Genomic DNA, 143,188 nt, shown 5'->3' with positions numbered 1-143,188 from the left:
CCATCAGCTTTCACCGTGCAGCCTGGATTCTGGGGCAAAGCCAAGGTTTCAGCCTCCCCCACCGTTAATAATTCCCGAGGGAGCACGGCGTTCCCATTTATCACCCTTCCTTTAAATCCCAGCTGTTATTTATGTGCAACCCCCACCTCGCCTTTCCCAGGACAGCGCCGCTATGCTCTTGCTGCATCCTGCCATGACCCAACGTCCCCTCATTTGGGCAGGAGAGGGTTTTGCAAATGCAGAGGTTCCACCATCAGTCCCCCCCCCCAGCTTTAGGCAGCAGAGCTTGGAGATAAATGACTGAATGTGTTAAAACTCTGAAACAGCACCTGTTGCTGGAAAAACTGCAAGCCAGGGTTAGCTGAAATCTTCTGGGGTTTGAGAAAACTCTTTTACTAATAAACCCTGATGTGGTTCATCTTCGCCTGCTCCTGGATCTGGGTTTTGTCGAATACTTTGTAGCAGGTGGATGCCCTGTAAGGAACCTGCCAAATTTTATTAGCATTTAGTTTGAGGAGCAGCATGCTCCTGGCTGAAGGTTATTTACCCCCACTGTCCTCAGGCTCTGTAGCTGGGATATGTCCCTGCCCTGCCCGGCTTGCTTTGGGCCACTAGCTTTATCTCAGTGACCTGGGAGACTTATGGACCCTGGGGGTGTAAACATCACTTTACAAACTGTAAATTGCAAACTACAAACTATAAATTGCAAACTACAAATTGCAAACCAGAAATAGAAAAACATAGCTATAAAACTATGTATTTATAATCACATATTCTGGGTGCAGTTCAGCAGCCTTGCCATCCTGCAGTTTGGGCTTCGCAATATCACAAGAGGACTTTTTTTCCGAGGGTTTTCTTGTTTTCTTATGGTCTGCCCCTGCTCTCCCACAGGATGCTGTGCTGTCCTAGCTGCCCCGCGCCTGGCTGCACGGCCGATTAGGGACCCCTTTTGTCCCCTAATTGGATTTTTCTCCCCTTATTAGCCTGCAATGAAAATGTCATGGGCTGCAGGGAGGTGCCCATTCATCTCAAATTAAATTCGGTCGCCTCTCGGGCGCGGCGCGCCGCTATTCACCTTGCAGCCGGCAGCTGCCCCTCGCCGGGGGATGCAAGTGGGAGTCCTGCGCCCGCAGCCACCCCGGGGCCGGCCGTGATGCCGCGAAAGGGGAAAATACCCAGGCTCGAACAGGCACGGTCAAGACTGAGGTCCGCGTAGACCCCGGTTTCTCTCTCCGGGTGGTGCCCGTAGCTTGCTGGGGGACTTCCTGCCGCCGGCGGTATGCGGGCCGTGCATGGCGGTGCGTTGCCAGGAGGTGGTGCTGGGATCCTATGCCCTTGGCCTTGGCCGGACACAGGCCAGGATGCCGTACTTCGTGCACGCTGCGTTTTGTAAGGGAGCCATCGGTTGTGGGAGGCTGTGAGGGGAGAGAGGGGAGGCGATGGTGGGTCATGGCTGGCGAGGCAGGAGCCTTCTGCAAGGTCCCGGTGGAAAACCAGGGAGCCACGGACCAGACCGAGAAGGATTCTTTCCCAGGAGAACACTGGGGAAGCCATGGAAAAGGACAGACCACAACTTGGGCCTAAAAAGCAATGTTTTGGGGAGGTTTTTGATCCCTTACTACTCTGATATTACCTAAACCTGCCCTTGAACTTCCAAACCCCACTGAGAACACCTGGGCAAACAATGCTGCAGCCAGCACAGGTTAGAGATAGTTTCTTAGCTGAGTTTTTGCACTCTGGGCTGTGGCAAGGTGTTTCATAAACAGCAATTAAAGAGCTGTCAGCCCCATAATTGCAGCTGCAGAGGGGCATTTTAGCTGTAAAAGTGGGGCTCAGGTCAGATCTTCTTGGCCACAAGGCACCGGGAGCGGGAAAGCAGTGTAGAGGTGATGGGAAAAAAGTTCTGCTGCGGAGCGGGCCTGAGCCAAGCTAGCCCAGCTATGTAAGCACTATGTAGCTGCCAGTATGTGATGTTAACTAAGAAAGAGCAGTGTTTTTTTAATGCATCATATGACTGGAGAAGGTGAAATTATTTGTGGCAAACAATGGCGTTGATAACTTTTTCCGTTCTTCACTTTCCTGAGAGTAAACATCTATTCTTACTTTTACAAAGCATTCAGCAGCCAGGATTGTTTCTGTCCTGACTGGATGCCTCCCAGCCGGGGAAAGAGCTTTCCTGTTGCCTGCCCAAATTCCTCCTCAGTGATCTGCTAAAGACCAGGGCGTCTTTGCCTTTCCCTGACTGCGCTTGCATCTGAAAACCTCCCTAACCTAAACTTAGCAAAAAGCAGATAAAAGAGATCTGGGGCTCCCCAGGGACAATTAATGATCTGAAAACAGATGGATACTTGCAAAACATTTTTTTCTTGCTCTCCTCCCCTCTTTGCTGCTGACATATATATTTAGAGAGACACTTGGAAAAATGTGGCTCTGGGCATAGGGTCCCCAGAGGAGCTTTTGAAGTTTGCAGGGATCAGCTGGTGCCGTAAGCAAGTGATGGGCAGGGAGGATGAGGAAGAGGGGGTCCATGGGAGCATCGGGAAGGGAAGGACATTAATTTCCTTACTCAAATGGCTTTTGCCAATGCTGCCTGTAAACTGAGGTCCTCAAAATCCACCCTATAGGAAAGCAAAGCCAAGCAATGAGGTGAACTCCCTGTTTCTTTGGCCCACAACCTGATTCTGTCAGTGGTCGAGCTGTGAAGCTGGGATTCCTGCTCCAGGGTATTTTTATTGCCTGGGAACCAGGCTGAGGAAAAGGGGTGGCCTGGGCTTTTTTGTTTTTTTCTTTCCTACCCTTTATTTGGCCCAATCCAGGAAAATGCAGGGGATGACTTATGTTTTGGAGCAATGCAATGGGCTCTGCTCTGCAGACAGCTCTGTGCAATTCACAGGGCCACAGGAACGCTGCTTACAATCCTCTTTCCCCCAGATTGTTATTTGACACATCCCTGACAGTGTTAAAAATTAATGCACCTGGTTCCTCTGGACCAGAAGGTGGGGGAACCCTGGGGAGCCTGGTGGGTGACCACGCTTTCCCCCGCCGGCAGGAAGGAGCTGCTGCTGGCAGCCTAAAAACAAGGTAGTGCGTCATGGCCAGCGGTTTCTTGGCACATTTTGGGAAACCCCAAATATGTTATGGGACAATACATCAAGAGGGCAAAGGAAAGCAATAATATCTCAGGAAGCAGCTCGGGATGCTGCGGGGGAGAAGACTGATTTAGACCATTTCCTGGACTGAATGTCTGTGCCATATTATAGCCATAGCTGTCCTCACCATACCCATCACTGGACGACTGGCCAGGTGACACTGTTTGCAGGTCACTGCACGCTTCTTAAGCTACTTATTTACCAATTATTTATAATTTTGTCAAGTTGCTATTATTTATTTTTTTTTGCATTTACACTATTCCCAAGCAGCCTGGCCCAGGCAGAAATGAGCTCTGCTATTAATGAGAGGTGAAAACCTGGAAGAGGCATCTGAGGGAAGAAAAATATGCATTTCTTATAGCACTAGTCAAATTTGCCTCCTGTGGCCACTTGCCTCAGCTTGTCCCCTGACGATGCTGTCACCTCTCTTTCTACCCCTCCTGGCTTTGGTGTGGGGTGTCCCATGGGAAGGCAGTGTGGCTGACCCCTCTGCTGCAGGCATTACTCCTGGTCTCTACCAACTCTCGTCTCTTGTTACTGCACTCATACTGCTGGCTCTGGTAAGACTAGCAATGACTGGGCTTTGCTGCAGAAGCAGGGATTCACAGAAAGCAAATTACAAACACAAGCAGGTGGGAGGGGAAGGGACTGCATTGCCTTCCCCACTGCTCCTCCTTACTTTTCACCCTGGCCAGGTCAGCCCCATAAAACACAGATGGGGGATCCCTGCAGCTTCTTGATTACTGTTGGTGTAACCCCTTGTAGGAAAATCTCACTGGTGGAAACAGGATTTAGCAAGGCCAGAAGCAGGGTCAGAGAGCAGTGTCTATAGAGGGTTTTGCTATAGGACATTTTAGAGTAAAGCATTGTTTCTACCCTCAGACCCCTGTGCTCCTCTGGGATACCCCAGCATAGCCCTGCTGTGAAGGAGGGGCACTGGCTGGATAGGGACTGGCCTGGCATTTTCATATTTCTAGAAGCCAAATTGTTTTCCCAAATATATTTATGTATGTAAAAATTAAAACATACAAAAAACCTCTTGGCCATGGGGCCCAGCTCTCCAGGGCCAAACCATGAGGCCTCTGCCACAGCAACCTGGGAAGGGTTCCCACCACAGTAGAGCTCCCCACACCAGCCTAGAGTGCAGCCTGCTGGGCAGGATTTTGAAGCTTCAAGGTTTAGAAAGAAGAAATCAGTAAGGCCAGGTGTACTTCAGCCAATAATGCACAGGAACACACTTCTAATCTAGCATTTGTATTAAAATAGAAGTTGTATTAAAATAGAAGTTGAAGAACTCTTTCTCAATACTTACTACTCTTTCTGTGGCTTTCTTGACTTAGTAACTTCAGTTACTGAAACATTCCTGAGTAGCTTTTTAAAGTTATTTTTCAGCAGAAAAATGTTTTCACCTGGCCTAAATGGCTCCACTCCTGCTCTGTGGCAGTCTGGGGGCTTGTAAAGGCTGGCAGGCTGGGTTTCAGGTCTGAGCTACACCAAGCCTCTGCCAAAGGCTTCCCACTCCACCTTTGCCTTGGGTCTGTGTGGAGGGGCTTTGCCATGTCCATGAGAGGCTAAGAAATGCTTATTGGCTAGCCAGAGACTTTTCCTGCCCCACTGAGATGGGATGGAAGCTCCTTCCCATTGAGGAGGATGCGCCTGAAGAGGCCTCATGCATTCCAGTAATTCCCCTTAACTAGTTTAATTTCCCTCTCAACCCTTCTTCTGTAACTCTACTGTGCTGTTTGCAATGATGAAAGGTATTTTAATTCCCAAAGAAAAAAACAGACCCTGGAAATCAAAGTCTCTTTTTAGAGCTTCTTGGAATCAGAATGGCTGGGGGCTAATAAAATTGCAAGTTATGAAGTGCTGTGGAGGCTGAAACCCTCACCACAACGAGGGTGAAACAGGGATCTATTCACTGTGGGGCCATCTTCTATGGAAAAGACGAGAGGGCAGCCTGGTGATATATGCGGCACCAGTTGAAAGGTGAGGAACAGGCCAGGCTTTGTCAGAGGTACTGCAGCCCAGGCTGAGTGGAGAGGTGGGTCTGGTGATGCTGGGATGTGCTGGACCTGACTGGGATTGGGCTTTGGACACCCTGAATTAGCAGTGGCTGAGGGAAAAGTTAGCGGCCTCTCAGCAGTGCCAGGGCTTCCTGCTGCAGGAAGCACGGCCAGAGCAGCTGCTTTCCCTGTGCTTCAGGACTTGCCTCGTGCCGGAGCTGGGCTTTGTTTGCCTGTCAGGGCAAATCAAAAGGCTTTTTGCCCTTAGTCCCTGCCCTACAGTTACTGCAGCAGGCTCAGCCAGCCAGTGAGTACTCTGTGGTGCAAGGATGAGTTTTGGTCTATGCATTGGGGATGGGTAAAGAAAGGTTGTGTACACTAATCCTGTGCTGGATTTCACTGCCCAGAAAGGCTGGCTGCAGGATTAACTATAAGGCACAGTGAAATACAATACAATGAATATGCATAACACAAGGGCCCATGGCACTGTGAGCCCCTGGAGGACCAGCCCAGCAGGGACAGGACTGTTAGATTAGTTGCATCATTAGTTGCATCTCCCTGTGTCGAGTTTTGAGGGCACTAATTGGCCTTAACAGCCCTGAACATCCTCACCTGAGGCCTCCCCACACCCATGGGCTGTCTTTATTTAAGCCCAGCCTGGAAAATATGCTGCTTCTTTGCCTTCAGCTTGATGTGGAGGGGTGCAAGTTTGGGTAGAGAAACCTGAGCAATCCTTCACTCCTACTTCATGGAGGTAGGTCAGCTGGAGTGCTGTTCCACAAGGTCCTACTGCTTCCTACAGCCCAGCTGTTTTAGAGATTAAAGCCCCTTCCTGGGTCCTTAGCAGCCACTTGATTGAGGAGCAGCTTTTTGGTAGGAAGAAGCTGTATGGGGAAAATCCATCATGGGACAGGGAAGGAGAGGATTTCTTCCAGCAAATGCAGTTTTGGGAATGGCAAGCTGTGCCTGGTGTGGAGGAGCAGGCAGATGGGACTCTCCAGCTGGATTGTCCTCTTCTCACTTATGTTTGGGGTTGTGCAGGCTAACCTCCTGCGTGAGGATGTGGGTCCAGGCTTCAAGCAGGATGCCTTTGCCTTTGCTGACTCTCCTCAGTGAGGATGTAGTGTGCGTGTGTGAAATTCTTTTTCATAGAACGGTTTGTGTTGGGAGAGACCTTAAAGATCATCTAGTTTCAATTTAGGGACACCTTTCACCAGACCAGGCTGCTCAAAGCCTCTTCCAGCCTGACCTTGAACACTGCCAGGAATGGGGCGGCCACACCTTCTCTGGGCACTCTGTGCCAGTGTCTCACCACCCTCACAAGGAAAACTTTTTTCTTAGTATCTAATCCAATCTCCCCTCTCTCAGTTTAAAGCCATTCTCCCTTATCCTGTCCGTACAGGCCTTTGTAAAAAGTCCCTCTCTACCTTTTTTTTGGAGGCCCCCCTTTAGTTATTGAAAGCTATTCAAGGTCTTCCAGAGCCTTCTCTTCTCCAGGCTGAACAAGTCCAACTCTCCCAGCCTGTCTTCATAGTTGGAGGTGCTCCAGCTCCCACAGTATCTTTGTGGCACTTCTCTGGACTTGTTCCAACAGGTCCACAAACTTCTTATGTTGGGGGCCCTAAAGCGAGATGCAGTACTGCAGGTGGGGTCTCACAAGAGTGGAGTAGAGGGGCAGAATTACCTCCCTTGACCTGCTGGTCACAGTCCTTTTGATGCAGCCCAGCACACAGTTGGCTTTCTGGGCTGTAAGCACACAGTCCTGGGTCATGTTAAGCTTCTCATCAACCAACACCCCCAAGTCCTCAGAGCTGCTATCCATCCAGTCTCTGCCCAGCTTAGGATTGCTCTAACCAGGTGCATTTTTCCATTCCTTGCCCATTCCTGATTTGATTCTTTCTCTCTGCTTGGCAAAGGGCCTGCCTGCCCCTTGCGCCCAGTGGAACGTGTGTAAGTTGTGTGGCAGTTTGTAAGACTGTGGCAGTTTGCAGCCCTAAATGGATGAAAGCCCCTGGGGAGCCTTCTGTGGGGTGAAGAGCTGGGTGGCCAGGTGGGGCAGCCCTTCTCCAATCTGATTTGCTGTGCTGCTGAATTTCCAACATGATCAGTATAGATGAGAACTCTTGTGGAGAGTGGATAGGGACCCCATGTGTTCCCCTGAGATGCAGTATTGCCCAGGAACCTCTTGTCTGGTGACCACCAGGTTTCCTTTTGTTTCCTGTCATCTGCATAAATACCCAGGAGATGTTTCCAGCAGCTTACCCCCAATGTGCTTCTGTGGGCCTCGTATGAAGGATGAGGAGCTGTGCTTTGGAGGCAGAACCTAGAGGTAAACTAAGGTAACATCATGTCAGCCGAGTCGACATGAAGGTGCTTAAGTTGCTAAATTACTATGAGTTATGATATCCCACCTAATGAAGGAGATTTACGGTGCATCAGTTCATATAACTGCCTTTCCAGAGTCTTCCCCATCCACCCCTCCTCAGAGCCAAGCAGTGCATATATGGGAATAGATTTGCTTGGGAAAAATGTTTTCTTCTATCAAAAGCCCCAGGGGTATTTATTTTATGTTTTTCAGTTTTAAGATATGGTATTTTTCTATATTCTGCTTTTGGTTTTTCTGACATTTGGCATCAGCCAAGGAACATCGCCTGGCCGTGCTTTGCAAGGCTGAGCATGTCTCTTCTGGCACAAGGCTGCTTTCTACTGTGCGGAGGATGCTGGACAAATCTGTCAAGCAGAAGGTGCTGGGGAGGAATTAACCTTTAAAAAACATACAATGTCCATGCAAAATATTCCTCCCTAATGCAGCACATGGGATCTGGGCAAATGACAATAGCAGAGCAGTGGGGCTGTGTGGGATGCGTGGCTGGCCCAGCCTGCATGCAGCAGTGGTTTAGCCAGAGCAGGCAGGGCTGGGGAGCTGCTGGCAGCCACCAAGGAAATGCCAAGAGTTTTTTTTAAAACCATTATATTGGCCAATGTGTCTCTGGTTTCCTTGTGGTTCTCCCTGCCTAGGTACCCTGGCTCCCCTATGGCTGAGCTGGATATAGGGATTTCATGAGAAAAAAGTTGGGTTTATGAGGTATTCCCTCTTACTTACTGCATTTAAAAAATACATTTTTGGTAGCTAGTGGGGAACCCTGCCTGGCTGAGCAGGGCTTGCTCTGTGCTGTGCCCGCCAGCAGCAAAACCCATCTAACAGAAAGGGTTGGGGAGAAAATTATCTATTAAAACACACATGTACAAAAAACTACCTTACAGGTTGGCTCAGCCCCTGCCAAATAGGCAGGGCACATCAGGAACTTTAACTTGAATGGCATTTGAGTCTGGCGACAAGGACAAGAATCTGTGAACTGCTCTTGTGAGGGGCTGTGTGGCAGGTGCACAGAAGCACCACCATATGTTAAATAGCCTCGAAAAAGCTTTCAAGCCTCCGTTGTAAAATTTCCCCATCTTTCTCCCTGTATTTACTGCATCTTTGTATGGACACTAATTCCTCAAGTATCCACGCCAGGGCTGACTTTTAGTATGTTTGTCCAGGCAGGCTGCCAGCAAGCGGTGCCTACAAGGCTCCCGAGCTCTGACATTTGTTAACGCTGCAGTAAATCACAGTAGCTCTTTGGGCAAGGTTTTTCTTGAAAAAACAGCAGAGGCAAAAAAAGAGACCACAACAAAATGCAAAGGGCTGATTTAAGCCAGAGAAAAGTAACCAGCCTGAATAAAGCAGATGGGGGACAATGAGGGAAACATCCAGCTCTTTGCCCTCTGCTCCCCCATCTCCCCTATTCATTACTGGGCAATAACTGAAAACAGAATAAGCCCAAGGTTGATATTTTTGGCTGAGGAAGGTGATAAGGGAAGCCCAGCCATCCAGGTCAGTCACGGGGGAGCTTGCTGAGATAGAAGTCTTGGGAAAGAAGTGTCAGCCTCAGCTGGAGCTTTGGTAATGATGGGATTATAACCCTAATATCCCTGTCATATTTTGGGGATGGATGTGTGACATGGCCCCTTTAGCAGCTGGTTGTAGTTTTGGGTGAGAAGATTGACTTTTGGGGAAACAGCTCACTTGTTATTGAAAGTGGAGCTCTCACACCAAAGCAGCCACCTCTGTGGTAGCATCTCCATCTCAATGTGGGCTGCATCCCATTCCGGTGCTGCAGCCCCTCTCCCTGTGCTCCACCCCCAGCCTTGCTACAGTGTATTTATATACCCCTGCCAGCCTTCTGTCTTCCTTCTTTTTCCCGGCTTATTTATGTCCATTGCCTTTCAGCTCCTAGCCACTGCAGCCTGAACTTGGGCATTATGTGCAGCTCGTTGCGGAGGCTATCAATCTATGGGGCCAGTGTGCAGCCTGAGGGACTTCCCTCATCATCATCAATTTTCCCTGCCATGCTGGTGCGTATCTTTGGATCTGGGGCAGCTACACATGTGCCACTAGTGGTCCCTGTGCTCCCACCATGGACACCCACCTCATCTTCACAGAAGCCTTTTGTCCTGGGATGCTCACAAACATCAGGTGGGTCTGCTTGGTTCATATATCCAGGCGGGGCTTGGGGTGGCTTCAAAGTGATGATCAGAGTGCATTGCACACAAAAAAATTCTTATTATCTCACTCTAAGCACCACAGAGTCCTGCTTTGCCATCCTGATGTTTGAGCAAATTCTCTGTATAAATTTTGCAGGAAAGTTGTTCCTATTCTATACCTTAGGTACAGGCAGAGGGGGGCTTTGCTCCTTTGCAGATTGATGCCTTCAAAGGGACTGCAGAGCCCATGCTGCTGCACTTCCCTGCTCTTGGAGAAGACTCCCAGGGGGTTTTGCTCATCACTCTATGTGTGGATGCTGTTGAAGCATCATGCTCTGACATGCGGGGCTGGGATGGGAGGTGTCAGCTCTTTAACAGCAAACGGCAGCCACTGGTTTCTGAGTGATGTTGGTGTGGATTGCATTGGGTACCAGTGGCTGCAGGAGCATATTTTGGATGGGAGGTGAGAGACTGCCAAGTCTCCCTGCCCAGTGACAGCAATGTGATAGCTCTTGAACCATGCCAGTTTTTGGGAGGTGCAAATCCCATGGAAGAATGGTTTGGGCTGAAGGGAGATCACACCCAGCTCTGCCCTCGCATGTGTCCCCTAGGGATGTGGGGCATTGGGGTGTCTAATGCCTCCCTGAAGTGTCTCAGCCACCTCCTGCTTATTAGGGGCTGGAAAGCAGCTGAAAACCTGAAGGTAATTTTCAGAGTCTGAATGGTTTCATCCAGATTTACCCAGAATAAGTCAGAACTTGAAATAAGGCACTGTCCAACTAAAATAAAAAAATAAAAGCATCAGGAGAGCTGCTGTAGCTGGACTGTGACTGGGGCCCTGTGATTTGCTGGATGCACTTGTCTTTGGCTGAGGGATGCTTTTTCGGACTGGACATTGATGCAAACTGGCAGGGGGCCATGGGCAGCTTTGCTCTGAGTGAGAGCAGTGCTCCCATAGCAGGTGGTGCTGCTGCCCCCTCTCTCTACTGAGGGGCAGAGGCTGCAGCTTTTGGGGCAGCCAGTGGGGTGCCTGGGGTCATTTTCCAGAGGGATCAAAGTTGTTCAGACTAAAGCAACACGGGGCTGGCTGCTGATCAGACAGAAGCATCACAGGAGCTAAATTTCATTAGGAGCCTTCATTAGAAGTCACTCATGTCCTGTGGATACCAAGAGCAGCTCCTGGGATGTTGACCCCTGCCCACAGCCAGTTTGAGTGTGTTATTGTGGCTCTGCTGCTGTCTTGCTATGGGTGACACTGGGCTGTCACCCTCTGACCCGTGTGGGAAGGTGTGAAAGACCAGGCTAGGTCTCACTCAGCTGCTTCAAGCTGCTGTCTCAAAAGCAACTGGGTGGTGTGGTGGCCTGGCTGGGGGGGTGAGTGACTGGTGGCATGCCTCTCCTTCCTGCTAGTATTTTTAGTGCTGGCATTTATACTTGGCACAGGTACAAGCAGCCAGAAAATGCATGGCATTTCCTCTTCCTGACAGGCAATCCAGAGAGGCTGAATGATGTCTGTAGTCCTGCTGTGCCAGCCACCCTCAGGTGACTAGTATGAAGGGGGCAGTTCAGAGGCACTGAAATAACGTCACCCCCTGGTCCTGCTGCCCAAAAAGGCACTGGGGTTTTATAAGGTGTGTGCTTGCAGGTCTGGCCAAAATTGGATGGCAGGGTGTTGCACAGTACCTGCCATGCCTCTTTCCCTTAAAATACTGCTTATTCCCAGTGTGGGCTATTGCAGCATTTCACAAAAATATTGCTGGTTTGCACAAGAGGCTTTTCCAGGTGGCAATGCTAGCTGCTGGCATCTATGATGGGGATTATTGCTGCTCGTCTCATACAAGCTGGGAAATTGGAGGCTAAGCTGTCTGTGCCCCCTATTGAGGCTGACATCTTCTGATGCTGTCGCAGCCTGAGCAGGAGCAGCAGCCTGGCCACCTGCTGGCCCCTCTACCCAATGCATTTGCAATAAGCAGAAAAATGTGGCCTGTAGTCTTGCCCTTACCTATCTCCTCTCCTCTGTTTCCCTCCTCTGTTTCCCTCCTCCTCTCTCCCTTAACCTGGAAAAAAAATCCAGTGTTAGAGACCCATCTGGAGAAGTCTTTTAGGAGGGGAAGCCCATAAATTTCCCTTTGGCTCCCCGACCTTTCGTTTCCCCAGGGAGGCATGTGGAGAGACAGGAAGTGTTTTCCCCATGGCAATAATATGGAAGATGGGGGTCTCCCCATTCTGAGCCAGATGTTATATAGATCTGCAAACCTGGGATGTCAGTGGGGAAAGGTGCCCAAAGCTTTGCCGTGAAGTCAAGCAGAAGGATGATGGCAGGTGAGCTACAAAAGCTTTGCTCTGCCCTGCTGGGACACTACTGGGCGAAGCGGAACCCCCCCAGCTTTGTCCATCAACATGCACCCCTGGTGAGCATGTAGGAGGAGTGGTGGAGGTGAACCTGATCTTGGTATTTCCATTTCATACATTATAAAGTACATTGTTATTCTTCAAAGTGATTTAAAAATTGGTAGTACTATTCTCTACAGCCTGGTGGGGAGGAAACATGTGGTCTTTTACCAGCCCGGGCTGTTCTGGCTGTCACAGCAGCCCAGCCCACTGCACACGTGTTTGAGTTTCAGCACAGACGTTCCCTGTAGTGTACCTGAGCCCAGGGCTGAACAATACGTGCTTTCTTCCCCAGAAGCAGAGTAGGGCTGCCTGCCTTTCCAAAGGGGAGATTTATGAGGTGCTCTACTGCAGGGGACACTGACACTGATCCCCTCACTTCCTTCCCTGCTTGGGAAGAAGGAAGGAAAAGGGTTAATTTCCAGTAAAGGCTGAATAGCAGTTGTCACAGTGGCACCTGGCTTTATCCTGGTGTGGGGTAATACAGTATGGTGCAGTACTTTTATGAATAGGGTAGTGCCTTTACCCACAGGTGATGGGTTTCAGTGCTAAACTCCACTTTGATTTCCAGCAGTGAAGTGTTAATGCTGGATCAATTAACTCAAGACTTCCTGTCTTCTTCCCATGGACACCTGGCACATCCTAAGGCAAGATACAACTGAAATCTGCTTCTCATCTCTTGCTGCCCCAGGCCAGGCAGGCTCAAGGCACTGGGCTATTAAGTTGCTAATGCTAGTATCAGCCTCCACCAGGAAAAGTAAGAGGTGTACAGTCAACTGTGAACCTGAAGCCATTGCATGGTGCTCCCCACGGTGTGTTATGTGGCTGGACAAGGCTGGGAGGTGTCCTGAAACAGCCTGAGTAGTGGCAGTTCTGACACGCTTGGTGAAAACACTTCACTCTTGCTCCAGCTGACTTGAGGCTTTAAAGCTACCAGTGTCCTCCTGCTGCCCCTTAATTTTGCCTTATGAAAGTCTGGGTCAGGTTTATCTCTGATTAAGTGGTGACACCCTGGCCTGGGCCCAGGCCTTGCTGCTTTTCCAGTTTGCTGAAGAATACTGTGGCTCTGTTCCGTGTTTAAAGGAGATTTCTTTGAGGATTCCCTAAGGAAAGGTGCCAACAAACCTGTTTCTAAGGAAGATGATGATGAGTTTTCAGAGGATCTCAACTGGGAAGAGCCTGATCTGTACCCAGAAGAGTTGCTTTTCTCTGAAGGAGAAATCCTCACTTTGCTGCACAAAACCCACAGATGCACTCCAGCAAACTCCTCCTGCCAGTGCGGGCTGAGAAACAAGGTAAGAGGCGCAGTCCAAGCCCAATGTATACTACAAATGGCCTTTCTGTAGCCCCTCAGCTGCACATCCTGCTCTGGGCACCTTTGGGAGAGCAGCTTCCACTAAGGTTGCATTCGTGGGGTGACAGCTGAAGAGCAGTGGTGATTATTTGTTGAAGTAGCCAGAAAGGGCTCCTTGGAGTGCATGGGGGTGTCCCAAGCCAGCTCTGCCCCCTCTGAATGACTGCATAGGCTTAAGTAGGGTGTTTGTGCACTGGTGTGCGTCCTCCTCCAGGACTGATTTTTATTCATGACTTCAGCACTCTGTGGGGATTTAGAAGGTTGGTCTGTCCTCCTGCATGTGTGTGTCCATGCTGGTGTATACAACAGCTTGAGGCTTGAGGGGACATTGCTGGCCACTATTGCACTGACAACTCTGCACCTGTTTCTCCCCGATGGTTTAAAGCATAATAAAAGGATATAAATACGGCAGTGACGCTCACAGGGGCCAGCTCACAGGCGGTGTTCAGCCTCCTGTGGGGCCATCAGCTGTGCCTTGGCGGGCGCCACTGTTCGGGGAAGGCAATTTGAACCCCTTGGTCTTGTGGCATCAGTGAGAGATGGCTAAGAGTCTTATTTTTATTTTTTTCTGGGGGGAGGGGAGTAGGGAATCCGCCCTGTTTGATAGATGTGTTCATGAAAATGTGTGTCTGTGCCACAGAGAGGCTTCTGGGATGGCAAGTTATCTTTGTGTGGACCTGTGGAGGTGGCAGGTTATAATATTCTGGGCAGCTGTGCAGTAGCCATGGGGTGCTGCAGATGAAAGGGGACCTAGGGGAGTTGCAGTGATTTCCCCATCAGCCTCCTGATGGTGATGGGGTCCTGGTGCCCAGTGTGTGGGAGCCATCCTGCACCATTTCCTTCCACTAAATGCTTTGATCTTTGCAGTCATGAGTGGAAGAAAACAGCCCTGGTGCTCAAGTGTTGCCTGTGCTGGTTAGAAGTTATTGGCAAGGAGCATGTTCCTGCCTGTGGGAAGCTTCCACTGAAATAAAGGGCAGCCTTGTCCTTTGTCCCCAGGGACCTCACCTGCTCTCTGCAGCACAAGTTTGTAATCCTATTTCCTGACATCACCCTCAGTCATTAGTGTGACAGGTACAATATCATGGGGAAAGATTAGGCCATCCCAGAGCAGCAGGTGATGGCCGCAGGTCCCTTCTGGCATGTGTCCCGGTGGCTCCTGCGTGCTCTTGCCACTCTCTAGGGAAGGACCCTCTTTCCAGGAGATGGCAGCAGCTTTTTGGAGCTGGGACTGTATTTCCAGTCTGTTTCTGAGGCCTGGCAGCTGGGAGGCAGGAGGAAAAATGAGGGCAGAAGACCCGCCAGGGTGAAGTGGAGAGGGTGCTTGGGAAGCCACAGAGCAGTGGCTGTTGTGACAGTGGGCACTTGCACTGATGGCAAGCCTGTCCTCAGCAGACCCCTCTTCATGCACCCATTCCTGCTGCTGTGCTGGGGTCATGCATCTCTGGCACCCCACTGCCCTCCCTTCACCTGGGCTGGAGAGCCCATCTTTGCTTTGCTCCTGTCTGGCCCCTGCTTTGGCTGTCTTGTTTTTTTGCTCTTGTTTTTCTGTGACAAGCAGGTGCCAACAGCACTGTTGCTTCCTACTGCTGCCCTTCTCTTCCTCTGTCCCTAGCAGTTGACTGTGCACTAAGAACAAGGGAGGGAGGGCTCCCCCAGCCCCAGCTGACACTCTGTGGTGGTGTGATTTTGCAAGCAGCTCCAGAGACAGCTGGAAGCTCCCTTGGTTGCAGAGACATACGCTACTCCAAAAACCCCCGTCAGTCCTGTTGTCTGGCTGCCTGTCTGCTGCCCCATACTGGGGCAAAATGGGGATTAACAGAAGGTTGGTTCTCAGCAGGATGCCCAGAGCATCCTTGTTGGGTACACCATGGTCCTTCCCTGGGCCATATCTCCATGTGGGGCTGGGCTCTTGTACCCTGTGTGGAGAAGGTCCCACCAGCCACTGCTCAGGGATGAGTATCCTCTTGCACCTTTTCTGGCCTTAGCTTTTACAGCTTCTGTCACACCCCAGAGGTGGTTCTGAAGGAGGTGTGGCCCTGAGCCTCTGTCATCGTTTAAGCCCAGCCGGCAACCCAGAAACCACATAGCCGCTCACTCACTCTCCTCCTTCCTCCCCCTGCTCCCAGAGGGATGGGGAGGAGAATCGAAAGAATGTAAATCCCACGGGTTGAGATAAGAACAGTCCAGTAACTAAGGTATAATACAAACCCACCACTGCTACCACCAATAATAATAATGATAAGGGAAATAACAAGAGAAGAGAATACAACCGCTCACCACCGCTGACTGATACCCAGCCTGACCTGAGCAGTGATCTAACCCTTCCGGGTAACTGCCCTCAGTTTATATACTGGAAAAAAGCATCTTCCCTGACTGGGAGTCGAACCCAGGCCGCTGCGGTGAGAGCGCCAAATCCTAACCACTGGACTCGGCCTGTGTGTGTCTAGACTATTGTATGTCCTGGCCTCAGACACACACTCAGGTAAAGGGGTAGGAGTTGCCTGGATCTGCATTTGCATCAGAGCTTGCAGTGCTACCTGTGGTAGTCTTTTGGAAAGACCCAGGGAGAGGTGGTTCTTCCGTTCCCTCTGCCCTACATGTGTGGGAGGAGAAGGCCCTGTGGGAAGGTAGTTTAATGGAAAATTTGCTCTGGACTGATCCAAATACCAGTCTCATGGTTGGTGAATATGATTTAATTTTTGGAAGTCCCTGCAGATGTGAACAGAATATCATCAAATGCTGACTGAGAGGGACATGAAGGGAGGCAGGTGCTACATGCATTCATGGATCAGTCACTCTTGTCCTGATGCTCTGATATCTTACAAGCTCAAAGGCTGTAGGATCACAGCTTTTGGGTTTACATGTGCAGTCATTTAATTCTTCTGTGTCTGTTTTCCCTCTTGTAAAATGAGAATAATGATATGGAAATTCTTTTAAAGGGCTTTGAGATCTAGGGCTACATAAGCAGAGACTGTTACAGTTCTTTGTGATGAATCTTATTCAGTCCCTGCCTCAGGTACCCAGTTGTATAGCAGGAGGCATCAACTTCTGCATGCCAGGATCAAAATTAAGGTAATGGTTAGGATCTTGGGATTACATGCAGGTCCTTATGCCTCTGAAAGGAGAGTAAAGCCCTGCCTTTTAACCAAACAGTGCAAGCTGGGTGCTTATGATGCTTCTTTTTTTTAAAAAAAAGTGAGTGGGAAGAGAGCAGCCTCCCAGGTGGTGGCAGGGGTGCAATGGGGCTGCCAGGAGACAGTTTGCAAAGTGAGGAGAGATAAGATGCCAAGTGACAGCCGCTAGTGAGCTGTTCCAGAGGGCAGGGTATAAATAGACAACAAAGAGATTTGGTGTCAGAGCAGTGCTCACACCTTCCTGCTGCCCAGCCTGGCAGGCGTGAGCAGGGAAATGCAGCTGGGGAGCTGCACCCAGCCAGCAAATTCTGCTCCAGGATTTAAGCGCATATGGATAATGTAATGACAAGATAAGGCATTTATCAGCCTGTTATGGACCTCTGTCCCTCTGCAGTGGGCTTGCTCTGTGGCGCTGACTGGCCATAGCAGGTGGCATTTGGATGTACCCAAGATCTGCTAACCCCCTGCCAGAGCCTCGAGCCATTGGCTGCTGCCTTGGCTGACCAGACTTCTACAAAAGGCTGTTGCTGTCCTAAAAGGGTGCCCTGCTTGTCCTGGCTTTGTCCCTGGTAATTTATGGTGACACCTGCCATGTGCTGCCTCAGGTCTGGGCTTATCCAGGCCTAACTGCTGCTCCTCCAGGGTGCCTGGGCTTTGGGGAGGAGAGTACCTCACTTATCCTCCTGCCTATTGGTCATGCTGGGCAGTCTTGCTTGGGCTTTTCGTGTCCTGTTTCTTCCCCTCTCTGGGCTGTGCTGTCTCCTGAGGAGCTGCTGTCCTCAGATGCTCCATTTTCTTCTATTTCCCACCTCCTCTGTGTGGGAACAAACCCACCAGCCTAATGATGGTACACACATGATAGGTTGTTGCAATAATGTTGGCCTTAGCAGCACCAAGGGTACAGGAGTACTGTTTTGTAAGATACCAAGGGTGATGCATCAGTAGGCAGAACGTCCTCTTCAAGCTTGCTGGCTATTTTCAAAACCACCATAATTCTCACAGCATTACTTGTGACAGCACTTTTCTGGTTCCTTTCAGGCAGCTTTGTGCATTTTGGTGTCTGTCTTCATTTCATAACTAGCTGCTGGGGTTGGCAGGCTTTGGCTCTCATGATGTGCATGTCCTGCCCCGAGAAGCTTGCATGGATACTGTAAAACACCACAATAAAGACTTGGTGAAAATGGGGTGAAATTAACAGATTTATCCTGAGCAAAGATAATGAGTAGAAAGACCCATCACAAAATCAGAATGATTGAAAATCAGCCCAGCCTGTAAGAATAACAAAAGCCCATGCTTGTATATGCCAGTGTAAATCCACACCAGCTTTCTCAGTAGCAAGCTATGGGGAGAGGCATCTGTGGGGACATGTGTGGGGCTGCTGGGGCTTGCAGTGAGCTCAGCTGCGAGGATGCTGCAGTGATAGAGGAGGACAGACAGGCTGTCTGGAGTATTTAGGGCTGGGAGCACAAAGCAGGGCTGCTCCCCTGTTGGCCATGTGAAATTCCAGGGATATGGAGGGTCTTTTGTGTGATGATCAGCTGTCGGCTGGCTGCCTATTTTTAGGGTGCCAGATAGCAAGCTATGTTAGGGGAAGGCTGATGATGAGAGAGGTGTATAGGGAACACTTGTGTGTGCCTCTAGGCAGACCTCACCTGTGCTCCTCCAGCACAGGTAATTTTCTACTGTCATTTATACCACTCCATTCCTGGATATAGGTGTGTAATTGAGCAGAGACTGGGTATTTATGCACAGTTGTGTCTGCTGATGAGTTCAGCCAGCTTGAAGAAATGAAGCTGGATATGAGAGCAGTGTTTCTGTGCACAGGCCTCTGATGTGTCCTGCCCGCTGGCCAGCTTCAGCCTGAACTGAGGGCATGGAGGGAGAGATCCCCAGGGGTTTTCGGTTTTCTTAGGGTTTGAGAAAGTAGGTGTTCTTGCAAAAAGGATAGAAGAGATCTTTCCATGTTCTGCTTGAGGGAAAGGCTGTGTGTGAGCACAACTTGTATCAGACATCAGAGAGTCCAAGCCAGGTGTTTGAGGATATAGTAAATGGGTTTTCATGAATTCCACTGCTCCACAGCTGTGTGTGACAGCATGTATCTTCCTGTGCCAGTGGCTCTCTTCTGCTTAGATGGACTTGTTCTTTTATGAGCAGGTGTGTGGAAGTGTATCCATGTATACAAATACAGCTTTTTGGGGTTGGTTCACTAGCCTCCAGGTGTGACCTGAAAGCTTTGCTTAAATGTAGCTGAAGTCGTTCATTGAACAAAACTGATCTTTGCTTACTTTTTTTTTTTTAGCTAATGTATAACATAATGATGTTTTCTCCGCTTAGTTCATGGATTCATTATCCACACTGGTGATGCTGAGGAAGAGGAAAAGAGCCCATAGCTGCACTTTTTAATATGAAAGCCTTGCAAATGCGCTGACGGAAAAGCCTCTCTGCCAGCAGCATGTATGCTTTCCTTATGTGTGCTAAACTGCTCTAGATGCAGCTGAATTTCTTGAAACAAAAGGCATTTGGTTAAAGTTGTTTTGGTGAAAGTGTTACACGTGGATTTTTTTTTTTTCCCATAGGAAGTGAACGCTCATGGAAGTGTCTTTACCTGAAGTGGGGCTTTTGGTTACATAAAACTTAAATGTGGAAGTTCCTTTTTTATTAAAAAAAAAAAATCCATCTCTTTTTTTTTTTTTCTTCTTCTTTTGTCCTCTTTCCAGTTGATAGTAAGACAAAATGACTGTAAAGGAAGACCATGCAACAATTCACTTGCCTCCTAAAATTGTTGCTGAATGTTTTGAAGGCCCTTTCCTATGGACGGATGCTTTCTGTTGTGACCAACCCCAATTAGAAATTAGGAAATCCTTTTCAAGAATGCTAAAGGAAGACAATTGCCCTGTCTTCTAAAGCTTCTCTAAATACACAGTCAAATGTCTAGACTGATGAGGGTGTAAGTGTACAGCAATGTGCTGTTGCGCTCTAGTTTGGAGAGCTGTTTAGTGCCACTCAGAGCAAAGGTAAAGAAGTCTGCAATTGCTTTAATTTGCTAATTACATCTGTCGCCTATCCAGGCTGGAAAAAATACAAAAAAAAAATAAAAATCCATTGCTCTCAGGCTGTAGTAATTCCTGCAGGAAGTGAGCTCTTGGTTTTTACCTGGTGTAAACGGCTGTTTATCAAAGAAATGATGAATGCCTGAAAGTCTGGGATACAGTAGTGTTATCTTGATTGCCAAAGCTTTGTGGGATACAGCTCTCTGCTCTCCTGCTCTGGGTGGCAATGCTTGCTGTCAGCATTCTGTTGTCTTACGGCTCTTCATGGAAATTCTCTGGATTTGTGGAATAATGGAGAGGATGTGCTCTCCAGAAGCTGTGTTGTAAGGCTCATGTGCCTGTATGTTTACCTGCCTCCTGGCTTGTGGGAGAGCAGTGCCGATGATGCAGTGTCCCAGAGGCTCCTGAGCACCAGTGGGGTGGCCTCAACCTCCTGTTGGTTTTACTTTCTTGCTTGTTTCTGCAGTCATCAAGGAATAAACACGCATATGTACAAGCCTGGAAAGGGAAAGCAGAGTCGGTACCTAAAACCTCTCCTGCACTGAGCCAGGAGCTCCTGGCACGTACTTTCTCAGGGCAGCTTCTGCAAGGGCACCACCTGGATGCACCTTCCAAGAGCACATAGGTCAGCAGTAAAGTACAGAGGGATTTGGCAGCCTGCTGCTTGATGTCCTGACATATGGGCATGTGATGGTCCTGGATTGCAGACCCCCTCTGAATAACCCCAGCATTTTAAAGCAATAACGAGGAAATGAGAACTTCAGGATGGCAGCTGCTTCTTTGGAAAGAAAAAAAAAAAAGGCCCCAAAACCCCAGCCTTGGTCTGGGCAAAGAAACAGCGAGAGCGTGCCAGAATCAGTGGCTTACTGCGAAGTCTCAGTGCGCACAGAGCGGTGGCCAAAGTGTTACGTTTTTGACTCTAAATGAGGTTAATGGAAGTTACATGTACTCAAATCCCTGTGCACTACTTTGAAAATGCAGGAGCTAACAGCGGTTATTTATTGATTTCATTTTGTCCCTCTGGCTCGTGTGGGAGGTTAAAAGTAAGAGAGCAGCCGCCTGTGAGTGTATGTGTATAAGAAGGAGGGGAAGAAAGTGTGTGCATGGATATGGAGAACACGAGTCTGGTGCTTTAGGAAGTTTGTAATCCCCAGATTTGAGGGCTTTTCCAAGCACCAGTTCAGACAGTCCATGGGGCCCTGACTCTACAGGCTCCTCCATTCTCAACCATGCAGCCATCCTGGGCAGCTTGCTTTGCTTTCTTTGCCTGCAAGCTGCTCAGGGTTGCAAAAATTGGCAGGGCAGAAAAGAGTTTCATTCCACAGGAATATTGGGTCAAAAACCCAGGGAAAATGTAAACCTGAGTCAACTTAAAAGGTTGGTTTTTTTCTTTATTATTATTATTTTTCTTCTCTCTTTCTAGTTTTTCAGGATCTCAGCCCATAAAAAACTTGGCTATTCCTCAGGATGGAGGAGGGTGTACCCAAGCATGCCCGAAACATCTGTCATCAGTGGAAAAGAGCATTACTCTGGCAAGGCTCTTTCTTTGCAGTAAAGAACAAGCAAATTTGCTTATTTGTGGTTAATGCTTGTTCCAGATGGCCAGAAATAATACATAACACACAGCTCCACTATTGCCCAAACTATTGAAGCGCTGTGGAACATGTTTGTAGCACAAAGACAAGCTGGAGAGATTGTTTAACTTACTGGTCTCCAGTTTGGAGTGATTCCTTCAGCCACAATATAAATGCAGCCTCCCAGCAAGACTAAACTTTCTCAGAGAAAAGCAAAATTCGCAGAGAAGAGCTGTGTTCCTCTGTCCTCTTCCACTGAGCTAATGGCCTCCATGCCATCATCTATATGGCCGCTTTGAGGCCAGCATTTGCCATTGAAGCAAATACAAATTCTCCACTTTCCACCACAGACCATGGTTTACCTCTTGTGTTGGTGCTGTCAGAAGGTGGCTTATATATGGGAATTTTTGCATTGGGTAGATGCTCTTGATGAAAGTTGGCCAACTTTTTCACCCATGCTGCTGCTAAAACTCATGGGAATGGGGGTGAGCTTCCCATCTAGGTACTTCGGTGTTGCTTTGATTTACCACTCACCTTGCCAATTTAAGGTGGGATTTTTTGTTGTTGTTGTTTTTTGTGGTGCAAAGCTTTAACCTGCTGAAATGATTCTCTGTAAGTTTCATAGGGCTGGATTAGAGATCTCCAGAGGAGAAAATCTGCCTTCCTGCTCTTCGCCCGGCAGATCTGTTATGAGGTTAGAGATCTCTTCCTGCATTGTGAATCTTTCTGGCAACCAGTGGTGATGTTATGCGAGTAGTCTCAGCCAACGTGTGGGGAGCAGGGTGGCTCTGGATATGTACTCCTGGCCTGTGATGCCTGCCTTGCTATGGAAATAGGTCAGTGGCTTTTCTGGCCCTCATGCCCAGTGCAACTGGAAAAAGTGACCCAGATAGGCATGATGTTTCAAGAGGGGCTGGGAGGAGAGAGAAAGGGGCAAAGCTAAATATCATCAGTGTCTTATGCCTGCAGAGTGGCAGGCATGTATGATGACCCCACGGTGTTCCAGCATCTGTTAAGAACACTCTAGAGAATAATTGTATCTTACTGAACAAGCATTTTCCTAGTTGAGCCTGACCCTTCATGCCCTACCCTGTACCCAGCTAACTAGGTGTGAAATCTAGCCATGTTGCCTCTAGCAGCTTCCAGAAACCTATTTCCCACGTCACCTTATGTGTAGCGCCCCTGCAGCCAAAGGGCTACTTGTTAAGATGCAGCTCTACCTAATTAAGAGTAACAGCATCTTCCCCTGTGAAGTTTGAGGTTTGTATTTTGATAATTTATTACTCAGGAGCATAACCCTGAAATAACTGCCTGTGCTGGACTTGAGACTCTGCACATTAACCCTTTGCTCCAGCCTGGCCTCCTTTTGCTCCCAACAAGTCCTGTGCTGTGATCCAGAAGACTGCTGGCAGCAAGCTGTAGCCAGGATGTCTCAGATGTGTTTCAGGTTGGAGCAAAAATGAGGCAAAGCTTCCATGTGTCTTATGGTTTTGATCCCAAACAATACACTGACGGCATAAATTAGGAGTTGGCTCAGGCTCATTTGAAGCTCAGCCCAGGTTTGCTTGAAACACAGCCTAATTTTTCCTGAAAGCAAAGCTGAGTGGAAGAGAAGTGCTGGGTCAAGGAGGGGGTGCTCAGCAGGTCACAACAGCCCAAAGAGCTACAGTTTATCAGCTCACAGCAATTATCAGCCCACAAAAGCAGAATTGCCTGCATTTCCAATTTTTTGCCTATGAAGAGCTATGCAGATGATGAACAAAGATGCCCTTGGCAGGTTGGAGTGAACGGGGGGTCAGTAGCAGCAAGGATCCTGCCTGTGTGTGGGTCTGAACATAGTTAGGCACCTAAATATCCTCCCACATCACTCCCTCAACCTAGGAAAATCTTGATTTCTCCTGTTGCTGCCATTCCCCACAAGTGCTGTGTGTCTTAGCTAGTGCCTGCACCACCTCCTTTTGGTTTTGTGCTCCTTGAGGTAATTCTCATCCTCAGCAGTGCTGCAGTGGCAGAAAGGCAGGGAGCGGTGTTGGACCCTCATTTTCCAGAAACAAAGAAGAAAAACAATGGAAAAAACTTAGAGATGGGCTTGCTGTTCTCATAGTTGGGCTCTAAAATGGGTTGTAATTTGGAGAGTCAGTCTTTATTTCCATGACAAGAGCAAGCAGCCAAGCTGTGGAAAAGCTTGCAAGCTGGAAAAATTGGGCAGAGTTGATCTTCCTCTGTGGGCTCAGCCACCAGGCCCATATCAAGATAGGGCTTTAAAGTGGAGGTAAAAGGAAATGCATGGGGGTGAGGGCACCCGTAGAAATGGGCATGCTCAGCTTGTACCACTTCAGTGCAGTGACTGGGCACCTGGTGCTATGTGAAGGGTGTTAGTGGGACCAGAGTCTCCTGGATAGCCAGGGCAGAGGGGTCCAATCGTGTTTTTTGGCAGCTCTTGCCCAGCAAAGCCCCTTGGAATTCCATGTGAGCTGTTTCCATGGCCTACTTTCTGCAGTAATTTTGGTTTTATTGCCCTGGGGAGAGGGTTCCTGCAACAAGTGAAATGCAGATGGAGTGATAAAAGGTGCAAATTGGCCTCATGCAGTCCCTGGGAAGCAGCAGTGGATGAAGAGACTTCCCACTCTTTTACAGCTATGTCCTCTTTGTAGTAAATTGGGCTTGAGGTGTTACTGTAAGGAAAACAATATTTTTTTGATGGCTCAATTATGGTTGTGACCATCCCCTGTGGAGAGCCCTATGGACTGGTGTTTTCTGTTCATTACACCTCACTTTGCTAAGACCTGGTTTCCTCCTAGCAGTCACATATTCCCCATCTTTGCTTTATTTCCCTAAAAAAATAGGAAGGTAATTATTTTTTTTTTTTCCACTCCTTCTTATCTCCCCAGCTGGCACCTTCCTTACCAATGGAGAGGTGTAAAGGTGGAATGGGCTGCAAGGCACCCTAGAGCTCTTATCCTGGTGCCTATGGGCCTCTTGGATCTAGCCTGTCCCATTTTTTCTGGAGGAAGATTTTTGGAAAGGTGGAGGGAAGGAAAGAAAAGACCCTCTACCAATCCCTGCCCAGGAGACCCAGGGTCTGATGCTGCACTACATCTCTGATGGATACCATAGCCATGATGGGACATCTCTCCCTGCTTGCCTTTGGCTTCTCTTCAGCTTGGGGTCCTAACAGATGCTTTGCAGCCTTTCCACAAATGCTTGGGAAGAGAAGCCAAAGTTAGGCTCTTCTGGCAGCACTTCCACAAAAAATCCTTGGCTCCTAGGGAAGACAGATGTTATTAGCCCAGCTGAGTCCATGGGGGGTCCCCAGGCTAGTGCCAGGGGCTGCTGCTGGGGCTTGCCTCCAGCAGGAAGCGTAAATCGGGAAGGAGATAAAGGCAGTGGCTCTCCCCCATCCTTGCCATCTCTGGTAGTCCGCAAGAGCTGAAATCCTGGCCATTCTGACAACCAGAGTGGCAGGAGCTCCCCTCCTTTCAGAGCTATCAGCTTTCCATTTAGTAGGATTAAGGTCTGACAGTTTGTCCCAACTCACCATTTGTCTGGCCTTCTCCAACTTGGCAGCGCTCCTTGCTACTTGTTGCTCTGCTTTGAAGGTTTGTGCTCCACCCTGATGGGGGGCTTCTGGTTTTGGAGGCAAGAATGTTCTTACCAAACTGTACTCATGCTTTGAGGCTAACATTAGACAACAGGGAGGTGACTCAGCCCTCTTGGTACATGTTTCCATGTTCCCAGCTGCTGTAGGAAATAAACAGTTAAGCGGCTAACATCAATAGCAAGACACATACAGAAGAAAATATTGTCATAACAACAGTAGATCTACGGTTTAAATTGGTCAATGGCAGGAAATTTGGAATTAAGGACGAACGCTTGTCTCACGCTTCTCCATTTGCCTTGGGAAATAAAAATAATTCAGGCACAAAGTGAATGAAATGGCACTGGAAATGCCATATTACTGCATTTCCTGGCTTTTATAGCAGGGAATGAAGAAGGAAGAATAAATGAGGTCTTTTGTGTCCTTTAGTTCAAAGTGATGGTAACAAAATCCATCCAGGTCTCTGGAGTCAGCAGAGATTGAGACCAGTTGTACTCAGTTTTATCATTGTGTTGTGTAGCCAAAATACCAGAGACGTTCTTCCTTTGGAACAATTATTTTTGTTCTTGTAGTCAAGCAGTTTATTGGGCTTTTTTTGGTTCAGCTGCACTGGGACTACTTGCATGCCAGAGAGCAGGTTCCGTCCAAAGAAGTCTCACATATACTGAGGTACAGACTTTTGAAGGTTAGAAATATTTCCAGGTAAAAAAGCAAAGCTGATGGAAGTCCATCACTTGGCAGGCACTATCTGGGCAGAAGGTCTGAAACTCTTGCACTGTGCCAATAGGTCTGTAAAGCCATGTTGTTCCTACAGTCACCTCCCAATGCTCTTGTTGATGGCAAGGAGTTTTTGTTCAATGATCAGCTTTACAGATGTCAGTGGGACTGTTGCAGAACATGAACCACAGGATAAGGGCCAAGAAGGTCAACTGAATGACTGAAAGATTTTGCAGAGTTTAACTGTCAGAAGACTGCTCAATATTTCTAGAAGAAAGCGCTAGTCCAAGGCTGTTAAGCAGTCCAGTTGACAAAAAAGTAACTTCTGTAGACTGGAAATGCTTTATTTTGTCTTCAGTTCAACAGCTAACCTGGGAGATTTCCATGAGCAGTCTGTTTTGGAGTATGTTACCAAGAGAGGGGAAAAAGGATGTTGGCTGGGTCCTTTGTCAGGGGTACTCTTTTTCTCCTTATGTGTCTTGGCATGAAGCGGGGGGGTTAACACTGGAACAGAGATAGACACATACCAGAAAGGCCTTCAGGCTGGAAGTGTGGTGGGCATGTTGCTTTGTTTGCTCTTTATCCTCTTTTTTTTGAAGAACAGTCTGTGGATGTTTACAGATGTTGCTGCTAGCTGAATGAACAAAAGAGGTTAATGTTGGGCTCGTTCGTTCTTCCACGTGTCTTGGAATTCTTTACTGCCCTGCCACTAACTCAAATAACATGGGGACCAGCCACGTACAGTGCTGCTTCCTCTGTCTCAATTTCCCCATAGTGACAGATTTGTCTATGGTGACCACCACACACATACAATGCATACACAAATGGACAAAAGAAAGAGCGAGCCAGACTTCCCCAAAACATGTTTTCTTCTAAGACAGCTTGGTCAGCCAGGGTTCCAAAACATAAAGCTAGCATCTGCCATAATTCCTTTTTATCAGAATCAAGAAAGGCTGAGGGATGTTAATTTTATGTTTGCCTGTATGCATGTAAATGTGCGCACACATATGGCTGTGGGGAGAGGTCTGAGCTTGGTCTTGTCTGACTTTTGGGCACAATATTGATTGAGTTATCAGAGTCTGCTACAGTCCTGAAAACAGTCTCTTCATGACGTGCTGTTCTTTCTGCCCAGGTCAACTAGAAGAGTTGGAAGAGGCACTCTTTAGGCTCATCTGTTGTGCCCCCACATGTTGGAGGTACCAGCCTGAACAGGAGCCAGAAAGGATGAAAGCAAGCTTTCCTCCACCAGGAAGCAGCTGATTTCCCTGCAAGTGCTACAGAAGATCCAGCCTGTCCTGAATGTCCCTCTGGATGTCCCATAGGTGTTAAATCCATGACTGAGTTACAGTGGTATCTGCTGGCAGGGAGCAGTCTGCTTTTGTGTTTGGAGTGGCAGATAGGATGTGACACTTGATCCTGTGGTTTCTGGTGACATAACTCCAGGCAGTGCATGGAGACACCTATCTCCTTCCATATTCAGTGGAGAGCAAGTGAGTTCCTATATAAGCTGAACCACTCAGTGGTCAACAGACTCCAGGGAAATCCTCAATGTGTGGATAATGCATGTTTTTTTAATGCATAACACCAACTTTACTCCATGCTGACTACCTGTAGCTGAGCAGGGTTGTGGCCAAGAAGGTGGCGAGGTCCTGGAGAGCAAAGCCAGCACCTGGCTACTGTGCTGGCATGCCATGTGGGCCAGTTACACCCACTCCAGTGCTGAGGGCTGAAGTATGCTTCCTGTGCAGCTCGTCAGTGTGAACATTTTGGTATGCGACTTGAGGGGGTCTGGGAATTTGACTGCCCCTTGGCCGTGGTGTCTTAAGTGTGGGTCCAAACAGTTGATGTGCATGCACTCTGTGGCTGCTCAGAAAATGGCGCCAAGGGAGCCAGATTCTTTCTTCCAACTTGCATGAAAACAAGCCACTAATTTCACTGGCAGTTGAATGCACATATCTGAGGGCAAAATTTGGCCAGAAGCCTTTGGTCAGAACTGACATTTTGCAGAGAGGGAGGTGGGGAAGAAATCAAAGTGTGGAAAGCTTTCCAGTAACGAAAGTCTTCTGAGTTCTTTAAACAGCACAATGGCTATTGATGAATTAAAAAAAAACCAGGATGGCGTATCCTCTTGAATTTATTCTGGTCTCAATGGGCAGCCCCTGGCATTTTTTTCAGAAGAAACTCTTGAGTAAACATGTTGTCCAATGTGGAAAGACACATAGCATGTCATAAAAATAATTTGTAATATGTTCTGGGAGACACACCGATGCTGTCAGGGCTGGGGAGCTGCTTAGCTTCACTTTGATTTACAGATGAATACAGTATGTCTGGGGTTCACAGTTGCTGACTGTGCAGACGAGCTCCTGCTTACGTGCTGTGTTCTAACTCTGTGGGATTAATTGGGACCACCTGGAAGCATGGCAGCAAGAGTGACCTTCCTGATTGCGTGTGGTTGTAAGAGTTAAGGAGGCCAGCTTGTGTAAAAAAGGAGCTCAGCTTCTCCCATTATGGGACTGGGGACCTAGAGTCATCTGAAAGGTAAGGGTACTGCAAAATGAGGACTTTCTGGATATTTCCATGTAAGGCAGAGCTCCGAGTACTGAATGTGGCTGTATTTGCCTCTTTTTTCAACTATGATGTACATTTTAGCATCGTTTTGGGTTTTTTGCAGGTGGAGGTGAAGAATAAAACCGGGTGCCCAGCTGAGATGATATGTTGTTTTTTGTGACGTGACAAAACCTGTGTGAGGATGTTTACCCTTTAAACCCATGTTGCAGCAAAATAAGTGTTGGGGTGGAGTGGTCTGGAAGGAGAGGGGATGTGGTTTTACAGAAATACCATATTAGCAGGTGATTGCATTTTGGGCAATGCAGCAATTCACACTGGTCCTGGTGATATCATTATTTGTTGGCTTCTGTGCAAAGGCAAACCCTGCAGAGCGACTAGCTGGGGCTCTGATAGTCATTAATTATTGAGCTTTCCCTCTGGAAATGACAGGCACTTTTCACAATGCTGGTGTATATAAGGGCTGGCAGGCAGCAGGAGTGTGTTTCAAGTGTACATATGTGTTTTTGGTACAAGGTGGATCTGGGAGAAAAGCTGGCACTCTGGAACGGAGCAGGGCAGCCTAGAGGATATGCCATGGAAAAGAGCTTTGCACTGTTTTTAGTTTTTTGTGGTTTTTTTTTTTGGTATGTCCTAGCAAGAATATGGAAAAAGTACAAGTAGATCTGCTGGAAGGGTTATAATATTGAAGAGAAAACCTCATGTCCTGCAGATGGAAAGAGAGAAAAGTAAGTTTTATGTGTTTGTGCAGAGAACAGGGATGAAATGAAATTAGCAAGAGCTTACAGGTGACCACATTGTTTTACATCGTTCCAGTGGTGTAGGCCAGCTCTGCCCACAAATGTAGTGTTGTGAGCCCTTGCCAGTGAAGGGGAGCTGTAGAGTTTAGAGGTTTTGGCCAGGACTGTTTCTGAACCCAGCTCCAAGTGCTCCCCAACATGCAGCAGGTTTGGATCCTCATCTCTACCTTCCTGTGGTCTCTGATTTTTATTTTATTCTATTTTTTCCCTCAGCTCTGACCTGCAGCCCATGATTCCTGTCTCCTGCTTCCAGTTTTGGCTGTTGAAGTTAAGCCTTGGCCCTGCAGCCTGCATGTGAGTGCACAGCAGTGGGGATGTATGTGGTGACTCTGTGCTTTCGCAGGCTGGAGTGTTGCGCTGAGGCCAGCACGGTGTTTGCTAAGATTACAGTTCCTGGTTTGGCAGCACACGGGAGCATGTGTGTACAGGGCCAGGAGACCCTCAGACAGTGGCTTTGGCCTGAAGCAAAGCACTGCAGCCCTTGGGTGTTCACTGTGAGGCAATGGAGGCTGCTCCTTGAGTGTGGGCACCGGCTCATGCCAGGTCTCCAGACCAGCAAGTTTGGGCACATCCCCTCTGCCTAGGGACTGGTGCCTGTGCCAGGGGCAGCAGTGGGACTGAGGGGTCTCTGTGAGGAGAGGCGGGAGCTGCGCTGAACCCTGCCAGTTCCAACCGGTTCTGGCGGGTTCAGGCAGCTGCACATGGCGCAGCCCCTCAGCCCTGCTGGTGTGTGACACCTCAGGGAAATGGAAGTGGGGAAGGGGAAAAGTGCTGGGAAAAGCAGAGGAACAAGGGGAAAAAAGTGAGTAACCACCTAGTGAGCACCAGGGGGTGAGGTGGGGGTTACTCTGCTGCCTGTACAGATACCATAGTGGGACACTGGCGTGCACACTGGGGAAAGAGTATTAATTTTGCCTGTTACTATCCAAACCTATTTTAATTGGTAATGAATGAAATTAATTTTCGCCAAGTAGAGTCTTTTTTTTCCCCATGGCTGGTGAGGAACTTCTCATTCTTGTCTCTATCTATGGGTTTCTACTTCCTCTCCTCCCCTTTTTCTGCTGAGGAGAGGAGTGAGAGCGGCTGGGTGGGAAACAGGCAGCTGGCCACCATTGACCTGCCATAGCCTGCTCTTGGGCCACATTGCTTCTACAAGGAAAACAAGCAAGGCCCACAAGAAATGTGGGTTTCATCTTATGTGGCTGTGGGCTTAGGTGTCAGATCTTGATGTGTAAGCTCAAGCCCTGGGGATATTAGCTCAGGGTGCTGGGTCCACACAAGGATTTTGGTTTAGTTTTGCAATTGAAAGTGAGTTAAGGAACGTGTTTGGCTGGGTTTTCAGTTTCAGAACACTTTGATGACAAGTACACAGGTTTGGTGCTGAAGCTCCCAGGGTTTCTGTAATCATATAAAAAAATCTTGTGTTAATTTGCTGGGACAAGAACATGTTTTGTCTAAGAGAGGAGGAAGAAGTTAATTGATATTTGTAACTGATGACGTATTTTGTGAGACAACCTGTTTTGACTACAGGACATTTGATAGGCACGTGCAAAGTTAACTGAAGATAATGTAATTGTATTTCTATTGTGATGTGAGTTGAGACATAGCTATGCCAAGAAAGGAATCCCTTCCTCTGGTTTAGTGTAGGATCACATATAGTTTATGACTGTTCAGATTAGCTGGTTTAGGGCTAAAAGGTGTTATTGAAGATTAATTCTTTGAATAATTAGTTGTGGTTTTGTCCTAGTGAGGCTGGGAGCATGAGGCAGGTTGTAGGGCTGTATTAACAGCAAAGCAGCCCAGTCTTTTTTTTACCAGGAAGAGCAGACAGTAAGCTATATTTAATGGCTTACTGTCTGCTCTTCCAAACACAACTCCTCACAACAACCCTTGCATGGCTCTTTGGAAGGGCAACCCCAAGAAATTGGCCAGATGAAGGCATTTATGAAATAAATTCTCTGAGGGAAGGACACTTTGGTCCACAGTGGATGCTTCTTGGCATAGTAGGTGGAGAGTGGAAAAATGTATCAGGCTGCTGCTGCAAACCTGGCCTTAGCCCTATGGAGGCAGAGCAAAAAGAGATCAGTGATCTTGGTGTATGGCAGGCAGTAGCATGGCATTAACAGTAAATAAAAATGCATGCTGCTGAGATCATACCATTCAGAAAAATAGCAGAGAATTAATATAAATAGTGCGTGTGAGCTCTAAAATCACCCACATTTTACAGGATTTTACAGTGGTTGTTGCCAGCAGTGGTCTTTGAGTATCCTCATTTCTGCTGAGCAATGCTGAGCCATGTTTGACTTAGACATAGCAATGTGACTGGCCAATATTTTTTTTTTTTGTCAGAAGACATAACTGTCTTATTTAATTTTTAATTTTTTCTTTCTGCATTTGGGCATTTTTTTTTATCAAAAACATCACTGGTTTCTTTCCTTTTTCCTAAGGTGCCAAACAAAAAAGCCTTCAAAGCGAAACAAGCCTGGTTTTTCTTTTCCCTCAGAAAATTTGTTTCTCATCTTTTCAGAAACCAGTTCTCGCTAGTCCCTGCTGCTGGGCCTCCCGATCCTGTGTGAGGAGAGCATCAAATGGGATCAGGAGCTGGGGGGAAGCTGTGTACAACCTGGAAGTGTTTGGGAGCAGTTTTGGGTTCACTGTGCTGCGGTTCCCCACTTTTCAGAAAACCAGTTTCAAGCAGAACAGACTTGCAGAAGTTTAACTTGGATCCTGGTCCTTCAGATTTTTTTTTTTTATTGAGTGGAGCAATAAGCATCAGCCCTGGAGCTGTCTAGCACACCTGCAGCTATTGCTCATAGTTTAACATGTCAGTCCTGCATGTGTTATTTTTTCATGTCTACTTTTGCACATGTCGTTTGATTTAGTCTGCAGAGGAGTCCAAAGACTTGGCCACAGCAGCACAGTCAAAGGCACAGCAAGTCAAAGCAGCAAAAAAAGTCAAAGCAGCACAGCAGTCAAAGGCAGAGCCGCTGGGACTGCTGCGTCACTTGCAGAGTTGGCCAGGAAAACATTGCATGCCTGCAAATATCCCAGACAAACAGGGCAATTTCAGAAAGATGTGGGCAGGAGAGTGAAACCAAAACAAACTACTCTTTTAAAGCAACTCTGGTCTTCTCCGTGGTTGGACTCTGTGTAATTGTTTGGGCCTGAGCTGAAGTGGCTGTAAAGTGCAACCACTCAGATTTGATGATGGTTTACACTTCTTTGCTAAATGTGTGTCCCTGCAAGAGGTACTGGGAAATGGAGACTCAGGAGATGTGTGAATATTTAGGCTATGTAGTGTAGACCCGGCAGCAAACTTGCCCAACTCTGTGTTGCTCAACACCTCACCTCTCCTACACAAGAAACGTGCCTGGCTGAGCCTCTCAATTCAGGCCAGCCACTGTGGTTCTGTTCTTCTGTAATGCAGTGCTCATTGCAAGGCCCATCAGGGCTAATTCTACCCAAATGCTCCCAGATGCAGTATTGGCTTTTAGGTGTGTTCATCTTGTTAAGTCTTTCAGGAGTGATCTTGCTCATCTTGTCAGTATGGTTGACAGTCTTCTGACCTTCTTTGCAAGCTCTGGCTGCCCACAGACAATGGCTCCAAGGAAACTTGTTCTTAAACTTTCCCCCAAAAGCTCATTTCCCATGCATGTTTCATGAAGCCCCCAGTACCAGAGAAACAGAGAGGTTTTGCAATGAGATGGTTGTTCTTCCATCAGCAATGAACAGAGCATTAAGAGTGAGGGAGGCTCACTCAGTGCTGTCCCTAAGGGCTTTTCAGGTCTCCCTCAGAACTGCTCATTGCCTTTCCCTTGATGATACATAGCACATGTCTCTTTGAGGTGTGAGGCGAACATGAGCTGACTTTTAAATGATTCTCTGGTGACAGAAGTCTTTCCAGACTATGAGAGGGATGTGTTCATGGGGCAGTATGAGATTCAGTACTTGCAAGGTAGGAGTTTGATAACTCCAGCTTGAAGCACTTTGTGGCTGTCTGTTTATTCATCTTTTTTCCTTGAACAATAATCCTGGTCAGCAGTTTATCTTAAAGCAACTTACAGAGTAGCCTTGTTTCACTGAGGGGGAAAGGGATGAAAGAATGAAAGGCCATGCTGAAGGCCACCAAGCAGAAGAGTGACAAAGGTGGCAAAAAGCCCAGGTTATCTATCCATCAGGCCATATAGCCCTACAACCATATGTGGCTTGCAACAGGAAGGCTGAAAGGACAAAAAAAAAAAAAAGTCACAGGGACTGTGAGGAAGCCACAGACCCTCTAACTGAGGCCACCCTATATGCAGGCTTGTGCCTGCCTCTACTGCAGATGGGTGGGCACCTTCCAATACTGTTTCCCTCTGGATACAAACAAGTGGCCAGTCCCAGGCATTGCACCTTCCTGTGAGATAATAGTTTGTGCGTCTTGGCCTGGGCTGCTGTTCCCACCAGGTCCCCAAACTGGACATGTGGAGCAGCGTGGCTCAAAGCAGTTGCCACCTTGCCTCGCTAGCCCCCAACAAAGCAAATGACAGCTTGTTGCTGTCAATGGCAGCATTTTAACACCCTGTGGCTATGAAAAATGTTAATGTCCCATGCGTAACATGCCACTGGCCAGCCCCTGAATGTAATCTAAACCAGGGCTGAATGTATCCTTGATTCTGCCCTGGTAGAAAATGAGAGGATGGATCTTTCACCATCCAAATATTTGCATGTGTGAAAAGCAGCATGGCATTTGCTTTCTTAAATTGTTTTTGATTTGGGGTAGTGTTAAATGGGTTGAGCAAGCATAGCAGAGAGTCACCCTTGGAAAAGGCAACCTGAAAAGACTTTCCCAGGGAGACAAATCCTGAATCTGGCAGTTATAAAGCTGCTACAGCTGTCAGATAGGCTTCTAGGAAAAACAACAGGACAGTGAGGCAGGGCTGACAGCTGAACTGGTACAGGTGATGGAAAGCGATGCTACCTCACCAGGGACTGTGGTGATCACCAGCTTCTGGAAGGCTGTAAAAAAGCAAATTGCATGCCAGAGCATGCAGTAGACAAAGCTGATTTGGGGCTGAACACACCGAGATATCCGCTGCTGAGTGCAACTGGATTTTCCATCTGGAAGGCATGACTGTCTGTCCCAGAAGCCAATTTAAAGTACAAATTAGATCTGGCGGTTTGTCAGAGTCTCCTCCCTGAAACACAGTAAGGACAGGATGGTTATATAATATAAACCATTCTCGTTAATTTAGTGGTCCTGCAACAACAAACAAGCCAAGGGCGAGAAAATGGTTTGTGGAAAAATTCAAAGCTGAAGGATTCAGGCTGAGGAATTCAGTCCATATGATCCGGCAGAGATGTGTGCTGCTATTCCGGTATGTCTTGAAAGGAAACTGCCACCAGATCCTTTGCTATTTTCTGTTCACAGGGCCCTACTGATAGGCATGATATTTCAGCCTCTGCGCTAAACCCCATGCTCCAAATATGCAGGGACAGTTGTGTGCGTCGCCAAGCACTGTTCCCTGCTGCCGAGGCCAAGGCACTGGTGGGAGGCAGTTCTCCCATTGCTGACATGCAGCGGAACCCTTGGAAGGTAACTTCTGTCAATGGATTACATGAGTTATGGTGGTTTTGCCCTGGTCCATCGAAACATCTGCTGACACAGGCATGATGAGCATTTGCAAAGGTGGGGTGTGGGTAGCAGCACCTGCAAAGAGGGGCTTTTACACTCTCTCCTTGCTGAGCCCTCTTAAAGCAGAGGAGTGTTTTTTATTCACTGCATTGGTAGCAGCATATGGCCAAAGAAAAAAAGTTATTTTGAGCCTGAAGGATGTGAGCCACCATTATAAGCGAATGTCCTTAAAGGGAAATTGTAAGGGTGTGTTTACTACTTCTTAATATTGATCTAGTAAGTATATATGCTTTACTCCCTGCTGTTTGTAATCAGCAACAGGCGCTTCAAATTTGAAGCAGGTACCAGTACTTCAGTGTAACTTCCAATTATTTTTATTCTTATACATGCGAAGTGGATAGAACTGATTTATTGAGAAGAATGTTATAATGCATCCAGTGGTGGTTTCAGATGCCTGTGGTAAAAATGGGAGGCTTGGCTTCTCCACATGGATATTGAGCTTTGTGGCCAAAGCACTCAGCTCTCTCCTCATTGGGACTAATGGATTATCTTTTTCTGAACCAGCATAAATCTGGAATGATAATGTTGACGTCAAGCTGGCGTGAGATACAAGTGGCAATGTCTAGGGAAGCCAAAAAGGACTGTTTTCCATTGGCTTTAATGAGTCCCAAGCGAGAGAAATTGGTCCCTTTCTCTTAAAACAAGCTCTTTTCTTAGCACTCTGCTTTGGACATGCCCCTTGGGTAATTAGTCTGATGGGGATACAGTGCCTTAATGGAATACTGCAGTCCTGGGTGTGCCCTGTTCATCCCACATGTGAATTGGCCTTCCAGGGGTGTGGGGTGGAAAATATCTTTCCACTATCCCCTTGCTGCTAAAAGGACACAAGCCCCCCGTGGCAGCTAAATACCCAAAAGCTGGTAAAGACTTGAAAGATGGCTGAGGATTTACTGATAGAGCTGCCTTTAATAAGGCAGGTTAACCACCCTTCCAGGGGGTTTTATATCAGGAGCTGTGAAAGCAACAGTGGTGGGAGGGAAAACCTTGATGCAGAGAGCCATGCTGTTCTCTGACACCATCAACCTGCTCCCAGGGATGGGGGCTCACATGCTTCCTGCTTTTCTTCAGCTTTGCTTTCTCTGCCCCTGGAGTGCAGGGACAAGCTGTGGAGAGCTGCAGTGTGGGAGGCAGAGGGCACAAGGGAGGTCTTTCTCCTGTGCAGGAGAAGCAGTGGTGTTGCAGAAGTACACTAGCAGTATTCCTTGTCTTCTGCCTTTCATCTGTGAGCAATTTCCAGAGAAATTGACTCTGACTCGGCTCCATTAGCTACTAACCTCCCGGCTGCTGGCCTGTCTTTTGCATTACCACAAAGCAGAGCTGCTTTGCACACTGGTGTCAGTGTCTGAATGAGCTTTGATAAAAGACCAAGTGTTGGAGTGAGAGGAAGTATGTACCAAAAGTTGTTTTCAATTTCCTGAGTTTGCTGTGTCCATTCCCCTTCACTTCTGAACTCCTAAACAATCAGTCTTCTGGGGGAGCTTTGCTTCATTATTTTTGCTTGCCCAGTGCAGTTGACACTTAGTCTGGGTTTCCTAATCCTCCCAGCTCTGATTCATTAACTTCAAAGTTGGTATAAAGCTGCTGTGGGTTCCCTGACTGCTTGTGCAGGGATACACGCCTGCCCCAGCACTTTAGGCTTTGGTTTCCTAGACAGAGCTGTGACACAGCTCTTCCTGCCTCTGGGTAGGCATGTGGCATGTGGTGTCTCCTGGGCAGGTCTATTTGGCCCCAGGATTTTGGGGTTTCCAGCTCACTCTATGCCTTCACACCACATCTATGTGAACAGACACAGGTGTGCCAGAGGATGAATGGGAACCCTGTGCATTGCAGAGGTGAGGGGGAGGCAACAAGAGGGTGTGATTTAGGGTGGATGCAATAGCTCAGCTGGGCAGTGAGGCTGAAGGTATTCAGTAGCTTCTCATGAAATTTAGTTGTAAATCCAAATGCAAATCAGTGCTCTGATTTATCAACCCCATGCGTGCCAGTGCACCATAGTGAGCACTTCAGTGCATGAGTAACTAACTAAGCAGACAATGCCTTAGTATGGCTTTAATTAAACGAGGTTTTCTGCTCAGTAAGAGCCAGAGGGGAGTTGCACTGGGGAATTGATCAGGTCTTCCTTGGAGCCCCAGCCTTGTGCTGGAGAGCGTTTTGTGCCTGGGATAGCTGGTCCTCACCTTTAGAGCTGTCTCTGCTGGTTTGATGCCTGAAAATCTCACCTTTATTTTCTACCTGTATGAGCAGATTTTTAGCATTCTGTCTGAGTGCCTCTTTGCTATGGTTAACGCTTTGCACTACTCTAGCTGTGCTGAGAGCTTGTAGTGATGGTCTGCACCAGTGATTTCCCAGGTTTATCAAAATGACAAGCGGCTCCAAAGCACCTTTCCTGGTGTAGGTGTATCTCAGACCTGAGCAAAACTCATCTCCCACAGTCTGCTTTGTAAATTTTTAGGCTGGCAAGATATGGGGGAATAGTGCTGCAGGGATGGAGGCTTTTTCTTGTCTTATTTGTAGTGATGTTGTTGTTGTTAATCCGCTTCTCTTTCCCATCTAGGCTTTGCAGGAACCAAGATAATAGCAAAAATCAGGCTAGCAGAGATGATCATCTCTACAGACTCCAATGGCATCAGGAGGAAAAAAAACCCAAACTGCTGCTGAAAAGAGTAAAGCTTCTCCCGACCCTGAGCTTGGCCATGAAGTGCTTCTGTGGGAGAGGAAAAATATTCTTTCCTCCACAAAGAAGGGTGCAGAGGCTGGTTTGCTCAAAGCCATTCCCCTCATCTTCTGAACAAAAGGTGGGAGGTTAGTTGAAAACATAAGGAAGAATATGGGCAGATTAACTGTGCATCCACCACTTGCTGCCTAGTGTTCTCCTCCTGCAAAGCCTTCCCTTTGCAGGGGGTAAGGGAAAAGGGATGGTCAGCTTTTAGGAAGGATTGGCTTCAGATTGTAAAAAACCTTGGTTTGCTTCATCCTCCTTTGAAGGCTCTGACACAAGCTCTGCAGGAGCTGCTGGTGGCTGGGCTCCCACTCCCTCCCCTGGTGCAGCCCAGCTCTGCTAGCTGTTCTTGCACAGCTCCAGGGACAGGTTCCCACCACTGTGGCTGCATGAAGCTGGTTTGGCTTTGATGGGAGGGAGGCAACAATGAGCTCAGGCATTTTAGGGTTATGAAAATATAAAGCCCCAATCAGATACTACTAGCTTAACTCCTTCCTTTCTGCTCTTGCTGGTGTCAAGGCTAGCAGTTCATATTGTGAAGAGAGCCCTTTTGTTTCGTAGGAGACCAAATGATTGAAAACAGCCATGATATTACTACGTGCAGACAGTACATTTTTTCCATGTATCTTCATGAGCCTTTTCCCAAAGGATCAAATGTGTCTTTATTCTATAACTCCACAATGGGTTAGAGCAGATCCTCAGGCAGGAATTGTTCTGCTCCATGGGCTACTTAATATTTCCTATAAACAACTGCCAAATTAGGTAGGTAATACTCAATATTACTGACTTGACCAGCAAATTATTTCTAGCTGCTTATCAGAGGGGAGACAGGGCTGGAGATGTCATAGGTGAACTTGGGGTTAAAGATGACAAAATACTGTTTGTGTTGGGGTTTTGAGTGTGATGTTGTTGTTGTTGTTGTTTTCCTTATAAAAAGCAAGTGTATGTGTATGGGTGCCACTGCATTTCCTTCAAAAGAAATGCAGGGAAGCTTTTTGCTCAGACCTCTGTTGTACCTTTAGGTATCTCTATGCTTCAGCCCATGTGTATCTAGTTGAGAAGAGTTTCACCTATAATGTCATGGGATACATTTTTAAATACTCATGTGCCTGCTTGCTTCTTGCTTCTAGTAACACTATGTAGTTCTCTAAATAGTATCTAAACATAAGCTGTGGTATTGAGACTCCAAGTCAGAGCAGGACCTCTTGGTCCTTTACAGTCCTCAGGATGCGAGATCGCCACTCTGCTTGCCCTTTGAGGAAGGGCAGCTTGGGGCAGATGGGACACTGTGTCCCACGGGGATCCTAGACATTTCCCACTCTGTGGATCCCTGTGGCAGACACCGGCAAGCTGCAGGGGGGCTGATGTTACCCCACCATGTGCCTGGCATTCACTGGGATGCAGAAAATCTGAGGACTAGGAAAGGTCTATGACCTTACTAGGAAAGAGGTAAAAAACCTCAACCAAATCCAAATCTCTCCCTCCAACTATCCCTTTTTTATGGGTGCTATGACCATTCCTCACCAGGGGCCTGAAAGCTGAGTGTTTTTCTATTCCCCTATTGCTGTTTCTCTCAGACAGAGCCCCCTGGGATGGTGTACTCTCGCTGCCTTGCCTAGGGGGGAGGTGACTGCATGGGCCTTGGCTCCTTGCAGTGCTCATCTGAGCAGCGTTTAGTAAAGCATTTAGTCTGCAGACTCTGATGTACTTCCACTTGCAAGAGTTGTTTTCTCCCCCTTTGTTTTTTCCCCCTCCCCTCTCCTTTCCTTTGCACTCAGAAAACATCTGTTTCCAGATGTTGTTCTTGAGTCTAATAAATGCAGCGAAAGGCCTTGAGTTAATATATTTATAATAGCTGGAGATGTTGGCTGCTAGTTAATGGCTCGTTTGAGCACACCAAGACCCCTGTTGTTTCCTGAGAGAGAAAAAAACCAAAAAAGAGCAGAAGGAAAAAGGGAAACAGGGTGTTTGGTTTTTTTTTCCCTCCCTAGTAAATGGCCTGAAAAGGGAAATATATATATTCAAAACTCAGGCAGTTTTGAAGATTACTGGTGGGATTGAGCACAAAGCCATCTCCATGCAGTTGGCTTCAGTTTGCAGTTAGTGACAGGAAGGACACTTTTTCTCTCTCTCTCTCTTTTTTTTTTTTTTTTTTTTTGTTTGTTTGTTTTTGTTTTTGTTTTAATTAAAGGCTCCACTTTAAGTGAAGTAAAGTGAGGAAGACTTGCAGTTGTTGCCTACCCCTTTCCAGGCCAAGGTATGGCAATACCTGCTGTAGATACCTTGCCGGATTGAGCCATGTGCGTAGAAGCGAGAACTTCGTTCGTGCCCAGCTCTTCCATTCCTGGCCTGTGGTGAGCAGTGGTTCATGCCCACACTACCTACCTGGAATCAGACAGGGTTTATGATCTCTTGCAGTGAGACCACACATGAGAAATCCCTACACATTGTGCCCCTTTGTGAGCACTGTGAGTCTGTTGCAAAGGAGCACTGGGCAACCTTTCTGTAAGGCATTTTGCCTATGTACACATGGCACTGAAAGGACAAAGTGCTAGTACCAGCTACAGACTAACAAACCTGGAAGATTGCATACCTGCGCTTAACCATGTCCAGCCTGTAAATTGACCCAGTACTATGTGCTAGATGTTAAATGCTTTCTTTCATTGTACAGAGGGGGTTCAGCTGCTGTGGGAAGTATATATTTCTTTATATTTGCTTCAGACATCATTATATACTTGTGCTGAGGTCCATAACTGCCCTGGAGGGCCTGTTGGAAGTGGTGGAAGTGTGTGGTTACAGTCCTTGTAACAAATTGCATCAACCTGGAGGAGAGAGTGATATAGCCTCAAGCTTGGTATATCAAGGTGTATCAGTTTAGCTTGCCTTAAGAGTCACCACTCAGTGAACTTACTCCCTTAGATTGCAACTGAGCATTTGCTTCTACTCGACCAGCCTTGAGAGTCACAAAGTCACAGGAGGACTGTTTTCAGGCTGGCAACCACCACTTCGCAGACTGCTGAGAAAGCTAAAGGTTGGGTTGTGCTCAACTCAAGGAGTGACACGAAGACTACGCGTGCTGGGTCCCATCTCTGAAGGCAGCTTGTTTGGTGCGCAGAGCTGAAGACTCGACACGTGCAGCTGGTTCAGGTTCTTAGCTAAACCAGTCGATTTGTATTGGCATGGGATGACAGGGCTCCTTAATGCCTCATTGATAGAAAAATTACCCTCCCACACATCTGCAACTGAAGTTTCTGCATGAAACCCAGCTGAGTGCAGCTCCCCAGCCTGCAGCAGCTATGATATACCTCCTAAATGGACTGATCAGCTGGAGAGGAGCTGGCAGAGAGGCAGGAAAAAGCACTTATAGAGTCATTCAGGCGATGCTTGTGTCTGGACAGCAGAATCTCTGTCACAAATCGGAGCAAATGAGCAGAGAGCTCTCTCCAGCCAGTGTGGGGAAATGAAATGTAGACACCAAGCAGATTTCTGTTTTCAGATTAAAGGGTGCATTTTTGTGATTTTAGTGCTTGGGCTGGTATAAAGGAGAGAGAGAGAGAGAGAGAAAGTCCAGTGGAACTATGTACAACACACGCAGGTAGCTGTAGTTACCAGTAGTACAACCCCAGCCTTTAAGTGGCTTACTTCAGAGCACTCTAGGATGTCCAGTATCCCAGTTGCCAACTGTTACTTATCTGTGTAGATTTCTGCTTCCCAAACACTGTATCAACCTCTAAGCATCTCCCCTTCATTTTTCACTGCCTGTTTGTTTGCTGTGATGGCAGATGGCATCTTAGGTAACTTCATGGACCATAGTTTCTCTCTGGCAGAGCCGCAGCCTCAAATACTCTTTTTTCTTTCACAAAGAAATAGGTTGCTAACATGGGCATACCTGGGAAGAGACTGAAGAGGGTGTAGGAGATTGGGGTTGGCTGTGCCTCCCAAATGAATAGACACTCTACATGCACTGGGTCTGTGGGTTACGCTGCTCTGCCCCACTCATATGAGAAACTGTTGAAAGGCTGTAGCCATCAGAGGGATGTTTTCCATGCGTGCCAGAGCAGCAATGTGAATTTGAGCAGTGAGATGACAAGAAACCTGCTAAGAGAAATAAAGAAAGGATTTCCTGCCTTGCAGACGCTAAAACTCTGTTTTGGGAAGCGAGTGGCTATGAAAAGACATGAGACCATTCAAAGCATTGAGGCTGTGTGCTACTGGGCCCTCCAAGGATTTGTCAGGTGGAGAAGAAACAGCTTGTGCTTGCTTTAACCTGCTCCCAGAAGGTCTATTTCTTCCAGTCCTCTGAACAGAGACCAGGTAAGAGATGGATATGAGTTTTCTCTGCCAGTAACTTCCAGCACAGACTGCACGCAAAATCTTCATTTAGAATGCACAAATGACAGCGAAAGAGCCACAAGGGACGCAGATTTTAGGAGACCAGTTTACTGCCCAGGTTTTAATGACTGTGCACCACCAGTGGGCCCTGTGCTCCTTCGCTGCTGTGTGCTCTCAAGAAGGGGATCAAAGGATGAACAGACAGACAGGAAGGGGCTCGGCAGAGCCTGCATGTCACCCTGGAAGATAAAATATTGTATGTCATGCTTGGAAAAACTGGGAGAGGTGGACCTTCCTTGCTCCAGAAGAACAGAAAGAGGCTTTGTCCTAAGGCATATATTGGGGAGACTGCTCCCTGCCAAGGAGGGTTTCTGCCTGGAGTCCCATGCCTGGAGGAACGTGGAGGAGGTGAGAAGAAGCTCTGCTTCACTAGAGGGCCTCAGCAGATTAGTTCCTCTAGCACCCTCAGTGCCCCCCAAGCTCGGCAGGTTATACACCCAAATCAAGCCCAAAAGATTGCCTCCTCACACTGCAGATTGCCTGCCTGGGATGTTGCTCCTTGCTGCCCTTTGCTTGTTTTTTGCAGAGCCCTCAGATACCAACTCTTGTTTCCAAACGCTTCCCTCTGGTTCTCACTCTGCCCGGCTGCTCTCCTCAAAATATCTCGGTAAAAACACCCCACTGGTGGTGCCTCGGACTGCTCGGGGGTCTGCACAGGGGATGTGACAGCCCGTTTGTACCATCCCGTAAAGAGCCTTTCTGCTGCGGGGAGGAAGGAGACGCAGGCTGGTGTGAGCCCAGCTTCTGCTTCACAATCTCTTTCCTGCTGCTATAAATAACGTGGGCGAGAGTCACTTCAAAGGGAAGGGCTGGCGGCGGAGAGGTGCTTTGGGGACCGAGCGGGACAGGGGCGTCCCGCTGCCTGATCCCACCCCGGCGCTTTGCATAAATAAATAAATCATGCAGCTAGGGAGAGGTGGAGAGAGAGGGCGAGCAGAGGAGGTTACTTTGGGAAGCTGCACAGCTCTCTCATCCCAGCTCGGTAGTTCAGAGGGAGTGTGTCATGTTACAGGGGAGCCACGATCAGCCAGATCACAACGTCGCCAGAGCAGCTGAGAATTACCTCTTTCTAATGGGGACTTTCATGTGCGAGCTCCTAGCCAGTCTGCAAAGGAACTGAAACTGGCAGCTTAGGAGGAAACAAAACCCAACCAACGAACCAAAAGCCTGAAACACAGAAGGGGGAAAAGAAAAAAAAATCCTGATCAGATTTCCCCCCCCCCCCCTCACTCTTTGCTGCAGTTGGATTTTTTTTTTCTTCTGCATCCTTTTTATGTGTGTGTGGTTTGTTTTTATTTTTTAAAGATCTCTCCCATCCACTTTTGTCATTATTGCTGTTACTTGTCATTTGCTGGCACTGGGATCTCCCCTTGGACGCTCTTTTTCTATGCCTTCTGGATTGTGCTTCTTGGAGTAGGAGTGAGGCTTTATTTATTCTATTTATTTATTTATTGTTTCTCAGGACAGGGAGGGAATGTTGGAGGAGAAGAGCTGGAAAGGCGTCAGCGAAGCAGCTTTTGACAGGGCGTGCGTGGCTCCCCCCAGGACCAGCGACAGGGAGAGATGCTGCCGCCTCCCTCTCCTGCTGGGCTCGGGGCTGCCCGGTATCTCCCTGCTTTCTCTGGTGCTGAGCCTCCTGTTGTACTTTCGGACCTCTGATCTGCAGTCCCGGGTGTCCCACTTGGAAGCGGACAGACCCACACAGATCCCTGCCTGGCTCTCAGCAGACCAAATGGAGACCGCTATTTTGGGAAGAGTTGACCAACTGCTTGATGAGGTTGGTGTCCTTTCATTTTGCATGTACTGTAGATTTTAGGCACATGCATGCTTGCATAGTTGCATTATCTGGTTTTGGGTTGGTGGTTTTTTTTCCTCCCTTAAAAATATACTTCTGCACAAGTGATGCTGCTATGTTGAATTTCGCGTGCCTTCAGGTCCCTCCCACCTCTCAAACCTGCCTGGTGTTTGCTTCCCTCTGCCCCAGCTCGTGCTGTGGCTGAGTCCCAGTGCTTTGCAAAGGGGAAAGCCTCGTTCCTGCTACTGGTAGGGAGGGAAGAGCCTCCAGCCATCTCTGGTGTCTGGTGACATTCCCGGATAAAAGAAAGCTAGAGGTTAAACTTGGGAATTTAGTGTGGGTTTGAGTCCCTGGAAGAGAGACAGGAGAGGCATGATAAAGCCAGTGTGGCTACAGAAGGAGGTAACTACAAACACACTAATGTCATGATAAGTTTGCTTTGCTGCCATGCCAGCCCTGACCTCTTCCACAGTTCCTGGCTCAAGAAAATGAGACACACTGGCACTGCCAGAGCATCAGCGTAGAGCATATGGCTGTGCTATGCCTGCATAAGCCCCATCCAAAGTCCACTGAAGCCAGTGAGCTCTTCCTCTGAGGATATGTGAGAGCTGCTGTTGAATAGTTTCAGCAGGTCAATAAAGAGGGTCCAAAAAGCAGATTTTTTTTGTTGCCTACACCTTCTACTTTGCTGTGTTGGATGCTGCTGCAAGCTGCCCAGGTTCCTCTACCCTGGACAGGATGAGTATGCTGTAGTATGCCTTGCCACACTGGGGCTTTAACGTGGTTTTGATGTGTCAGGGAGCAGATGGTGGCTTACATCTCTGAACTCTCCAGGCATGTCCACACTGACCCGTTCCCACAGCTCTAGGAGAGGCTTGGGGCTGAGATTCATGGTTGGGGCCCATTTGTACCCACCTCTGCTTTTCTCCATTTATTGTAGCCTTGGCTTGAGACTGGCTGAAAATATTCCTCAGTTACCCCCAAAACTGATTGTTTGAAAAAAATCTTGTGTGCTCCTATTGGAAAATGAAGAGAGGAATGGAATGATCAGAGTAGCAGCTACTGGGACCTGCCTTGGGGCAGTACTATTTGGCACCCAGGGGGACCAGGAACACCCCCTAGCCCCCCAACTCTGCTTTTTAGGAGCAGTGGAGAGGTCTTTGCCACAGGTCTGTGGCAAGAAGTTTAAACCTACAGCTGACAGGCTTAGCTACTGTTTGCAGGTGGTGTGCGAGCAGTTCCTGGATCAGCTGGGGTTTGCAGCCAAAAGTTGTGAACCTCAAGTTAGCAAACATCGTAGGAGCTGAAGGATGTAGTTTTGAGTGCCCTCTTTGGATGAAGGATAAGGGGGCGACAGGGCCCATGTGGCAGTAACCCACAGAAAAAAGGTTTTTAGAGAGACAGAAGTGTTGCAAGTGGCTGGACCTGTGTCCCCTGGTTGCACCCTTGCACAGGACTCCTTCCCTGCCGTGGACAGGCAGTAATGTGCAGTGGTCCCCTTGTTGCTGCTGGCACAATTCTCCTGGGAAGTCACAGTTTATCTCTACCAAGTGATTTGAGACGTGCCACAGGATGCCTCCTGGGACTGGTGCCCAAAGCCGGATGGCCCCCTGTGTCCTGCCGGCTGCGGCAGCTTTCCGCCTTTTTATAGCCTGGCTTAGCAAGGAAATGGGGCTCTCATGATGCCCACATGCCCTGTTTTCTGAGCAGCCCCTCCTGAGCCCCTGAGGGTGGCCCCAGCCTCCCTCACAGCCAGTGAAAGGAGCAGCCATGGGACAGAAACTACTGTTGAGGAACCAGCACTTGCTTCTGACTACCACCAGGGTTACCACCTCCCCACTATGCCACAGCTTCAGAAATTGGTTAGAGAAAGGTGCTGGAGTCTGTGAAGGAGTAGGAATGCCTTGCCCAGGTCTCCTGTCCCTTTACACCTGAAGGTCTGCTACTCGGGAGGGAAGGAGGGTTGTGCTCCGCCGGGAAGGGGACACTCGCTTGTCTCCACTGCCTGCTTCAGCTGAGCTGCTAAACAAGCTGCTTCAGACCTCCATAGCTCAACCAGAGGCACTGGTGTGGGCCAAGTGGCTCAAGGTGCAGGGCAGGGGGCTGCTGGCACACAGGCAGTGGGGTGGCATATGGAGTTTTTGCTTAGGAAAGAAAATCAAATCCCCCTGGTCCTTCTTTTCATTAGGTCTAAAGTGGGTCTAAGTTGGATGGCTCTCCCAGACTGGCTTGTGTGGAACAAGGATGGATAAAACCAGGAAAGATAAAAGAGAGCAGGGAAAGGATAGGAGAAGAAAAATGAGGAAAGCAAATAACAGTGCCGAGCATGGCTGGGGGGAGAAAGGCTGCAGCCGGGTTTGCCATAAGTGGACATGAAAGTGAGATATTCATTTCCACCCCCTGCTTAGACCCTCACTGTGTCTCCCTGCCACATCCTCACAGTTTCCTGGTGTTTCAGCCTTAATGGGTTTCCCAGCTGCCAGCTCCGTGTTATCCATCAAAAAATGAAGCAGCAAGCTTTAAAGAAACCCTGGCTTTGGAAAGAGCTGGTCTGAGCTTGGCAGGGAGGTGGGAAGTTAGGGCAGCCCACAGGCACAGGAGCACATTTCTAGTTCTGGTGACTATGAGGATCAGCTGGAGGGACCTGAAGAAGCAAAGTCTGCAAGGGCTGGTAGAGAAGCACTATGATTGTGTTCAGAACCCGTACTGCTTTGTGCTCTGGGCTGGAGCATGTGATGTCCTCTGGGCTGTGCCACATTTTCTGCTCAGGTGTGGGCCAAAGGTTTCCAAGGATCTGCGAGCATCCATGGGGATTCTGCACAGATTGCACTGAAAAGTGCAAAATGTCAAAGTCCTGTTAGGTGCCCTTCTTCCAGACAGGCAAAAATAACACAAACTTGCAGGGAGAGGAGCTGGGTTAGTTTGCTTAAAATTTTAATTTTAAGCCAGCTGGTGGGGATGTTTTCCTGGTCTTGGAGCCCAGTTTTGGATCACCCACAGCTGGCTGGGGCAGTGTTTCCATCTCAGTTCAGGATGAGCAAAGAGAGAGCAGCAGATGCTTTCCCAGAAGCAGCCTGACCAGTGCTGCTTCACTCACTACTGTGTAAACCTCTGGCTGGTGTCAGCGAGTACCAGAGGGGAATTTTCTACCAGACACAAATTGACTTAAGTTTTCCCACAAAAACATCTGTGAGGAATGAACCAGGAACAGGTAGTTCAGGGAGAACTTTAGCTGCACATTGGAATTCCTCTGCATTTATGTGATGTCATAAAATCATACAGAAAGCTTACTACTGGCATTTGCAGGAGAGGCAAAGCTTTCCAAAGAAGAAAATAAGGTCTTTTCCCATGCTGGCTAATATTTGGTGGTATTTCATTTGCCGAAAACTTGCCAGGGTGTTTAGCAGGATGGATTCAGTGCTGCTGCTAGGAAGAAAAACCCAACAGAATTTGTGTGCTTGTAGGTATAGAAGTGTATGTGTGTAACACAACAGCATTATCCTGTAAACCTGGGGTAAGATCAGCTGCTCCTCTGCACTGTGCTGAGTGTGCTAAGCCTTTCAGGGGCTTGTGTTGAAGGTGTTTGTCATGTCTTTAGTGATGCTGAAGGGATCCAGGGAGTGCCATGGATGGAGAGGGAGCACCTCATTATTTTCTATCTGCTTCCTCACTGCTTTCACAGGCTTATTTCCCTGAGACTCTGTCCTTATTTATGCAAGCAAAGGAGGCACACCTGAAAACTCCCTTTCCCTCCTGACTTAAAACTGCTTTTTCCTCTTGCTTCAATATCTTAAAGCACACTGCTCAATTCTGCTTCACTGGGTCAGCAAGATTGCTCTGAGCATATCCCCTGCTTTGAATTTTAGCTTAGTGTTTTCCATCCCCAAATTACGAGATTTTTTTTTCTTCCAATATCTCTGATAGCTGAGCCCCATTTCCTTTCAGCTGCTTGCAATCCTTGAACCTAGATGGTGTAACTTCCAAGCTTTCTGCTCCATCTGAGAAGGCTTGCTGCTTGCTTTTGCTCTGTGTCACTTGGTCCTGTGATTCCAGGAGCTGGGCCTTTAAAAAAAACACTGAAATTGGAGATAAAACAATAAGAGTTAACAAAACCACCCGCCCTTGAAATCCTCCTGATGGTTGTACTAGATTATCTATTTAAGACATGTTTCTTTTAGCTGTTGGAGATAGTGGTGGGAAATGATTTCACCTCCCCGGGTGACTGCAAACAAATACCTCTGCTAAAGAGCTATTAATCTGCTCCCTTTGAAGAAGTGCCTTCTCTCACCTAATCTCAAGTGCCCACCCGAAATAGACAGGCACTTGCAAGGTTTAGGAGGCCACAGCCATGGCCCTTTAATGTCAGGAAAGGTCTCTCTTTCACTGCTGTGTCCACCTTAGCCATCCCTGTTGTGTGATGCTAGCCTGCGCTGGCATTATTGCCTTTTTCCAACAGTGTTTCAGCCCAACACTTCTGGCCTTTCCCTCTTGCAGACAGAGAGTTTTTCCCCTTCTCTGCACTCAGTGATGCACAGAGGTGCACAGTCCCCATGTCAGAGCTGATCAGCTCTGGGCCCAGCACTGGCAAAGGCTTTTTTGATCACTTTCATATATGCAGGGGAAAGTGCAGCAGCTGTGTCACTGAAAAACACAACAGGCAAGAGCAAGAAGGCTATGCTGACAAACCTCTCTGTAAGAAATGTTTTCAGCATTTCTGCCAGGGCAAGAGGCAGCCAGTTGCTGCTCTGATGCTTCATGATCTAGTTGTTCCCCAGGTGAAAAAGCAAACTCCAGATCCAAAAAAGGAGATCGTGAACACTGGATTCTCAGAGACCGTATTCTTTTATTTTTGCTTAGAGAAGTCAGCCATGCCCTAGAATTGAATGGTTTTGTGTTGCCTGGGAATGAAAGTTTTCTCTTGAAAAGGCCAGTCTTAGAGGAAAAACCTTTCTCTTTGCTCTCCTGAGCAAAGCCAGCTTCTCATGTTGGACCAGGTGGTATTTTGCACACTGAAAATGAGGGAAGCAAAAAATGCCAGGAATATGTTTTGTTTCACCATCTCAACATAAATTTGAACTGAGGTCTCCAGAAGCCAAGGAGTTTTTCTCTTGCAGTCAATGTTTGTTTAATAGACTGCACAGGAAAGTGAACACCAGTGCTCCTGAATTCCTGGTAGGTTTTGCCTCCCGCTGAATGCGAGCAGTCCCACAGCATCATTGCCCTTTGCACTCCCCAGGGATGTGCAGAGCTTCTGGGATCTAGGGAGGCACCATGATAGCCAGGGATGGGGAAAAGGCCCAATTACAGCACAGTACCAGTGCTTGGGGCTGTGCGCCTAGCCCTGCTCAGCAGTACCCGCACCTTCCTCCCAAAGGGCTCCCATCCTTGAAAAGGCTATTTCAGTTGTCCCAGGTGTTTCCACTACCCTCACCCAGCAGATAAAGTTGTGAGGAAATGCTATTGCTCCCATTCCTCTCCCGGTCATGCTCAAGTCCTGCTGGTTGATCACTTCCCTAGTAAGTCCAATTATGCTGCTCCCCTCCTTACGCATCAGTAGAGCAACCCAAACAAGGCTTCTTGCAGCATGCCATAACTCTGGCTTCCTCCCCTTGCCATTTCCCATTGGTCCCTGGGGTGCCTCTGCACTTGATGAGGCAGGGATCTGTTGCATGTTTCCTTGCAGATTTCTGTCCTATAAAGGGCCCTGCTACAGCCAAGGGTGTTCGGACCTTCCCTGGTTAGAAAATGAACCATCACTCCTCCCCTGTGCTAAGCCTGATTCCCAATCATGGGAACCCTACCCAAACGTGACAGGCTTGTGTTCAGACATTTTGGCTGGCACATGTGTAGATGGAAACGGGAACACATATATCTACATACCAGTGAAAGGGCCCAAATAAAGGCTCTGCTGTCCTATTTGTGCCCATGTTTGACCATTAGCACAAAGTATTTGAAGCTGGGCAGTGCTGTGGAGAACAGCCATGCCATCTGGAGGTGGCAGCTACATGGGAACATGCCCAAATGCAGAGATTCACATATCTGTGTTTTTAAACTGTGAAGGTAAACAGAGATAAAATGCTGTGTGGAAACTGGCAATTCTCCTTGCCTGAAACCCTCTCCTTGCCTTGATATCGAATCAACTCACTATCAAAACATTTCAGTCTACCATGCAAAATAAAAAACAAACCTTTGAAAATATTTGATTTCTAGTCAGTCACAACAACCCTTACTGATTTTGACTTGCAATAAGGAAGCCAGTCCTTTCAAAGTGAAAATATGGAACTGTTCCAGCTAGTTCTGCCTTTTCTCATCCCAGGCAAAAATGTTGTGCTTTATTTTTTTCCTTACTAAAATAAATTTCCCCAAAATGGATGCCTTCTTGCTGGAAGGTGCTCACTTACTTATGAAAATCAAGTCATTTCTATATGATCCTGAGCAGGGGCTTCTGTTGAGCCCAGGATAAGGCTGTCTCATTGACAATGTTGGCCCTGGTTGTGAAGTAGGTCAGACAGTAAAACGGTGCAACTGGGATAAACAGTTGGGCTTGAGAGTTAGAAGAGAGAGTGACTCTTTAGCACAGGCACCTCGGCAGTTCAGTCTTCTCAAGTCATCTAAAATCATTAACCAAGTGCAGTTCACAAGCATTAATGAATAACTTATTTGAATTGATTTGCATTTTCTTCACTTAATTGCAGTTATTTTAATAAAGTCTATGAGTGTTGGCATGGATGCTGTCCCTAAAATGCATTTTGCTAAGGACAAAGGTCAATTTTAATGACATTTCCAGTGAGGGAAGATGGGGTGGCCTCAGATAGATGCTTATCTCCCCTTAAAGAGATACGCAGGGCCAGAAAGCAGACAACTGACACACCAGCACCATTAGAAACCCAAACACACTGAAAATTAATATTTTGACATTATTCCACCTGGTGGAAATTCTTGATGGATTTTTTCTTGCTCTGCACTTGGAGAAAAATAAAGCTTTACAGCTCTGAAGGTTGCAAGAAATGTCGCTGCTGTTTTCAGGCCACCTTCAGCCACAGTTTTTCAGTGGGATCCTTCCGTCTGTCCAGGTGTCTCCATGAGCATAAGGAGTCTGCTGCAGGGGGAAGGAGTACCTGCCTCAGAGCTTCATTTTTCATTTGTTGTGTGGGTCTTCTGAGAAGTGCAGCTTTCTCATGAGGACACAGTTACCTCTTTATTCCAGCTGCTGGCTCTTGATTTTGTAATGCTTGTCAGTAGGAGCGCATTTGGAGGCCATTACAAAACTCCCCCAGCCTGCTTCAAATCAAACCCCACATTTCTTGTTCAAGGCTATGAATTTTAATGCCTTTCTATGTTCCTAAACTGTTCTGCTCTGTCTCTACCATCTCTGCTCGGGCAGCATGCCCCAGTCCCACTTTTCTAAGAATTTGAGGCTTTGGTTTCAATGGTATTGATGAATCCTTTTGCTCGTTTTTCTCCCTTGACAGAAATTAAAGTTCCATTTACCAAAGTATAGAGAAGTTCGAGAAACACACCAGCGATGCAACTGCCCAGCAGGTAGGGATCTGGGATGGCTTGCACTTTGGAAGGGCTTTTTTTATCTACATCTTGTTGAAAGCTTTTATAATGCTGTGGGGTATACAAATGTAAAATTATGCATGCTTGCATAGTAATGTGCTTGAGGTAGGAAATCAATATGGAGATGTGTGTAACAAGTTGGGTACATATGTAAATACTAATTTCTCATATGACAGATACAGCAGGAAAAATGATAAGACATCCAGACAGATGTTTAAGTAGTCAGTAAAGAAAGAAATACACATTTAGAAGGCAAATGTTCCCATTAGTTTCAGACATCAATTTTAAAGTGGGCAGAATGGCTCTTGGGAAATGCATCTTTCTTGGTTGACTTGAGAAGGTTTGAAACACGTAGGCTAGACCCAACACTAAAGCTGAACAGCTAAATTTTGGTGAGCCAAAATGCCTCTGGGACGAGAAGATTTGAATTCCTTGGTGTTGTACAACTATCTGAGGCATCTTGCAGAATAACAGCCTTCTGTTAGAAGCAGCCATTTATCAGGGGGTTGAATGAAGTGGTCACTCAAGGTCCTGCTCACATAACATACAGAAATATTATGGGATTGCTTAATTGCGTTATGTTTTTAATCATGCTAATATCAAAAGGCTTTTTGAGACATCTTCAGAAGTGGTTTCAATACAATAAGTGACACAACATTTGTGAATGGCATTTCATTCTATTACCATGAATCATTCAGCCTTCTTCATTGTCTTTTGATGCATTTGACTGTGTAGCAAAAACAGAGAAGTACCAACTACCACTCACATCCAAAGTCAAAGTTTTGGGAGTGTTTGAATGTGTATGTCCAAACTGAGTAGCTGAAACTCATATTCAAAAGAAAGAAGCAGGGAAAGTTGTGTCTGGATGAGCATCAGAAAGTGTCATTTCCATTTTCTGTGGTTTCTCCTTTGGTTCTTTTTGGTGCCCCTATGTGAGGTGTTCGACAGTGTCTGGTGATACACATATCAAAGTGTGTTTAAGTATGATCAACAGTGGGATAATGGTGGATGAAATGATGAAGGGTGCTGTCTTTGATGTAGGTAATGTTATCTGGAAATCAGTACATTTAGACCTGTGTACAGACATAGGAGGTACAGTCTCTTGTCAGACTAAAATGGATTTGTAAGGTCATAGCTCTTAAAAGGAAGAGGTAAAGCTGTGCTGGTTTATGATGGAAAGGAACTAAAATCCAGGATCCAGATTTGTAGATCCTTGGGAAGTGCCTGATTTGACTAGTCCATATCAGGACTGTTGGACTTTCTTTTTAGTACCAGAAAGAAAAAAAAACCCAGGAACTATTTTGGTTTAAATTTAGAAGACAGTGCAAATGAAATGTCTTCCTAGTATCTTTCCTCCAATGATCAGATCAAAACTGAGTTCAACTGTTTTTAAATTTCAACCTTTTTCCTTCAATGGGAATACAAATCATAGCACTACTCCATTTTCAAGTTCTGCCTAGACTTGACATATAAATGCCATAAAACCACAGGAATGAATATCTTCCCGGCGTTTCTGAGCCAGCCTGGAGAATGAAACTTAGACCTTGAATGCGGAGCAGGGAAAAAAGATTCGCTGATTTTTGATTCCGTCTGAATATGACCCCCTATACCATGTGTGTGACAGGTGAATTACCCAAGTATTTCAGGATAAACAACTTAATACTTGGTTACAGATACATCCCTTGTGAAGCCTCAGCAGTGGTTGGTGCTGTATTTCTCATAACACTTAGGTTATAATGCTCATTCCATTAAGCTCATAGTATTTTTGGAGGACAGCTTTGATTCAAGAGAGCAATAACAAAATGTCTCATGTTCAGGCTTCCTTTTTACCTGTCAGACTTGCTTGTCTTCATCAAATATGCTATGGATACAGAAACTACTTGTAAAACTTTCCCCCACCCTGGCAGCTAATCAGTCAAGGGAGATGAAGCTGTTCCAAAGGTGATGTTATGGCAGGTGAAGTCTTGATTGGCTTTGGGCAATGCAGAAGTGAAGGCACCTTTGGTCAGCTATTGTCTCATCTCAGACCCTTTGCTATGGGGTGTTTCCTTTTGGTCTCCAGGCTGATGCAATGCAGGCTACCTGAAAGCACTGTTTTGTTGTTTCAATGTGGCCTCTCTTCCAGCCCAAGACCTTGGGAATCCTTTTCTTCAGTGTATTTTCCCCTTGTTTTTAAAATGCCCTACGGACCAGGCAATGTGGCACTAGCAGAAGACCAAGGTATTTGGAAGCACTGAGAAGAATCAAGATGTTGCAAGATTTGGCACATGCCCATTGCTTCTAAACACAGTATGTTCCTCACCAAAAATAAATGTTTATCAGAAGTGACATTTGAGTTCTTCCCTAACTGTGAGCTAGGTCCCTGCATGGCAAAGTAGGGGAAAAGGAAGACAAGTTCATTTATGACTTGTTCTGTTCGGATGTGGAGGTCCTGGGCAGTGTCACCCATTGCTGTAGAAAAGCTTCAGGAGATGTGGGGTTGTGAATATAAATGGTTTGGAAAAGGTCAGAATAGAGGAGCAAGAAGACTGTGAAGTGTGTGACTGTGTTTTGGCTATCTGAGTGCGTGTGATAAGGACTGTACAAATAACATGGTCAGGAAAAGAGTGCAGCTGTATTTATAGCAGATGATAAGGAAATGGTAAGTTTCCTTCAGCTGGGAAGTTGCTGCTTCAGATCACTTGGGCTAGGGCTGGGTGTGACTACCTGTGAGTGAGATGTCATTCCTCAGCATTGTGTTTTTTGAGCTCAGAGGTCGCAGTGGGCTTCTCCACTGGTCTCTCAGCAGAGAGGACACAACCTCCAAGGTTAGCATAACCTTCCTGAGTAATTAATGATGCAGTTCCCTTCACCTGATAGTTAACCTGTGTGATTCCTTCTGTTCTCACTGTCTGCCAGACTGATCTGCAACAGCTTCATACAGGTTGGGAAACGGCCCCAAGGCGTCAACAGCACCAATGACTGTACCCAGCTCTTCCCCACCCCAGGCCATGCACCACACTCGGGTCAAGTGTGGACAGGGAGCTCAGTACAGGTTTTGATCCAAGGTCATTGTGAGCTGGGATGAGACCTGGGGAGTTTTTCTGGGTGTGAGCAGATGCTGGTGAGACCATGGGTCTGATTTCTAGAAGCGAGCCTCCCCTTGTGACTTTTGCTCAGATGAGGGAAATATTTCTTCTCCAGGTGGAATCTGGATGTGGCTGAGAGCTACCTGGGGCTGGAGGATCCTCTTACAGCTAACTGTCCTCCTTTGATTTCTGCTACATGATAACAAAATACTGCAAGGGAGAAGCATCATGTTTCAGATTGACAGGGTGAAAACCTAACCTTTCCTGGTCTGATTCAGACCTATATGGAGATCCAGACACTGTTGGCCTGGATAGCGTCAAACAACCAGGGATTACCACCAAATCCCTCTCCCACAGTCTTCTTGGCGGAGGTGGGCGCTTGTGTATTTTATATACTGTTACTCTCTTTATTAGACCTTTCCCATCTTCCTCTCTTCAGCTCCTATTTTCACAGTCCCCACGTGGCCATTTTTCACTCTGCTGGCTCTCTGCTCCAGTCTTCAATATCCCTTACAAAAAAAAAAAAAAAAAAAGAAAAGTAAAAAAAGTTGGCTCCTTTCCCCCTGCCCCCGCAATGCTTGTTTTGGTCCAGTTTCTCCTCCAGCAGGTTGGGAGCCTGCAGTGCTGGAGGCGGTCAGCCATGCAAGCAAGGAAGCAGCTCGGAGGGATGCCGAATGGCTTTTCCATCCCTCCCTGTGGCAGCACTCGGGGGCAGAGGAGGGACCTGGGCTGTGGGAGGAGGCAGCTCCAGCCCTATGGGCTCCTCAGGAGTGGGATTGGTGGTCAGATGGAGGTTGCACAACCCGCCACAAACCAATGTGCCTTCTGCCGTTACAGGGGCTTAGAGGGTGGTGTGGGGCAGCTGCTAGGATTTTGGTATTGGTCAGGAACTGGAATCTTCTTGGCATTGTTTGCAAGGGAATTGCAAAGGGAATTTGCAAGAGAATGTGCCCTGGACATTGTTCTACAAAACCTCATCCATGTTCCTTATCTGCCCCAGCTCAGGACTCAGGGAAAGCTGCTTGGCCATTTCTTTCAGTTCCGACTGACCTTACAGAAATACTGGCAGGAGCTGTCACATCTCACAAATCCTGTTTCCCTTCTTGCAGGGTGACCAGCAAAAGCAAAGATGCAACAGTGGGCCCCAGTTGCACCCTGCAGCTGTGGGCCACAGGGTGTGCACACTCAGTCCAGGCATCCTGCTCATCCTCCGCTTGCCCCTTTGGGTACACCCATCCTATGCCGGCTGGACCTCTTGGCACAGCTGCAGCTGCTGGAGGAGGCCAGCAAAAAAACAGTGCAGGGCTGCAGTGGGGCTTTGGCTCCCACCCAGGAGGTGTCACCCAGAGCTGGCACGGCCATCTGGCAGGAGGTGGCAGGATTTCCCACATCCTGACTCCTGCCTGGCCCAGCAGGCAGCCAGCAAGCAGGAAACACTGGGAAGAGCAAAACGTGGGCTGGTGGAAGAGGGGTTGGTGGGGATGGCTGTAGCAGGAGAGACCTCTTGGCAGCGCGGGCTGAGCCCTGGCCCTGCATCACCCGGGCAGGCGATTGCATCCAAGTGGATGCATCTGTTTCTCCCTTGGAATTCTTATCTCCTCTCCAAACACCTCTGGGGAGGTGAGCCAAAAACATGGGCAGCACCGGAGTCTTGCCTGCTCCCCACTTCCACACCTCGGCTGGGTGCTCTGCCTCTTGCCAAGTTTTTTTCCTGGCTTTCCTGTTTTCTTGCTGTCATTCTTAATGCAATCCTTTTTCAGCTTGCTCTGACAGATCTGGGGATTCCTGTGAGGTTAAAAGCCTGAACACACTGGTGAGCCCTGAGAGGTGAAGCTGATATTTGGAGTCCCTGGTCTGTGGCAAGGGTATGGGAAGGTCACCCCAGCTATTTAAAAGCTGGCAGCCATGAGCTGTGTCAGTGGTCCTGGCTCAAAGCCATGAGGAATGTGAGGTGGGAGTGTGCAATGAAACACCCATTCCCATGGCCCTCCTGTCAGGAGATGCACTGAACTAATTGAAGGGCTGTGGGGTTTTTTTTGACCCCTTTTCAGGATGATAAGTCAGCATGGTTTTCTATGCTGACTATGCAAAAGGTGTTCTCTGTTTTAAGTGTCTGAAGGCAGTATTTGACAACGTCTAACCAAAAAATTGGAAAAAAGGACATTTGTCTTAAGCAGCCACTCCTTGCCGAAAGCTTTGAGCTTTCTCAATTGCCTTTTTCCTTTGAATGCACTGGCAAAGCCCTCGCAGCCGGGGTGGCTGGAGAGAGCCGAACAGTGGAGATAGCAGTGCCTGGGCTGCTATGGATGGGCATCCGATACCACTGCAGCCAGAACAGCATGTTGCCATGTCAGAAAATGTGATTTGTTGGCATGTCATCCCCATGGCATGGCATGGCACATCTGGAAGAAAAATTGCAGCATAATCATTGCTTAAATACTTCTCTTTTTTCTCTCCTTGGTAAGAAATCTCCCTAGGAATTCCATAATTCCCTGAAATTTAAATATGTTCCCCCATCCACATTTTTTAGGCCCTCCAGAGTGTATACACAGACTTCATCTTCGAAGGTTGCTCATGCGCCCTGGCCTGCTGGCTGTATTTTGGGTTGGGGTTTGTTTGGTTTAGACATACTGTTGTTTCATTTGTTTTTAAGATGCAAACCACACAACACATTCCACAGATTCTGTGAGCAGTTATGAATAGATGGAGATGAACAATTCAGGAAAAAAAAAACAAACGAAGCGCTTGTTTGGTCTCTTAACTGTCTTTCTCTGAACACGTAGGCAGCTGTGCTCTTACACAACTGCCTGGAGCTGCCTGAGGAGGCACCCACACCTTGGCATTTGTCACCTGAAGGTGACTGAGGAATGGTAAGAGGGAGCAAGGATGCTCCTTACGCGTCTAAGCATCAACTCATCCAACTTAGTCTGTATTTGGGATCTAAAGTGACTTTGTTAAGGAGTATTCAGTTGATTTTAATGAGCCTGCTGTTGTTGCTGCAACGCAGAGTAGGAGGGCTCATGTAAGTCATTAATAGAGCTGTGAGCACTGCCCAGGCTGCAAAATGGCTGGAGGGCTAGCACATACTTATGGTGCTACCATTCCAGTAGAGTTAGGAAGTCAAAAACCTCTGCCTTTCCATCTTTATCCAAAATATGGTTGGAAACATCAATGCATTAAAAAGGGAAGGTGCTGAGGCACAATGATGGGCACAAGTGGGTGTGGCCTGTTTATTTACACCCATCTGCTTGTTTGTATTGTTTCATCTTACCATGTTCAGGCTTGTCTCCTGACAGGGCTCCTCTCTGCCCTTTTATGTGCTTCCTTATTTCAAACTTCTTATTTTAAGCTTCTTTTTTTTTGTTTTTTTTTTTTATTTTAAACTGGCTGGAAGGTGGAAGGAAAATCTCCCAAACTCACAGAATTGCTGCGGGTCTTTTCCTTTGGAGGCTGAGCTCTCCCCAAAGGTGTGAACAGTGAGCATATGTGTCCAGGTATGCATGAGTCCTGGTGGTACAAGCATTAACTTTAATGATGCTTGTATGTAATATCCCAAATGTTATATCCCAGTCCTGGATAAGCCTTGGCTGTTTGGTAAGGCCATCCTCCATCCAGAACCAGGGATAAGCAGGCCTCTTACTCATGGTGCAGAGAAAGACATCAAGTATTAAATGTGAGGCAAAGATGGAGATTTTGAAGGGAGGAATAGATGCTCAGCACTGCACAAGAGCAGATACCTGCTGTGGTGGGCTTCAGCTTGAAACACTGATGCAAGAGAAAACTGTTGTGCTGATTTATATCAGGTAGGAGTCCCTCTGTGACCTTTACCACCCCTGCTAGGACACATCCGAATAACTGGTCCAGTGGTGAATGGCACCCTGCACATAAACTGGGGCCTGACAGGTTGCCTGTGGGGTGCCTGGGATGCATGTTGAGGGCTGCAGCAGGGAGCTTCTGCGTATTTCACGGGTTTGTGTACAGATGTTTTGTAGAAGTGTTTACACCATTGCGTGCCTGTGCTTACAATGTATATGGTACATATGGGCATAAATCAGCGCCTTGACAAAGCAAGGCAAAAACATCCCAGCTGGCTGGGGAAACCCGAAGAGCACATTGCACTGCTACTGTACGGCAACGGCTTTGATTCAGTACGAGCGCTACTGGGTTGGAGGATTTTTCCCAGGCCTGAGCTGTGTGCACATGGCCGGGCTGGTTTGCGTCAGCTGCTGACGCATGTCCGGGCCCTGAGACGTGAGTCTCGTGTGTGCTGCCCATCCTGGCAGCTTTGTGGCGGCCAGAGGAATGAAGGCGAGTCACACGAGTCGCCAGGCTCGGCGGCGGGGCACAGTGCCTGGTGGCGTCCAAGCCCCTTGCGCAAAGCATGGGCGTCCGCCAGCCGGCGGAGAGCACCGAAAATACCAGGGACAGGACAAGGGAGATGTTGTGGGCGCCAAGTGGCTTGCTTCAAAGCTGTTTGCAAGGAGACTTCGCTTCAGTGCTAATGTTAGCCTGTGATCGAGGGCAATGGTGAGGCAAAGAGCAGGCTGCTGGTCGGGCCAGTGGAAGGGATGGTTCTGTCTGGCATTTCTGCAGCAGGGAAGAGAATGGGGTTGTGCAGCAGGATGCAGAGGCCCAAGAGGAGCTCTTCTCTCTGGGGCATTGGGTTTCGGTGTGGTGACACCTGACTCCCTCTTGGCTCTTCCGGGCATCTGCCCACGCCTTCTCCCCATGGGGGCCAAGGGCCAGGGAGATCTGCTGGTGCCCAAAGGGTGTCCCAGGGCACAGGAAGAGTGGAGGGGCGGCCTTCCTCCCCCTGATCTCCTTTCAGCCCCTGTGCCAGGCTGGGAACACAGGTACAGCTGATGGTACAGGAGGAGAGGCAGAGTTTAAAAGAGGGAGGTTGCATCATGCTGGGCTGGGCGGGCTTCGGGAGGCAGAAACCTCATCTGTTAAACACATACCAGCCCCCATGCCCTCCCCCGCCAGGGAACATACAATCCTCTCTTTGATGGACATCCAAGAAAATACTTCTTCCACATCCTAAACTTGTTAGCACCAGTTAATCATCTTAACCTTCTTCCCCTCCGAACACACACTCCAACGAGTTTCCCATCACTGGCAGCCGTTAAAGATGCAGTACGCTTTAAGCGTCAGCCTTCGCAAGGAAGCGTACAGCCATTAAGTATTAAACATTCAGCTGTCCCCCAGGTGGAAGAGGAGAAACCCATGTCTCGTGCTTGAACCGCTTTAACATGACTGTCCAGTGAGTTACCTTGAGGGTGGATGCACTTGATGCAGCTTTCTGCTTCCAGGAGTGGGACCAAGTCTCTGCTCCTCTGTGCACTGCCTCTTTGACATTCATAAGCATTGTGAAACATAAGCCCTGGAAAAAATTTGCCTGCATTGGAGTGATGTTCTGATGTGTCCCAGACTGACATTGCAAAAAATGCTGGTGACATGACAATCGAAGGGTTGGAGAGGCATGCTCACACGTGGAGTCTGTGCCACGCAGACACTGAGGGAGAGTTGTTTGTGGCATGATGCCTGCTTAACCAGGCATCTCCCCTTCATTTTGTCTGGCTGTTTCTCTGTTTTTCTACTTGGAAATCCACTTGTTGCCCATTTGCATATCTTTGCTGTGTTTTCCCCAAAATAAGGTTGTGTTTCAGACAAGAGAAATGTTACTCCTTGATACATCCATCCCTGCTGCTGTGCCGGTGGCTCTGGTGGAGTCGTGATGTGCTCTTCGATGCTATCTGCCTCTTACACATATGGGTTTGTACCACTCACACAGCCTCCCCAGGCCATTTCACCCGCTGCTCTGCAAACCTTCCTGCTCTCCTCACCCATCCTGTTCCAACCTGGCTGCCGAGGCTCAGTGTCTTGTTTCTTCCTCATGCGATGTCTTGGGCGTGCAGCATTGCAGCCGGACTGTGCAAGCAGGAGGTAATTAAATCAGCATATTCCCAGGGGTTGGCTGATTAACAGCACATTTTCCCAATGCTGGGGGGGCTGAGACACACACGGGCTGTATCATTCCATCTCTTGCCTCACTCCTTTCCCTTAGGATGCCTGTTTTTTCATTTTTGCTTTTCTTTTTTTCCTTTCTTTCAAAGAGAAGATGAAGATTATATCAACTGAACTGGAATCTGAACTGACAGAGCTTTGTGTGAGGGACTTGTTTATTATGGTTCTGTATTGCTCAGGGCAGCCTGTGTGCTATGCTGGGGACCACCCAGCCATCACATCCACACCAGGCTTCCTGTGGCATGTGGCTCAACCAGCAGCAGGTAGAGGGCCATGGGCTGTGCTTTGCCTTTGGGAAGGGGTCTTCCTGAGGCTGAACCCAGTACTGGGTGGGTGGATGTGGCTGAGTCCCAGTGGCTGCTCTTTGCTTTTCCTCCTCCATCATCATAGAGGATGCTGTCCAAGGGAGGAGATGTTGCTGGAGGCAATGGCAGCTGCTAGGAGTTGTGTGCTGATCGCGTCCCTAAAGTAACTCAAGCACAATGGGCTGGGATTATTTTTTTGCCCCCTTTTTTTTTTCTAATTTAGTTTTTAAATATTAGCTCCTTATTAGAGGGTTTTTGGCAGAGGGAGTAGTTGTCTCCCAAAACAGCAGTCATTGCCTACAGGTTAACTCTCCCTTAAACCCTACCATATACAAGTGCAACACAGATGAAAGAGGGGTTGAAACCCCAAAAGCACCACGTAGAGTTTATGGTTCTGTGGCACAGCCCTGGCCACAGCGAGGGAGCCATGTTTTAGCCCTCTGTGCACCAGGCAGCTATACACCCAGCCCTGACCTGTCCAAAATCCAGGGAGAAGCTGTGGAATTGTGAAGCTGTTGGTATCCCCCGTGCAATGTGATTTAACATGGGCTTAAAAACAGAAAGAAGGGAGAGGGGGAAAGAAATGTGTTTTTCTGAAAGATGCAGTATCATGTTTCTTAGTTTACCTCCAATTCATGTGTGTGGTGATTTTTCGCTTATGGATGAACTGTGTGCTTATAGCAAATATTTTTGTTTGGGTTTTGTTTTTGTTTTTGTGGTTGTTTTTTTTTTTTTGGTTGTGGGTTTTGTTGTTTTTTTTTTTTTTTTTTCTGGAAAACCAAGAGGGGATGGGGGTTATCAGGTGTGGCTGCAAATATTTCTCTCCCTGAATTTCAAAGCTATCCTGGATAGATCCCTGTGCTCTATTATTGCATTAACCTGACTCTTAATGGGCAGGGGTCCTGGATTTTCTTGGGATAGTGATGGGAAGTGGCTCTCAGGTCCTTTAGGAAAGAAAGCTACAAATGTGTGACTCTTGGATCGAGGGCTGGTGCAGGGCGTGCATTGTTCCTGGTCCCATGTGGTTTGGCATGCATTCAGCCATTGCTGCCTCCTCCATGTGGGTTCATCCACGTGCCTTTTCCATGCAGCAAACTGCTGCAGACCTCAGCCCTCATTCCTTCTCTTTGCTCTTTTTTCCAGGAATAGAGAGGGCTTGCTGTTTCGGTAGGAGTGGGGCTCTTTAGCAGTGTCTAAAGCCCCATCAGTTTTTTGGCAGACGTATGTCCCTGCAGCGCATATTCAACACCCCCTCCATGTATTTAGGAGAAGTTTCTCTGTAAATACAACGCCTTTTTCCCCTTGTGCCTTTTTCATTTTATCTGGGAGGAAAAGCTTCAGAGTAACTAGTTTCTAAACTTGATTGGTTTTCCTTCAGGTTGCTGCTTCTCTGCTCCAGAAGCAGTGGAAGATATCTCTTCCACTTTCATTGTGATCTCTTTTCTTCTTGAGATTATAATGGGATCTGTCCCTATCTTAAAAAAAATAAGCACCTGTATGGCTAAATAAGAAAAATCTTCAAGTCTTGAACAAGACGGAGGTCCTTACAGAGTTTAGCAAACTTATTGAGTCAAATTTGCCACAGTGAGGAGACGAGAGAATACAGGTGCTTTCCAGACCACACTCTATAGGGAGGCAACAGTTGTTTAGGCATTATTTTTGGTCCGATGGCTTTCTCTGTAGCGTGTGCTGTGCAAAGCATCTGGGTTTGGCACCAGATGCTTTCCTTCATTCTAGATAAGGAAAGCCATGAATCCTTTTGTCCCTGTTAGCCAACATAGGTTGTCTCCTGTGACATATGTGCATGCTAGCCCAGCCTGGCTCCTACTAGGCAGAGCCCTGTGTGGCGGTAGGCAAATTAGACAAACCTCTCAGAGTTCAAGATATGCTAAGAAATCATCTGCTAGATTTGGATGAATAAATGAAAATTCTTCTCTTCCTGCCCAATACAGCATGCTGAGCAAACTTCTTGGGCTCAGAAACCCCATTGCATTTCTCCTTTTGAAAGGACTAGCATCAACCCTGCTCTCCTCCACATGCTCTGTTTGGAAACAAGGCAAGGCATCAGGAAAGCCTGAAGGAGGAGTTTATGGTGTCTCTAATTAGTCAGTTTGTTCCATCCTTGAAGAAGAGGATAAAGAGTGACAGGGATGCATTGCCGGCCTCTGGAGGAAGAGTGCTGTGGCTAGGCTTATGTCCAACTGCTGATAGGGTAATTAGTGGTAACTGGGAGCTATCAATCACCTGGGGTGGAAAAATGTCTTGGTTAGAGGAAAGACCCTCCCAAACATTTAATAACTCAAAAGGGTGTGAGACAGGGTCTGGGAGACAGTACTGGCAGTCCGTGAGGTATTTGAGGAAGGAGTCTATTAAAAGATAAATTGAACACAATGGTCTTTTGTTCTTCCCAGGGTAGGTGACAGAATTTGCTGTTATAAAAGTTGCAAAGTATTTTGGAAGGAGGAAGGAAGAACAAAAGAGTTAGCAGATGGAAAAGAGGGAAGAATAATAAGAATTGGGGAGGGGTGGGGGGTGCAGCAATGCACTAGATATTAAAATCAGCTGCTAACTGCAAAAGTGATAGAGGAAGAAAATGAATCTATGCAATATGAATACTAAAATGTATCATTTACATTTTAAGTGCATGATCAGAGAATTTATTTAAATATTTATTAACTAAGGTATGGTCCAACTTTCTACTTTTCACCAACAACCACATTATGAGAGACTGTAATTTTCAGCAGAAAGTAAAAGTGCTGTGGATTTTTAGGTTTGTTTTTTTTTTTTTTTTTTTTTTACCCAGTCATGATTTACTTTGGTCAGTTTTTCCCTGTGGTTCCTTCCTAATTCTCCAGCTCTCTGAGGAATAAGTCTTGTACAGGGCCTGACTGAGTGCTGAAGAAGCAGTCAGGTCCTTGATGGAGAAATAGAAATACCAGACTTCTTAATGACCAGCTGCAGTTTTCAAACTGCTTTGGATCTCCAGAGCTTTCAGACACCACCTTTCATATTCTTGGCATGGAATAGTACGTGTTAGAGGATGTACGGTGGGAGCTGCAGAGAAACTATCAAGCGTCTACTCTGCCAAGAGCAAGGCTTTACTGGAGTGATAGCTTGTTGCATTGGCATGTGTGTCTTCAGACTGAGAGTTGCCAGGTCTTGTGGAAATGTCCAAGTATTTGAGGTGTACTTCAAAAACACAGAAGGAGCTGGAGGTGGGACTATGAAGGACAGCAAGGAAACGCTGAAGAAGTTCATTGTGAATGAGAAGGAGATTTTTCTCCTCACTGGACCATGAGAGCTGGTCACACCAGACAGCAAGGACACCAGGTTCCTAGAGAAGCATTGCAAGAAAACTCTTAGCCTTTGAGGGCTGGTAGAGGACATGTGACATTTCAGAAGGTAAGGGCAAGGCAGAGGTGGTGGTGGTGGGGAGGGACTCAGTATCCCTCTGTGATAAGCTAAATAGACACCATGTCTTCTGTCTACCATTGACTTGTGCAGTGAGCTGGAGAGCAGGTTTCTATTTCAGAACTATACTTCAGGAGGCAAATGAGTCCCTGAGGGGGACCAGTGAAAATGACCAGAGATCCAGAAAACTTGGCCTCTGTGGAGAGACTGGGAGAATTAGGTTTTGTTTAGTCTAAAGACAAGAGAAGACTGGGGAATGGGACAGCAGACTTCAAACATATAAAAGGTAACCGCAAAAAGGAGAGAAATAAAAAAAGCTGTTCTTTGAGTTTGCTGTGCATCAAAGGTCATCGACTGTCTTCAACAACACCACTGGAAATTTTGGGTAGTCTCTAAGAAAGATAATAAATATGACCTTATGAGTCAGGGCATGGGTATCGCCTGGGTCAGATCACTAGGGAAGAGTGCAGTGTCTCTATCCCCAGAGGACAGCAACAGGTTAGGGAAATATTTGCCCAAATGGGCTAGGTAGAGACGTTTTTCTTTTGGTTGCTTTGAAGATGTTCCCTCCTCAATTTCATGTCCTTCTCATTCCACAGGAATCCTTTCATCTCTGTTTGGTTTGCTCAGGGGAAGCAGAAGGGGAAGAGAAAGAGGGACAGTCAAGAGCAGCAGTTTATGGCTGGCGGTTTGCACAAGCCTGAGGGCTCGCTGGCTCTTTGGCAGAAGGTGGCAGAGTGGAGTGAGCTTATGACCATCCATTTTCAATTTACCATCCAGGGCTCTGCACCACTACTGAAAAACCCCAGGGGCCTCCAGATCTGAAGCACAAAATCCCACTGGGTGAACTGACCCCGTGTGCCCTTCCCAGCCCTGTTTTCTCCGCTTTCTGTGGTGCTAAGTGCTTCAGCATGACAGGGACAAATGCGATTGTTTGCTGCCTGGAAGGAGCTTGCTGACCCATGGATGCCTGCCAAAAATAAGCATTGTTCTGCGTGGTGTCGTCCATCCCACTGTCTCTTCCCTGGTGGAGCCAGAGGTGCTGTGTTTGTCCTGGGTACAGCCAGCACCATGCAGGGCATCAGCTGTTGGCCCTTTCCTGCCCTTTGTTTTTTTGTATTTATCATAATATTTCTGTTTGTCTATTGTTGAACCCTTTTCTTTGGCACTTAAATCTGCCTATTGGTCTTCCTATGGTTATGCCAATGGTACAGATTTTCCTTACCAAATTCTTTTGGCTCTGGGGGCCAACTGGCTTCTGTTGTCTTTACAGACGCTTCTTGAAACAAGTGGATGCTTGGAGATGCAGTTAGAGTCTGTGGCTTAACTTCAGTATCAGAACCTCTTTTATTTTTTGAGAGTACTGCTTACTCAATTTTTCTGTGAGGCTCCACCTCATTGTTTGCGTTGGGCACACCTTCCCATGGACTTCTCCTCTCGGTGCTGTGCTTGAGGTCTTCTCCTTGGCAGGAGCTGGTGGTGGTGGTGTTGCACTGGGATGCTCAGAGTGCCTGAGCAGTGACTTTTATCCTCAACAGCTGCTGATATTAACTGCTGAATCTCGGTGATGTCATGGGTTTTATTTCAGAGGCGAGCTTGAGTGACTGGCATAACCTGGTGCCTAAGCTGAGCTTTGGTCAGATTTTTTGGCAGTGAAATCCAAATAGCCTTTCCCCTGTCCAACGTTTCTATGATCCTTTGAAGAACCTCTTGCCGCTCTGCAGGGTGTAGCTGAAAGGCTGCGAGAGACATGTTTTGGGGACAGAGCAGCCTGGTCTTTGCAAGGGGCTCATGCTCTCTGGAGAGAGTTACACACTCAGATTGTCTGCTGACAACACCTGAAGAAAAATTTCTGGAGGGTATGTTTTGGGTAATCACTGTCGTTCAAGATTTCTCGTATTATTTTGAAAATTTCTGTTGTCTTTTATTTTCCTACAACTAATAATAATGAATTATGGCAAGGCACATGGCAATTCTGCCTTTCATTTGCAGTTCTCCAAGTTAATGATCCCTCCACCTCCCCTTGTATCATTTGTCCCCTGATGGAAGTAGGGAAGAGGTCTCTAGAAGACTATGAGTACCCTGGATTTGTTGTGTGAAAACTGCAGCACAGCCAGCCTTTAAAAAAGGTAACATCTACCATCTGAGCTCTATGCACCCAAGTGGGGTCTGCTGGCTCCAAAATAGGGTCATGGTGTGCTGAACGTCCATGAAGCCATGAACAAGGGGATCTCTGCCACCCTGGGTAAGGTCATGCTTGGGCTGCTGACATTTTAAGCAGCATTTCAAAACTAATTGCCTGGCCACAGCTATGTTATTATCAATTAACATAGTCCTGAATGTCAGGAAGTAACTGTATCTCTCTAACTCTTTAAGGCTGCCTTCTGGGTCTGTGAAATAGCTGTATTTCCTCACAGGGATGGATTACATGTTTACATCTCTCCTTCTGCTGGAGTGTGTAGTGAGGATGACCCAAGTGAGCGACAGTAACATCTTTATGTTCCTTCTCTGTCCATCTTGTCTTGTGTATTCTACAGAGCAGAAAAAAAATTCCTCATATGTGAGCTTTTGGAGCAGGGTGGAAGACAACCACATTACGGACACTGGACTGCCTGAATCCAAGAAGTTAGAGAAAAGAAATTAAGCAACAGCATTTGAGATCCTTTTAAGAACGGACACTTTTCCAGATGTCAGGATATGCCCTTAAATGGATGGGATCATTTCAGTGATCCTATCAGTACAGAGAGCATTGCAGTCTCAGAAGCTGAGGATATCTCTACCATCAGAAGGTCTCACTCCATGCAGACCCTCTCTAATAATGTCCAGCTTTTAAGATCTGATATTCTGGGATATGGGACTTTCCAGACTAGAATAAATATGACCCAGTTACAAAAGAAGAATCACTTCTTCTGAGCCTGAAGAGGCTACAGCATGGAGAGTGGCTTTTTATCTCTTTGTGGGGGTGAGGGAAAAAGGGTCATTGCAGTTCTGTTTTAGTTAGTCACTGGTTGAATGGGCCATGGTGGAGAGCAAGTGAGCAGAGGGCTCTGTGGCATGGCCCTGCTTTCCATCACAAATATGCCTCCTCTATATGTGCAATAAGGTAGACTCATCCAGTCTGCAGACCATGGCTGCTCATTTGCTCACTTGGGCTACAGGAAAGGCAGAGCTTCTTTAAGGAAAGTTTCTATCTGCATAAAAGCCAGAGCAGCTGAGAAGGGACAGTGCAGATGGTGCTAATTTCCAGAGGCCATATGTTTGGAGGGACACGGGGTACCCCCACAAGAATTGTTTTCTCAATGTTCAGTTTCAAAGGTGCTCTGGAGGTCTCCTCTTTGCAGGAGGCTGCTGCTTCCTCCCACTCGTCCACTCCTGACACGTTTGCTCCATCCCCTCCTCCGTCCCCTGCTGCTCGATAAGCCCTGCAGCTGGATAAACAGCAATTGCAGTTGCTTACAGCCCTCCAGTGCCTTTCAGTGAGGCACTGGCATGGAGAGAAGCTTCCTGAACTGCTCATCGTGGGTGGATGGTCGTGCTGTAGCCTACATACCAGCACCAGCAGCGCTCTGGTCCCATCAAGATCAGGTTCAAAACACACAGGATCTGGAGGTGCTAATTACAAATGTGGGCTCCCTGTTCTGTGCAGGGCAGAGGAATTTGGTGATCTGGGAGCTCTGGGTCTGTCTGTGGGCTGGGATTAGCTATGAAATGGGCTTAGAAATGTTCATGGTAGCTTTGATTCCTGCTCTTTTGACTTCTTGTCCCTTCTCTGCTCGCTATGTAGAGAAAGGGGAGTTAGCTCATCTCCTAAGCAGCACCACCTCTATCTCACCCAAAAAGAGTCTGCTGAAACACAGGAGAGTAGGAACCCCCATAGATGAGATTAGCACTTGTGGCTGTTGGGGTTGTTTGCTCTTCGTCATTTGTGGAGCATTTTAGAGTTCACCACCATCAAGGCCTGGCCCACCAAAGAGGGCAATAAGGCCTCTTTCTACACAGCTGCCCCAATCTGCCTGGGACTGCAGGAGCCAGGGAGTATGGGGAACAACATGCAGTGGTGTTGCAGTGATTCTGTTACAGTTCATGTTGCTTTCATGAAGGGTTCTGTGCAGCCTGGTTGACTTGTATGTATGCTCCCTTGGCTTACACAGAATTGCTGGCATCCCTGACCAGGCCAAGGTATCTCTGCCAGGCTCCTGGCCAGGGGCAAGCCTGGTGCATTGCACGAGCGCAGCTGGTGCTGCCCACAAGAGGCTGTCTCAGACTGGCCATCTTTGGTTAGAGCGGTTGAGAGCACAGACATGAGGATCCCCTCTCTCATTTGCCTGCCCTTTCCTCTAATGTGCATTAGGTTACTTCTTGTTATGTGAAAGACTGAGCCTCTTTAGAAGCTCTGCTTGGCCTTCTCATTAATCACTGTGACAGAACATGACAAATCCACTTTGCTGAAGCATTATTTCACTTTGTAAAATCCTCAGTGCTTTGCAATAGCTTATCCAGCAGCACCTCCTTCCTCCCCACTATCCTTGGCGCATCTTCGCTCCTCCTGCTTCAGCCCATACAAGACGATGTTGCTTTTATAAGTGACTATATCCAATGGCTTCCCTGTCTCCTGGGTCACATGGATGGTCCTGGCATTTGAAGCCCAGTCCCTGGATGGCCTCTAATGATTGACTTATTGTAGTCAAGACTGTGTGCCTGCAGCTCACTGGTCTGTTTATACAAGACTGTGCAGGCCCCTTCACATAACCATTAATTTTATAGAGAGTATATAATGAAGATGGGCCTCCAATATGCCTTCTTCCTTTGATCTGTATGGGGGGGTGTGGCTTGGTGGGACCAGAACTGCAGGCATTGCTGATTTACTTTGCTCTGCGGATGTAGCTTCTGGAGCAAGCAAAAGCTTGTTTTTTCTCTCAGCAGTATTGAAATACCATTACATGCTGTGCTGCTGTCTGGTCACATTTGGTCTGGAAGGGTAGGGTGGCTCAGGATTTGTTTGCCTTTAACTTTTTCTCTTAGTATTAGCTAAATGGTTTGGTTCATGCAATCCACGAGTGCCCCAGTCTGCCCCTGTGCAGACAGGTAGGCGAGATATTATGGGTCTGTAGTGTTGCTAATGGAAATAAAGTCTGTATATTGGCAAGTTCTAAGCATTGACCTTGTGACAGGGTGCTCACTCTGAAACAAAATCTCTCCAAAACAGCCCTCACAGAACTTTATTGTCATGCAGGCCAGACTTGGAAAAATTACTTTTTTTTTCTCCCAGTCTGGCATAAATTAGGATTTCTGGATCCTAGTCTGACCTTGCCCTCCAAAATGAACTTTCTGATGAGAAACACTTTTGTTGTTTAGACTTGGCATACCAAGCAGGATAGTGACCTCAGCACCAACACTGGTGATAAGCAACTGCCAGACCCAGCAGATCAGGGTCCCCTGAGCGCCTCCCCTAAATTTGGGTGGAAATGTTTTGAGTTGTTGAGCTTTCTGGTTGTGAATGTTGGCTTTTTAGCACTATCTGTCCGTCACCATGAATGTGCTAAACATTCTTTTTTTTTTTTAACCAAAAGGTAACCTTTGGAGGTAACCTTTTTTGATCAGCCATGATGAAAGCTGAGCAAAGGTCTTTAGAGTGCCATTTACAGTGCAATTTTAGGGTACCAAAGCTTGATAGCCAAACCATTTGCTGAAGTCCTTGGTATGAAAGAGTTATGCTAAGTGGGAGATTTCCAATGTGGAAAATGTTTGTTCATCCAAAGTCTCCAGTTTCTTGTGTGGACTTTCAGCCAGGGGTATTTTCAGGATGACGGCATATTCTGCAGGTGCTCACCGTGACATCCACCTCCCATGCAAAGAAAAGGTTGTTGCCTGTTATCTGTCAGCTCGCCTGTTACGCTGTTTAGTCTTACCTCCTGGCACTTCACATAAAGAGAGGAAAAAAAAAGAAAACAGAAAACAGAGTGTCTATAAAGTATGGAAAATGTAGAACCCCCTGACAGTTGTATGGTGTGTCTTGCTTCTCTCACAGAGAGGAAACCACAAAATAGTCAGCCCAGGGGTTTCTTTCCACACACACACTGTATCTGTCAGGATTTTGAGGAATTTTCTGGGAACTGATGAAAGAAATGTGCTGTTTAAGCCCTGATATATACTGTACAATAGTTCTGTATGAGGGAGATGTAGTGTTCCACATTGCCAGGTTCCAAAAAGCTTTCCAAAATAAAAGAAACCCAAAGGATTTGAGGAAATTCCTTCCAAGAGGTTCAGAATGGCTCCTATGGGAACAGAGCAGAAGCAAAGGGGGAAATAAGCTTGCACTAAAGAGAAAAGGTACCTGATGTGCTTAATAGCTGTAGTTTTCTCATTAACCTTTTCATGCCTTGGCAAGATCACCGATACTGATGGGAAATGCATAGGCATTTTAGCAGGAAAGAGGCTCTTTTCCTCTTCACTTTCAACTTTCTCAACCCCAAGGGGTGGGCAGGATGTGAGGGGGAATCACACAAATAACAAGTCTCCTCGGCTCAGTGGTGTCACACTCACGGAGGGGACCCCCGTCTGCCAAAGGACCAAAAATGAGTTTAGCAGTGTGAAGACCTTGACTTGCATGGCCTTTCCAACACAGGACTTTCAGAGGCTGCCCTGCACTCCTGGTGACTGTAAAGCAGTGCTGCTAATTTTGGGGATACTTAAGTAATGAATAGAGAGTTTGTGGTCTGCAAATGTTAGCAGCATCAGGATCAACCCCAAAAGATGGTACAGTGTGTTTATCTAGTCCTTCTTGTTAGGATTTATTGCATTAAAAAAAATAATTTATTGGTTTTTTTCTTCTTCTCTCTTTCAGGTCCACCTGTAAGTACCAAGCCTCTATGGTTTTAGAAGCTGTTGACACAGAGTTTGCAGGCCATGAACTAGCAAAGTCTTCTGTCTGTGGTGTCTGGTGTGGTAGCTGCCTTCACAGTCCTGGCAATCTGGGACCTCTCAAACAGCAAGTACTGTGGGTGTTCAGGACCCATATTATTGTGGGGTTGCTCTCGGCTGCATTGCAGCTTCTGAGAGTGATGAGACAGAGGGAGCACAGGGACAGGGACATGGCAAACACAAGGGGCACATATATTTATTACTAGTTGGCCCTACATACCCTGGGGGAATCAGCTGTATGTGCTTCAATCCATTGGATGCCACATGCTGAATGAGACGTGTTTGCAACAAAGGGAAAGACAGATCACAAACACATGGCAGGAGCTGTAGGGACTTGTTCCTTACTACTCTCGTGGGCTTGCTGAACTGCTGGGCCTTGAAGTATGGCTGCACAATTATCAATTTCAGAGGAAAAATTGTGTTGACAGCTTCCTTTTTAAATGTTAGCTAATGCGAAACCTCAGTGCAGATGATTTAGGCTTCAGGAAAACAGCTAGGTTATTGCAGAATTTTCTTACAGCTACTAAGAGACCCACAGTGAACCAGAAGAAGCAATGCAAGGAATGAGGCCATGTATCAACATCTCTCAGGATTATAAAGAATGCTATATTGTCTCTAGCACGATCCTTCCAGAGGAAATGGTTTATATTCGTGTACAATAGAGTAACTATGCCGGATTTCTGTGGAGGAACATGAGAAGTTGAACATACGGTAGTCATCTTTTGTCTGTTCATGCAAAAATGTCTTAAACAGTTTGCAGATGATGTTCCGAGGAGAAGTAGTTACTGCACAACCTATTTTCCCCTTTCATCGAGTCAAAATGCTATAGACTGAGCTCCCACAGATATATGAGCACATCCCTATTTAATGACAACAGTCTTACAAAAATTGCACCTTCCAGGCCAAAAGGTCTGAAAGCATTTTACAGCTGGAATCCCTGATCCATGCAAACCTTCTGCAATAGTTGATCCTAGGGGCTTTCAGGACTAGCTGCTGAAGTGGATGTATTTCAGTGTTAGCTTTGGGTTATTGGGAAGAAAGCGTTGCTCCAGAGGAGCTGCAAGTGGAGTCCAGCTAGAGCTGTCCCTACCATTCTACCCTGGGCAAGCATAGGTCAGTGCTAAAGGAATGGGCCAGGCATAAAATTGGTGATGGTGAGGCATTTCTATTATTGCTAAGAGAAATTAGAGAGGAACCACAAGGTCAACACAGACGACTCCTGGAGAGCAGTCTGCGCCTTTGCAGGGTGAGGAAGACACGCACTCCAGGCTTCCTCTGCAGCAATAAGGGCTAGAAACTTAATATCGTAATGAAAGATTGAAGCCTGGCAGAAAAACATGGGACCACCAGAGAAGTGCTGACAATATATGCTACCGTATCCTGGCTTATTGCAACCTCTGAACCTGTCTCCGCATGCAGACTTTCAGGACAGGCTGCAAGGAATGCTTCAGCCAATGCAAATAACAAGAGGAAGTCAGGCAGACGGAGCATCATTAGCCAAAGTGAAATGTCTTGGGCTAACAGCACACTTGTCTCTTTCAGGACCTCTGGGTTTCTGATCAGCTCAGTTCACTGCTGAAGAGTAAAGCAAAGTCCTCCATGCCACCATAGGAAATATTTCTTTCCTCTCCCTGCACACACCCCCCACCCCCCTTATTTCTTGTGATTAAAACTGCATGGAAACTCAAGTTTATGAGCAACAGACATGGGCATCTGCCTACATGGTTGTCATATACATCATGCTGGATAGTAACCCCAAAGCACTGATGACCCCACTACTCTGTCCTGGTTTTTTGTCCCACCTTGCAAAACACAGCGTATTGGGCAGCAGGGCTTAGCCCCAGTATCAGCTTTAGTATGGGGATGGGCAAAAATACCCATTAGAAGTGCATTGAGCCCTGCTTATAGTCTAGGATGACCAGGAGAAAATATAGGGAAATGGCTGAGCAACACCCCAGTGGTCAAAGGGGCCTTCATGCTCTCCTCTTGCCCAACAGATGCTCCCATCGTTATTCTTGAAATCAGTTGATGCTTTGGTGAAGACAGGGGCAACCCGCAGTCATGTAAGAAATTTGGTGAGATTGGGCTAAAAGGGGCAAAGCAAGGAAGGAAATGATGAAATGATGCAATAGTCCAGAGGTTCCCAGACTCAATTGCCGTCTGGACCACATCCGAAGGAAAAGATCCTCTCACGGACATTTTCTCTCCCATTTCTGAACATGCAACATTTCTGTGGCAATTGCAACAATTCCATACATGAAAAATAATATTTAGCAGATGGAAAATCAGGAAAAAAGGCAGGACCCTGTAATTAGCTTGTTCTCCATGGACTTGCAGATACCTTCAGAGCCTGCGTGCAGAGCTGTGGGTAAAGCCATGCTGAAAAGAGAGAAAACTTCACAAACAGGAGATTAGGAAACCAAAGCAATCAGAGCTCATGGTCAAGGAGCTGTGGAGAGTTTTTTAACCATTCTGTTTCCTAAACCCTTTCATGTGATTTCATCTCTTTATCATGCCCTTCTTCAGAGTTTGAAGCTAACTTCCGCCATTTCTATGTACTTTGTTTCAGGGCCTTACAGGAAGACCAGGGCTCCCGGTAAATACTTCATTCTTTCCTTTTTCACTCCTCGTGCTCTGTATCTGGCAGTACTTTCATCAGTAGGCCTCCAGGGTTCGTAAACTGGGAGAAGGTAGTCATCTTACATAGCAATCCCGATGTGGAATACCAAATCCAAACAGCACGTGAGACATGTCTTGTAACGGAGTAGGGACCACAGGAGCTTTGTAGGAGCAAACTTAAGGGTAACATAATCCCTATGAATCCTCCTGCATGTAGGAAACATACTATGTTTGAAGATGCCTTTGTCAACTTGAGGGTCTGGTTGAAGAGGCACAGTGTGCAGTATTCTTGCTGATCGGGCTTGCTAATTGCAGCAGGATTTAAAAGGCCTATGTCACTCTGGGACAAATGTAAAAGTCTGTAATAACAGTGTCTGCATCTGAGAGAGATAACCATGAGTGAAGAAGGAGCATAGGGTTTGGTGTTATAGCTGTGTGCTTTCCTGGCTATGGCTTCCTGCTCCGTGGGCTGCAGCTCACCTGGAGAATGCAACAGCCATAACAGGCAGTTTCCTAATGGATGAAATGTTACTGTGCTGCTGGCTTTCCCCCTGACTCAGGACAGAGGCTGCTTGCTGCCTTTCATGCTCCTCTAGTTCCGATGTGGGAGCTGCAGGCAGCTTTGCATGACCTCTTAACCAGCTTACATGGTATCATCCACCTTGGAGTGCTGTTTCCTGGCTCCCTGTCACAGACAACCTTTCATTATAAACATCTGGCATTTATTTGCTGTCCTACAGGGAACTCTCCCTTTGCTATTATTGCTTGGAGGGCTGTAATGCTGCGCAGTCACATACCAGACACAGTGTTGTCATGTACCACTCCAACACCAGGTACTTGCTGGAGACCTGACAAAGCTCTGCCCTCAACTTAGGTTCTTCGTGCCTGGGCACCAGCCACTGCAAAGCCAGGAGAAATGAAATCAGCTTTTACCTCAAACTATGAGGGAAATCAGCCTGAGCTCAGCTCTGGAGGAAAGCAGCATTTAAAGGACGAAAAGCACAGGAAAACTCAGTATTACATCCTCTAGCAGCCACAGATTAACCCCACAGCGAGATGCTGACATCAGGAGTTTTGCTTGCTGCCAGCACACAGAGATAGGCAAATATTAGTGGGATTGAGAACCGACCTAAAACCCTAAAATAAGTAGCTTCCTATAATATTTCATCTCCAAAATTTACAATCAAGCAGCTGCTTAGCTTTTCATCCATCTGCAAGGGATGCTTTTGAAAAGCATATGTTGCTTTTCAATTTATGAAAACATGCACTGCATGGAAAGGAATGCTGCCAATACTCAACAGCCCCCCCAGATATACAGAAGGAAGTGGCTAAACTTTCACCAAGTAACCGTTTATCCTAGGCAATAATGTCTGAGTTTGGGATGCATGACCAAAGGAGCCTCTGTGCGTACACCCGGCAAAACAGTTATGTGCATTCCCCATCCAGAGATTTCACACTACATTCACACGTTGGGACTGAACAGGGGTAAGGCACAAAGAAATGGCACTAATGGAGCTGGTGTCTCTGGCTGCTGAAACCAGAAAACCAGGTTTACAGCTACAGGGGGGCAGGCAGCCATTGGCAGGGATGCTCTGTTTTATATAAGGAAACCCTAAACATTGGTGGAAACAGAGTTGAGAGATAATTATCATGTAATTTTTGCAAAATATAGACCAAAAGCTACATAACTGCTGAAGCCATATTTGTCAAGATCCTTTAGCAGGCAGCTGCTATCTTCCAAATCTGCACAGCCTTCAGTTTTGGTGACCAGGAATGCAAACGGAATTGATTTAATTCGTTGTTTTGTTTTTGTTGGTGTTTTTTTTTTTTGTTTTGTTTTTTTTTAGTTTTTATTGAATTACGTAGTTAAATGTAGGAAATGTATGCAAATTGCATAGTTAAATGTAGGAAACTGCCTTGTAGGTAAGTGGCCAAAGAAAATTGTCACCAGTCTTGTGTTCATGTGTTTATGAGGCTCTGTTCAGCATCACCTGACCCAAAGTCATTCCCCAAACCACTCTTTGGATTGTTCATGCCATGAAAATGCACTGAGAAGTATCTCAAAGGGGTAGAGGACACTGAACACAGCTGCTCATGTGTCTTCTTCCAGGCATGCTTTTTCCTGTGTCAGCTTGTCTTCCCACATTTTTCTTTTGCTTCTGGACAGGATTGTATTTTCAAGTCTAAGAGAATCCTGTTTTAAAGTGATAACTCTATAAATAAATAGCTAACACCCAGATGACTTTGGTAAAGAGAGAGTAAAACGTGACAGTTTGCTACTGCAGGAAGCCCGTTCCCAAGATCTGGATTTTATGAAGCACTGGAAACTGGGATTGTACTTTGTTAGGCTGAAAACTCTTGCTCTTTTGCTGCCTAAATCATCAGGTGTAATTTCAGTTGTGAGATGTGCTGGTCTGTCATATGCACATGCCAACTTGTAGCTTATGTGTGTTCTTAAAGACATGTTCAGCTACACACAAACATACTTTCTCTCACTTGCTATCTCACTCTCTCAAAATCCCTGGACACTTGCACTGCAACTTGAAGCCACTTCTGTGGCATTTTTCATTTGTGCTGTTTTATAACCTTGCTTTTGGTCAGTTTCCAATTGCCTCTGATTTTGCCTTAATTGCCAGGGAGACAAAGGTGCGATGGGGATTCCTGGACGGCCGGTAAGTAGAAACTTCTTATATGTGCCTTGTTCTCCCCATCCTCTTCAACTCCCAGGATTTAGGGTGGGGCTTTCAGGGTGATCCTTGGTGGGTGTCAGTGTAAGCAAAGCCATCTTTCCTGACCCCCACACCTGAGGGGCTCTCCTTGTCACAGCAGGGTGGTCAGCCCTGCGAACTGCATACATGCAGTATGGGGGGTGTTTCCATCAGCTCTGCCATATTGCTCAGACCCTCCTCTGGTTCAGCAAGCACTATCCTCCTATTCCCCCAGTTGGGTGCCTCTTGCTGCTGCCTCATGCGTTGGCTAGGCTTGCTAACCGTGGGCTTGCTAACACACACCCCTGCTGCCACAGGCAGCTGTCCTTTCCAAACAGCTCTGCCCTGAACAAAAGCGGGTATCCGCTGCCTGTCTGAGCACTATATTTTGGAATTGCTCTTTGCTCAGGCATCCCAGGGTGAGGATGGGGAAGAAGGCTGGGGCAGGAGCTGAGGACACTTTACTTATTCCAGCCCCGTAGCCAGGGTTTTGATGTGGGGTAGTGTACCCTTACCGCTGATGCCTGTGTTTGTGTGTCTGTGTCTCTCTCTCTCTCCCCTCTGCACCCTCTTGCATGTGGCTGTGACGGGTGCCACTGACCCAGGGATTGAAAGGGCAACCCGGAGAGAAGGTGAGTCAGCTCCTCACAGCCCTTAGCATCCCTGACTGTCCTGATCTAGGGCCAGCCAAAGCCCCTCAGTCACAGTCATGGCTGCTGCAGCTAGCTTTGGGCTTTCACCCCCCAGCCTGCCCCTTCTTCCCCAGCAGTGTGAGTTTATCTCCCAAATTCCTTCCAGGCTACTCAGCCTCCAAAGATGCTGTGTTTCTTGTTTATGACAATTTACTAACAGCATAAGAGCCAGCGGGCACACGCGGGGCTCCCTCCAAGGCTTCCTGGGTTTCAATCCTGAAGTTTCTTCCTTGCTGGCAGCTCCACTTGACCTAATCAACCTGCAGCTCCCTTCCACCTCCCAGGTTAGCCTGATCCCTGGTGCAAGCTGTAACAAGGAAGAAAATGGCACAGCACACTCCTATTTCTAGTAAAGTGAGATGTTTTCTTACCAAGTAAAACTGATGGTGTAATTTAAGTCTGTGAAATGCCATCTCACAAGCTGTTTGCTGTCCAGTGAACTGGTGTTTAATACCTGAAAAGAAGTGGTAGCTTGTAAAGCATCCTACTGCTTGCTCCCATGTTTTGATGTGTTTGACATTTCAGCATAGTCTATTTTCCCCAGAGTTGTGAGTATTCCCACCTATGAGAACAGCAAAATAAAAGTGTTTGGTGTGTGTGAATAACAACGTGTAGAAACTAGGAAAGGGATGTATATTCACTTCATAAGGGGATCATCTGCAAGCTGCCATATCAGGTCCATTTGCTCCTCTTCTTAGAAGATAGAAAGAAAAACACAACAAGGAGGGGGCAAGGTAGGACAGAGATTCTCCTTCCTTGCCTTCAAGCTACTGCTTGCTCATTAAAGCCAACCAACATTACCTAACAGACCAAATTTTCCCTGCCTGAAGCCATTCTGCCTTTTCTCTGTTTGTCCTTGCATTTCTCTCTGGCCAGAGTTTTCAGCAAGAAAGGATAGCAGATAGATACAAACAAACAAGGGAAAAACTACTCTTAATTGCCCATGCTTTCCCAAAGCCCTCTGTGAGAGTCTTAGGTCCCAGCTGTGTTTTGCAGAGAGCTCTTGCTTGCAGGCTGCTTGGTTTATGGGATGCTCCATCCCAAAGCTCCCCAGGCCTGGGCACTTCTGGAACTGCCTCTCAGGAATATGCTATGTTTTCCAAAGACAAGGACATGTCCTGCACAGTGCACGTCGTGGGTGGCTAGGAGCTGGAGAGGCAGTTGTTTTCTTTTCCAGCAAGGACTTTGCTGTTTTCATTCACATCCCAACTGAGTTTGAGAAGCACACAAGTGAGGCATTTCTGCAGGCAGCCAGTGAAGTCCTTGCAGCTCCCATTTCCGTGAAGCCCAACACATCCCTTCTTTTCTTTCTTCTGCGGGACACAGTCCTCCTGGACTTGCAGAAAATAAACAGCAAGGGTTTCAGGCCATCTTTCACACTTGCAATGGAGCTGAACCTCAGTTTTGCCAGAAAGTGTTTTATGTGTTTATAGTTTTCCTTGCTGTGCAGCTTCCATTTTCTGGCACATCTGAGTAGCTCCAAATGACATCTTTTCTTCCAAAGTGCGGGGCAAGAGCTGGGGGAGGCTGGAACAGCAGCTGCCCTATAAGCCCTGAAGGTCTCACACCTTAAGCACCCTTGTATAACCCCAGTCTTGATGGGAATATAATTGTCTTTGTATTTTTCTCTCAGTTTTTCACCCCTTTTCCTCTCCCTTCTATATCTGCAGGGTGCTCCAGGAGAAGCAGGCATGTCTATCATCGGGCCCCGTGGTCCACCCGTAAGTGGATTTTTCTCTATTTTTGACAGATGCAAGATGTGGGCAAGTTACAAGGAAATACTTAGGAGGGGCAGTAAGACAGCATCAGCTGGAAAGAGCAAAAATTCTGTGTCATGTGGTTCCCATGCTGAGCCAGGTTTGGTTTTATACTCCTATTATGTACTATATATAATGAAATTACAGCTCATGCTCCATGGCAAATGAGGAAGCATTCCCTTGAAGGAAACCATATTCTTGTATTTAAAAGGAAGGAGCATATTTCCTTCTAGCAACGGGGCTGCTACCACTTTTGGAGAAAGTACACCCTTTGCCTGGCTGATCTCAACCTTTGATTTCATTGGCAGAGGACAAAGCCACTGATTTTGCAGAAGAGCAGGATCAGAGCTAAGCTAGTGACTTGGGAATTCACAAAGATGGGTAGTTCAGGGTTCTTCAGAAATCCTTGTCAAGTACCCAAAATCTGGGGGACTCTTTGACACCACAGCTACCGCTATCTGGAAAGCCCCTTAGCTGGCTGGGGACCTGAGGAAAGTGTAGGCAAGATTTTGCACCCTCTTCCAACAAAAGTGTCCCTGCAAGGTGCAATGAATCAACCAGACAGAGCATGGACAGGGTTATAAAAAAAGACCAACTTGAAGGGTTGGAGCATTTGTGTGCAAGAAGGCTCTGCTTTTGAGTGGGTGCAGCCAGTCCTCTCCACTTCATCCCTGCACAGTCTCTCCTGGAGATTTCCATGAAAAAAGACCTAGAGACTCAATTCTCTCCCTCCCAAAGGGCACTTCCGATTTTGATTAACCTGAGAAGAGCACCATCCTTGACCCGCAGAGAGGATGGGCTGCCAGCAACTTTTGTTTCACAACAAAGGTCAAGTGAGAGAGCCCTGGGCAGTGCAAACATTTGTCTACATCTGGCTTTCCAATTAACTCTCCAAAAACCCCATGATAAATGTTTCTAATAACAAGCAGGTTTGCCAGTTCTCAGGCCCACCTGCCTGGCACTCTGGAGTTCGAGAAGCGACAGAACCAAAGCCCAGGACACAAACAAGTATCTTCAAGTGTTTTACATCCATCAGACTGGCTCTGACCATGTGGCCAATTGAGGAGGAAGGGCTGCCAGGTCTCCCAGTGCCAAACTCTGAGCAAGACCACTCTGCTCCACAAACAGCAGGTTTTAGAAGGTAGAAGTTTTTGCTGTAGCTCTCAGCCTTCTGGATAGTGTGGTTATAGTAACTGGAGAGAAAAGCCATAAGTCCCAGTTACTGTAGGTCCTGCAAACAGACAGGCATCAATATTTTCTGAAAGGACACATGCCTGTTCTGCAGGGCAATTTTTAATGTCTGTTTTGGTGCTGCTGCTTTGCCTCATTCCCTTTTCTGCTCTTTGGGAAAGTGCACAACACATTGCATCTCCAAAGCAGCGGAAAAATTATATGGCAGATTATATTTAAAGTGGGCTTTTGCCTACACCAGTCAAAGCCCTGAGGTGCCAGCACTGGCACAAGTCCACACTTCCACCCCAAAGTCTGCTGTGAAGATGATCCAGTTTCTCAGAGAGCTGCTGATAGGTCAAAAGGATGGCTGAGCACTGAAGACAAACAAGGAAATCCTGGCCAAGGGGCCACTCGGAAAGATGTGGGATGACAAATAGTTTCCAGATTTTTGTCTGGAGGTCAAAGCTTTCACTCGAGCTCAGAGCTGCTTAACTTCTGGCCAGAGAGGGACAGTATGCCGATAGTGACAGAAACAGACGGTCTCCATGATTTGGCAGCTTCCGGGATTACATACTTCATATGATCAACATTTTAAAAAGAAGACAAGGGAAAACAGCCACCCAACAAAAACAGTCTCTTGGAATCACTTGCTGCTGAACTGTTGTTTTGGCCTGATACCGTGCAAATCACTCTGCCGTCCTCCAAGGAGAAAGAGTCTGCAGTCTACAGAGGAAGCCAAATTGTACCGTTTCCAGGTTTTCTCCTTAATTCTTTTTTTAGCACTTCTTGTCCAGGGAGGTGTCCAACAAGGAACCAAAATTAATGAATTGTAGCTAGTCTGCTCTTGGTTCTTGCCTTTTCAGAAACCAGTGGTGGACAGATCCTTTAATTTATAGCCTATCTTCCCTTCTGGTCACAGGCCAACAGGACCAGGTGGTTTTATATGTATCTTGCAAAGCAAAGCTGACCAAGTTCAACTTTGCAGAACTAAAGAAACCGTGCAAATGCGATTAGGTCCTGTATCATTTTGTATAGAAACAGAACTGTTGAGTGCAACGTGAGGCATTTTGTGGTAGGGCCATCTCTCAGACTCTGCAAAGAGGTTATTTGGCCCTATCCTCTGAAGGGTAAACCTTCACTGAGTCTCTGTAGATGGAGGAGACATAACCTGAAGGTGAAGGTTTTTCCTGCCAATGTGGCCCTGAGCTCTCTCCCAAGGGATTTTCATTGCTTCACTGTGGCATACGTCAGCCTTGTAACCCAGCAGGCCTTTCCCCTTCTTCCCCTTCCCTTCCCCCACATGGAATCACTCTGGTTAAGGCAGAGATGCACCCATGTGCATTTCTTTTCAGAAGTGAACCCTTTTTATACCCAGGTTTGTCCTAGGAAACCCTTGTGAGGGTGAATGCTAAGAAAGCATTTTATTCTCCCAAATGAAGCATGAGAACACATAAGAAACCTGGGCTTTTTGGCATTGTAGCATGGCTTTTGGGGAAGGCAAGATGCCACAGTGGTCACTCAATGAGCATGGTACAGGATTTACCTCCTCCTGCTGTTTCCATCTATATGGGTGTACTTCCAGATCTGCTGAATTCTGGTCCATATTTCTTCCTTACTTGGCTCACACATTTTTTGGCGAGATTGAGATTAAAAAGTCCTTAAACAAAGCGATATCTTTACTGGATATCCACAAACCTAGGTAACAGTGACCTAGGATGTCACAGGTCCCAGAAACTGAAGAATTATGAAAAATTAACAGCCAAGATATTTTCCTTTTTCAGTGTTTTGAAGTGGTGATGAAGAAGCTGCCAAACACATCTCATGACAATATTTGCTGTACCTAATCCCAAACTGGTAGCCAAAATTGGCTAGTCAGAAAGAGGGGAAAGGACTTGGTGCTCATGTTACTCTCATTACACTACCTAACTCTCCTTTTTCTCTTAACTCTCAGAACAAAAACCAACCAACCAACCAAACAAAACAGAAAGGAAGAAAAAAAAAAATCATCTCTTCTCCAGAATTATTTGTGAGGAAAGTGAATGCACTGTGACATGAGATTAGGGGAGCAGAAGAAAAAGGAAGGTTTTATTTAGACATCAGTGACCTGCAAGGTTTGTCTTGCACAGAGCAGCACCCTGCATTAAACACCTCCAGTTCATGGCATCAAGAATTGCCACAAAATGAGCTCAGCCTCTGGAATATACTCCAAAAGCATAGCATATGGGCTAGGGACACCCATTTAATTAATGTAGAAACTTCAAGGAGACTGCTTGCAGTCTAAACTGGACCTGCTCCAGCATATACTTGGCCCTGTACAAATTGGAGTGGGGATGAAAAATTTCTTGTCCTTCCCAAGATGCTTTCCCATTGAAGGGGAATTGAGCCTTGTGTAGCTCTTCAGAGAGTTGCCAGATAAATGGGCAGAGGCTGGAGGGAAGGCTCCATAGGGAGGCTTTATAGTCCATCAAAACCTACTTCAGTTCTTCTGAACTGCTTTCTCTGCTTCATCCTTTCCAGGGACAGCCTGGAACAAGAGGTTTTCCTGGATTCCCGGTAAGTGTAACTGCTAGTCTATGAGGTATGGGTGTGCAATAGCAGTAGAAAACCTCATTAGTGTTTGCTGTATCTCATAATTTTTGTCTAAAATCAAGTACCTGATCTGGTATCACTGGGAAAAGTAATATTTTCTTCATTTGTTTTTCTTCTTTTGTTTTTTCTTTTAAATGATACTTAGGGAAAAAAACCAAACCCCAAAACCAAACAAACCACACAACTCCGAAAGGAAATTAATTTAAAAAACTCCAAACCCCCAAGTGTTAAAATAACATAGTTGAAGCCAGATCTGTTCAGTAAAAGAAAACCATCCTAAGAAATATCCCCAAGCAAAGAAAATAACCTTTAGGTAAGTGAAATTCCAACCTTAATTGAGCCTTTAGGTGATATTGCGGTATTACTAAGTGCCTGTGACCCAAATGGGGTCCTGCATGATGCAGGTCAGCTGTGGACCTTGCTAGGCGGAACACCCCAGTCAAACCAAAGGGAAAGAACAAAAAACGAAAGGGAATTCTTCTCCAGCACTGTTACAGATGGGCAAGGGAACAGAAAACAAGCCCAGGAGAGGAAAAAGCAAATTTCATTTCAGTCCTAGAGTTGCTGGCAACACTCTTTGAAGCGTTGAGGCTGCTTGAGAACTCAAATGGTTGCTATTTATTCTTATGCATTTATCCTGGACAACTAGGAAGCCTAAAGCAAACACAAACACCCCCCTACTTCCCTGCTTCTGCCAGGCAGCTCAGCTGTTGCTCCAGGACACACGATGTGCCAGAGCAGGTCTGCGGGGGGAGACTCTCACGCCTGGAAAATGGGAAGATTGGCAGCATCTGAACTGTCTGACTGGGCTCCATGGCTCTTCCCTTTACAAAAAAGGGGGCTATGAGCTGCCCCTGGGCTGAGGGGAGGCAGATTTCTCTAGGCCTTTGTGGTCTTTGACTGTTAGAGGAACAGAAAACAAATCAGCCCAGCTCATGAGAAATTGCTGGCTGGGACAGTGTTTTTTGGAGCCTATTTCTCATCAAATACTACCTTCAACATGCTGCTGAGCTGTGTGTCACCTCTTCCCTGGGACACTTTCATTATTCTGTCAGTTTCCAAAATTCATTTTCCCCCATTCCCCCAAAGGTGGGTGCCTTTTTAAATCAAAGTCTCAAGAAAACTGCTGATTCTCAACTAGTTTACAGGATGAGGCAAAACGTGAAATGCTGAGGGTTTTTTGCAAGTTTCCATGAATTCTTCCTCCTTCCCCTCCCTTCTTGTGCCCAGTGTTGCTATTGAAACGGGGTGACAGTGACCAGGTCCCTGCAGAAGGAGCTGGGAAGCTGGGCAGGTACTCAGTGGGCCAAGGACCTGCCAGGACTCGGTGGGAGGGGAGAGAGGGTCACCTCTCCTCTATGTCCTTACTCCTGCAATCTTGCAACACATAGTGCTTTCCAGGGCAGATGGACAGAAACCCCAGTGAAAGCATCTCTCATAATGTTCTTTTTTCTTTCAGGGCCCTATTGGCTTGGATGGCAAACCGGTAAGCAAACAGCTTCTCTCAAGTCTTTCTGCCCTGCCTTCTGCAAGGTCCCTCTGTCCTGCCAGCCCGCGTGTTACAGAGGATGTTTTTAAGAGGATTATTTTGCAATGTCATGCACATGCATGGATTAGAAGAAAACTAGAAGGTTGGCAGGCAGAAGGATACCACAGATGCCCTGGGGGAGATGCAGAAGTCAGGAGATTAGTGAAGTCAGAGTGTGGCTGCTTCCTTTCTAGGCAAATCTATAAAATAGCACTTCACAAGTGCAACAGCCTGGCTGCAGCAGGGAAAACCTTAGCAGGCACTCCCACCCTGAATCAGAGAGAGAGCAGGTCCCCAAGGCAACAGCCCTCTGCCTAAGACAGCCTACAGCTTCATCTGATGTCAAGCCTACAGCTTCTTTCTCTTTTCTCTTGTGCTGCAATGAGTTGCAGTAGAAGAGAAAAGGACAATAAAGACCTCCGTGCTGTCCTTAGGGCCTCCTTATAATCAGCTTTGTAGTAGAGAGAGAGACCTAAGTTCTTCCCATCCTTAGGGAGCTAAGCACAACTGTAGCTACTTCCCTATGAACCAAACTCACATGAAACCCATAGCTCCAGACAGCCACTTAGACAAGTTGCCCACCACACTTCCTCTAGCCGTGCTGTAACGGGGAAAGAGCTGGTAGCACATATCTCTTACACCTCATTTCCTATAGCAGGGCTCTGTTTTTGCTTTGAGGAACATCACTCTCAAAAGAAACCTAGCAGCTTCTCTGTTGTACTACTCTGAAAATGTACACTTGAGCCCCAGTAAGGTGCAATACCCTGCACTCAGATGAAGTAGCTCTGCCAGCCCAAGGAGGGGCTTAACAACGTCCTAGCCATGCCCCAAGGAGCCTTTGCACCCCGTATTCATCCTCTAGAGCTTTGTCCTCAGCATAGTAGGTAGCAGGAAGTGGTGTCCTCTTAGGTGTGGAAGCAAAGCTCCACATGTGCAGTGTTGTATCTCACTTGACAAGGTATAGTAACTGCAGGCACCTCCTGAGGCAAGGGGTTAAGTGGGTTAAGTCAACATCTTCTAGAGACTGCAGTGGTTGAAGCTGATGCATGTTTTCTTTCTTTTGCAGGGTTATCCTGGACAGAAGGGGGAGATGGTAAAAAAAAATATGTTTTTGTCACCTGGTTTGACATGATGTTGACTCTCAGCAGTAAAAGAGCTCATAAGCAGGGCAGCGATCTTAATTCAGCTAATGCACTAGCTGTGTCCCTAATTCTGTAACTTCATAATAGCAGTGCTGGGATGCACATCTGTAATTTTTACATTATGGCTATCAGATTCATCATGTCACAACAGCTACTCTCTAGTTACGCATGGGATATGTTTTCCTTGCAGTTAGCAATTATGTTCTTTAAATATACTCTGGGAGCTGACATTTTTTGTGGTTGGCCTCATAGCAGAAGCAAAAGTTGATGGAAAGATTTCTGAAAACCCATCTGGCAGTTTTCAACTTATCTAATAACAACAGAAGAACAGTGTATTTTTTATATTAAATTTTTTTTCCCCTGTTGAAGCTCTGTTTCATATGTGCATCATACTAAAATGTTTTTGTTGAAAATTATAAACTTAGGCTGCACTCAATGGAAACCTAAATGAGGTCTTGTTCCTCTTGACATCTCTGCTGTTGAAATGCCAAACATGAGTATGCCAAGCTAGTAGCTCTGTAGTTACCTTTGCTCACTGAAATGCTGAACTTTTTCTTCTGCTAATTCTGTTTTTTGAGCTTGAGTGTCAGTATAACCCTCTGGCAAACACATGTTGAAGATCCCCTTCCCCAGTGGAGGGATGAGCTGACATCCCCCTGTTGTGCAATCCTAGCTCAGGCAGTTGCAGCTCAGGCTTCAGTCCTGACTGCTTCTGGTTCAATCCCAGTGTGTCAACCAAGGAGATGCACAGTCAACTGAGGTCCTGGGAACAATAAGGGTGTGTTTTCCTGGTTATTTTTCCCCTCTCCTTTTAATAATTCCCCCCTGTGGTGCAGCCAGAACATGTGTGCATTTTCACTCCTCCAGAGTAACAAAGAGAACCCAGATCTCTTGGGAATTTTCTCCACAATTGTTTTTAAAAGATGAGTTTCCACCTACTCCATACACTGAGAATTTTTGTCTTCTTGTCACTGTAAATGGGAATCCATCTTGCATTCACAACTGTGTTTTTTTAAAGGGTGCTGCAGGTCCCAGGGGACAACCCGTAAGTATCCCATCTCTTGCAATCACACCTTCTCCTAATCCCTTTCATCTTGCATGAACTGAACTTCCTAATTTACTGAGGACTTTTTTATCACTTTTCTTTTATAGGGACCCCCAGGACAAAAAGGAGAAAAGGTAACTTTAATGAGAGATATGTTGAAAATTAAATGTAAAATGTGAGGAAGGAAAGGACTCACTGGAGTTGGTGCTGATCAGTCTGACTGAGTGGCTAAGAAATGCAGCAAGAACAGAGGGCTCTGGGGCTAAAGGGACAGGAGGCAGAATGCTTGCCGGGTACAAATTGGCACAGCTGCACTGAATTCAATAGAGTCACAATGATTTGCACCATCTGGGTCTGATGCCATGTGTCTATTTTGGTGCTCTCTGTTCATGGTTTAAACTCGTTCCTTTTAATCCCATTCTTTCACAGGGTCAGTGTGCAGAGTACCCGCACAGGGTAAGTCATTAGTGTTATTATCATCTGTCCCATCCGTGCCTTCCTGCATGTTAATCCTCCTTCATTTGGACGTCTTTTTTGTTGGAAATATAGATTGTTTCATTAACAAGATGTGTCATCTGGGCCCTGAGGGCAGTGTTTGGCTGATTGATGTGTTTCAAAGAAAAGCAGCAGATAAGGTTTTCCAGGCAGGGTGTTGGGTCTCCAGTCTGTTCTTGCCCACTGGGGCTCACCCCCAGCTGAATGCTGCTGTTGCTGCTTCCTTGAGACCCTCCCATGGTTCTGTGCCGGAGCAGGGAAGGTCTGTGTCCTCACCCCAAAACCCAACAAAACCTGGGATTTCTGAAAGAGTGAGCACACTCTCACCTTGTGCTGCTGCACCATCTCTGTCCTGCTTCCTCAGCCTCCACTGCAGGTGTGTGGCCAGGAGCAGTATGTGGTTTGCAGACCTTGGGGAAAATCTGTCATCAGTACTTCCTTTCTTCTCTCTCGTGCTGGTTGCAGGCCTCCACAGAGACAACGGGAAGGGTCGTGCTTCCTTTCCAAAAGTAACCCTGACCACTCCTGACCACAGTGCTTTGGCTGGTTCCTGATGAGCTGGTGCCCATGCCCAGTCCCCCAGCCTGGCGGGCTTTCTGCTTGCAAAGAGACAGAGAAGGAGGGTTGATGCTGGCAACAGTTTAACAAAAGCCAGGATGGTTCCCTACTTGCCTCTTTGTCCTGGACTGGCTGGCATGTACCACAGCCAAGAGAGGAGAAGGTACATCACAGGGTTTGAGGGGATTACAGCGGTAAAATTTAAGCAGCTCTAAAAACAACCAGAGTGCTGAAAATCCACTGGAAATCCATTGGAACAACATCATATGAAGCAACTGGAATTTGCAATCTGGGTGTACAGGGAGATAGGCTTAAGGGCTTTCTGTTTATTTTGATGGGCATCTGAACAATCAGGTGGGCTCTGGTCCCTGGCCCTGAGGGAGCAGGGCCCTGGATTCTCCAAGCAGCAAAGACAGGGGAGAGAGCTCAGCTGGCAGCAAGACAGAAGGGAGCCATTGGTCTGTGCCAGTCCCAGTACAATAATAGCTGGTCAGCTGTGTTTATTTAGGCTAGTGGGCTCACTAGATTGTTATGTTAAAAAGAAGCTAACAACAATGCTCACCAGAGTGATGTCCTGGGCTCCCGTTACAGCCCTTGGCCTAGGCTGTCCTCAGTGCTCAAGGTGAAAAGCAGCCTCAGGACCTGCAGCAACACTGGAAAATGGAGACGCAGCTTGTGCATCACTGGGAGTAGCCAGGCACCGGGGGCAAAGGCACACTGGTTTGGGGTTGGGGTTGTAAGCACACGGGGTGACATACTGCAGGGCTGTGGCAGTGAGGAAAGAGTGAGTGCAAAGCCCCACATCCCAGCAAAGCCTAGCGATGTTTCCTTGGCTCTCATGGAGATACTTCTGGTCTCATGAAGCAGCAAGCTCAACATTTTAAAAAGCCCATGAGTTGTTGTAAGGCAGAAACATGCTTACGGGAAGGGTGACTGTCTTCAGATCAGCTCAGGGGTGGGCAGTTCTGAAGGGTCTGGTCATAGACTGCAAGTTCATGGAGTCTGAGGCACAAATGAGCCAACAGAGGTGCAGTTCTCTCTCTTCCTCCCAGAATGAAAACTAGGATGAGCTTTGTTGTAAAAATGCTACACATTTGACTGAATTTCAATTTGCTCTTGCTTTACTGGTTGATAAAGTCCTTTGTCAGATATTCTGAGTGAGGAAATGAAATCCGGCATCCTGAAAACCCAGGGATGTTGTTTCAGTTTTGTTTTGCCTTTGTTTTCTTAGGAAGGAAATATAAGGTTAGGACATATGGATTGGCTCTTGTTGTGGTTTCCTATTTTTATTGAGTGAGCCTGTACAGCCTGCACTGCTGTGAGGGATGAGCCTGATAGTGCAGCTACACATTCTGTGTGGCTGCTTGAGGTGCTCCGAAGTGCTGCCCTGATGAAGGGTGCTCAGCTCAGGGAAATGGGGGACCAGACGTGCTCCATCTGCTCTCAGAAGTGCTATGTGTCTAACTGACCCCATTTGTGTCATGTGTCTTCGCTGTCCCCTAGGAATACCTAAGTACCACCCTTGCAGCCCTGCGCTCTAACCAGATCCTTACGCTGAAGGTTTGTGGGTAACAGTCTGATGGGACCCAGTTCTGATGCAAAGGCTCGAGGATGCGGATCCAATATTACATGCTGTCTTCTGACGAAAGCTTGCCATTGAGACATAGAAGGGACAGGGCAGGAGCTGTGTAGAAGAGGCTTCAGGTTTCTTCTCTAAAATCTCCCACTTGCACCTGAATCCATTGCTGGGTCTTGTCTCGCCTCTGTTTTCAGGACTGCTTTTCTCCAGTTTCCTCCTTATCCTTTCCAGCATTCTCCCTGCTTCCCTGTAAGCTGCATAGTATTTCAGCACTTGAGGAGCCAGGTAAAGCCAGCTTGGCTGGGTCTGGGTCGCTCGCACAGACATGCTAAGTACACTTAGCACAGAGGTGTGGGGATTTACAGCAGCATCTCCCTTGAGAAGATTAGCACAGTCCCACATGCTTTCCTGGGCTATGGGGCTCCTGCACTGTCTTTTAGAAAGAGAAGGATTTCCTTCAGATAAAATCAGTGTAGCTGAATTTCCAGCAGCTTTCGTTGTGATAGCTTGTGGCTGCCTGGTTCATTGCATTTGAACACAACTCCCTGATCACAGGGCAGCAATGCTGCAATATTGGGTTCTGCTTCACTTTGCAATAGGACTGGGTCCTTATTTTCTCTGCAAACATGAAAAACAGTGTTTAAAGTGTTTAAAGTGCACTGCTTCGGTGCATATGGTTGCTGCGGTGGGAAAGCTGTGGGCACACCTCTCAGATCTGAGTGCACAGCTCACATAGGGAAACATTGCATGCAGGGGCACATTTTTGTGTCTGAGCATAGAAAGCATCTTCTCCCTGTGTAAATCAAGAGCAGCTTCAATGGAAAATTGATAGGAACAGGAAAGTGGATCTGGCCAGAGGAGCATTCCTAGGCCTGGAGCCGGCATGGTGGGTGCCAGGGTGACAGCAGCATGCATGTAAGTGGAAACTAGATACAGCAGGAGGACAAACAGATGCTTCTGAGCTTTAGTGCATTTGATTTCTGTGTGTCCAGGTCAGCTTTGTGCCCTAAGGCAGCATTCCTATCTATAAGCGGTTAGCGGATGATATTACTGTTACACAAGGAAAAGCAAAGCATAGGTTTCAAAAGCAATACCCTACTTAGGACTCAGGCATCAAGGCCTAGTCTTTTCCTTTGGCCATGATAAAATGAACCCAGCTAAATGAACCACAGTAAGACCTGTTTGCTGGCCCTGGTGCCTTATGTTGACCCCTTCCACGCTTTCTCCACTCCCACCCCTGGAAGAAGGGTGATGCCTGGAGATACAATGTGTTTTCTGTAAGGAAAGATGGATAGAACTAGGAAATCACACTTGGAAAATTTGAAGAAAATTGCCATTTTGATAGTTGCCTCAAATCTGATGTTGAGAAATTAACCACCAGTGAGCTTAGCAGAGCCCGTGAGGGGATGCCATGTAGTAAATACTGCCTGAGGAGATCAGTAGAGATGAGTCAACCCCCACCCTCAGGCAAGTTTATTTGCCAGAGAAAGCAGTAAAAGCTGTGTGTGGTGGGAGCATCAGATTGGCAAGCGCAGCATCACTTGCCAGTGCTGGCGTGTGATAGGTCCCCCTGTGAGCAGTGCGTGGCACGGAGGAGCTCAGAGGTCTGCCGGCAGGTACCTGTGCTGCACACCCTCCGTGCACGGCTCTTGGGGGGGGGGGGCGGTATTTTTACAGCAATCTCTCTGTTCCCCTCTTCTCTGTTCTCTCTCCTGGCTGCTCTCTGACTCTCCGTGCCATAACGGCCTCCTTTGCGCTGCAATCTTCTGGTTTGATCTTCTTCAGCTGTTGCCTCTCCTCAATTCAGTGCGGTTGGCTCCACCTCCGGTCATAAAGAGACGCACTTTCCAGGTAGACTTCTTGTTGCCTATTTCTAAGCTTACCCCAATGCGTGCAATTAATTAGCGCGTGCAATTAATCAGCTTGTTACCTGTTTTTCTTACCTTACATGGGCTTTCCAAGAGGTTCAGGCAGAGCTGAGGGACTTTCTTTGAAGCAGGCGAAATCTTTGATGTGATAATGTGGCTTTTTAGTGAAGCCAGTTTTCTAAACTAAAAGAAATGGGCCATGAAACTGTTCTCAGGACTGTCAACAAGCAGCCTCCTACATTATGGAGTCAGTTCCTGCATATTCAATCTTCAGAAGAGGTTAGAAACCTCTTGCTGAAATGCAGCTGATGTCTGTGAAACTTAACTGAGATGAATGAATAGGCAAACGCTTCTTCTATGGGCTAGTCTAGTCTGAGACACTTGGGAAAATGTGTTTAAATAAGCTGTTATAATGGTTTCATTAAGTTGCATTAAATCTTTGTGTAAACACATTTATTTTGGTTTCCAGGGCCATAATTCATGTTTAGTTTAGTTTATTTTGGGAATGAATTCATAAGATGAATTACAGACATATGAAGAGTGAATAAGAGTGTCCATAGTCAGAGTTCATGTGGCTTTTAATGAGCCCACTTTGAGCTCCCTTGTTCATCAATTGGGATTAACTTTCCCGTGTGGACAAACCACTGTAATTACCCCGTTGAAGTGTGCTGGGCACCCTCTATTAAGTGGCTTGGTTTTGTCACCCTGCTGCCTGTCTAGACAGTATAGACGCTAGCAGGGAACTGCGGTCTGCGCTACAGGCCTTTACCACAAGGTGCCTAGTCCTTGCCCTGTGCTGGCAAAATCCTGACTTTACCACTTGAGCCCCTGGTCTCAATTCAGTTTCTATCGATTCAGTGTTTGCAACACAGAAAGCCCCACGAATTGCTCTGGTCGGCCTTCAAAGTGACAGTCTGGAGAGCCAGGCCAAGGACTGACCTCTTGGGAAGGCTTTGAAAGCTGATGTTCATATCCAGGATGAAGTGGGAAACTTGAATAGCTGCCCTGTGTCCTGTTGTCAGCCAGGGCTGCAAATTCCCTCTGTCCCCAGAGGCTAACTTCACTGGAGAATTTTGCCATGATTGCTTTTGCTGTTGCTGTATTCATTCTCTAAGTGTAACAAAGTGTAATCCACTCCTACAGATCTTCCAGCACCTGACAATTCCAGGAGCTCAATGTATGAATACTAAGAAAATATGTGATGCTGCAATATAAATGTTAGCACCATGCCTGAGAGGGGAAAATCCTGCTGCTGCCGGCGAGCAGATCAGCAAGAGGGCTTTGCCCAAAGGCTTAGGCTTAGCAGAGACATGGGCTGAGTGTAGACCTGTGTTAGGAGGCTGAACAAGCGTTGCATTGCTGGGCCCCAAGCAGGGTTGCTAAATGGTATTTAAAAGAACTGAAAAATAGCTCCAGTTAATAGCTAAACGTATAGAAGCATGGAGTCACAGAATGGTTTGGGTTGGAAGGGACCTTAAAGATCATCTAGTTCCAGCCTTCCTGCCATGGTCACTGGTCACTTCCAGTAGAGCACGTTGTTCAAAGCCCCATCCAGCCTGACCTCAAGCATTTCCAGGGATGGGGCAGTCACAGCTTCTCTGGACAACCTCTTCCAGTGCCTCAGCACCCCCATAGTGAATAATTTTTTCCTAATATCTAATCTAAACCTACCCTCTCAGTTTAAAACCATTTCCCCTTGTCCTGTCACTACATGTACTTATAAAAAGTCCTTCTCCAGATTTCCTGGAGGTCCCCTTAGGCACCAGAAGCTGCTCTAAGGTCTCCCCAGAGCCTTTTCTTCTTCAGGCTGAACAAGCTCAGCTCTCTCTCAGCGTGGAGACACCTGATGAGAATGACACCTGATCTCCAATTTACTGTATGCATTTACCATCCAGTTAGACCTGTGGTGGTCTTTTTGTGCTGAATGCATTAATAAGAGGATAATGATGTGATAATAACATCTTGCATATTTAGGGATCTGCATAGACAGGCATGCACTTAGACAAAGCACACTCTGTCCAAGGAGCAAAGTGAAGGCAATGCAAATGGGAGTTTGGATGAGCTCCTTCCAGCTGCTCCCTGTGCTGGGGCAGGGCTCCTGCTCTCCACATCTCCTCGTACCCTACCAGGGTGCCAGCACCTCTTCACAGCCTCGTGCTGTGTTATAATGTTCTAAATCTGGAGCATGGACTGGGCTGACAGAGGGTAGCTGAGGTGGAAATAGAGGAGGGAGAACCAATGGGAGACAGGCAAAGCTCCTTTTTCTTCCCATGGTGGGGTTGCTGTAATATGCATGTACTCTTTTGTGCATCCATGGTGGGAGTGATGTAAGATGCAATGAGAGTGAAATCTCTGAAGCTGGGCTGCAAGGTCAGGGCAAGAAGAAATCTAGAAATATACTCCAGTGCCCTCCAAACCTCTTGTCCTCATTGGATGCAAATTCCCTCACAAATTTAAAAGCAGTGAGACCATTTCCAGGACACTTAAATAGCACTGAGTATGGAGGATAGGGAAGCTCAGGAAGGATCCTGTGTCCCCTTGCATGTGCCACAGGGTGAGCCAGGATCCACTTACAAAACAGATAAAAGAGAGGACACCTTTCCTGCCTGGCCCAGCAGGCTTCCCAGCACAGGCTGTGGGTTGTCGGCAAGGCGGTGTCTCTCCCACGGAGAAGGGCTGTTGCTCCACATGACTGAACTTCCTGTGAGCCTAGCCTGCGTTTTGGAAATTTTAAATAGAACTCATGGCAGAGGGGATGAAATTTGCATCTTATTACTTTCATTTATCATTCTAAATAAAGCAAACATCCCTGTATCTGCGTATTTTACCAAAGGCAGCCAGGATAAAGAGCACACTTGGTAGGAACACACAGAGGGGACAGATTTCATGCATTCTCCTGCACACACAAGTGCGTGAGAGCAGGCTTAGTTTTACCCAGTAGTAGTGTATAAGGCTGTATAGAGGATAAATGCAGCAGAGACACAACTGCACACCCATTGATTTATAATTGAGAAACAACCATATTTGACTTCCATCTTCATGTGGATCCACCAAGGAAAGGTTTTCAAATTTAAATGGGTCTCCACCAGTAGGATGTCATGGTATTTTATCTACGGAATGGTAAGGGAGCCCACAAGACTAACAGCTTAGCATGGGTGCCACAGTGCCTTAGGATTGTGCTGGATTCATCAATTATAGATCAGCAGTCTGGTATTCAAATGTGGCGCTTCCAACCCACTGTCTCCTTCAGTGCCGCTTGATCCCAAGTCGAGGTCCTTTGGGCCAGATGACATTGCTGAGGCATGAACCACAGCCACCAAATGGCTACTGAGGGGGCTGGGGAGGAACCGGCTAAAACAGCTTTATTTCAGGGAGCTTAAAATGGCAGGTGGCTCTGCATGCACTAGCTTGTTAAATCCTACAAAACCAGGCTCTGCCTGGTGTACATAGGCCTGTTCTGGGCAGGCTCCAGAAATGCCACGATGATCGTGTTATTTTCTTTTGGTTTTGTGGCATTTCTACTTTTGGTCCTTGGCAAAACAGAGGGTTATATTTGTCTAACAAATATAGCATAGGGAAAAAAATAGGCAGAGGTAAGACACTGTGGTTCTGCCGGGAAGTGCCAGGGTGGTCACGGGAGGCTTTGCTTCACATATGACTGTCAAGTGCTTTGGAAAGCCTCCTGAGAAGCTCAAGAGATGTTGGTCCATGACTTATAAATTGTACTTGACTGACTCAATGAAGAAAAAGATCTCTTCGAACTGCTCAGTCATCTGTAGATCCCTTTTAAAGAGAGGTCTAACAAGGTGGCCTCAGATGTGTTTGCAAACTGTAGGATGGTGGTTCCTGCTGCCCAGGCAGCCTGGCCATCCTCAGCACGTCTCTCCCTCACTCTTGGAAACCTCTTCTAGCACTAACCTGGGACTTGTTCTACCTTTTCTGCTTCAGCCAGGCTGACCTGCTTTGGGCCTCTGGGGTGGTGGTGTGAAAGGATTGCTCTGCCTGTTCATAACCCATTGTTTTAACAAACCACAGGGTGAACAAGGACAAGCAGGAATCCAAGGTCCCCCGGGTCCCCCTGGTCCACCAGGGCCTGCTGGACCGGCTGGACCTGAAGGAATCCCAGGGCAGCCTGGGCCAATTGGACCACCTGTAAGTACAATAACAAAAAAGCCTTCTGCTTCCTCTTTCCCTAGGGCACAATTTTGTCTGCCCTTTATTGCCTCTTCTGAAGCCAAGATAGCCACAGACAGGAGATTTGTAGGGGATGTGGATGTGTGTGGAGGAAGAAGTTCTCAGGAAGGAGGGGGAGCGGGAGGGAGAGCGGAGGTGTGCACCACATTGTTGCTATCTGGACACACACGTGTGAGCAGGTGACACCAAGGCTCATTTCCTCCTCCTCAGGCTCTGCAGAGGGACACGGGGAGGAAGTAACATGAAGGGTGTAATCGTCCTGCTCACAGCAGAAACCTCACTGATAAGCATCCCTGTGACCCCTTTGAAGCCCTGCCTCTGTCCTGTTCTCAGGCTAGTAACAAGCAGTCAAGGAGGGCAAGACCAGAAGCACTGTTTAAAATAATACCATTGCTGAATGGCAGGATACAGCAGAAAATCTTGCTAAGGTACCTCTCTCTTGCAACAGGGCATAGCTGGAGAACCTGGGAAGCCTGGCAGAGATGGAAAGGTGGGTACCAGAAACCGTTCCTGGGAACTGCAAGGAGAAACATGACATGCTGGCCCCGCAGTTGCTGCAGCATGAAAGGAGTTTCCACCTCAGAGTTTTCGAGGCCTGCTAGCAGGGCAAGCAAGTGTTGTCCCCAAAAGCACCTCTCCACACACAATATAGGGGTGGGGTATCCTGTAAGCATCTTCAACTGTCTTTGAGCTCTGAGGAGCCAAGGATGCGATTACTAAACATTTTAATTACTATAAGCAGACAACATCAAGGGTGGTTTAGAGTGGTTTTCTCCTATCTGCTCACATCAAGAAGGTAGCTGCTGCATGGATATTGTGTTTATTTACATTTACATACGCATGTATCTGGTATGCTTTGTGGTGCATATCAGGTAAATTGTTCAGTTATTTCTGATTTAAAAACACAAGTGGTTTGTTAATATATTATTTCCATTTAGCTTGTCAGAGAAAGCTGCAAAACCTGATTTACTCCAGAGCTGCACAGTGGGCTTGGAACAAGTTTCCCAAGTAAATGCAAAGAAACAGAAAAGATTCTAGAGCACAATGAATAAGGCAAAGCAGCTTTTTGGTCTTTGGATTCAGCAAGACCAGGCCTGGGGGGATGGAGCACTATGGGCATGAACTTACTTGCTTATATGGGTTAAGACAGTATTCATCTACATGAAGAACAGATGTGGGATGTTTGTACTCACCAGTGCAAATCATCTCTGTAAAGAGGCATTTCAAACCAAAGCAGTCAGCATCTCCCACCACCCTGCAGTCCATATAATGCTGTCTACATTTGCCAACTCCAGTGTTTGTTTCAATTTTATCTGCAGGGCTTACCTGGGCCTCCTGGACCAAAGGTGAGACATCTTGCATCACTTAGAGGTAGAAAAATACTAAACAGAGGTGGACACTCCTGTCAAGGAGATATGTGTACATTTTGCTGGGAGGAGGAGGGGGAAGGAGGTTACATCAAATAGCTGAGAAAGATTTCTAACCCAGCTCAGTATTGCCTTTGGGGCCTGGCCCATTGCTGATTCATGGGTTTTATCCAGGCGACACGTCTGAGTTGCATCTTGACTGAGCAAGGCATGCCTCATCAGCCCCTCTTGCAAAATTGTTTGCCACACACAGCTTTATTGGCTTCTTCCATTCTCAAAGCGCTTACCAGTGCTTCAGGAACTGATTTTGCAATGCTATTGTTAACTCCACCACAGTTTCCCATTTATTCACTTGCCAAAATGCGAAGGAGGGGGTGGTTGTTGTTGTTTTTCAGCTACAGCTACCCATCCCCATTTGTTTTTATTTGAGATGTGTAGCCAGGGTGAGGAGATGGGAAACACAGAGCTGAGGCACAGAGCTGGCACTGGTTGTTCAGCTGCCAGTGCTTGTGTCTTTCCTGCTAGGGCTCAGTCCAGTGCAGATAACAGTGACCCACAGGTCTGAAGGGTCAGGAGCAGTGGAGTCACTCTGAGCAAAAGGTGATTTTTCCCCATGGAATGCCCTTCCATTCCAGCATCACCCAGGGAAAAGGGCAGGGATTTGTCCATCTTAGGCCAAGCCTCACTTTCTTTTGTCTTTTTGCCTTTTGTAGGGGGACCCTGGGATTCAGGGATACCCTGGCAGAAAGGTAAGAGGGGAGCTGCAATATTGTCTGATTTACGCTGCACTGATGCCTTGTGGGGTCACAAATGCAAATCTGTGGACTCCTCTGGAGCACTCTTCTGAGCTCTCCTTCTGCTGGACATAGGGCTGTAACTGGTACAGAGATTCCCTGCTGTTGCCCACATTAGGAGAGGCTGGATCCAGAGATACCTTTAGCTTCCTAGTAGCTATGAGACAGGCGTTTCCCCATCTGTGTGCCTCTCTAAACCCACTTCCAGGCTGAAGGCTCTTGTGCATCCAGACCTGAACAGGAGACTGGAAAGGGCCAAATCCCTGGCTATGTGTTGCTCTCCGGAATAAAGAAGGAAAGAGACAATCCTTCTCCAGGTTAAAAAGCAGAAGCTGGCAAAGCCCAAATATCTTCAGCAGCACCTAACAGCAGGGTTGTTAAGTCCAGAGGGTGTAATGAAAAGACAGAAAGAGAGACAGCGAAAGGACACAAAGAAAGATCAAAGGGGAGAGAGAAAATGGAGAGATACTACTGAAGAGATGTCAGCTGGAGAAGGGAAAGGAGAATGTTCCCAGCAGGCAGGAGTCCTGTGTCCTGTGTTACCTCCACATTGCTTTATGGGTGCTCTGTGAGCAAAAGGCAAGACCTGAGAGCTTTTTAATTAGTTCTGTATAAACTGAGAAGTTTTTGTTATGTCAGGAAGTGGAAATTACAGCCCTCACAGACCACTGACCACTCCTGCAAACAGACACGATTTATTGCCTCTTCTTCCAGTGAACCATTGGTTTTTCCATTAAGAGCCCATCCTGTCCTGTGTGTGCTGGGGAGAGCGGCTCTCAGCACACAGAAGCAGTGAGGGGGTCCCTGTGATGACCTCGCAGTGAGGGCCTCTCCTACTAGCTCCTCTTACATGAAACAACTTGTCTGGCTAATTTACTTACCAAGCAAAGAGCCTACACTGATCCCAGAGGAATGAGCCTGAGGTTGTGACCTTTCTCTGGGAAAGTTGGAAGGAATGGATGAAAATAGGGGAGAAGATCTTCCCTGCTGAGTGGGTCAGGGGAAAGGGAAAAGAGGGTAAAGAGCTGAGCAAAGGTGTGATACAGGATTGTGGGACTACTCTCTTCAATCCATTTATTTCTCACCCTAAATATCTTGGTGCAGAATGGTGCTCCTCTCCCAGAGAAACCCACATGGTAGGTTGGTGTGTGGTGGGTGCCCCTGTGCGGGACATCTTTGCTGACCTTTCAGGCAACCCACAGTCTTCTTTTCTCGTTGCTCACTGCGTTTGCTTCTTCCTCCATTTTCTTTCTTCTCTTCCTCAGGGTGAGGTGGGTGAGTCAGGCCTGCCCGGTGCACATGGCCTCCCTGGAGCTACTGGCCCCAAGGTAACCCTTAAACTCAGAGTCATTTGGGGCATCTCCCAAGGACAGATAAGTGGCACACAAGCTTAGAGACATGCTAAAAGAATAAAGAAGTTCAGGGGCTGGAGGCAGTTCTCTAGAGCCTGGTTATGAGCCACGTAAAGAGAAAAACCTCAGTCCTATGTAACAAGTGTGGGCAATTTTGGCCAGAGTGATTGCCTGCTGTCCGGAACCAAGGTCAGGTTCAGCCCTGCACAGGTCCCCGTTAAAGAATAAGACTAACCCAGCCTTTAGGGGCTTTGCATTAAGGCTGGGAGAATGAAGATACTCTGGTCCATGAAATGGTTTGATGGTTTGTCTACAACTCAAAACATGTAGGAAAGCATTAGTATGGGTGACTTCCAGCATCCAACAATGTAAATTGCCTTGCATTCCCAGGGAGGGGTGCGCTGCAGCCAGTGTTCAGGCTGGTACCATGTTATTATCAGGAGCCAGTTCTGTCTGGAGGCCTGGGTTGGGTTTGTCGCACACTCCAGCTTTCAGCTACTTTCTCTTCTGCTCTCATAACAATTGTACTGCTTGCTCAATTTCTCTTTATGCTCACCATCCTTCTCTTTCTTCTCTCTCTCTCTCCTTTGCGGGGCAGGGTGAAAAAGGGGACACTGGCATGAAGGTAGGCATGAGAAATACGGTCTTCTAACATGGTAGATCATCTAGGAGATACTGCTTCTGGGGCTGATGAATTGTAAGAGGAAGTTGGATCTAAGGCAGCCCTGTGGGGCATTTAATGGAGTACACATCTGTGCTCTGATTAACCACAGACAGACACTCCAAGCTCAGGCAATAAAGGCAGCCTTTATCCATTTGGTGGAATTTGATTCTTACCAAAGGCATTTCTCTGACTATGAAGCTTGCTAATGATTTGTTACTTCTCTCCATTTGATGGGCTAGGTTGGGGTTTCCTCATAAAATCTGGTTAGCTGACGCATCAAATCCACTCAAACTCTGCAACTCAGGCTGAGGATTGGCACCAGGCTTTTCTGTCTGTTTCTGGACACTTTTTACAGGCTCATATGGACTATGCCCAGATGTTATCTATTTGACTGAAATTTACTGTACCCATATATTTAAAGTATATTACTCAATGTAGGCTGTACTTAAAACATTACAACACTGGCAAGTGTTCGTGATAGTCAGAGCATTCTGTGTCATGCCATACATTTTAAAGAAGAAAGACTGGTCCTGTAATATTTTGAAAGGCATTAACACTGACACATACATTTCAAGCATTTAGTACGTTGCATGCACCTCATTTATCATGCAGCATATACATTTTCTATATTTTTTCCATCTGGGTGGATTATTTGAAGGCAGAAAAGGTCCCTTCCGAACTTAACATGGATGTATTACATCAAGTTTAAAGAAATGTTTCGAAATGCAGGCTCTGGGTTGAGTAGAACAGCAGCTATTGTCTTCCTACAAGAAAACAATATCTCCTCAGAAATACTGTGCTGCATGTAAAGTCTGAAGGTTTCCATGTGTCCATCTTCATATCAGCGTAATTCCATTGAGCACAAAGGCGTTGCTTCAGGTTTGTGCCAGTGTAAGTGAAAATAGAATTGCACCCAGAACACATGTGTTTTGAGACTGAGAGTTTGCTGCTGTCTCAGCAGCCAAGTGCTCTCACATTAAGCTGAACTGGATGGAAGACTGAAGTTAGAGCATGGCCTGGGAAGGAGAAAAGGCTGGAAGGAGAAGCTGTGTTCCACTCCTGCTTGTACTATCTTTTTTCACGGCTAGCAAACACAAGGACTAATCAACCCTTCATTTGGGCAAAGGGGAAGTCTCCCAAGTCTTCCGGTGGTGTCACAGGGTCATCCACAGGTGAGAGCCTTCCCTGTTCTATGTAGAGAGTAACAACTTCCAGTTACTTCCCTGGGCACATGCTCTCGCTGCTTGGGCCCTTACTATCCCACTTCACAAAGAGTGGAGATGAAACACACCATGCCTTTTGTGATACTAAATTTCAGTTCCAAAGGGGCACCTTCCCAGTGCCAAAGTAGCCTGTTCTTTCACACACTGACTTTCATTTGTTATTGTCAGGATCACTTTTCTCTCGACTTCCTTTCTTCGCTCAGAGGAATTGAAAGGGAAGTGCAGAGGTACCCTTAAATCAGAAGCCAGACATTACCCAGTAGCTGATCCTGGGCATCTGACAATGCATGGATTTGTTGTCTTTGGAAATCGCTTCTTTCTGTCATCCTCCCACCTAGGAGAATTGCTTGGGATTCTGGAAGGCTCTTAATGCTTCCACCTTTGGATCCAATTTTGGATCCAATGGACCTAAGCTAGATTCTGCCTTCTCTGAGGAGCCCCAGACAAATACTATGATTCGTAATTTAGCTGTAGTGACCAATTTTGCATAGCGTATCACTGCTTTTGCTGGCAGTGAGGAACATTTCAAGCCTGGAGAAGCTTGCTAGTTTCACACAGACCCCTTGCTCTTTAATAGCCTCTCCCCACCTAGTGTCAGATGCAACACAACATAGTTTCTCTCTTAGCTATTTTATTCTGTACTTTGGTCATATTGAGATCTGTATCTGTGTCCCATTAGACAACCCGTGAATGCAATCACCTGGGTAATTGGAATAAGTATTTGACTCGCTGCCCACCCAGCCCAGACATCACATTCAGCTTTACTGATGTTTTCTTTCCTGGTTTTTTTTTTTGTTTTTTTTTTTTTTTTTTTTGAAAGGTCCTTAGGATGAGGCTTTTTCTCATGCTCTGAGGAAAAAAGAGCAATAAAGAAACTGCCCACAGCCTTGCTCAATATGCCCCATCATAATATGCCTTTTACAGCAAGGAGCAAAAAAAAGAAGGGTCTCTATTATAATTGGCAACCCATCGCCAGTACTGCTGGTGAGCTGATCAGCATGGAGCATGCTCTGTTATGATTGACACCCAGTGGGTATAAAGGTGCACATGCCAGGTGTAAACGAAGGAAGTATGAGGGCTTTCTGTGTTGGATAGGAAGGGTTCAGCCTAACTCTTGCAGATAGACTGGGTAGTATTTCCTAAATCAGCCTAAAGCTCAGGAGAGCTGAGCAGTGTTGCTGAGCACCTTTCTGGAGCCCAATGGGGACCTGTGCTGGGCATTTTGTCTTTCATATCCACCTTTGGTGGTGTTTCCCAGATTCTGGCTTGGCTACACCACTCCAATGTTGGTTTTGGTGAGCTGCTGCTGCATGTCTATGGCACTTTGTGCAGCCCAAAGGGCAATGGGGGATCCCAGAAGGATCAGACCAATAGCTACTTACTGTATTAAAACAGCTTTCAAATGTGCAAGGGTTTAAAGATGTTCTGGAGAGTTGTTTTTCTTGCTTAGTCTCTGGGTTTGCCTCTGAGGTTTTCTTTCTGCTCTTTAATGGTACAGTGTCATGTTTGTTGGTGCTGCTCTCTAATTAGCTCTGTGTGATCCTGCCGTGCCAGTGGGGGCTGTGCAAGCGAGCTGAAGCCATCATTGGAAAATGCAGAGCAGGGTGGTTGCTCTGTAACTTGCCCGCTGTAAGGGGCTACCTTGCTACCTCTCTCTGAGGTGGCTTTGCCTTTGCAGGGCTAAATAATTAAACAGCTCTTCAGGCAGGCAATTTCTTCCAGGCAACTTTCTGGGATGGGGAATTACTTTCACATGCGGGGCTGCTCTATGGGGGCAGCCTCTGCAAGCAGTGGGGGTGCCTCTCAGCAGAAAGCCCTGATTTTACTTGCTTGGTCTCACATGAGAGAAAAACAAAATAACAAAAAACCCTCAAATCAGGGAACACGATTGGGAAGGAGGGAGGGTCCCCACTTCTCCGGTACAAAGCATTCATAATCATAGTTTTATTTTTTTTACAGATAAGCGTACCATAGTTAAGTATGCTGCATAGGGTGGGAGGTGCCCACACTGCCTAGGTCGTGTATATTGTGGTGTTAGACAGTATTTTACAAAATGCAGTTTGCAGTGTGACACAATTACAAAAAAAGTGCTTTTTAAAAAGCATATATATATATTGCTGCTGGAGCCCTTCCAAGCAAGGACTAAACACCCAGAGCAAAGTTACAGCAGTATGCAGATTGTCTGAAGGTATTTCATTTTTCAGTTATCACCAGATAAAATTCAGGCTAACAATACAAGGCACCCCTTTCTCCAGATAAGTTTGTTCGTCCTATAGTCACTGCAGACTGAGTGACTCTATGCCCTGCAGAATACCATGGCATGGGATGTGGTAGGAGGATACAGAGGCAGTTTGTACCCAGCACTGTTGATGTGGTACTCCAGCAGGGTCAGTCCTGCTGTACACAACAGGCTTGAGAGATACCAGTGATGAGAAATGGCACTGGCCAGAGCAGTCAGCTTGGTGAGAGTCAAGTGGGGAAATGGGCTGTGCCTTATCTCACCCAGGAGGCTTTCTCATCACCTATGCCCTGGGCACTCCTCACAGGGCCATGGAGGGACTCATCTCCTGTCTCTTTCTCTCTTTCTCTGTGTTTCTTGCTCTGCTTCCAGGGGGAGAGAGGCATGCCAGGGCTGCCAGGAAGACATGGCACTAAGGTACCTTGTAAACAGTGGAGTGATGCTTGTCTGCCTGTTCTCACCTACACCACTTGACTGTCCCTGATGCACAAGCATCATCTGGATTTGTGTGTGTGTCTGTTAGTCAATTACTATCCTAAGCTGAAATCTTTCTGCTTCTGAATTGCAAAATAAAGGGTCTAATTTACAAAGGAAATGTCGGGAGAAGTGTTTTACAAAGCAAATGGCATGCCCAGTCTGATGATGTCTTGCAACATCAGGATCTTAATGCTTTATGCTAGTGAGAGCAGCCAATTGCTGATGTTTATAGGGAACTGGTGTTTTGTAAATTGAGGGTCCCAAGTGACTGCTACAGCCTTCAGCAGTGTGTGTTAGCCCACTGCCGTCGGTAGGGTTATACAAGCGCGAACCTGGACTAATGCAGCAATGAATCAGGGTCAGTGTGCGAGCAAGTTTGCATGTGTGTGCACTGCAGTTTCAAGATAAATACTAGAAAATAACATCATCTGCATTCACTGCCATTTAAAGGCCGAAGATTGAGGAACAGGCATCCCAAATGCACTGTGAAAGCTTAACCCAAGCCAAATGCTGCATGTAATTCCTTTCATGACTCTAGCCTGTGTTCACTAAAAACCTACTGACCCCTGAGAGAATCTGGAATGCTTTTTCCCCCCCGTTTATTGCATAGAATCCCTGATTTCCATCTTCTGTCCTTGTGTTTTTTAGCTTTGTCCCTGATTTCTGTTTCAGAAAGCTGAGAGGTATGATCCTGCTGCTCTCTGGCTCCCCACTCCTCCTTGTTTGAACTTTTCCAAGCTCTTTTCACTATGAACTTGGCTCCCAGTCCTCCCCTCTGCCCCATGTGCTACATCCCAAGCGCTCTCATTTCCCAACTTCTAACACTACTTCACCTCCTCTTCTCTTCTCAGACTTTTGTTACCCCTCATATTTGCTTTTATAACTGGACCTTTTCACCAGGATATAACTAATACTAACACAGGGCATACAGAAATTTCAGAGCAAAGGGCTGATAGGGAAGACCTGTTTTTTTGCATCAATGCTGTCTAGGGAAATGTGACTGTCCCTGTGGGAGCAGCTGCCTCCTAGGGGTTCTCGGATTGCTGGACTCTCTGGTCTCATGGTGGTGGCTTGCTCTGCACTGCAGAATGACACCTCAATTGCAGTGCTTGGAAGTCTTTTTTTTTTTTTCCCTAAGGTGGCTGGCTTCAGAGCTCTGCTGAAAACATTTTACTGCAGGGTTTGTTAAAAACAGAATGAGGGGAAATAGCAAGAGCAATGCTCTGGGGTACAAGCTGGCCTTTCTCAGGGTGCTTGAACTGATGTGTCTGGGATCAAGTGCTGAACTAGTTGTCTGAGCCTCTGTCTTTGCATTCTTCAGTTATTTGACACTGTTCTACTTGTTGGCCTTTGCTTCACTTGCAGGACTAAAAGGGGGGGGCAGCAGTGTGGAAATCTGGTTGTCTTAACTGGGTTGTGCTCATGATGTCTGCATTTGGAGGAGCTCTCTTGAAAGCAGAGCCACTGCCATAGATGAATGACTTGCACAGGGAAGGAGGATGCGTGATGTGTGGTGTTATACCATTACTGCTGAGTTTTGGAAAGGAAAAGATGTGGATTTCTCCTTTTTACTTCCACTTGGCTGATACCGTTTTGTTTTTGAAAGCTTGTGTCCGATTAATTTCAAACAAGGTGTTCCTATCTTTTCTCTCTCTGCCAGGGCGCTCCTGGGGTGGCCACCGCAGGGATGAAGGTCAGTTTTACACTCCTCTGCAACGGCTTAAGCAGGGCACGTTTAAAAGCAAGAGCTGGAGTTAGGAGACCGTAAGGCACAGGAAAATGATCGGACAGCTCCCACTAAAGGGGAGTATCAGAACTGCTATTGAGTTTAGCGGACATACTAGACCGGTCTCCAGCAGCACCCCTGGTACTCCGTAACTGTCTGAGCAGAGAGACTGGTGAACTCCTGGCACTCTGCAGCAGTGTCAGGATGGCAACAGAGCAAAGGGCCAGGTGCAGACTCATTGGGCTAGAAGTTATCTGGGGATCCAAGATGTGCAATAAGACAACGACCTGGTGTCCAGATTCCTTCCAGCTGCTGGGGAAAAAAAGACAGAAATAAAGGAGTTATTTCCAGGGCTGGTGGGGACGGTTTTCCTCTTTCGTGCCACATTGATCACATATCAACACAGTCTCCCCCTAACCCCAGCTGCAATCACAGCCTTGCTCTGCTCCTGTGTACACAGAGCTACGAGTAGGCAAATTCCTTAATGCTGGAGGTGGGTCTTGTCTTACTATGCTGTCTTGTATCTGGTAAACCTTCTCTCAAAATACTGCAAGATGGTTACTCGGTTTTCTAAAAGCCACTTTTCTGAGTCTTGCTGGTTTCTTACAGCAGTTTCTCACAGCTGGCTAATGAAGATAAACTAAGCTCCAGGCATAAATACTAGTATGCATTTAGAATATCCTCATGCCTTTATTTAAAACCCAAGGCCTCCATAGATTAATGTTCTTTCCTCCACTCTCATAGCTCTAGCAGGATTTTTACTCTCTTCAGTTTTTTCACTTTATTTTCCTGTTCCTTCCTCACCAGGGTGAGCCCGGGACTCCAGGAGAAAAGGTACTTGGAGAAGGTTTTGCTTTGAGCTTGTACTTCTGATTGGTTTGTGTATTTTTTTTTCCCCTTCCAGAGCAGCTGAGGTAGCTGAGCAATGGCTCTGTACTTCCCAGTGCCCAAATCCAGGTCCTAATGATACCTGCCAGTGTAGGCAAAATGGTAGTAGCATACAGTGATGTCAAGTGAGAGGGGGGCAATACTGCAAACAGATTCCCTTCCTCCTGCCCATGTCTGTATTTATGGGAATACTCTCCAGCTGACTTCTTCCTTTCCTTGCTACTCCACAAAATATGCACAGCACACTTTGCTTAGTAAGTATGTTCCTCCTTTGTTTGTCCCCTTCTGCCTCCCAGTACTTCAGTGTCCACCAGGAGTTTTCCCAAACAGGGGGGCTGTTTATCTGCCAATGTACCATATGAACTGCCCTGCAGCATATGAACTGCCCTGCACAGCCCCCCTGTCTCAGTTTAGCATGACCTGGTTTGAGTTCCTGTGGTGGGCACAGTACAAAAATACCCCATCACTCTCCATCACTAAGCAGCCAGCTTGGTTTCTGAACAGCTGGTACCTCTTGTTTGAGGCTCCCTGGGTTGTGTTACAGCATGCGACAGCCATATAACAGACGCATTCTCTGTCTCTTTTCTTACCCACAAAGGGAGATCCTGGAGTCCCAGGGAGGATGGGCCCCCCAGGTTTGCCAGGGAAGAAGGGGCAGCGGGTAGGACATTGTGTGTTTGGGTTTGGTGTCCTGGCAGTGCTGTGCTGTGTCCCCTGCGAGCAGGAGCTGGCGGGAGCCTGCTTTGTGTGGCATTGTTGTGCTTGCAGGGGATTATGTGTCCTTTTCTGGATCTTGCCCCCTTGGTGAAGTGTGTTTGCATGTTCGTGCTTGCAGGAGGTGGGGGGTCTGGTGGCAGGCGGGGCAGCAAGAGATGCCTGGGATGTAGTCTTGCTCTGGAAATTATTAAGGACAGTGCTGCATCTTTTAACTCCAGAAATAACAGCCTAAACAGGGATTCAGTAATCTGACCTCCCTCTTCAAGAAATCTGCTTATTTACACTATTGTTCAGGCAGCACAAGATGCTTTCAATAGCCAATATAGACATGTGTATGGAAAACTAGTCCTTGAATGAAAAGTAGGATACCAAAAGCAGAGCAAGGCAGGATCAGGGACTCACAGAGGCCAGAGACAGGATTAGAGATTATATCCTTACAAAACCACCAAAAGCCAACCCTTTTCTTTGGGTAAGAGACCCTGCAAATGTTTTTCTTCTTTCCAAGGAGAAAAGCATTAATTATGGCAGCAGTGTGCATGCTGTGGTAGAGGAGGAAAGCTGAGTAGGGGGTCTTATAGGTGGCTGGAGGCCAAATTACCTTAAAGAAATGGATCATTGCACTCTAGAATTGCCTGAAAAAATAAGATTGCTACTAGTTAATTATTTTCCATGGAGCCACCAGTGCCTATCTGTTCATGGATCATTGATGCAAGTCCCCTGCATGTCAGATGTGTGCCCTTGAGTTCTGATGAGCCTGGTTTGCAGCACCAGCAGGAGGAACTCTTTGCTAACCTGCTGATCCATTGTGCTGCTGTTGTAGAGAGAGCTAGGCACCTGCTGGGGGAAAGAGGTTTGAATTGTTCTGTGTAATCTGTACAAGTTTTAAGTCTTAGAGGTGTGAGGATTGCAGGTAAGAGCACACCTGTTTCCGATGATCCATTTGCTGTTCATGGCAGCAGAAACCTCTGATAGCACTCTGTCCTGGCAAAATGCAGACTCCCAAACAGGACACTGTAGCTGAAAACCATGGGTTTAGCAGCTTGATGTAATGGGCTGAATAGAATTTAACTTCAGCATCATTAAGCTCAAATGTTCAAAAGATGACCCAGATGTTATGGCAAACTATGCAAAGTCACTTCACTGAGTGAATGCTGGATGCCCTCCATTGCTCCTGCCCAATGGTATCCTCCATACTCCATGGTGCGCCATGTAGCTCAGCCTGCAGGCCTTGCTCTCCATTGTTTTATAGTGTCATCTCCGGTCTTTGCCATTTTTGCCACTCCAGTTTTCACAGCTTTTCACAACTGGTATGTGTCACTGAGCTTGGCTGCTAACTAAAACACCACACTGCTTTTTCTTAAGAGTATGATGAGACTGGGATTTGGAGTTAGGGAACAGGAGCAGGAAACGCCCTTTGGAAGAGGTGTGGAAATGTTGATTGTGAGATCTTAGCCAAAGCAAAGCAGTGTAATTCACAGTGGCATAAGGAGGGGTGAAAACTGGAATGGACTCAAGCAGTGAACAGTTCCTGTGAAAAGAGCTGAACTCAGGGCATGGAAAAAGTCCTGCACTCCAAGTAGAATTCACCTTGGGCGACAATATATCTGGGTATGTGGAATGGGGAGAGCCCGTGCTGAAGGACTGACAGGGAAAAGCATTTAGCAGACCAGAGTGATAAGGAAGATGCACGGTGAGAGATCCTTGGACCCCTTTTCCACTCACTTTCCTTTGGAGAAAAATGGCAGTGATGTGCAGAGATAGTCAAAAGGGCAGGAGAAAATATTCCCCATGCTAAGCAGGTATTGCTGCAGGATGCCTTATCTATGCCTAAAATAAAATCCCCTGGGGAAGAGAAAGAGGGTTTGAAAGCAGAAGTAGCTCAGCCTTTGGCTGCTCCTCCAGGATGGAGAGTCTGCAGTCAGACCCAACAATGCCTGTTTTGCCAACAGGGTGAGAAGGGACGAGCTGGTGACCCTGGGCTGCCAGGACTCCCTGGCACCAAGGTTTGTATCTTCTCTGATTATTTATTTTAGGAGGGATGGGAGTGGAGGGACTTCAGAGGGAGATGTACCAAAACCTCCATTATCATGTGGTTTTATCAGCTCAATTTCAACAGTAGAAGAAAAAAGTTGTGTTCAAATTGGAGGTTGGGGGATGAGGTCTATCCATAGGCAGCTTTATATGGCCCTAGGGAATAAGGGCCAATAAACAGCACTGCAGCCAAAGGGATGACGATAGCTGTGACTGCTGGCAGGGCTCTTAGGTGGAGACCCCAGGCAGAACAGTATTGCCCTGGTTCCTGGACAGCTGGTGGCTCTGGGGCAAGTGATGTTTCTGGTCTGATGGACCTTGTCTTGGGTCTTGCATGTCTAAGCCAAGAGTTTGGCAAGTGAAATTATGGGGATGGAGAGACTGAACTGACACATGGCTTGGTCTTCCTTGCAAACAGGGAGAGAAAGGAAATGCTGAGAATGCCTTGGTGGGAGGTAAAGGAGAACCTGGCCCTCCAGGTCTGCCTGGGCCTCCTGGACCAAAGGTGAGTGGTTTTTTTCTTCCAGTGAGTTGTGTGTTGTGAGGGACTGTGCCGAACACAAGGTGTATAGGAAGGAGCAAAGGTTGCATTCATCTGTGATTACCTCTGATTACCTTCTGAAGGGATATCAGTTCTGCAGAGTGTTTTGGTTCTGTTGTTTTAAATGCTGAAGGTGAGAGAATTTGTGAACTCTGTGCGGAAAATACCCTCTTTGTACTCAAATAACTCCCCTCTAGGCTCTGTGCAAAACCAGTTGCTCAGAATCAATGACAGCCTCTAGTCTCTGTGTCACCTGAGGCACGATGGACACAGGGAGGCAGGACAGAGACCCTCCAAGTCTCCTCTCTCCTTCGTCTTCTACATCCTCAAGGAGCAGCAGCAGTTAAATCCTGCTCCTTGGCGAAGGACGCCAAGAACTTCCAGTCTCAGATGTACTTGGAACAGCCCTCCTGTCCACTTATTTGGTTCTGAATTGGGTGCTTTACTTTACGCTGGATACTCCTTCTGTACTGGGTAGAAGAGAAGGGCACCTAGCGTGAAGTCATGGCAGGAGATTTGGATTACTGAGGAGAAAGGGGGACACAGCAGGGAGACTTAGCTGAGGCAGTTCTTCCTCCTGGAAATGCAAAGCCAGCAGTGGAATCACACCCCCTCTACACAATACAATTCCATCCCTTTCTTTTTCTCTTTCTCTCAGGGAGAAGCTGGTGACATTGGCCGGCCTGGTGCTGCAGGGTCACAGGGGCAAAAGGTACAGAGTGCTTCTGCACAAACCAGCTCCAGGTTCAGGATCTGCAAATTTGTTTCTATGTGTACAAAACTTGGCTGAAAAGGAACATTTAAAAATGTAGCTGCCTAGTCCCAGAGTGTTTCAGAGGACTGGCAGAGAACAGCGATTCCTGGAGTTCAAGCAAGTGAATTCAAGCAAAAGTGAAAGGCTTTGCTAACAGCATGTTTTTCTTGTTACAGGGGGAACCTGGTTCACCGGGAGACCAGGGACCCATGGGCCCAAGGGTAGGTGTCCCTGCAAGAACACTCTTCAAGAGTTTTGGCCCTTCAAAGGGGTCTAAGGATAGTGAGGCCACACTGACAGTCTAGACTGGGCTTCTGCCTTCTTTGATAGCTGTTCCCACTGTCACTAAATGTTCTTATAGTTGGGCATTGTCTAAGTTTGAGACAGGACATTTCTCCACTCCACGCCATCATCAGAAGACACCCTCACCTTAGCAGAAAAGTCTTCTGAGCCACTTCAAGGTGACTGCTCTGCTGATTCGTAGGAGGATATGGATCTGGATGTCCCAGTATGAACTCAAGCCCTTGACATATCAGGAAAGGGCAGCAGGAGGGTGTTTGGTGCATGCCCACTTCTGACAATCCAGTTCCTGGATTCTGGCCTCTACCAGATTTGATGATCATGGCATGGTGATTGTCTAGGCTTATCTAGCTACACTTCCGTATGTTTCCTCTCTAAAATGTGATTTTAAGAGCTTTGTTTAATGAATTAAAAACTGAAGGCTCATGAAACAGGCCTTTGTAAGAACCCCTTTTTCAGAGTGAACCAGCTCTGAGTACCTCATGGGAAGGGCAATCCTCAGGCCTTGACTAAAGAGCTGGTATTTTGCAGGGCCCCAAAGGAGAGCCTGGGAAGGATGAAATGATGGACTATGATGGTAACATCAGTGAAGCTCTCCAGGTGAGCAACTGCCCTTCTGTGCCATTAGGTGTCTGCTGGGTACTTTACTGTTTCCCAGGGGATGCAGACAACTAGGAACAATGTGGATTTGCTTCCCTGGCACTAGCAACAAAGGGAGGTACTTGGCTGTTCCATAGTCCTCTTTATCCCACAGCTCACTGCATATAGTGTTCTGGTAAATACTTGTTCACCTTACTTTGCTGATACATTAACACTGGTGGATGTAGAGGTCATGTGAATCTCCTCAAGAGTGGGCCCATGACATGAGGTAGATGGTGAATAAAAGGACTGCAAAGCTTCCTCAGAAACGTGTACTGATGATGTGCAGTGAGCAAGCCTGTGCCCAGCTCTGGATTAGCCTGACTTCTACTTCAAAAAAGGTGAACTCGTAGTATAACAGTTCCATGGGACTCAGAGCTTGTGGTTTTGCTTTTGTTCATTCTGTAGTCTCCTTGCTCATTTGGGCCAATGTTACATTAGTGGAGAACAAACTGCATCTGTGAAAAAGCTTAGCTTTCCAATGGCTGTTTTCCATTCTGATTTTCTTTTTCTTCCCTTAGGAAATACGAACTTTGGCCTTGATGGTGAGTTCTGAGCTTTGCTGCGTGGTTTTAAACAAGTAGCCATATGTCCATCCTAAGCAGATGGCCTGACAATTTAGGTGCAGCTAAAACATTTGGCTCTTGCTTTTGGGAGCTAAAGTTGGGGCAGGTGACAGCTGAAGGAAGAGCTCATCTTGCCTTCTGGTCTTGGCACTTGAGTTCTAATCAGGCCTTTAATTTGTCTGCTTTAAGAGGTAATACATGCTGCTCAGAACAGGGAGTGCCGAGAAGGAGCAGGGAAAAGTAAAGTGGGGCTGACTTAAACAGATTAAAAAGAGGCTTTGGGTACCTTGAAAGAAAGCTTATATGAGCAATCTGTAGTGGACACTTTCTGTGGTGGGATGGGAGGACATGTTTTCAGTGTTGATAAGAATAATTTGACATAACAGTCCTGTACAAAAGTGATAATTCAAAACAGCAGTGACTACAAGCTGTTTGAAGACAAAGAGAGATAAAGTAGTTATTTGGGCCAAAATAAGATAAAAGGTGTCCTTGTGTTTTGCTTCTCAGGACAAGAAAGCTGGCTAGGAAAAAAAGATGTATTTTTAAAAGGCAGTATGACAAGGTAACAGAGGTGTAAGTAGCATCACTTTCTAGGCCAAACTGTTCCCTAGGTCTCCTAAAAGTGGTAACTGCCAAGATTGATCAGGAAATCTGCTCAAAATACTAGGCCACCTAGCTCTGCTTAAGCTGTGCTTGACATCGAATAGTAGTGTTTCCTATGATCTTTTTTCTAAAAATATACCTTTATAGATAGGAAGGGAAAAACCTTGTTCAGTTCATCTTGGGTTCAGGAGCAGAAAGCTGTGGTTGTTTTCATTTTTTTCAATGGACATGTAAAGAAATACATACATATCAACAACTCACTTTGGACTGGCCTGCTGCTCACTCAGGACTCTTCATTGCTTGGCTTCCCAAGCAAACACAGTTTTAGGAGTCCCTTGGAAAATTCCCCTGAAATTTCCCCTTAAACTAAGAAGAGCTGTTTGGTTTCAAAACATAAAAATGAAAGCCCTGTTGATAATCTGAAAATGAGTTTTTCTTTATCTAGGGACCCCCAGGACTTCCAGGTGTGGCTGGGCCTCCAGGGCCTCCAGGACAGAAGGTATTTGCTCAGTTCAGCACCCTTAGAGCTAAGGGAAACATAGGACCAGTCCAGGCATAATCCCCCATCCCAGCCCTCCCCAATATTCCTGTTTTCCCTGTCCAGCACTATCAGACTGTCCTGCTGGCCTCTCCACTCCTCCTCATGCACAGTATCCTGAAGATCTCTTTTTCCCACAATAGTAATGATGTGAAAGATGAAGGATCGTTTCTACTTGCCCTTCCATTTAGGAAGAAACTATGGGAACTGATCTCTGTGCAGGGATTGTGTTGGCTGGGGACTATGTCATAGCACTGGTGCTGTGAACTGTCAAGAAAAACAAGGCTTGTGGAATTCGTAGGCAGTCACACAATGTATTGTTTCAACAGGGGTTCCTGTGTTGGTTTTTTTTCCTGTGAGTATTAGTTACCAGAGTTCCTGCAGACCATTTCTGCAATGGCTACCCTTCATCATCATAGTGCTGTGCAGAAGGAGTCAGAATAGCTGCTTTCAAACTGCAAAAGTAACTATTCTGTGTTTCAGGGTGAAATTGGCTTGCCAGGTCCCCCAGGCCATGATGGGGAAAAGGTAAGGCATGGTGCCTCTGTGGACTGCTTTTCTTCAGTGGTCTTATCTGGAGTTAGTATGTTCTATCTCTGCTACTGATATTGCACAGTTGCTTTTCCCACAGGCAGGGGAACAAATTATTTTGATTGACAAAAATGAGCATTAATTTATCAAAGTCCTAACTTATAAGGAGTGGCTGTGATAGCACGACAAGTCTACTTTGTTCTGCCCATGGCTCCTCAAAGGACATTACTGTGAGTGAGAGGATGAGCAGTGAAAGAGGAATCACTCTGCAGGAGTAACTTTTATCTGTAAATGTTTCACTTTGTGTTGTGTGGATTTCTTTTAGGGACCACGTGGCAAGCCTGGAGAAATGGGCCCCCCTGGCCCTCATGGGCTACCAGGAAAGGATGGACCCCCTGGAATAAAGGGAGAGCCAGGCCACACTGGGGTCATGGGAGAAAAGGGCGAAAAAGGAGAGCCAGGACAAGCTGGCTCACCAGTGAGTAAATTGAAGCTTCTTAAAGTATTGCTGGCTATCCCAGGTTATGGGGCAGGCCCTGGAACTTCTCAGATACCTCAGAGCCTCTCTGAGGTGGGTGCTAGAGGCACCTTATTGTTACTGTATGAAGTGTGTCAGTACAGAAGTGAGGTCATAACTCCTTGGCAGATGTGTTGTGCCTCTTGCTGGAGTGGCTGTCCCCAGCTGCCTACCCTGCTCTTTGTGCACTGTTGTCACTTCCCCAGCTTGCTACCTGATGTATTACATAAACTGTAAATACCAGTATAAGCAAGCAGGCCTGACTGTCAGCAAGACAGCTGAGGTGCCAGTATACACACCCTCCTAGAAAGACAACTGCATGGATTAACCCCTTACCTCCCTGCCACTAACTGAGGCAGAATCCTCAGTCTCCCAGCTTCAGTCTGTCACAATTTCTGTGTCTCCAGCACTAGTCATGAGGGTTTTATGCAACGAGTTTCTGCCTCTCTAAAAGATAACTAAGGTAAAACTCTTGCTGTCACAACAGCTGGCTACTGGAGAGTGACTTCAAGCATGGACTCCAGCAAACTGCGTAACTGTGAGCAGAACATGGAGGCAGGAAAGCAGTACCTCATCCCCACTGTGGGGACTGGCACTTCCACAATGACAGGACAGTGTTCAATCATTTGGGCATCCAATTTCAATACTAGTGAAGTCCTGCACTTCCCTGGGGTTTTTGGCATGTTCTTGGGATGACCAGAGCCAGTCTCGGCTCTTGCAGTGATGTCTCTTATGTCTGCCTGACTTAGTCTAGCGAAAAAATCCACATATCTTTCTTGATCTGTAGGGTCTTGATGGCTCCACTGGAGAGAAAGGCGAGCGGGGTTATCAAGGGATGCCAGGACCATCAGGATTGCCAGGTCCCATTGGACTTCCAGGATTGACAGTAAGAGTGAAAAAGACAGGCTACTCTTTCCTGCCTGACAAGCAGAAAACAGCATAGAGCAACACAGAAAGATTAATTTCCCAAAGCGTTGAGTATCTCAGAAGCCTCAGACTACTACCCCTTGGTTAGGTGCTTAGGTGTCATTGAATGTCTGCAGTTTCCAGCAGCAGGCAGGGGGCCAGCTGGGCATCTGCCCCCATTGCTGTTTGGAGGTGCTAGCTCTGACAGCTGCCAGAGCCTCTGTGGCTACGTCAGCTGAGACACCTAGTTTGCTGGCAGTATGACACTATTGCTGACCTGCTTGCCATGCCGTCCCTTCCTTGGAGGTGGTAGTCCAGCAGAGAAGTGTCAGGCCACTGTTGCTGAAAGGCAAGCAAAGTCCTGTAGCACTCTCCTTGCACAGCCACAATGTACCATTCCTAGAGCCCTCCCTTTTTGTAGGGTGTCTGCTCTGGAAGCAGAGGTGCAGGAGAGCTGCAGGGAGGCTGTTTATGAAACACGTGGTATGTTCCTACTCCTCCTTTGAGGAACTGCTGCTTGCTAGCACATGGGTGGTTCACAGATGGCTTCCGATGGAGTGAGACTCTAGAGTGCAGCCAGTGGTGACAGGATCTGTTGTTGTGTGCAGGGAGAGAAGGGTGAGTCTGGGCAGCGTGGAGACAAAGGAAATCCAGGAGAATCGGTAGGTCATCTTTCTCATTTTTCCTTCTGCAATCTCAGCAGTAGGAGAGGGCTGATTTGGTATCAGTGCTACCGAAAACCAGCACATCCCACCCTCTTATGACACACCCTTCACTGAGGAAGGCAAGCTTCATCCTGTGGGTCTGAATTGCCAGCTACATCTAGTTCCTGATGCCCTAATTTTCCCTTACACAAGAACAGTCTTGCTCATAACAAGCAATCAATAATCAATGCCTAGGGAAGAAGAGAGGATCATGGAAAGCATAGCAAATACTTTCCTCTGCATTTGCAGTTAAGGGATTTCCTGAACAACACTTACATGTATCTACAAATATATGCATTTTGGGTTCTTGAACTTGTCCATTCTCCCCTCAAAGCTCACCCATAGCTTTTGGAACATCCTGCAGCAAGGAATCCCACAGGATATCAATACACTCTTCCACATGTGTGGAACCAGCCACCTTGTTTCCTATGTTTTGAAACAGCTGCTAGCTGTTGACCTTGTGCTTCCTTGCAGGAACACTGGTAGAGTAGTAGAAGTGGACCTTTATCTGGAAAAAATCATCACTGCTTTTGCTCCTCCTAAATATCTGCAACTGCTGCCTAACCCTCCCCAGAGTCCTGCTGCTGCTTCTCATCCATTCTGTCCTGGGTTGCTGCCACTTCCTAATGCAGTACTTAGGGAGAGTCCAGGTTTTCAAGCCTTGTAGAGATACGTGGGCTACCCCCTGCCCCGCTACCCCTTTGAGCAGTTCCCCTTCGAGCAGTTCCCCTTTACCTCTGAGGGCAGCAGATTATGACAGTGATTTCTCTTGCATTGCTTTCTAGATATCCGGACCCCCTGGACCCCAAGGCCCACCAGGACCTCCAGTAAGTTCTGAGTGATTCACCTGAGGTGCAAGGCACTGGGGGAATGAGGATAAAGTAGGAACTCTCTGGGGAGGATTCTGAGTGGAGAAAACAGCCAGAAACACTGCAGCCTTGAAACAGGAACGTGCTTAGTATCACTTCCAAAACCACCCCCCAGGGTAGGTCAGAGCTATGATGGGCTGGGTAGGTTAAGAGAGAAGGTTATGTTAATCTGAGATGAAAGGGAAGACAGTAGCAAGATGGGATGGATGGGATTAAAGGGATCAACTACAGAAATGGTTTTAATAGCAAGCCTGGCCCAATGTCAAGTTGTTCTTGGCGAGAGCTTCCTCATTACCAGAGGAGAACAGTACATGAAATGCCCTTTACACAAATCAAGAGGCCTTCAGGCTAAGCATTTGTGCCCTCACTGTGATAGAAAGCAAAAGCTCTATACTGCACACTGAACTGTGATACCTGGATTTTAAAGCACATCCTTAAACATTACTCATATCTTGTCTCTCACCCCAAATACAGGGTCTTCAGGGTCTCCCAGGACCGAAGGTAAGGCTGCAAAACATTACATTCTGAAACTTCACTAGAATTGTCCCAGCTGCAAGAATTCCCTTCAGTAATCACTTCCCAGCTTTCAAATGTTACTTTTGTTCCACCTTGGTAAGAGGACCAGTCCTTCTGGGTATTTTCTTGAAGGAAATGGATTAGCAGCTCTCACTTTAGGACCCAGAAAACCAGTCATTTGTAGTTTTCACCCAGAGAAGCGGGAAGTCACTGGCCCTTGGAAATCTTCCCATGAGAACATAGTTGAAATTGTTGCTGAAGACTGAAGGACTGTACAGCGGGATGGACAGCCTGTCATATAATCCTAAGTAACTGAGCTCTAGCTTAAAATTAGCCAAGTTCTACACCCTGTAAATTCTGCTGTTAAGCCACTCAAGAACTTCACTGTTCTTGTTGATGAGAAGCTTTTTCACCTCCATCTAGGTATGTTCATGCTCAGCCTGCACCATTGGTTTCCCTGCTGTAAAATGGTACCTAGATGAAAAAATATTTGGGTGGAAATGCTCAAGGAGAGCTGTGGTTTTCCCCTGAGACTCTTGAAAAAGATTGGAAAATGTGGAAAGTGTCTTAGTTCCTCTGGTTATGCTTAGTATTTGGCTACCAGTGCTATCTGGGTGCTAAGGGGGTGGTATATTTATCCTGATGCATCTTTTCTCCAAGTGTTGGTTACAGATAGAGTTATCTATCTTGCTCATCTGTAACTCACTAGCCACTGCTATCAAGCGTCTGGGAAGCTTCCGTAGGATGCAGTTGTATTTAGGGTACGAGCCAAACAAATACAGGTGAAAGTCTGGCACAGAACGGGCTGGATTATAGGCAGAGGAAGCACTGCACCAGTTTCTCCTTGAACAGAGGATCCATGTAGGCTTAATTAACAGGTGCAAGGAGAGTCCTGTGTGTGGAAGTTTTTGTCCCATCTCTGTGACCTGTAATAAGTCTTTTTGTAGTGACTCTTTCAGTAGTGGGGAGGAAGAGCATTTTATACCCTTTGCAGACATGTCAGAAACAAGTAACTCTTTCAGGTATGTGCTCAAGCCAAACAGTGCTGCAGGGCAGTGATGCACGGCTGTATGGGAACTGGAATCCTGGTAGAGGGAGCTAGCAATGTGGTGTCTTAGAGTTGTAGAAGAGTACAGCAAGTAGGCTTACTGTTTCTGTGCAAACTTGGTTCTTCTAACGCTGCTGTTTCAAAATACAACCAAGATATTGTTTTAAAATGTTTTATGAACAGGAATGGGGGGAAAAAGCTTTGGGTTGCATTTTGAACTTATGAAAAAAGGAGTATTTTGTTTAATACTTTATTATATGTATTATATATATGGTAATATATAAAACAAAACCTGCTTTATAATTTATAATACAGAATTTTACAAATACAGCTGGAAAAGGAATGATGAAATTATTTTTCCCCAAATGTTGAAACTGATGCCTTTGCACTTACAAAAGTCTTTCAAAAAATTATTTCAGTATGGTTTTTCTTCAAAGCTTATAGATCCCTGTCATTCACTTCCAATGAACCCACATCTTAAAATGTAAGCCCACTCTATCAGATAACTTCTGGTTACTTATTTTTATCTGACACTCCCTGCAGTAGCAGAGAGAGCAACACAGGAGTGAGCTCAGTTCCCTTTTGAGCATCTTTACCCACTGGGCCTGAATCTCCTTCTACTGCCATGGACCTAAACCATGTGCTCACACAGAGGTCATTTGACTGATACTGGGTTTCTTCAGATGGGGCAGAGAATCAGGCTAAAGCATTGCCCTGCTGCCTCTTCTATTCTGTCTGTTGCTTCAGCACTCCCTGAAGGGAGGAATGTTATATAAGTGGTGTTATGGTGGGTTTATTTTCTGCTCCATCCTTCCTTTAGGGGGAAGCAGGGATTGATGGAATGAAAGGAGAGAAGGGTGCCCAGGGTGAAAAAGGAGACAGAGGGCCACTGGGATTACCCGTAAGTATCCAGGAAGCAAGCAGCACTTTATAAGCCAAACTTATATCAGCTGTAAAAAGATCCCTCAATAGGAGATGCACACAGAGATTTGATATGTAAAGTCAAAGAAAAAGTTGAGCTATAAATAACTGTGCCTTTGCTTTTTAAACTTAAAGCCTCAATTTCTTCACAGAACCTTCATCTTTTAATCTGTTAAATAGATCAGTGATCACTTTAATTCTTCATGCTTCTGGCAGGAATTGGAAAAACAAGCAGTAGATTTGCTTTGGGTTCTTTGCACTTCAAGCCAATGGGGCAAGACCAGAAACAGAAGTCAAAAAGACATGGAAAAGAAAACACCTTCCCTGCCATTTGCCACCTGGGCTAAGCTTTGTACAGAAGCTTGGAGACTCTGAATGCATCCAGCTTCTTCACTAGCCAGTACTTTCCCATTACTTCTACAATGAAATTGATGCTTTCTCTGACAGAGTAGAAGGAAGCTGTGTTCCCTGCTCTATGTGAACTCAGTCACATGAGACTAGTGTTGGTGTGCTGATTAGCTTAGCAAGGAACAGCAGCTTTAGATACAAACCAGAAGACTTTGTGAAGCTCTTACCTCACATCTGCTAAAAACCTCTTCACCCACTATCTGAGCCAACAGCTGATAATGAACTAGTGGTAACTCAGTCCCACCCAGTTGCTCTGCCAGCCCCCAAGTTCTCTCCTCATAAAAAACACTGGTGGCAGAGCACATCATCTCCCTTTGCTGAATGTGCTGCCTGGAAATAAGCACCACAAAGTGCGTCTTGTGTACTGTGTGACTTTGTCAGCTTGTGTTCAATTACCCAGATCCCTTTTCCCTGACACTGGCTGAAATGTGCATGTCTTTGTTTGTAAAATGTTTTCCTCTTTTAGTTGTGCTATTTAGCAGTTACCTTCTAGGGCCTGGATGCATCTCATCTAACTCTAGGCACTCAGATGAGGTTATCACACGTGTATTCAGTGTGGCTCCATGCAGAGCCAGTGGGAAGAAAAGGGTGTTTTTGGAAGGCTCAGATGCAAAGGATTGTGCCTCTGTGAAAGAGTGAGAAGTAAAAACACATTTCCCATATTTCCGTGAGAAACGCAAATGGAAACTTTCTGTGTCAACAGTTATTCCCTCAAGCCTGTGTGGTAGCAGGATACAGGAAGGAGCTCCTTTTGACATGCTGAACAGAAGATGGCCCAGCAATTATCCTGACAAGTTTACCAGTGTGTCAGGGAATGTACTAGCTGGTTCTCCTACAGCAGTGAGCCCCATGAGAAACCAGGGTTCCTTGGCTTTTTACATAACTTTTCCTGAGCTGTGGAGGGGGCAAGACTGACTCAGAAGTGTCCTCTTAGAAATGCATTCTTAAGGGGATCTGAAGTTAGTAGGTTACAGGTTGCAAGCTCCAGATCAACATTATATGTATTCAGTGTTTTTATGTTTTTGTTGGTTTGCTTGTAAGTACCATCACCTGTCCTTGAGATCTTAATTTTTGTTTATTGCAAGCAGATGTTTGTCTCAAGTCACTGCTTCACTCACCTCTCCCCTCCCCTCTCATTTCCCCTTCACCCTCCTCCCCTCTCCTCTTGCCTTGTTTTTGTTAACCCTCCCCCATCTGTTCAGGGTGCTTCAGGTTTAGACGGCAGGCCTGGACCACCGGTGAGTTCCATTTCTCCATTACCCTATGTTCCTCCTCCCCAGTATCGTGATTTGTCTCGTCCCTTCCATCAGAGTCTCGTTTACACCAGGAATAACCTTCTTTTCTCCAAAGCAGGGTTGGGAGGGGGGGCTAAACTTAGACTGAAAAGTGATGTCATAGACTTGTCTTTTTTGATGCTATGAGTCTGCCTGGATTCTGGGATCACAGCCTACTCGTTCCACTTTATCTCAATAACAAGATGAATGAAACATCTGCATGGTTCCATGATGATCTGTTCTCCTGTCCTCTTTATTGTTGGGGGTCTCTATTCTGTCTTTCTCCACAGTAATCTTGCTTGCCACCTTTTCACACAGTAGCTCTTCAGTTTTGTCTGAGGCATAATAATACTGTTGTGTTTTGTCCTGTCAGCAAAAAACTTTGTGGGTTGTTTTCACACACAGCACTTAAGGCTTCATTGCCATGGGTTGCAGATATGCTTACAGGTATCTCTCCATAACCTGGTAAGCATCTCACCATGAGGAGAATTTGCATCCAAAAGACCTTCTGCAAGCAGGACTAGCCCTTCACCTCTTGGCAGCAGAATGCCATGCAACTTCAGCAACTCTGCCCATGCTTTCTTTAGTTCCAGATACCTGGGAGTGCATGGAGGAGTGTGTTCTGATCTAGTAAAGACATCTGAGGGGTAGTGACACCTAATAGAGGAGAAAGAAGATGCAGGATTCCCACCTCTTGTTGCTAACTGACTGTGAGATGTGAAGGAAATAAACTCCTTGTGCCTAAGCTTTTCAGTCTGTCAAACTCATTCTGAGACAAGTAATGCCAACCTGGTTCTGCAAACCATTCTGATATTCTTGGATAATACCTGTTAAATAGGGCCAAATATTTTTAATCCCTCTTGGGAAGTCACGCATCACCTATGTACAATCCATTTGGCTATTTAAAAAGAAAAAGCAATTTTTCCTCCTCAGCATAACTGGAAACAATTCAGCTGCTCTAACTTCTGACTCTGAATGGCAGCTTATACTCCAACTTGTTTTGGGAAATTGCAAATTTATTTGCAGGTGAGATCTTGATGTATTTCATGGCACTAAATGATCTTAAAATTATGCATATGTGCAGGCAATTAAGATTTCCATGATGCACATGAACCTAAGGAGGGTCTGATTTTTTTCTCTCTTCCTTCACTACGTTGAAGTTGTGTGCTGCATGAGCTACTTCTGTTCTGCAGATCTTAACTTTTCTGAAAAGCTCTCCTGATCCACGAGTCATCTTGCTGTCATTGGAGGGGTTACTTTAGTGACTAAGGACTCCAAGCTTACATTAAAACATGCAAGACCTTTTTCTTTAAAGCTGTAAGAAAAAGACTTCCCTGTTCCAGAAGCTTCCTCCTTTGTTCTTCCTAGAAGGCAGGTAATTGGCCCCAAAAATACCCCTTTACCAAGGCTCTATGAAGGAATTGTAGATCAATACTGAAATGTTTAGCAAAGTTCTTGCCAATTTAGAAGTATGTGATGTAGGGTAAGGAAGGCAACCACCTATACTATGTAGCTAGGTGGGTGCACTGCACACTGCAAATTTGAAAGCTATACTTTATCTAGGCTGTAGAATGTAGTCTGGGAGAGTTGTAAGAGACTGTCCAATGGGGAGTATTCCACAACAAGTTTAAGGAGTCTATAGAGAGTTGAAAGTGCCTGAATCTTTTTCTTAGCAAGGACTATTGCCTAACTGCTATATCACCCATATTAAAGAGAAGCTTTGACTGGGCTAATTTCCCAAAGCCAAAGCAATTCTCAGCAGCACTAGGAAGTAAGTTTGGTATGCTCGTGGGAGGTGGCCCCTGCGTCAAAGGGTTAGAAAAAGACTAGCTTTTCCCATTAGCACCGATTGAGAGCCTGGTGGAGTGACATGAATGGCAAAAAGGCAGCAGAGGAACTGGGGCTGAATGATACCCCCCATAGTTTGCATCTGCGTATATATGCACCTGCATTCAGCTCTGCAGCATGGCGTCTTTCAACTTGCATAACTGACTGGCTGCCTGCCGCCAAGTAACTAAATTCTTTCGGTTTTGTTCAACTCAACTGTCTCTAGGGGGGAAAGAAGGCAAGGAAATAAAGAAAAAGAAAATTGCTTATTATGTATCTAAATGTCCTTTATTCTGCTACAGCTTTCAACCTTGTCTGATACAAACTAGAGAGAAAAAAAATCCCTCCTGTAGAACTGGTAGAAATGCCTGCTGTAACAATTGTCAAGAGACAGCTTCAAAATTAAAAATAAAGCTCTGTAAAATGGTGCTGGTGTGATCTTAACATAGCAGTTCCCATGTTCTTCAAATTGCCTGTTACAACTGCTTCAAACCCATCACCACCAATACTGAAAGCTGTAGTGGTGCTAGATGTCATACTATCAGACTGTCCTTCCCAGCCGTGCTTTTTCCTAAAAGAGCAGCAGTGTCTCCTGGCTTTAATGAGGCCCTGAAATAAAAATGTCCTGATGCGTGTTTTCCTTCCTACAACTACAGGGTACTCCAGGACCAATTGGGGTTTCGGGACCAGCAGGACCAAAAGGAGAAAGGGTAAGTTTGCATCAGAACTGACTTGTGCTCTGTAATTTCTTTAAACATACCACATGTCTCTGGGCTAGATTTTTCTAGAGCTGGAAATGCTTATTCCTTGTGCGTATTAGACCATCATCTGGGCCTCCTCGATTTTTGAGTATCTCATCCTTGTGGGGTGTTTAGGTGCTTTGAAATGCATTTCTTCCATAGTGCTGCTGTAGCCACTGCTATGCTGCCTGTTTGTACTGAATAGGAATGTAACAATTTCTACTCTTTTGTCTTCATTTCAGGGTAGTAAAGGAGATCCTGGAGTTGTAGGACCAATGGGGCCAGCAGGGCTTCCCGTGAGTAATGGAGTACCAGGGATTTTTTATCTACAGTGCCCATTTCCTTGCTGTGGTTGATAGCTGAAGATACAATACAGAATTTGCAATTTCAGCTAGGTTAGGTGTTAAAGAACTAAAGTTACAAGCCTGTGTACCCTATGGGAGCAACAGAAATTGCCCGATAGCTTCAGAGCAATGATTCAAAATGAGGCAGATTAAGCTGAACAGAAGAAACTGTTAATTCACTTTGGCTCTTGAACTACCAAAAGAAGCTGCGTGGGACTCCCAGGATATGTATGCTGCTTTTGAACACATCTGCTCCGTTTGTCTTTGCACAGCCTGGATGCCTGCCTTCTACCTGTCTCAGAGGGCCCTGTCTTGTCATTGCAGTGACAAAAGCTGTCTTCAATGAGATTAATTCCATTGTCTGGGATTACTTTTTGCAAAACTGGGGCTAGTGGCGGAGCTCTAATTTTGTGTAATTGGAGCTGCTTCATTGTTTAACACAAAAAAAAGGAAGTTTGTTTCTTTTTTCAGGGAGTGAAAAAAGTTTAAGAGAAACTTTATACACACAGCACTTAACACAGCTTTGAAAGTGCTGTGTGTGAAAACTTTCAAGAGAAACTTAAAAAAAGTTTAGAGAACTGCATTCTCTAAACTACTTGGGTTTTATCTGAAGAACCCATACAGTAGTAGTAGTATTACAAGCTGAATGGTCTAGTGGGGGAGAAGAGGAGGCTGTCTGCTGGAAAAGTATTTTTTTTTACCATAGGGCAATTGGTACAAATGGGAAAAACAAACTCGCGGTCACACATCCTTCTTTTTGAGGGGACTGCTTGTTTTAAAATATTTCTTTTTGTGTTAATGCATTTCAGGGTTTACAAGGTCTACCTGGGGACAAGGGAATCCGGGTAAGTTACCAGGCAAATTTCTTGTATGTAGTTACTAACATCTTCAGGCAATAATAGACTGGTTAACACCTGAGCAGCCTCAGGTAGCCAGCATGCAATTCTGTCTGCTAAACCTTCATATAAGTAACTTTACAAACTTGTTTTTCGAAGGCGATACCTGTAGCTCATATAATCACCTGGGACACTGCAATACATCTATCTGAAAGCTATAGGGTAGGGGTTTTCTAACACGCTCATTGTTTTCATAGCTCTGTTCTCACTGAAGCATAGGACTTCATTTGTAGTAGAGTTAAGGCAACATGGCTTGCTTTAGGAAATGCTGCTTATCTATTTACTGATGTGTTTAGGGATTCTCATGAGAATTAATTGAGGTGAAGCCATCAACTCTTACTGTGTTAAATTCCCCCTGAAGCATGAAAAAGAAGGTTGCCCTCTAGCAAATGATCCTCCAGAGAATTTGGAAGATGGAAATTTGGAAAAGATGAATTAAATTTGCCTACATTAAACAATCAGACATGAAGTCTCCTCAGGCATTGTCCTGAATGTGATGGTAAAGAGTTGGGTCAAAACCAATAATGTGAATGGCTGCTTTTCTGTCATACCACCTGTGTTGTAGAAAAATACACACTTCTAGAAAGTGCATATTGAGAAACTCCTAGCTTTTTCTTCAGGTTTTCCCAAAGAACTTTTTGGCTGTTAAGGCTCAGAATCTTTTTGATAAAAACCATTTAAAGCTATAGTTGAATATAATTTATATTTAGAAATATAAATGACTACTGGATTAGTCTTTGTAAGATGACAATTGTATAAATATGTTAAGCAGTTCAATGTAGCACACATGTATATGTCTTTATGCATGTAGTCACACATACATATGCACCTTCTCTTCATAAGAATCTGGTATCACCTAAGTTTATCTGAAAACGTAAAGTTTCACAGTGCATGTGCCCGTGTGGTGATTTCATTATATGAATTTGCTTTTGATACATAGTGGGTGTTCTCTGTCCTTTATCTGCAATGTATTTCTGACCTGACTGCACAGAATGGGCAATCTTGGAAAGCAGTAGCCAACTGGCATCTTAAACTAGGGGAGAAAGATCCAAGTTTCATGGGAGCTCAGAAGTTCTCCCCTATTTTAATCATTGCATTTCTGGCTTTGCTTCTTAACTTCCTCTTCACTAAGATGCATTTTGTTTTGTTTGAGTGGCTTCTAAACAAAATGTAACTTTAACAGAACTCCTAGACTTTTTCAGTTGGTTTTTAAACTGGGTATCTTATTTATTAGCTGTAGATAGAATTTCTTTGAGCTCTCAAATAAAAACTGGAGAAACTGCATCTCCTTGTAGATGATGATTTGGAAAGCATGAGTGGGAAGCTTTGCTGGCCCCTTGAAGCACACATGCACTTTGCCTCACTAAAACAATTATATTTTGAAACAAAAAAATGTGAGAAACTTGAGACTGTAAATGGGCAAATGTAATATCTTTGCCAGTGAAGCCTAGAAAATACCACTTTTTCCACTTAGTCTTTGTACAGGACCCTCCCCTCGCTCCTGCCCCTCTTCAAAAGTCGTGAACAGGCCACTGCTAGTCACAGGAGTTAAACAGCAGTTTTGCTGAGTCCCCTTCATACAGCTGTTTTGTCAGCATACCACTATCCCTTTGAAGTCATTAGAGACATCTGACAAGTACCGTTTAGCAGAACTGGACACAGTGCCAGTTCCCTAGGATTGGCTCTGCAGTCCTGTATCCCCAGCTGGGCGCCAGGTCTCCCCTACAGTGGAACACATGGCTTTTGCATCAGAACCTCCTCAAAAGCATGGGGCAGTCTCTCCCAAATGCTGGTAAAACTATGGTGGCAATTCAGCCACTGCTGACATGTTCCATAGGGGGGCTAGGGTACAACACCGGCCTCTTTGGAAGTGGGAGATGTGTTCATCTGAAATGCCTCTCTTTCTTTTTGACAGCAGCAGTATGCGTAGCACTTTAATCTGAAGATTTTCAGTCTTGAGGACATTAAAAATGAGGATCCACTTTGTTAAGCTCCCAAATAGTTTGCCAAAATCCTCTATTATTTTAGGCAGAGCAGTGCTTTCTAAGTCCCAGAAATGCTCCTGCTGCCCTTTGTTCGGAGTGAGAGAAGAGCACAGCTGTGCCTGAGGACAGGCAGAGAGAGTATTGTGGCACTAGGTAGCAATGGGAGCAGATAGCCTTTCAAGTAACCCAGCTGAAAAAGTGTAAACCCTGAACTTGTGCTACCAAGCTGTCATCTTCACTGTTATTTTAATGCCTGTGTTTTTTCTTGTGTGTATGTGCGTCTTCCTCGCTCCTACAGGTCCACCTTTGTCCCCTTTATCCCTTCCTCCTCTTCCGCCATTCTTCCTGGCTCCTTCCTCCTTCCTGCAGAGCAACCCATGCCACATTTTCCTGGATTATCCTCTGTGTTCCTGGATTATCCTCTGTGTTCCAGTGCTTGGTCCTGGGTGACTTCTCCTCATTGCCTCTCCTCTCCCATCCATTTCTCTTGCCAGCTTTGGGTTTAACACTTTTATTTTTTTGAAGAAGAAACAGCAACCTGTGCTGTCTGATTTGATCCCTTAATTCCTTTAACCCCTCCCACAAGGATCCTAAATTCAGTTCCCTGTATTGCAGCTCCTTCCCATTTTATGCTCAGCAGCTTTAAGAATTTCTTCTGTTATATGTAAAGATTTAGTATAGATGTAACTGACAAATACCCACACAACACCCTGCCTTGGCTGACCTGCTGCGGGTGGGATATATCCTCCCTTGGTGAGGAGGGGCAACAGGGCATCTGAGCATTCCCTCAGCCCCTTTTGTGGCTGGCTTTCATTGCCTTAATGCTGCCCCTCCACAAGAGAGCAAGTCTTCTCTTTGGCTGTGATTCTTTGATTGGTTTCCTCCATGTCCTGGCTCTAGTGTAACTCAACCTTGAGCCTGCAGAGAAATTGTGATATCAAACCATTGTAAGAATAGCACCTTCCTGGTGGTATGTCAGTGCTGCCAAATAAGAGGGCCAGGGACCAATTGCTGCCCTCTAGTTGTGCTGCTGAGGACCAGTCCTTTGTCTAGCATGTTTTTTTGGGGAGCAACTACTCAGAGCATCCCAAAGGACAACCAGCCTGTGCGGATGCAGACTGTGAGGGCTGAGTACTTCCTTCCTGCATTCTCCAGCTTTTTTTATTTAGCAATGCTGATGCACCCCAGTGCACAAACCACTGTAAGACTCGGGCGACCACACCCATTCAAGTTAAAGCTTTGCTGCTCTGGGATACAGAATTAATTTTAAATCTTAAAAAAAATTACAACTAAAACTCCCAACCTTTCTTCCTCACTAGAGCTCACTCGCGAAAACAAAAAACAAACCTCGCCAGCGTCTAAGGAAGAGCTAGCAACCCCTGGTGGCAAAGAGTTTAATTAAACAGTTTAAGGGAAAGCTTCTAAACACTCGTTTACATTACAAATGAGAATTCAGAGCAGTAAGAAAAGTACAGTCAACATAGGGCATCTGTGCCAGCGGAGCCTTCTTGCTGCAGCAGGAGAGCCTGCTTGGGGTCTGCTGCAGGCCCTGTTGTCTGAGGCACTAGGCATTGCCCCTGTGGCACTGGAGGGACCCTCCCAGCTAGCTGGAGACCGAGACGAGGTGGCACACCGGTGGCCAGGAGTCTTTTCCCAGGCTGTGTGCCTAGAGTCAGCCAGTTCTCAGAAGGTACCTCTCTCTCTGAATGTATACTGTGCTGAATATATAGGCAGCCCAGAGAAGTAGTCTCATAATGACGATACTGATGGAGGAGGAGTTGTGCTCCCCTGGCTGACTGTAGGCCTGTCCCTAAAGTTCGGACACACTTGTAATCCCTTTGATGCAAAGCCCTTATGGTCTATCAGTGTGGGCTTTTAGCAATGGCCAATGTGTTTATGCAGCTAAGTAACAATTAGTAGCTCCACACGTTGTTTTTCACTTAACATCTCAAAGGGAGATTTCTCTTCCTTTAAAATGTTTCCTACATGTTTATCTTTTTTTAAACTATCACTGACATTTGTTTGAAATGGATGATCCTAAAGCTTTTGTGTATTCTTTTTTTCTTGGACCAAACTATTATTTACAGGGGGAGAGGGGCAAGAAAGGCTCTAGAGGGTCTAAAGGGGATAAGGGAGACCAAGGAGCGCCTGGATTAGATGCACCCTGTCCGTTGGTATGTTCTGTTTCATCAAATGTATTGTTTTAAGATTTGTTGATGGGGAAGAAAGAAGGAAATCATAACATACATAATGGTCTTGCAAAAGTACAACACTCAGATAAGGCCCAGCCTGGTTCCCACTGCAATCTGTGGCAAAGCTGCTTTCTTCAGTGGGAAACCACTGATCCTCTGGGCAATGAGACTGTTGAGTGACCATAGTTATTTTCCTTCCTCTTCCAGAGCTCACAAAGGTTTGGGATACATGGGAGTGTCCCATGTGTGTGCTGGGAGCCCAGGGCTTTCTCCTTTGTGGATAGAGCCCTGTGTCTCCTTTGCTGGCTCTTCTCTGGAGATGTTTAATGTCATTGTGTCTATGTAATGGCAAAACCTGAATGCTGTTTTTCTTGCCTTGGAATAATGGCCAGCTGATGTGGTTGCCTGGGAGCGATACAGAGCACTTGAGCTGCATTACCCAGAGGGAAAATAAATATCAGTTATTTTAAATGGGATATGTTTCTGTCAAAATATATTGTCTATAAATCTAGACAAATTAATAAATACAAGAATATGTATACATTTTCATCTAAACTCATATGCTGCAGCAAACACTGCCAAAAATCCTAGGAGTACTTGTGAATCATGCATCTAGAAATCCAGTTGCTGGGTTTCCTAGTGAGGATAGGGAGAATGGATGATTTCAGAATAGGAGAAACACCATTCCCATCCTCTCAGATTTAACTCGGAGAAGTATCTCCTGACTTGCAGATTACAGAAAAAACAGTAAGGAATCCACTGGTTACACAAACACAACTAAAACTACAAACATGGGCCATCTGTGTTACGGGTATGCAGCAGAGTGCCCTGCGACAGTCCCAGTGAGGAACTTGGTCTCTCCTCCCATGACATGGAGATGACTGGCATTAACTGAAATAATGATAGTGGTTGATTTCATAAACAGGGTCTCCGAGGTTTTAAAGGCGAGAAGGGTGAGCCGGGGTTACCTGGGCTGGACGGCCTGGATGCCCCATGCCCATTGGTATGGTGTACCTTCCCTTTCCTACATGCCTGTTTGCTTTTTATATCTTGGTTGTCACTTTCTAATACCTCTGAATAGGTGCATGCCATAGAAATATCTGGCGATTCCTTCTTTATCTGTCCCCACCCAAACTGCATCACGCTGCCGTTGTCAAAAACAGCCCCTTCCCTTCGTGCTATGATTCACAGCTGCTGTCAGCATTACCTTGTGGCATGAGGAAAAACATAGCAGGAATGTGAATTTATTTACAACTGCCTCAATTCTTTCTTTGCCTTCACTTCAACATCTTTCAGTAGACTAACATACAAAGAACTGCCTCTGCACTGGCTTGGCTTTCTAGCAAGAAGCTGCCATGCTCATGTCCTCATTAACTCTATTTTTAAATGCTTGTACATGGCTAGCACAGCCTGACAGTGCTCAGTATTATCTCAGTCAGCCTATGCGTTCATATGACTGAAAAAAATTATCCTCTTAAACATATTAACTGGACACTTATCTCCCTTGATTTCTGCTAGATAATTCCTATTTGTAACTCTCCCCAGAAGTCCAAATGGTCCCACAGCATCCAAGAAACTTGAATTTGGAGTTGCCTGTTCCCGTAATACATTGGAACTTGTACTCCCATGCTCTTCGGGCCCTTGTTTGGCATAATTATGTTTGCTTGAGGGTGGCCATTCCAAGCTTTATGCTCACTTAAAAGTGTTTGATGCCATTTGCAAGGGATGGGATATCAGTTAGTTCAACTAGCTGGAAAAATATGTCCCAAATGACAAAAGCCACATTCAATTGGGAAGGTTTTCTTGGTTTCCTGAGGAAACTACCCCTGAAATTAAAAGTCTTTGTTGTTTGACCTTTGTGAAGATCTAACATTAGTCTTCCTTCCAGCATTCCATCCTTTTGGAGGGTGCTGTTGTCTCTTTGGTAGACTACCTTTCTCTTTGTGTCTCTGCTCTTAGTTAGGATTCACCCCACATGGCTATATTAGAGCATACACTTCTTTTCATACCCATTTTTGTTAGCAGAGACTCGACAAAAAAAGTTGGTGAAATAGAGATGCCATTGTTTTTTTTATATATATATATATATATAGTGTTCTGGCATGCAAGCTAGCTTGGGAACGTGAATAAGCATGGGTTTAGATCCAACACGGTTAAAAGCTTAGCGTACAGCTGACACATCCATGTGTGTAACATGTGGAGGCCGTGAGCTAATGCTTTACACATCTGAGATATGTGGAAGGAGATACTTGGTACTAATAAGCATGTTGCATTTCCATTCTTGGCAAATTCACCTGCAACAAACACTTCCTTGTGACCCTGGTCTTCCTTTGATCCCTAAGATGTAACTCCCTGGCCTGCCATTCCTTCATACACCTAACTTCCCATCTCCTCCTGCAATGCACTACACAGTCATTCCTACCACCACCAGAGTACCAATGGGAACACCACATTTTACCTGTAATTCAGTATTTCCACAGTGTGGGGGGGTGGGGGAGGAAGTAGCACAAGGAGGGCACAGTCCAGAAAATGCATTTGAAAAGCAGTATGGTTGTAGCATCATGGCAACAGTCAGTTCATCAGTCCCTTGAAAGTGCATCTCCTTTAAATAGTTTATTTCTTGATATAGTACCATCCATTTGCTTTTCTGTTTGGTGTTTTTTCCCCTCTGGCCTTCACAAATGAGATGGTATGCACCTCAGATCTCTCTCACACAGTACTTGAAGAAGTAACAACTAAGTTGTTTCAATAAAGAAATGTGCCTGCATTGTGCACTGTACAAGTTCACTCCCTGCTCTTGAGTTTTCCTGGGGAATAGCAACAGCCCACGAATCTGACACTCAGAGCCGAATTTTTGGACTTCTCATGTCAGAGGTGTATCTCCTTACATCTGACTATCTCCTGCTCAAAAGCAGGAGATTAAGCGTCATTGACATAATTCCTCATTTTCTCACATCAATTTAGGCTTCACTGAGATGAAATTAATGGCAGTAATTCACAAAAGCATTTCCCAACAAAACAGTCTCAGTCTTCAACCCTCTTCAACATTAAAATGAAACAGTCACATCCCCACTTTGGGATGTGTAGTCCGAGACTTCAGGGTTGCAGAAGTGCCAGTGGAGTTTTGCAGAAATCTCACCGACCTGGTTGAGGCAAAAGCCCCCTCTCAGGGGGTCAGCTGAGACATCCTCAGCCAGCACCTGGTCTGCCCTGCTGCTTGCCTTCCTAATTTCCCTGGAGCAAGATCTTCTCAGAGGCAAGAGGGGGCATCTGGGCAGTCTCTCACGTGATAAAGCAAACCCTTTAACAGACAGCAGAAAAGAAATGGAATTTCTCTCCAGACTCCCCTTGGGACCCAAGGTCAGTGCTGCCTGTTTGCTATGACCTCAGCATTACAGAGTCAAGCCCGATGACACAGATCAGCCATCTCATGCTTTCCACTGCCAACTTCCTGCAGTATTTTTCTGGCTGAATGGGACCTCCTGTGTTCCCCCCTACCTTCAGGGGAGCCTATAAAAATACGTTCCTCAGTGAAGAATGAGAATGAGCCTACAGTCCTCATGTACGTAAGTCTTTGCATCACCCGCAGGCAATCCCCTTCTTCAGCCCCAATCCTTGCTTCAAGCTACACTGGTTATGTTAGCCAGGAGTCCGGGTCATTCCAGAAGGGTGAGGAATATCTTTCAGGCTATTCCTCCAGCCCTGCTTCAGACTGTTTGTTGCAGCTGTAATAGTTAACCCATGCCTTCTTTCCTCAATCTTAGTGCTGTTTTCTGTGTCCCAAACTGCTATTTCATCCATCTTTTGCAGGGGGAAGATGGCCTTCCAGTTCAAGGCTGCTGGAATAAGGTAAATCCTGGAAATGTTGTGACTATGCTGAGCTGGCAGTGCTACAGGTCCTGCTGATGTTTTGCAATGTGTCTGGCTGAGATCAAAAGAGGTGTGGAGGCATGCATGAGATTTCCAGGACCACACCCCTGAAAGCAGCAAGCAAAACTTTTCCTTGTTTGTATATTGCAGTTTAGCTTTATCGGCTAAAGAAGAGAGAATTGTATTTGCAGCCTTTAAGCTGCCTGGCCTTGAGGTGCTCCAATACTTGCAAAAAGATTTGGTTTCCACCTAGTCAACTCCATTACTAAAGGCTGGGAGCTGGCATACCCTAGGTAACCTGGGTGCCACAGGAGGCTGGTGGGAGCAGGACAGAAGTTCACACTTGTTTCAGCAGAGCCCCCAGGGGGCTTTCAGCACCAGATCCCCCCGAGCTCCTGCTGAGGGGTGTCCTGGTAGCTGGGCTGTAGCACAGGACTTAGGGCTGCTTAGCTCGATTCTGGGCTAGCACTGAGACGGGGTGTAATACCTGTCCCCTCCACTCTCCCTTTGTTTCTGATGGTTCAGCTACCTCAGGAGTCGCCTTCTGAGGTGCCACTCCTCAGGGTCTAGCCCACTTTCAGTACGTGCTGTGTGCATTAATGCCAAAATTCAAGCCACAGTGGTAAGAAGGAAGTGGAGGTAGACAGCCTGAATTGAACTTCCCATCCCCACTGCCCAGGGAAGTGAAAAGGATCTCTGCTGAGCTTTTCCTCCTGGAAACCCCAGAGCCAGCTTCCCTAACACTGTCGTTCCACCCCATGAAGCAGTCCTTCCCCCTGCTGAGCTGTCACTAACAATTGTTGGTGAATTGTCACTAACACTCATTTATATTTTCTTTTGCAGTGATGAGTCTAACCCTGGACTGGCCTGTGTGTGTTACTGTACATAGAATATTTATTTTTATACAGTGTTCTTCTCTGACATGCCGAAAGTTATGCATTTTTACAAATTATCAAAAAGCTGCATACCTTTTGTACAGAAAATACTAGATCTCCCTTCTTCCCTGTTTGTCAGTTCTCTGTATAATTCTATGTCTGCTTTATGCTTGTTTTGTCATGGAGTACAGCTGTAATATTTACGTGATATTTGTGCACACATGATGAATATAGGAACTTAATAAATTATTGCATTAAAAGTACCCGAAGGAACTGCCCTGTATAGATTTGAAGGTCATTTTCATTTTCCAAACTGGAATCACTCATGAATATTTCAAAATATTATGTATTTTTTATTAAAGCAAAATAGTAACAATTTTGTTGTGACTAAATTAAGGTGCTGCTGAAAACCTCCCAGTAGCCACTGTACACTGGGAATGTAGAGATTCCATGATTAATAACTGTCAAACAAGGACTGTTTCTTGGTCAGATTTAGAGCACCAAGCACAGCCCCCTGCCAGCTCCTCAAGAGGCTGCTCCTTGGGCATGCAGGAATGGTAACACCTCCAGGAGCTGTGGAGTTACCTTGTACAAAGAGAATCTCTTAGTCTCTTGTCTCTGGCTAAAATGGAGCGCTTCCCGTGAGCAGGAATAACTCTCAGGACAATGAGCCCTGGTCAGCAAGAAATTCTAAAATCTTCCTAAATTGCAGGCCTGCAAGTGGCTGAATTAAAGCCTATGGCAGAATACCTCGATGATATCCTAATGGGTGTTTGTTACAGAAATCAATCCACCTGGTTTTTTTTAAATGTTAACCAAAGGTCACATGCAGATTTGCAGTGTCATTAATAATTTGCATCTGTGCATCTTAGTTATCCCTCGTGACCTCCCTTTGTTAATGCCTCAAGTCTGAACTACCCGTCAAGAAAATTTATACTACTAGACCAAAGTGAACATCACAATATACTTTTCTTAGAAAATTAGCAAAGGAGTGGAAGGCTAAATCTATTCCCTGAAACATGTTCCCTTTCCTTGACCCTTCAAGTAAGGGGGAAAGACAGTCTGCAACCCAGAAGTTTCTGGGTGATAGAGAGAAGTGTCAGTATTTAAAGATCCCTGCAGAGATCAGTTACCCACAAGCAGTAATTCATTAGTTAGACCGAGACACTAACGTCGTGCTCTTGACACAGCCACTACAAAAGGAGCTAAGCACTCTCTCCCACAGCACCACTGCATAGCTTTTAGCACCAGAGTTCCTGCAGGGTTGTATATACGGATCACAGGCTGTGCTCACAACAGCTTCCCCTGGCTGCAGCTGTGTCAGCTGAGGTGGTCACCACCACAACCACCTCCTGCACTCTGCTATTCATCTGTTTACAAACTATTACCTTTTTCCAACTGATTCCACACAGCCTTTTAGCACCACCAGAGTATGATAGAGGGAGAGATGCGCTTCTCTTGTCTGCAACAGCCTGCAGGGACTGCCCGTGGAAACAAGCCCAGCCCCTGACTGTTGCAATCCATTTGTCACTTTGCCCTTTCAGAAATTCATTGGACTTTATCTCAACACCAGTGAGGTTTCTACCACCCTGTGTCTCTGGCCTCCCCTTCCCACAGGCTGTTCCTGACTCAGACTGCTCTCGCAGTTTGGAAACTCCTTGCAACTTTCAACCTAAACTAGTTCATGATATTTACAACCATTTCTTCTCATGCCAACATTGTCCTTCGGATGAAACTTTTCCATGCATGATGTTCTCATGAGATGCTTGGAGAAGCTGAAATGGCACAGGAAGAAAAAGAACTGCAGAGCCACGAGGGATTCTTGTTTGGTTTCTCCATAATGTATCTCATTAATGTAAGACCCAGCTCCCTGTTATAAGTCTTTGCAGCTGTGATGCTAATTGGAACAGCACTTCTTTAAATGAATGCCACACAACTCTGGTGTTTTAATTGCACACCTGTTAACTACAAAACAGTTACTAAAGATCCAAACAGGCATATTGGTGGTATCTTGCTTTTGGAAGGTTATACTAGTAGCAGCAGTGAATTTTTACCCCAGTCTTGTAGCGCTCAGCCCGCGAGGTAGGTGGTTTGGATGCTTCAGCTCCTTAAAATGCTGGCTGTCTTTAATTCTCAAAAACTTACAGCTCCCTCACAGAACCTGTCAGTATTTCCTGTTCCCTTTGGTGTCGGTAGTGTATTTTTGGTTTGTAACTCACTTGTGATTGCACTGCATGGGATTGCCTTTGCTTGGGTTTGCCTGAGCTAAAAGCAAACGGAGTGTACATCTGTTATGTTGTCTTGACACTGCTACTGAAAGGTAAAGGAGTCTTAAGATGATATTGTATCTGGTTTATTTCTTGGGCTGGTTTTCAGCTGATATATTGGTGAGAAAGCTTTTACCTGAGGCATGGGGGACCTTGAAATGCAATTGCCAGAACCCTTGAAAGTACCTGAGTTGTGTCAGCAAAGAGGCAGGGAAGGAGGGATTGGCTGAGCAAAAGAACTTTGATTTTTCTGTACTTCCAGCTTTGCCCCAGTGTAACTCTTCTGTTATTGGTGGAGATGCTCCTGCCTTACAAGCCACAAGAGGCTTTGGTGCCACAGCTTCCATAGCAGTTACCTGCTTTCTGTCAGCAAAACGCAGACACACACAGACAGAGTGTCAACACATACTGTTATCCTCGTGTCTTTTTTCTTCTTCATTATCTCAGATCATTGTGTCCATATCATTGGTTTGGTTTCAAATTAGCTGCTGGACTCTAAAGATGCTTTATGTGGGCAGCAGAATCCATGACCTTCCAAGACTTGTTTCACGCTTCCTTTGGCACACCCTGAAAAAGCTGAACATAACTCGGCAAAAAAGCATTTTTAGACGTTTCTGAATATGATAGTTTGGAGGAGAGTCTGCTGATTTGAAAAACTGTTTCATTTTTACTTTCCTTTAAAAACCAGCAGCTCCTTTTCCATCTTTGCAAAAGGAATTGTTAGGATCCAGCTGTAAAAAACCTCGGCTCTTGGAGCTAATTCTCAAGGGCACTGAGGCAGCTGATTCACACTGGTTTCTTTAAGAAGCAGGTACCTAAGTGGGAGTTGTACACCAAAATGCTTCTGTGAACTCGGCCTCTGACACTAAATGCTGATAGGTGCTGCCTAGTGTGTATGGGTATTTCATCAATCCCACAGTGCCTCTCTAAGTTTTGCCTCTGTTGGGCATTGAGTTGTGTCTTACACAGCTAACTATCAAGAGAACACAGCACTTCAGGCAGCATATGCAGAGGGAGAGGGAAAGGACCTGAGATTATCTGCAGCATTTGTTCAGAAGGTGAAAGATAACTGTTCTAGTGCTGGGGAAAAACTATATGTAAGATACCTGCTCACCTATCATAAAGGTCAGCAAATGGTGACAAACGTTTCCTGTGGCTGCTGCAGATCACAACATGTTTTTTTCACTGTATTAGATAACCATTTCAGATGGCTGTTCATACAGCCCCTGATACCAACATAATCTCATTGGCCACTGGTGATGAACCAGAGGTTGTGAATCAGTGAAATTTCACTGATCAGCCGCTCTTTCCAAACATGAGCACTTTGCATTTCAAGAAGAACCTGAAAGGTAAAAGCTGGGCTTGCACCACCCTGAATGTGACAGCTCAGGTTCAGGATCCATCTCTACTAAAACCTGTAACTGGGTTGCTGTCGCTGATGATTATTGCTGTTAATTCTGCCTGGCTGCTTTCATGTGAAACCATTTATCTGCCACTTCAAGGGTCAAACTCCTTGGCTGATAGCCAAAAAGTGAGAAAAGTCTGAGGGTGGAGAAGCTTGGGAAATGACAGCACAATGGAAGGAGAAGAAGTACCTTCCTGAAGATTTGCTGGAGATGTTTTGCAAGTTCCCTCCCTGGAGCTTGGGAAGAGTTCTTCAACTGCACACCAGGAATCTGTGCCAGATGCTGCCTGCTGGGCCTGCGGGAGCTTGGCGTGCTAACGCTTTCTGTTTTGCTTTCTGTACTCTCCCAGAGGCCAGAGGCAGGGTTTGAAAATGACACCATTTATATTCCTTTTCTTTGGTCATTTTCACTTCTTTCTATTATTGTGGTCAGACTCTTCGGATGAAGAATTTGGCTCATTTTCCAGCAGCCGCTGTATAAATGAGTGCAAGACATGGACAGTATTTCAGGGGGGGATCCTTTGATGCAAGAAAGAAATCCTTCTTGAACAATTATCTTCAGAAAAGTCAGTGAACCCCCACGTTAGTTCAGAGTGCTGCTCAGAAAGGACGTGGAAAAGCTTTTTGCTACCATTCTGATTGCAAACTCTCACCTACATCGTTGATGATTCCGTCTTTAACCTTTTCATCACAAACTTTCTTCTCCTGTTAATTATAAAAAAGTGATGGGTGTTTTTTGCCAAAAAGGGAAAAAGCACACTGGATTTTGAAGGCGTGAAATACTTTGTCAGAGGAGGAGAATGTGGAGCGTGGAAAAAACCCTGGTTTCACTGAATAATTCCTTTGCTTCCTGTTCTTCTGCTTTGGTTTCCACGATGCACACTGGATGCATTTTGTCTGCAGCCCTTCAGAAATGTTATTTCGTTGGCCCATTAAGGCCCTTTTGTGGGTACATCTAAGCAGATGTACCTCCAGATGGAAAATAAGGACCGTTAAATTCTACTGTTTCATACATACAGTGAAGAAAAATAAAGATTTGGCAAAGTGCTGAGGGGTGCAGAGGACGTTTCCCAGCTGCCTGAAGGGCAGAATATACAACTCGGGATAGTTCATACCAACTGCTGCACAAATCTGGCATCCCTTTCTCGGCTCCCATTGCTGAAAGTTAAATTCTGTTTGCATGTAAGCTATGGGGTCTTCCCACCACAGCTCTTGCAACTTATCTTAAAAAATTCTAAAATTAAGTGCATATCTTATGAACATGACTTGTAACATTTCTTCTTTGCTGAGTGCATTGGGAATCCCACTTGCCCAAGCACTGAAACACATATTTAACTTTAAATGTGTGATTCCTTTTGGCCTAACTGATGCTATTTGCATAATTTAAGTACTCTGGTGAACCGGGGCCATTATTAGAGTTAATGAATGATATTATCTACATCATTAAGCAGAACTAAATGATACGCAATTCACATTACAGTTCAGAGAGAAAGTGCTGACTTCAAGTTAAAAGTGATGTCTTTTAAATCAGAGCAAGTCTAGAAGGCTTCCTTCAGCCACCCTTTGTCAATTCAGCTGGAATAATCCTAACCTTCTGATAAGGACAGCTGCAGCTGGCACCCATCTCTTCTCATTGGTGCAGGGAAGGTCTACTGTTAAAATAATTCCAGGATTACAAAGAAGTTCTACTTTCAGTTCATCTGGAGAACTGCAGTTCTTTAAGACTTCTAACAGAGGTATTCAGCAAGTAGAGCACTGGGGCAAGAAACTGTTTCAGTTAGGAATCAGGCTGATGAAAGGGTTAAGTTATTTTATTTGTATTTTTTATTTTTACTTTTTTTGTGAGGGGAGGAGGGAGAACCTGACCAGAACTGCAGGCAGTAGGTGCGCTTTTTCCTTCTTTTTTAATGAAAACAATTTGATCTATAGTTTGATAATGTGACTTTTACTTTTTATGAATGATTGGGGGGGGGGGGTGGTGATTTGTTTGCTCTTTAGTGTTTTCTTCTAGGTATATTTTTAATGGGCTTTTGGAATAAGTGTGTAAAAATTCCTCACCCAAAATGTCCTAAGGATATTCCTACTGTGTTTTCTCTCCCTGAGTTCAGTAGCAAAACGGTGCTTTCTAGAGGCAAACCAGTTTTCAGTGGTGATAATCCATCCACGCAGGCCACACCCAGGGACCAGGTACCAGCGACCTCTCCCAGACAAAACGGTGTCTCCAAAACACATTTACATTTACACAACCGAAAAGGGCTCCGGCAGGGACCACTCCATTGCAAGCGGTCTCCTCCGATCTTAGGTGGTCTGTCAGGAAGCAGTTAGTCTGGCAAGAGTTGCTGTGTCCTCTTCAGGAGCATTTTACAGCCTGAGCTCTAAGGCTTAGCTACAGAGCTCTGGCAAAGCAGCTAAAAGAAACATTTTTTCTTGAGAATGGCAAGCTCTTGGTAGGTACCTATGAAAGTGTTGTTGTCTCTTCCTGTTGTTTTCCCCTCTAAATCCAGCAATGCACCCCCGTTACCTTTAGGCTTTGCTTCACGCTGAGTCTACACTCAAATGCTTTGCTGGTCTCCTTTTACACTTTTTTGGATTTGGGTTGCTTTTACTTTAAGGGTTTTGTTTTTTTTTTTTTCCTGCTTTTGTCCCTGTTGTTTCCAGATCTTTGTCCCAGACAAAACAGCTACTTTCTTTCCTGCATTTTCAGAAGATCTGTTGGTCACATTTGGATCACTTTCCCACTTGCTTTTATTATCTATCCTTCCTGCTGTGCTTCCTCTCTTCTTGTACCCCTTCATTGTCAAACATTTTGATCTGATGAAAACATCAGGGCAAAACATGCATTAAACCTGTGGATGTTTGTGGGTATTTTTTGGAGTTGACTGTAAATCTTCTACTGTTTAAAATGCTAGGTAGCCAGACCAGTTTAGCTTTGCAGATTTCTTATGACTTTGTTTGCTTGTTGAAGTTATTAAATAAATTTGTTGTTTTGTAAACAGACTCAGAATTAGCCAAAATACTGCAGATTTTTTTCTTTTACAGAAAAAACTGCTAACACTTCTTTTTGCTGCAAAACATGACTGTTGACCTGCTGTCACAAGGTTTAGTAGGTCAGACATGTTAAGGATAGGTATGAGAGGACTGGTTGTGAAACTTATGGGGTGGAACTAGCATTCTTGCTTTCCATTGCACGCTGTTTGTCAGTCCATTGTCTCTGGCGGGGGTGTGCTGAGAGTGTGAAATTCCATTTTATGATAATTCCATTGTTTTTTCACAGCAATGTTTCAAAATATTGCTTCAGTAAATCCTCCCTTCTACTCTCCTGCAAAGATTTGCTTTTACTCTCCTGTTGCACATCATCAGCAGTGCCACAGACCAAGCAGTTTCACCATTTTTGGGAGTCTTCCAAAAGAACTGTGCTAGCTCCTGAAATTCCACAGCTGTTTCTGCAGCGGTATTATGTCAGTGGAAAGGAGAAATAGACATTTGGCAGCAAGACTGGGTAGGTCACCATAAGCAGAATCCTTCTCTGAGCCTGGCTCCTAGCTATTCACTTGTTACCTTCTCCATTACCAATCCCTTCACTGTGCCAACAGAGCTGTCTGTATGGTCACAGAATGACCCTGCCAAGAACTGACCCACCTTAAAAACCAGCCCCTCAAAACAACAGAGCACCTAAAGTGAGAAAGGAAAAGTGAAAGCTTACGCCAGCGCGGCCACAGAAGTTTGTGTGGACCAGCAGTCTGTGGCTGCGCTAAAGGTAGAGGCATGCAAGCGAGCGTGAAGAAGGGAGGCAGGGCAGAAGCAGCAGAAGCAGACAAGGCACCACAGGAGAGGCCTTCAGTGGCCTAATCTAGGCTGCTTCTCAGCTGCAGCATGCGCTTACTCTAAATCATTCTTTCCACTTTAACCAAACAGGATTACTCTGTTATTCCTTCTTGTCCCTCACCGTTTAAATTTAAATATAGGGTAAATTGGGGCAGAATGTTGTCCTTGTCGTGTTTCCTCCTGCCCTGATAAAAGGAGGACTGAGAGCATCCCCTTCATGCAGGGTGTAACGGCCTGACTCCACAACAGTCTCATAGTTCTTCATGATGCAAAATTGACTCCAGATGTTGAACAGCACAGTAATGGGAGGGAGTTTCTGATTTATGGGGAAAGCCTGCAGATATCATGGGCTCTTCAAAGGTACAACTCACAGTGTCAAAGTTCCAGGCTATATCTATGTTACTAATTGGTGCAGTAAGAGAAGAGTAGGTCTAAAGAGCAAAACAGGTCCCCACTAAGGAACTATCTGGTTTCAGGAGGCTTACTTTTTGACTGCCGTAGTCTGGCTTAGGGGTTAATGAACCACTAATCACTCCCATTAGTGGCTGGGACATAGGATGTGTGCTACCGGAGCTCACCTTCTTGTTCTGTTTTACCTAGCGGGAATGCATTTGGTGTATTCAGAGATTGTTTTGTGTTGTGATCCAAAGCACAACATGTGGACACGATCTAGAGATTTGCTCTGAAGATGCAACTCTGATCTGGAACATGGTGCCAACACAACATGCAAGGATACAGCCTGCAACGTGCTCTGAAGCACACCTACCTGGCACCATGCTGTGCCGTGTACAAGCCTGTCTTGCCAAGTGGGTGGGAGCAGAATGTTGTCCACCCTTGTGAGTTAGCTCTACCAAGCAAGTTGTGTGGTGCCAAGACACCCCCTTAGCATTTGGAGTCCTCAGAGCAACAGGAAACTGCCTCCCTTGTGTACTTTCCCCACTCCTGGAATGCTTGAGTCATTGGCACTGCCCCTGTTTCTCATCTTTATAGAATTTGGACACCAAATTCTCTGATACAGCGACACTTTCTGTCAAAGATCTGTTCATCAGCCAACATCAGTCAACCATGAATGGCCTAATCCCTGCAGGGGAAGGATTTCTGAAGCAATTTGTTCTTGTTACATATCTGGTTTCCTTGACTTTTACAAGATATTTTACTACTTTTCCCCCTTTGGTGGCATAGAATGTACAATATTTAATATACCTGTAGTGAAGTGATGAGTCGTGAGTAGATCTTGTCAGGGCATTGTTTCTGCATATCTCTTACATACACTGATTGTTTGAGTCATTTAAATCTGAATACACTTTTTACACTTTTTTTATATTGAACTTTTTAGCCTGTATATTAAATATCCAATGTTATTTAGCATTCATTAGTGTAAGTGCTGTAATATACTTTTTGTGTTACCAGTAATTATTACAGTCATTGTATTGATTCTAAGACATTATTTCGACTTCTTTTGGTAGAGTTTAGCTACTTGGAATTTTTTGGCATTCAAGAAAATTCCACACTAAATAATTGCTAGAATGAAGAGAAGAAAGGGCTGTTCTTTCCCACAATCTTTTTAACCTCAGTAGGAGTTTCTTCAGCTAAAATGAGCATTTGCTTTTTCTTTTCCACTTTTTCCTTGCTAATGTGATAACATTGATTTGCTTTGTCTTTTAATCCTGGAAATTCTTAATTCCATGTTGACCATTTCTATCAATATTGTAGAAAAACAGACAGCTGTTTCATAAAGAGTTACTGATCATAACAACTAAAATGCTGTAATTATATTGCTTTTCTCTATTAATCTTTTTCCACTATTAAGTTTTTAGCAAGTGATATGAGTGATAACAGTTGATAAGACATTAAAGGATTAAACACTTAACATGTACAAGGAAAGGGATTCGGTTGAATTATTTCCATCTCAATGAATGAAAAATAGTTTATGAACTTTTATGTCAGAACAAAAGCTGTGCCTTGGATACCTGTTTCTTGTGTCCATTACCTAATCCAGTGGTTTCAATGAAACCACATCTGTCCTTGGAACTAGAAGAAATTTAAAGAACTCCCTGAATCACTGCTCAGTACTAAATCAAGTTCAGTTTTGTGAAAGGAAACTGCTGCTTAATTATAGCATCCTTAAAGCATTTCCACCTTCCTGTAAAAGGTGGAGAGTTTGTATGTTTAATCAATGAGTACCCATTTATCAGATAAAGAAATAGTGCTCATCTTATTCAGAAGTGATGTTTTATATTATGATGAAAAATGCTACGCAAGAGCTGTATATTGCTATTTAAATACCTTAGCCTATTCGCTACATCATTACAAGAGTACAGATGGGAGATTCCAGGACAAAGTTAATTTAGGAAATGGACTTTTGGAAACCTGACAGAGGGATTAAAAACCAGACAGGAGGTAATGAACTTGTCTTGGACTGGATGGTTGTTACAATGGTAAATGTGGCACCGTATTTAAAGTGTCATCCCATCATTTTCCAAGAGGAGTCTGATGAATTCCCTGTGCCTTGTGTTGAAGCTTTACACCTTTGTATCAATGCTTTAGTGAGGTTTCTATTTTAATTTGTGTGCCATACATATTCCAGTACAATCTGCATTTGTTACATACGATGTACATACTTTCTCCTCCCTTTTATAAAGATATCTGTTTACTTACTTAGTTTCTGTCTTTTGTAAATGACAGCTAATGCAAATAATAAACCATAAATTCACTTACACATTGTCTTTTCATTTGGGAATGGGTTTTCGGTTAATATCCTAAGGCAATCACGCCATCTGCTGTTTGCCAGTCAGACCCAGTAATGACAGAACGAGGTGGCAGTCTCAGCCGGCTCGGCAGAGCGACAGAAGTCTCAGACGTACTGTTATCACCAGCTCTATGAAAGCAGACAGCCCCAGTTAGTGCCTGTGATAAGGGGAAGGCAGCAATATCAGCCGAGCTCTGGTACTGGACACTGGGGAACCTGCATGGCAATAAGAGAGCCTGAACTCTTCCATTGTATCAATAGCGTTATTAGAGCTCTTTCTTAAGACATGAATTAATCAACCATAAAACACAAAGCTACACAAATTGAGCAGCTGAAAGAGTGAGTGCAGAGGGGGCAGAGCCAAGATTATCAGATCGTGATTATCGCTTTGTCTTTCTTGTACTGTCTTTCCT

At 46.2% G+C, this 143,188-nt stretch overlaps 1 protein-coding gene across 1 annotated transcript; it reads left to right on the top strand.

Annotated features, from left to right (window-relative positions):
* Nucleotides 1-76,010: 76,010 nt before the first annotated feature.
* Nucleotides 76,011-136,331, top strand: COL13A1 (collagen type XIII alpha 1 chain; the record flags this gene model as incomplete). The annotated part of the gene is made up of 40 exons (XM_080621359.1): nucleotides 76,011-76,031; nucleotides 76,673-76,699; nucleotides 78,430-78,480; nucleotides 82,207-82,242; nucleotides 83,738-83,764; nucleotides 84,873-84,899; nucleotides 85,967-85,993; nucleotides 86,101-86,127; nucleotides 86,423-86,449; nucleotides 88,550-88,606; nucleotides 94,529-94,645; nucleotides 95,136-95,177; nucleotides 96,007-96,033; nucleotides 96,768-96,803; nucleotides 98,114-98,176; nucleotides 98,799-98,825; nucleotides 102,699-102,743; nucleotides 104,464-104,496; nucleotides 105,337-105,363; nucleotides 106,016-106,078; nucleotides 108,084-108,137; nucleotides 108,584-108,670; nucleotides 109,365-109,418; nucleotides 109,637-109,681; nucleotides 110,292-110,360; nucleotides 110,921-110,944; nucleotides 112,014-112,067; nucleotides 112,590-112,634; nucleotides 112,963-113,115; nucleotides 113,942-114,040; nucleotides 115,550-115,591; nucleotides 116,108-116,134; nucleotides 118,018-118,098; nucleotides 119,729-119,764; nucleotides 122,284-122,337; nucleotides 122,610-122,663; nucleotides 123,521-123,556; nucleotides 127,680-127,766; nucleotides 131,595-131,633; nucleotides 136,299-136,331. The coding sequence occupies 40 exons, from the start codon at nucleotides 76,011-76,013 to the stop codon at nucleotides 136,329-136,331; spliced, it is 1,980 nt and encodes a 659-aa protein (XP_080477485.1).
* Nucleotides 136,332-143,188: the final 6,857 nt, after the last annotated feature.

The sequence above is a fragment of the Psittacula echo genome (genome assembly GCF_963264785.1).
Source record: "Psittacula echo genome assembly, chromosome: 6".
Classification (NCBI taxonomy): domain Eukaryota; kingdom Metazoa; phylum Chordata; class Aves; order Psittaciformes; family Psittacidae; genus Psittacula; species Psittacula echo.
Note: the sequence above shows the minus strand (reverse complement) of the source record. Positions and strands in the feature narration are given on the sequence as shown.